The following is a 133,484-nucleotide window of genomic DNA, read 5'->3' as shown; positions in this document are numbered from 1 at the left end:
ATATTCAATGTTAAAAAGTAATAATATTATAACTCTAATTATAAGACCAAAATTGACTTAATGGGTTAACTCGGGGTCTAAATTAGTTCAAGTTTTAGAAACAAAATAGAGGAATGATTGATTCAATTTGACTCGATAAAACCCAAGATAATTTAGGATAAAACATTGATCAAAAACTCGGTTGATTTTTTTTTTTGAGAAAAATAAATTTTCAAAACAAAGTTGCTTATGATTATTAATATATATTTTTTTAAAATGAGTTAGTCAGTTTAACCTTTCCAACCTATGATCTGAAACCTTATCTAAGGTTAGTTAGCGAGTCCAGTTTTAAAACTATGATAATAAAATCACTTTTATTCATATGTTGGCATTCTCGACCTGTGACCCTAGACCTTACCTAGTTGACCTCAAGTCGGGTTTTTAAGATTATGATAATAACAACTTTTATCCTTACATTAATCCTCCTAATTTGTAACTACCTTGAATCGACCTTTGAATCGAGTTTTAAAACTATGATAAAAATCATTTTTATTCTTACATTGACTCGGCTCAATACAGGTCAACCTAAACTGTAAGCTGAGCCTTGACCAATAACTTAGACTTTGCCCTGGATTTGACCCCAAGTTAGGTTTTAAAAACTATAATAATAATAATAATAATAATAATTTTTATCTTTATATATTTTAGTTAGATAATTCGGAACTGAGAGTTTTTTATAAGGATATTTTAAGAATAAAAAATAATAAATATTATCTATAAAGACATGTCCCATTTACACCTCATATTTTGAAAGTATAAAAATTCACTTTAAAATTATTCTAGAAACAAATTTATTTTCATGTCTATATCTCTTTTTCTTCAACCAAATATATTTTTATCTCTACTATCTTTATCTCTTTTATTCCACGATAGTAACTAAGCATTACCTTAGTGTTCTTTCAACTATCATTTGATGGAAAACATATTGGCATAAAGCAGTTGCAATAATGGAGTTTTGTGAGTGATTGAGAGTAGTGTCCCTATTCATGCCTATCCAACAAAAATGTTTTGTTTGTAAAAAAATCAATCAGCATAAGCTATGCAACTATAAATACTATGATAAGCTATGCAGCTACAAATACTATGATTGAATTTCCTCTTTGATTAGTTTCCACTAGATCATTAGTTTGCGTTGTTGCTCAGATAATTTTTTAAATTTTTTTGTATTTTTTGTTTAGTGTTATTAACTGTGTTTTCTATTTTATTTTTAATCAGGAACTCAAAATATAATATATGTTGAATGATATTTTTTTTTTAAATGTTGATACAGTGATGTATTGGATGATGTTTTTTTTTCAAATATAAAGATGATGATATATTAGAATCTACTAAAGTTAATTTGTTAAAATTAACAATTTGAATTATGAGACCATGATAACCCTATATAAGCAAATTAGAAATAAATTATGAAAGTTAACTCCTAATCAACCTAATATTGAAGTATGAAAATTTGCAAAAAAAAAAAAAAAAAAACTACATGTATTAACTTGTCAAACCCATAACCTAGATCATGAGACCATGATAACCCACATAAAAAAAAATTAAAAAATAATTATGAAGCCTAATTTCTAACTTAACCAAAATTAAAGAATGAAATGAAAAAAAAATCAAATAAAAAAACAAAAAAAAAAACAACTGAAATCAACTCAGACTAACTAGTTAACTTGTGACATGAGTCATAAGACTGAGATAACTTTATAAAAAAATAAATAAAAAATTATTAAAAACTCCATGTCCAACATATCTAATTTTGAATATAGAAATTGAGATGAAAAAAAATAAATCTATGAGATCATTAAAACTTCACCAAAAATAAATTGAAAAAAATTATGAAACTAAATTTCCAAACAACATAATATTAAAGAATAAAATTAATAAAATTAAAATTAAAATTGAATTGAATTGTTTGAGAGTGAAATTAGAAAAAAAAAAAAAACCTAAAAGAAAACACTACTCTAGATAATAATATTTTATGGATATGGCTATAGTGCTTTGTTAATTATCCAAATGTATTTTCTTTTATGCACTAAGATTAAAATCTCTTTTGGTATAACTAAATCATATATCAACTAATCCAAATGGTAAATTTGTAAAGGGCAATGTTATACATAAAAATAAATAAATTTGACAATTGACATATAATTGAAATGACATTTTTTTTTTTGGTAACTAATCATTCATAATTTATCATTTATAACTTAAAAGTAATTTTTTTGACTTTGAATTATAAAATTATTTAAATAACCAAACTTATTTAAGAATTTGAATGAGCATCAAGTTGATTCAATTTTTTTTTTTTTCAGTTTAATCCAATCATGATAATTTTCAATCACCTAAAAATAATAAAATCAAGGTTCATTTTGATGATATATGCCCATATCCGCACATGGTAAGCCTCACAAGAGATATTGTCTCAACTGACACAGGTTCACCCACTTAGTAGGTTTTTGTCTTTGAAAAGGTATATTTTTTGAAGAAAGAGCAATACTCATCTCCTAGAAGAGGTTTTTTTCTTAAGGATAAAACCCACTACATGACTGGACCTATGTAAGTTGGGGCAATACCTATTGAAAGACTTATCGTGTATGGATGTGGGCATGCATCATTATTGGTGTTGTCTGTGGAAACGTAAGCCATGTTGCGCTACCCAAGCCCCTCACTCGGGGGTATAATGATGTAAATATCCCACATCAGTTAGGAGACGAGCCGTAGTTGCTTATATAGCATGGACATCTCCTCTCTCTCTAAGATGTGCTTTGGCTGGATAAGGATAAAACCCATAAATGTTGATCTACCAGTTGAGCTAGAACAATGTCATTTTTAGGAGACGAGGTCAACCATTTTTTCTCATAAAGAGGTATTTTCAAGGATAAAAATTACTATGTGGATGAACCCATATTAACTAGGATAATACCTCTTTGAAGCCTACCGTATATAGATCTGGGCTCACATTATCATGGGCGCCATCTATGAGAATTGAACTAGACGTGCCAATTGACATTGGTTTATCCACGTAGTGGTTTTTGTCCTTGAAAAGCCAAGACACCACTCGGGGAGAGATGAGACCCTTGTGCTATATAAACAACTAATGTTCTTATATCCTAGTTATTGTGGAATGGTGGCATTATTATAGCTTTTGTCTCCTAGAAAAAAGGAGTTTTGGCTAGATAAGAACAAAACCCATCACATAGTTGAACCCACATCAACTAAGACAATACCTCTTGAGGGGCCTATCATTTATGGATGTGGGTACACATCATCATTGGTATCGTCTGTAAGAACCTGAATAAAAACTTTGTTTGTTTCCTTTGCATCCTTAGTATAAAGCTTTCATGACAAATAACACTAAATCACCAGGAAAATGGGTTATTGACCTCTTACCATTATCGTCAGTACCAATAAATCTTCAATAGCTAGTATAATAGATGAGAGCTTTAACCAAGACTGTGTTAGCTACACAACAACAACTCAAAGCTCTTTCTGCTTATTTTTAGAGTATATAGGCTATTGTACAATCACTTGCACCTCTTCCAACTTTACTAGTTACACTTCCCATAAAACGACAACTCCAATTCCTATAAAAGACTATCTAAAACAAGGTGGAAGACAATAAACACCATATTGTTACTCATCTAAGAAATAGGTCATGTTATCATGAGAAGCCTTTTGATGTTGGATATTTGAGATATGATCTTCATAGATCAAAAGGAAAGGCTTAAGGCTATATCCTTCTTCATCGACCTCGTTCTTATACAGAGTCTCTTTCTAGTATCCCATAACCTAAAATCTTATGCACTGAAAAAAAAAAAGGAAAAATACTTAAGTGAGATAGGAGATTTACCATTATACAATAGTATGTTAAAAAACTCATTTTTCTATAGATTTTGTAGTGGCTAAGATGAATTTAGACCACTACATTGGCCTATTAGACCTTAAGGAGTATGTTTAGAATGTGAGGAGTAGTTTGGAATTGGTGATCTAAGATACCAACGCCAAATGTAAAATACCCTCTACCACTTTTTAAGGATTTAATGATTCTAGTATCACAATTTGAAGCCTGGTTCCATATCCATCTTTTCAAACTTGTGTAGTAAATTAATCACTTATTTCAGTATGAATATTCTTGCAAAAAAGAGTTCGATCAAACTCTGCCCTATTATAAAGCTTGAGGGAGAAAACATAAAAGGCCAACTTGAAAAGATTTAATGAGGAGATGTTGAAGGTGAAAAACATGTTAGAACTAGTGGTTATAGAAGCTTTAATCATTAATGTACAATATTATTCCTTATAGGATCTTTATACGCTTCCTGACAAAAATCTTCTCAATATGAAGCAGACTATGAAAAATCATATTCACATGGAAAAGGTATATATATCATAACATGAGCATCATTGCTTTCATATATAAAAGAAAATGTCTTCTAAATAGGATATTAGATTTCCTCTTTGAGATACCCAACATTTAAGGGTACTTCTAGAGTACCTATATGAAATAAACTAGTATGTCTAGAGCTAATGATGACTTTATTGAATATTGCTAGAGCTGAAGTGTTTACTATAATGAAGAAAAATGATCATATCTAATATCCACCACTAATAAAAAGAGATATGGGTAAACAAAACTAAAGAAAGTATTGTTTATTTCACAAAGACAAAAGAAATGACACTGAAGAGTGCTTCTCTCTAAAAAATAAATAGAGAGATTCATAGATAAAGGCTATCTTTAATGGTTTATGAAGAAATAAACAAATTAACAAGGAGGAGAACCTAAGGCTCCCTATAAGATTCTCTCTAAAATCAATGTGATTTTTAGAAGGAGATTTATTAGGTGGAGATTCTAGTGGAAGTATGAGAACTTACAGAAAACATGTGTTGTTGTCAAGAGTCAAGAATTCATGTCATAAGCCCATTGTATTCACTCATGAGGATGAAGATGCCCTGGTGTTCTTTATAATTTTGTTCAGCTACAATGTGTACAAGATACTAATTGATGATGGAAACATTGTAAACATCCTTTTAAAAGATGCAGATACAAATAGGTGTGGACTCAACCAAGTTGACTTATGTAAAGACCTCTTTATAGGAATTAAAGTGAAAAAAGTATTAATAAAGTGTGTTTTAGACCTTTAAGTGATCATTAGAACCTACCCAAGGTGTCACACTCTTTAATAGACATTTATGGCGAAATCTCTCTTATAATGCCATCATTGATAGTTGTCTCTTTCATGAGATTAATATAGTGATCAATAACAGGTATCTGGCTATGAAATTTCCTATATACAAGGGAGTGACTATTGTGAAGGAAAGTCAATTGATCTCTAGAAGGTGAACAATAATGTGTTTAAAGGGGAATAACACTTTATGTATGGACCTCACATTACCCATAAAAAAAAAACCAAGACAAGAACAAAAGCTATAAAAGAATTGAAGAAGGTTAGCCTTCATTTAGAAGAAAATACCTCAACCAGGATTTATTCCACCCTATCCTGAGAAAGAGAAAGCTTTGGTAAAGATCCTCAATAACCAAAAACAAAATTTGGATTTTAAGCCATCATATATGTTTGGCATCAGTCTAGAGGTGGTTTTTTATTAACCGAATATTATCCCCTCCTTCATTCATGTTAAACAAAAAATAAATAAATTTTAGAGGAGAAAGATCAAAAGCCATCTTAGAGGAGACATATAAGTTGAGACATATTAGTTTTATTCGAGAAATAATATATTTAGAATGACTCAATAATATGGTTGTAATGAAAAAGCCAAATGGAAAGTGATGTATATGTGTTAACTTCATTGATCTCAACAAAATGTGTCCTAAAGATAACTTTATATTATCAAAGATAAACTAATTGGTAGACTTCATGACTAGTTTTAAGTATCTGAGTTCTCTATATGCTAATTTAAGATATCATTAGATTCTTATACCTTGATGATAAAAAGAATACTGATTAGTACTTAAAAGTGCATGTTTATCAAGGTTTTATATCATCATTTTACACTTGAAGTATCAATAACTCCTTCACTAAAGCATGTTTTATAATAACAAGTTTGATACTATAAGATACCTTAATTTATGGTAAATGCTCATTTTAAATGCAGGCCTATCACATAAATAAAAGGATTGATTGATGAGTTTAAGTATTGAAAGTGGAAGGACAAAGAGATGGCCAAACTTAGAAAAGAGATGCCGGTGCAGTCCAAACCAGAACATTGCTCGGTAATTGGATCATATCTGGAGCTCTAGATCTCGGATTTAGGTCCATTTTATATGAATGGAAAGGTAAGACAAAGGCCTACAACTTTCATGAGGAGCCCAAGATTTAAAAAGGCCGTTTTGAAGTCCAAACTGAAGGAACAACGAAGAAGTCCGAAGCTGTCCTGCAGCCCAGACACTATTTAGTGTTCAGCCCATATCTTGAGTTCTAGAAGTCCAAATGACCTCATCTTTTTTTTGTTGGAAAGCTGAGACAATTTCCTAGAACATTCTTGAGGATTCTGGGCAAATTATGATGTTAGCAATGACGTCTTGTTCAGACAAGAAGATAAGGATTGTCACCAAGTCAAGATGTGGCCACCCACTCATCAATTAATTAACAAATCAATAGTTCCAAATTTTGGCCTATAAAAGGAGGCACTTACCATGTATTGAGGCATCTTGGTTTCCAGATCAAGATCATGCTCTTGCTTTCTCTCTTTGTATTGCTTATGTTTTTCTTTCATTAATATCAAGTTTATGCACTTCATTTCCTTTCTTTTACTTAGTTAACTTCTTTCTCATTTATGTTCTTATCTTGTCTATTTATGTTTCTTTATTTCATTATGTTTAGCTAAGTTAATTATGTCAAGGTGAAAAGGGTACACTAATGGTGTAAGAATAAGTATAATATAAACTTAATATGGACCTTAACGTTGGATACTAACATGTTTTATATTTGTTATCTTGTTCACTTTTAATACTTTGCTTGTTAAATGGTTAATCTAGATTTATGTTGTATAACACTTGGTACAACAAATACTTGGTACTTTCATAGCCCATACTGTATGGTATAACCGACACCTGAGCTATGAAAGGGACTTGATTTGTTGTTAACATAAGTTATAATCATGAATGTCTGCCAACATTTACAAGTATTAGCTTTATTCGAATAAGATAACTAATGTAATCATGTTAACAATTTATAATCTGATTGGAACCTCCTTTATGTGTGGTTTCCAATTGAGTAATAAGAGTTTATATTATACTTGTTTGAAGTACCATTAGTGGATCCTCTAACCTTGACATTCGTTTATATCATTGTTTAATCCTTACATTAATCTTCCAACTCAAAGTTCTCATTAATTTCTTCATCTACTTCTATTACCACTACTACTACTACTATTATTTTTATTATTGTTGTTGTTGTTGTTATTTACATTCTGTAATATATCCCTTTGATCTTTTCATAAACTCAGTATATAGGCTGGAAACCTGTGACCCGATCTTTTGGATCATTCTCAGGTGTAACAACGCCACGTACTGAGTATTATAATTATTATTATTATTGTTATTGTTATTGTTGTTGTTGTTGTTGTATTGTTATTTATAATTTATACAATTAACCTCTCTGTGGTTCGACCCCGGTCTTGCCGGGTTATTTATTACTTCGACACTCCTGCACTTGGGAAAAGACATCAAGCTTTTGGTCGTGTCAAGTTTTTGGCGCCGTTGCCGGGGAGGTAAATTCTTGTATAAATTATAATATTTAATTTATTTTCTCTCTTCACTTTTCATTTTATCTAACTTTTGTTTTGTTTTGTTTTGTTTCTTTTTCTTCTCTTTTCTTTTCTTCCTTTTATTCTCTTTTTACACGTGCATGCGAGTTTGGTCACGTACATTAAGTGGTCGACTTTGTAGGGTATCCTCATCATTTTCAGAAAATATGGCCGAAGAAGATAATCAATCGCTTCATAATGAGAATAATGAGAATAACCGTATGAGAACACTTAGAGACCACATGAATCCCACAAGAACAAGTGCACCCTCATGCATAGTTTTCCCTCCTGATGCATCTCATTTTAATTTTAAGCCAGGCATTATTCGACTTTTACCATCTTTTCATGGCTTAGACTTAGAAAATCCATACTTGCATTTAAGGGAATTTGAGGAGGTCTGTAATACCTATAATGACTCAAATTGTAGCATGAACACCATTCGATTAAAGCTTTTTCCTTTTTCATTAAAAGATAAAGCTAAAACATGGCTATAAAATTTAAGACCAGGATCTATTCGTGCTTGGGATGAAATGCAACAACAATTTTTAAAGAAGTTTTTTCCATCTCACAGAACAAACTCTTTCAAAAGACAAATCATCACTTTCACTCAAAAACCAGGAGAAACATTTTACCAATGTTGGGATAGGTATCGAGATTTACTTAATACTTGCCCACATCATGGTTTTGAAACATGGAGATTGGTTTCACATTTTTATGAAGGTTTAACACCTAGAGATAGGCAAATGGTTGAATTGATGTGCAATGGAACTTTCAAAGATAAAGACTCTAATGAAGCAATGGAGTACCTAGACTTGCGAGCCGAAAATGCTCAAAATTGGGACACCACAGGTACTTATGAGGCACCAAGTAAAACACAACCTCATACATCTAGTGGAGGTATGCACAACCTTAGGGAAGATCATGACCTCCAAGCAAAGTTTGCATCTTTAGCTAGAAAAGTCGAAGCACTTGAATTGAAAGAGAGTGGTCAATTAAAATTTGTTCAAGACATTGTGTGTCAAATCTGTGAAACCAAGGAACACTCAACAAATGATTGTCCAACTTTGCCTTCTTTTAAGGAATGCCTCCATAAACAAGCCCATGCTTTAAACAGTTTCCAAAGACCTAACCATAACCCATACTCCCAAACGTATAACCCTGGTTGGAGAAATGACCCAAATTTCAGTTGGAAGAGTGATAGCAACAATGCACAAACTTCACAGCCACCGTTTCAAGCACACCATAATTTTCAAAATTCTCATGGATATGCACCTCCTTATGCTCCACCTCCTAGAAGAAATTTTGAGGAAACATTGCATTCATTCATTGAAAAGCAGGAGACAATCAACACTCAACTTGCTCAAAGCATGACAGATTTTAAAGATGCTCTTGCAAAATTAACATCTGCTCTCAGTTTCCAAGAGAAAGGTAAGTTTCCATCTCAACCACAACAAAATCCAAAGGGGCAATACAATGCAAATGCAAGTGGTTCTGGAAGCCAACACATGGATCAAGTCAAATCAGTCATCACTCTTCGTAGTGGTAAGGTTATTGAAAAACCCATTCTTGAACCTTGTGAGAAAGATGATGAGTCTATCTCTGAGGGTAAGGAAGGGGTTGAACCTGAACATTGCAAAGAAAAGACTGATTCCCCGCCAGCACTTCCATTTCCTCATGCCATGACAAAACAAAGGAAAGTCAATCACAACCCTGAAATCTTTGAAATTTTCAAACAGGTAAGGATCAATATACCGTTGTTGGATGCTATTAAACAGGTTCCTTCCTATGCTAAATTTTTGAAAGATTTGTGCACTGTGAAGAGAAAACTGAATGTGAAAAAGAAAGCCTTTTTAGCCGAACAAGTAAGTGCCATTCTTCAAAACAATAATGCTTTGAAATATAAAGACCCTGGTTGTCCTACAATTTCTTGCTTTATTGGAGAACATAAAATTGAAAGAGCCTTACTTGATCTTGGAGCTAGTGTGAATTTACTTCCATATTCAGTCTTTCAAAGTCTCAATCTAGGTGAGTTAAAACCAACCTCTATAACTCTTTTACTTGCTGATAGATCTGTAAAAGTGCCTAGAGGAATAGTTGAAGATGTGTTAGTACAAGTTGATAAATTCATTTACCCTGTAGATTTTGTTGTCTTGGATACACAACCTGTTGAAGCATGTAATTCAATTCCTGTCATTTTAGGACGTCCATTTCTTGCCACTTCTAATGCATTGATTAATTGTAGGAATGGACTGATGAAGCTATCATTTGGAAACATGACATTGGAGATGAATATTTTCAAGATTTACAAGCAACCTGAAGATGATAATGATTTACAGGAAGTGGACTTTATTGAAAAATTATTTCATGATCAATTTCAAACCACTTCCAGTGAAACTGAGATTGATGAATCTGATGATTTGCAAATGGTCTACTTTCAGGAATCAAAGGCATGCAATTGGAGACCACAAATTGAAGAATTGCCACCACGATCAATTGAGCCCATACCTTCAAGTGTTCAACCACCAAAACCTGAATTGAAGCCGTTACCATTTAATCTCAAATACTCATTTTTGGGAGAAAATGAAACTTTTCCGGTAATAATCTCTTCTAAACTTAATGCACATCAAGAAGGTAAGTTATTACAGATTTTGAAAATGCACAAAAATGCATTAGGATGGACCATAACTGACATAAAAGGAATTAGCCCTTTGATTTGCACACACAGGATTTATTTGGAGGAAAATGCTAAACCCTCTAGAGAAATGCAACGAAGGCTTAATCCTAATATGAAAGAAGTAGTGAAAAATAAAGTCATTAAGCTTCTAGATAATGGAATCATTTATCCTATTTCTGACAGCAAATGGGTAAGTCCTACCCAAGTTGTACCCAAAAAGTCTGGAGTCACTGTGATAACGAATGAGAAAAATGAGTTAATTCCAACTAGGACTGTTACTGGTTGGCGCATGTGCATTGACTATAGGAAACTTAATTCAATGACTAGAAAAGATCATTTTCCTTTACCTTTCATGGATCAAATCCTAGAAAGAGTTGCAGGTCATGAATTTTATTGTTTCCTAGATGGCTATTCAGGTTGCAATCAAATTGAAATTGCATTGGAAGATCAAGAGAAGACTACTTTCACATGTCTATTTGGTACTTTTGCATATCGAAGGATGCCTTTTGGATTATGTAATGCACCAGCCACGTTTCAAAGATGCATGCTTAGCATATTCAGTGATATGGTTGAACGTTTTCTTGAAATTTTTATGGATGATTTTTCTGTTTTTGGTGATTCATTTGATGATTGTTTGACTAACTTAGAAAAGGTTTTGAGCAGGTGTGAAGAGAAGAATCTTGTATTGAATTGGGAAAAATGTCACTTTATGGTAACAAACGGCATTGTACTTGGTCACATTGTTTCATCGAAAGGAATTGAAGTTGACAAATCTAAAATCGAGTTAATTGCCAACTTACCAACACCAAAATCTGTTAAAGATGTTAGATCATTCTTAGGACATGCTGGTTTTTACAGAAGGTTTATCAAAGATTTTAGTGTAATATCTAAGCCCTTGAGTAACCTTCTAACAAAGGATAATATTTTTGAATGGACTGAACATTGTGAAGAAGCCTTTGTTAAACTTAAAAACTTGCTTACTTCTGCTCCTGTCATTCAACCTCCTGATTGGTCATTACCTTTTGAAATAATGTGTGACGCTAGTGATTATGCCGTGGGTGCTGTCTTGGGACAAAGAAAAGATAAGAAACCTTATGTGATTTACTATGCAAGTAAAACTTTAAATAGTGCTCAAATGAATTACACCACCACTGAAAAAGAATTACTTGCAGTAGTATTTGCTTGTGATAAATTCAGATCTTATCTTGTTGGCTCACCTGTTGTTGTTTTTAGTGATCATGCAGCATTGAAATATCTTCTTTCTAAGAAAGATTCTAAGGCTAGATTGGTGCGGTGGATTTTGTTACTTCAAGAATTTGATATCACAATCAAAGACAAGAAAGGCACCGAAAATGTTGTTGCAGATCATTTGTCAAGATTGACAACAGATTTGAAATCTGACATCACACCAATCGATGACTACTTTCCCAATGAATCTTTATTTTCCGTTTCTACGATGCCTTGGTTTGCTAATATTGTTAATTTTCTTGTTTCAGGACAATTGCCAGCTCATTGGAGTACCCAAGACAAAAGAAAGTTCTTGAACGAAGTGAAGAACTTTTATTGGGATGACCCTTATTTATTCAAATATTGTCCTGATCAAATATTTCGAAGATGCATTCCTGACAATGAGGTAAGTAGTGTCATTAAATTTTGTCATTCTGAGACATGTGGGGGTCATTTCTCATCAAGAAAGACAACTGCAAAAATCTTACAAAGTGGATTTTATTGGCCCACCATGTTCAAAGACTCACATGCATTCTGCAAGACTTGTGAAAATTGTCAAAAGTTGGGATCTATTTCAAAACGTCACATGATGCCTTTAAATCCTATTCTTGTCATTGAGATCTTTGACTGTTGGGGTATAGATTTCATGGGTCCATTTCCTCCATCATTTGGTTTCGTGTACATATTAGTCACAGTAGATTATGTTTCAAAATGGATAGAGGCAATTCTAAGTCGAAACAATGATCACAAAACAGTGATAAAGTTTTTAAAAGACAATATTTTGAGTCGATTTGGAATTCCTCGAGCCATAATAAGTGATGGTGGAACACATTTCTGCAACAAGCTATTTGCTTCTTTAATGAAGAAATATGGAATCACACACAAAGTTGCCACCCCTTATCACCCTCAGACAAGTGGACAAGTAGAGCTTGCTAATAGGGAGATCAAACAGATCTTGGAGAAAACGGTGAACCCTAATCGGAAAGACTGGTCTTTAAGACTTAATGATGCACTTTGGGCTTATCGAACTGCATATAAAACATCATTAGGTATGTCACCTTATAGACTAGTCTATGGAAAACCTTGTCACTTGCCGGTGGAAATTGAACATAAAGCTTATTGGGCTATTAAAGCTTTTAATTCAAACATTGATGATGCTAGTCAGCTGCGAAAATTGCAAATAAATGAGCTTGAGGAAATTAGAAATGATGCATATGACAATTCAAGAATTCATAAAGCAAGACTCAAAGAGTTTCATGATAAGAAAATACTGAGAAAAACATTCAATGTTGGTCAAAAAGTCTTGCTTTATAATTCTCGACTCCATTTATTTCCTGGAAAACTAAGACCAAGATGGAGCGGTCCTTTTATTGTGAAACATGTGTATCCATATGGGGCCTGTGATATTGAGAATCCAAAGAATGGCAATGTTTTCAAGGTAAATGGGCATCGGTTGAAAGTTTATTTTGACAATTTTTCAGTTGAAAATGACTCTACTGAATTGAGTGATCCTGTATATAAAGATTGATTCTTTTTCTCACATTGTTTTGTGTTTGTTTTGGTGTATCTTTTGTTTTGTTAGTTTCTCTCACCCCGGTTAAATGGCGGATAACGGTACTCCGTGACTCTTAAGTCGGTTCTTTCAGTTTCCCATGATAACTGATATCTGTGTATATAATTGTGCAATTCTCTGCTATTTCTTCTTTCTTTGAATCTCCCATCCAATTCTCATTTAAAAATGGACAGCACTCTTGAAAAGTTGAAAAGGTATTTTCCCGCTCTGCCTCAGAATGCGATTACAAAAATTTACCGTGCTAGGTGTGAAAGATTACGGTTGTTAATGAATCATGGAATTCCTGAAGATATTCGCTGGCTAATTGAAGCAAAGGTCCGATTATCAGGTGAGTCCTCCAATTCTTTCATTTCACACATGCCTGGAACAGGTAAAAGCACTTTTGCAAAGAAACGTCGTGCAAAATGACTGAAAGTCTGTCACAGATGTGCCAGATGGACTTGTAATGCGACATGTCGTTCTTTAGGAATGGTATCTGTAAACCATGAAGATAAAATACAATTCATTAAGGATGGCCTGAGTAAGGGGTCTTTAGATAATCTTTTATTGACCCTTGAGACGCATCCTAGTGGAGATGTGCATCGTATAATTCATGATTTATGGCCACAATTCCATAAAGAACATGATCGACTTAGTCTTGGGAATCTGACTAAAAAATACCCTGTTTGCCATTTTTTAAGAAAACTGGATGGGAAGCCTATCCCCGACCCATAGAGGGCGTTTAAGCCGTTCTTGGACGTAAAACCAAGGGAAGATGTGAGCCACAATCACAACTACCTGTACATACATGCTTTGTCAAAATAAATAAATAAAGAGAGAGAGTGTGAGACGACAACTGGCCTATATATAGGTGGTATGATTGCATTTTCACTTTTTCATCTATAAATTCTTCTCTTCCTTCCCTTCATTTCTACTCATCCCATACATTCATCAAATATAGAAGTGTGTAGAAATGGAAGGTTCCTCAAGTCATCACATAAAAAATATTTGTGTTTTCGGTGGATCCAGTCCTGGGAAAGAAAAAGAGTTTTTAGAATCAGCAAATCATCTTGGTCAGGTACTAGCTGAGAGAAAGATTCATTTAGTGTATGGGGGAGGTAGCCTTGGGTTAATGGGAGGTGTGTCAATGGCTGCATTTTTGGGAGGCAGTCAAGTTTTGGGGGTTGTCCCCAAAGCTTTAGCAAATGGGGACATCATTGAAAAAACAATTGGAGAGGAACTACAGGTCCCAACAATGTCTGACCGACTGAATACCATGTTTAACCATGCTGATGCCTTCATTGCCTTACCAGGTGGTCTGGGCACATTGGAAGAGACCTTTCATATTTCATCTTGGGCCCAACTGCACATTCACCATAAACCTATAGGTTTGTTAAATGTTAATGGTTTTTATGATAAGTTGCTATCTTTCCTTGATCAAGCTGTGGAACAGGAATTTCTAACATCTTCGGCACGACAAATCATAATCTCTGCTGCTACTGCTGAACAATTGATTGACCAACTACAATCTTTCATCCCTGTCATTGATCCTTGCATGAGTCGCCTAGATTGGTCAGCTAAGGAAAGCCGTAAAAAGCTTAGATTAGATTTGAGCCTTCATCTGTGAAACCTTGTGTCTTTTGTGTTATTAATAGTATATTATTTTGTTTTGTTACTTCTTATATTTGTTTAAGTGTGTTTCAGGTTTGTCATTGTTCACTGTTTCAGGTGATGTCCTTTATACTCTATCTTTCTACCTTAGGACATTGAGGACAATGTCTCGTTTTGGTTGGGGGGAGAGGATAGTAGTTTAAAAAAAAAAAAAAAAACTAACCAACTAACTGTTGTTGTTTTTAAAAAACCATTTGGCAAAACTGTTATTACTAGGATGGCAGAGTAAAGAGGAATTATTCTTGAGACGCATCGTAGTAAAAAATTTTCTAATGGTTATTTGCAATATTCATAACAAGGCCTATTAGAATACTTCTTGAAATATTCAGGTTTACAAACTCTCGTATTGTTATCACTTGATTCTGCTTATATACTCATTTAACAAGTATTATTAAACCTTCATTTTCACACACACACTTTAACATATGATTGTGGGTTACACATTGGATTATTACATTATTTATGTTCTTTTGTTGAAGGTAACGACTAAGGGTAAGGGTTAGTATATACTTCACAAAAAAAAATGATGATAATATTGATGATAATAAAAACGTAGATAAGTTTGGTTTCGTAGCCTCCCTAACCTAAGCAATTAAGCCCGAAGGGGTGTTTTAACACCTAATACCCTAAAGTCAACTGACTTGGGAGCTATTGGCCCAAAGCTTGTTACATGGGTTAAGGAGAAAAGCTTAAGGGAATCAAACATTGCACTATCTACGTATCAGTATCTGCAACCCGAGTTGTTAAGCTCGTAGGGGTGTCTCAACACCTAATGCCCTAAGACCAACTGGTCTGGGAGTCATTAGCCTAAAACTCGTTACATGGGTTAAAGATACATTATGTTTTAAGTTGTATGTGTATGTGTATATAAATAAAAAAAAAAGAAAAAAAAAAGAAAAAAAAAAGAGTAATAATAATAATAATCCCAACCCAAGGAAGTTCACCTTAAACATTTGAACATAATATTGTTTTCTTCCAACAAAAGCCCCATCATCTATGTTTTCATATATTGAGCACATAAAAAGAAGGTTTATTAATATCTTGTTTAAGAAGTATGAAGCAGTAATATAAATTTAATGAGAGTTTGTTTATCTGGATAGATTAATGGAAGTTGAATGATGAATGCCTTGCTTTGTGAAACTTGCAAATTGTTTCTCTATTTTAACGCTTTAGATTACTAGGGACTAGTAATAAGCTGGTTGGGGGGTGTGATTAGTACTTAAAAGTGTATGTTTATCAAGGTTTTATATCATCATTTTACACTTGAAGTATCAATAACTCCTTCACTAAAGCATGTTTTATAATAACAAGTTTGATACTATAAGATACCTTAATTTATGGTAAATGCTCATTTTAAATGCAGGCCTATCACATAAATAAAAGGATTGATTGATGAGTTTAAGTATTGAAAGTGGAAGGACAAAGAGATGGCCAAACTTAGAAAAGAGATGCCGGTGCAGTCCAAACCAGAACATTGCTCGGTAATTGGATCATATCTGGAGCTCTAGATCTCGGATTTAGGTCCATTTTATATGGATGGAAAGGTAAGACAAAGGCCTACAACTTTCATGAGGAGCCCAAGATTTAAAAAGGCCGTTTTGAAGTCCAAACTGAAGGAACAACGAAGAAGTCCGAAGCTGTCCTGCAGCCCAGACACTATTTAGTGTTCAGCCCATATCTTGAGTTCTAGAAGTCCAAATGACCTCATCTTTTTTTTGTTGGAAAGCTGAGACAATTTCCTAGAACATTCTTGAGGATTCTGGGCAAATTATGATGTTAGCAATGACGTCTTGTTCAGACAAGAAGATAAGGATTGTCACCAAGTCAAGATGTGGCCACCCACTCATCAATTAATTAACAAATCAATAGTTCCAAATTTTGGCCTATAAAAGGAGGCACTTACCATGTATTGAGGCATCTTGGTTTCCAGATCAAGATCATGCTCTTGCTTTCTCTCTTTGTATTGCTTATGTTTTTTCTTTCATTAATATCAAGTTTATGCACTTCATTTCCTTTCTTTTACTTAGTTAACTTCTTTCTCATTTATGTTCTTATCTTGTCTATTTATGTTTCTTTATTTCATTATGTTTAGCTAAGTTAATTATGTCAAGGTGAAAAGGGTACACTAATGGTGTAAGAATAAGTATAATATAAACTTAATATGGACCTTAACGTTGGATACTAACATGTTTTATATTTGTTATCTTGTTCACTTTTAATACTTTGCTTGTTAAATGGTTAATCTAGATTTATGTTGTATAACACTTGGTACAACAAATACTTGGTACTTTCATAGCCCATACTGTATGGTATAACCGACACCTGAGCTATGAAAGGGACTTGATTTGTTGTTAACATAAGTTATAATCATGAATGTCTGCCAACATTTACAAGTATTAGCTTTATTCGAATAAGATAACTAATGTAATCATGTTAACAATTTATAATCTGATTGGAACCTCCTTTATGTGTGGTTTCCAATTGAGTAATAAGAGTTTATATTATACTTGTTTGAAGTACCATTAGTGGATCCTCTAACCTTGACATTCGTTTATATCATTGTTTAATCCTTACATTAATCTTCCAACTCAAAGTTCTCATTAATTTCTTCATCTACTTCTATTACCACTACTACTACTACTATTATTTTTATTATTGTTGTTGTTGTTGTTATTTACATTCTGTAATATATCCCTTTGATCTTTTCATAAACTCAGTATATAGGCTGGAAACCTGTGACCCGATCTTTTGGATCATTCTCAGGTGTAACAACGCCACGTACTGAGTATTATAATTATTATTATTATTGTTATTGTTATTGTTATTGTTGTTGTTGTTGTATTGTTATTTATAATTTATACAATTAACCTCTCTGTGGTTCGACCCCGGTCTTGCCGGGTTATTTATTACTTCGACACTCCTGCACTTGTGAAAAGATATCAAGCTTTTGGTCGTGTCAAATACCACTTTTATCACTGATCAATGAACCTTCTGTTATCGAGTCATGTCTTTTTGTTTGAAAAATACAAGAGCGACATACCAACAAATGGTGAATAAAGTTTTCAAGAATCAAATAAGCTAATATGAAAGCCTATATTGATGATATATTAATCAAAAGTATGACTTTTGAGAAACATCTCCGAGAACTGTAAGAGGTTTTCTCTATTTTACACAAATATCAGATGAAGTTAAACCCTACCAAATGTTCCTATGCAATAAAAGAGGGAAAGTTCTTGGGTTTCTTGGTTAGCAACAAAAGGATTGAGTCCAATCATGAAAAGATACAAGTTATCATAAACATAACCCCTTCTCAGTCTATGAAAGATGTCTAAAGGTTAACATGAAAGATTACAGCCTTCAACATGTTTATTTCCTATAGGTAATGTTATTTTCCATTCTTTAAAACTCTAAAGAATATCTCTAATTTTGAATAAACTTTAGAGTGCCAGTAGCCTTTAAAGAGCTCAAGCTCTATTTATCCTCCCTTAAAGATTCTTTCCCAGCCTAGAGAATGAGATAACCTTGTTTTTTTATTTGGGGGCTACATATTTGGTAGTCAATGCAATATTAGTACAAGATGAAGGAGTCCTAAAACTTGTATATTATGCTAATAAGGTACTTTATGATACAAAAACAAGATATATAAAGATTAAAAATATAGCCATTGCATTGATTAGTGCTGTAAAAAAACTAAAACCATACTTCTAGACATACCAAATTATTGTGTTAATTGACCAGCCTTTAAGGCAAACTCTTTATAAACTTGACTTGTCAAAACACCTAGTTAAATGAGTCATTAAGTTGAGGGAGTTTAGATTCTAGTATCGATCTATACCAACTATCAAATGATAAGCTCTAGTTGATTTTATCACAAAATGCTTATTCATAAAATCATCTCAACAAGAGATCGAATGAATAACAGTAGACTCATAGTCCACCATTGATCCATGGGTGTTACATGTTGATAAAGCATCAAACATTAATAAAAGTTAATAGTGAATGAGTTGAACTATCGAATGAGACTTTATGGGATTACATGACTACACAACAAAATTTCACTAGTGAAACACCATTCCTACTAACCTATAGCATAAAGTATTATACTTCTCCACCAACAATAATGATGAATAGCTAAGGGTGAATTTGGAATTGCTTAAAAAAGTCATACTTAGTGTGATAGTTAAGAACAAAATATTTCAACATTGAGCCACTTAGTACCACAATGCAAGAGTAACTAATAAAAGATTCAAAGTGGGAGACACGATATTGAGAAAACTAGAGGCAACATGTAACTCTGAAGGAAGGGAAAAATTGGTGCCAAAATAGGATTGTTCATTTAAGGTGGTTAGAGTCATTAAATTAAACACATATCATCTATAGGATAAAGAAGGAAAAATACTTCCCTATGCATGGACATTCATACAATTTAAAGATGTGTTTTTGTTGAATCCTGAAGTTTTTTTGTTGAATCCTCATGAAATTGATGCAATCAAGCTAAATATTTGAATCTCTTACATCTCCAGTTAGCTTTGTATAATATGACTCATGTATCTCTAATAATTTTACATCTCCTGTATATATCCAGTATTACTTTTATGTATATTTTCTATTGCCTTTGTCTTTCAAAATAGAATTTTAATAGTGAAATCTTATTTCTCCAAGTTAATCTTCATGTCTCCATATTATTTTCTCCAAAGTTCATTTATTTTGGTCATTTTCTTCAAGTTAATGTTTTGTAATTTTCTTTCTGATAATATCTATATCTCCATGGATTATCTATCTTGGTTATTTTTTCAAAAAATAAATTTTTTTACAAGTTACATTTCTCAGCATGGATCAAACCAAGCTAAATAGTAGCTCGGTCCAATTGACCTATGCTTGTAGCACGATCTAACTGACTTACAATTATAGTTCGGTCCTGATCGAGCTCTAAAGTTATTCTTATCCAATTTAAATTATTTTCTTCAAGTATGATTATTTTTCTTTAGTAAAGTTCCCTTGAAACTGCTAGTATCCAAATAAAACTCAATTAACCAAGCCTAATAAGGCTCGATTTTTGTCGACCCACCAACTTTTCACTCTTCTCCATTCCCCCCTTGTTTTTATCACCCATCTATTTTTGTAGGAACAACAATCTATACATGTTATAACTTCATCTATACTTTAGTTGGAATGGCTACTTGTTATAAGCGACATGAGTAAACTATCCTTGATATAGGTTATAGGCTATGTAATAGAATTGCACCTTACTAGGTAAATAGCTTTAGATTTTTTCTAAAATAAGCTATATAAAAAGTTTAAATGAGAAAAACATTTAACTCTCTTTGTCACTTTTCTTATATACAATTTATATGAAAAACCCCAAACTAACTTCTACACTAAAGGGTTCTTTTATAGATGAAGTTCAAGCTTCATAGCATCTTGTTTAACTTCATTAAACTCATAACAAAGATTGCATTTTTTTCTTTTTGCTAGTTTTTTTTTTATATATAATTTTAGTTATTTTTTTATTAATGATTTAATTGAAGGATGAAACTTAAAAAGTAGAAGAAAGAAGAATCATGCTAGTAGGGAACAATAATAGATGTCATTTTCATTTCATTTAACTTGGATCTTAGTTATTAAACCAGTACTGGCTTGACAGATTGACCGAGAACTCAGTTGATCCGGTGGCTAGACCGATCCGGATAAGGTAAAAAACCAGCAAGAACAAAAAAAATGGTCAAACCTGGTCGACCCGTGACTTAGACAACCCGGCAAAACCATATAGAGACTATATTTTTTTTAAAGTGTTTTTTCTTCTAACCAAATATCATTTTTTCATATTTTTTTAGTTGGTTATTAACCTCTTTTAAAATTCACTATATAAATACTAGAAGAATATTTTATTTTTTCAATGTAGGATTTGAAACCCTTTAGTATATATATTCTATGTTCATATGAAAAAAATTATATTTTCAATGTGAGATTTGAAGTCTTTTAATATATATATTTTATGTTCATAAGAAAAAAGTTATGTTTTTTTAATATGAGATGAAAATAAAAAAATTAGTTTAAATACATCAACTTAAAAATGATAACATAATATCTTTTTAATGTGGAGAAAAAATATTTTAAAATTTATTATTTAAAACATATTAACATGAATTATTTTTAAATTTTTTTTATATAAAATATAAAATATTAATTTTTTAATTTTTTTCAAATTAATCTACATTAATCGAGACTTAAAAACCAGTTTCTTGACCGGTCAATCCCATAAAAGATGTGATAACTATGACTTGACAAGGGAAGCTGGCTGATGATGGCGTCTTCTTTTAATTAAAACATAAATTAGAAATAGCAAGAAAAAGAAATAGAAAGGGGTAAAATATCTTGTTGTTAGGTGTCAACAGAACAGAGTGCCCGAGAATTCCACTTTTTCTTCTGTCTTGGTGTTTCTCCTCTGCCTCTCGCTCTCCCTCTACACAAACCCAACCATTCTTCTCTTCTGATTCAGGTTCGCTTTTCTTTTCTTTCATTATTATTCTGTTTCTTTTCATTTCTAGGGTTTGTGTTCTGGTTTACTCCCATCTTCTTTCTCTGCTTCTGATACTTCTTTTCTTTTGAAGCAAAACAGTGCTTGCTTTTATGTTACCATTATTCTGTTTTTTGTCACTGCCAAATTTTATGGAAAAAAAGAAGAGAGAAATCCTTTTGTGAGGCTTCTTTGTGTTGTTTTTTGGGTATTTTTTCTGATTCAAAAGAATGGGCTTTGATTTTTATATAAAAACTGGAATTTTTAAAGAAGGGTACTGTCCATTTGGGGTTGTTAAATGCCTTCTGTGTGTGAGAATTAATTGAAGTTAGCTAAGAGAAAGTAAAAAAAAAAACTTCGATTTCTAATGCTTTTATATATATAATTTTGTTTTTGTTTTTTTTTTTTTAATTTCAGTTAATTCTTATTATCCTGGCTGTGTTTTTCGTGTGCAATATGGGTTAAGGATGTGTTCTAATTAGATGCATGATTGGTGTGGTGTAGGTTTGAATTTAGAAATGGGGAAAAGAAAGTCAAGAGCAAAGCCACCACCTAAGAAGCGGATGGACAAGCTTGATACTGTTTTTAGTTGCCCCTTCTGCAACCATGGTACAAGTGTTGAATGTCGCGTGTAAGTTCTCAATCACTTTCCTTTTCATCTGATTTTTATCATTTTTGTCTTAGTGGAAAATCATTTTTAAGAACTTTTGGGATGTTGCGCTTCCACTTTCGAGGGACATTTGCTAACATTAATTGAGGAGGATCTATGCCACTTGCTACTGTGTACTGAAGCTATCATTAATTTCCTTTTCTTAATTTTTGTTTCAGTGATATGAAGAACTTGATTGGTGAGGCTGTTTGTGGGATTTGCCAGGAGAGCTTCAGCATGACCATCACAGGTATTTTTCTCTGTAAATTATGAATGCCAAAAGTAGAAGAAATTGATACTCAACTAGAAGTGGGACTTTCTAAATTTGCACGTGAAGGTAGATTTTGCTTGTCAAAAAAAGTTAATGGGAATCAGAACATCAAAGTTCTTTAAATAATAGGTGTATGCTTATATGCTGCTAGTTCAGGGGATGATAATGCAAAAGTTCAGAGCAGGGTCACTTAATCGTTTTATAATTTGGAAGAAGAAAGTTAACTTTAATTTTTGATATTGAGCCAGATGTGTAGGATCTGGTGGTTTTGTGCGCTGCCTCAGCTTGGAGTACTTGGTAGCTCGTTTCGGGTCATGCTTAATTCAATTTGGTGAACTCTAATTTATTTATATCAATCCAGCTGCAGTTTGAGAAGTTAAAAATCAATTTAGGTAGCAATCTGAAATAAATACTGAAACTTAACTTATAAACAACCATATCACTCCATGATGTGTCAAAATAGACCTGAATAATGTCATGATGGTATCATTATGATTTGATTAATCCAGCTTCAATTTCTGTGCCATGAAACACATTTTAATGCTTTGGAAATTGAAGAGAACTTGAAAAAAAAAAACTGAACTAAGATTGGAGAGTGGACAATTATGGAGAAGGAAATGATTAGGAATGAGAAACAAGAAGGGATGGTAAGGTTGGAGTCCAAAGGAGAGAGAATGAGAAATTGGGAAAGAGAAGCAGTGAAGTATATCTTCACTTGTTAGATGCCGACTGCCAAAGAATTTTGAGTTCTTATTTGATGTTCTAAAATAATATCTAAGATTGTAGTCTTTCTCCTCCATCCCTGAGTCGCCATCTTACGAGTTAGAAGTTGCCACACCTTAGTACTGTGAACATGAGTAGCATGTGAGTGACACTTGAGCTTATTTAGGCAGCCTCTGAATCTGAGTTAAAAAACAAAGGATAAAACATACTTACACCTCTGCGTCCCATGCTTTGCTTAATTTGAGATTAGCCCTGCATCTTTACATCCTCAATTTAGATTCGTTGAACCATATTTTTCTTCTTGTTGGAATCACCAACACTTTTTAGTCTAGGCTGTTGAGGATTTGACAGCATAAAGTGCACATGACGTCAAGTCTTAGTGTGAAAACCATCCAATAACCACCATCTCTTCGATTTGCAGCAACAAGCCAAATTTTGCACATGTCCATTCACTTTTTATTCCAAAGATACCATAAGGATAGTAGCAACAAAACTAAGACATCAAAAAACAGAAAGACCTAACGAAATAGGACATGACATCCGACAATCACCCAAAACTCCAACTAAAATCTTGTGGCAAAGCATGCTCAATATGAATCACAGTCTTTGCTGATTGAATTCACAAGTTATCCCGTGGAATCCCAGGGATTAAAAGCTTTCCCTAGAATAAAGAGAACTACTTCTGTGTAGAAAATGCATCAATTCAGGATTGAAAACGCATAAATTCATGCATTTATAAGTACTTTTGCCTGTACATTAATGAGAAAATGCATAAATTCAGGATTGAAAACCCATTATCTAGAGACTTTCCAGAATTTCCTATACCCTTGATAGTTAAGGATGTTGGGATGTGACAGGATTTTCTGTTTTCCTGTGAGTTATAAGTGCTTCAGGAGTGCATTGTTGTTAATCTGTTTGAAAATTTATGATTTCATGTAGCTAGATCAGAAAACAATATGCTGTCACTTGTGCCTGGTGGTTGTGGTACATGTAGATGTGGTCAAGCATTATAGGCAATTTTAGATTTGCAAATAGGAGGAGCCTAACAACATTTTTAGTTCTATGGCAATTTCCCCTAATATCTTTTGACCTTTTATTTTGAGATATTGGATATGCAATTTTTTTTAGCCCATCAGGACTTCCTAGCCTGCAGACAAACCATTTCAATTAAGAATCCATCGGAAATAGCTAGTGCTGTGTTCTTCTGCAGTTAATTACTGATTTCTGTGATGTTGTCAAGAACTTTCAATATGTTGCATTAGTGGTTTGTTTTTTCCACCAAGGGCTGTGATGCTTCATATGATCTGTCTCTGTGAGGTTTGACAAGCATGATTAGGCCTTGTACATTAACTATTATACTAGTTTAAGTCATGATTGTTTAGTCTGCAATTTTTAATGTATGTCTTTGAACTTCTGTTCCCGCCCATTTTTTCGCTCCCTTCTTTGATGTGTGAGAACGGAGATGAACTAACCTTCCTTTTCTGTTGTGTTTTTTCAGCTTTGACTGAGCCCATAGACATGTAAGTTGAAATGCATATTTCATATTTGCTCAGAATAAGACAAGAATCGCAAGATATTTACTTTTCTAACTGTTTTTTACTGTAGATATAGCGAATGGATTGATGAGTGTGAAAGGGTCAACAGCCTGGAAGATGATGGTGCTTAGCCAGCTTGTGTGACAAGTTAGATGGTTATATTCTCTTACACCGTGGGAGATAAATCTCTAATTTAAGAAATTATATTAACATGTCGTTTGGATAAAATCTCAAGGACCGTTGGGGGGTAACTATGAAAAGCTACATATGCATAGGGCATGTCTAGTACCACATCATGCTTGATAAATGGACCTTATATCTTGTATCTTTGGTTTGTTAGGATGATGAACTTCCTTCAATGTGCTTTGTGTGTCTGAAACACTCAATAAACAGTGCTTCTCTTCGGGGAAATTCTGTATCGTGTATAAATTTCACAGTATGAGTATGTTCAAGCTTTCATCTGCTTTTGATTGATGTGGTAGCCAAATATGAAGGTGCATATTTGTTATGATTTCGGGTTACAACTTACAACAGCTGGATTAGGCGTGCAGTTTTTAATTTAGGTTTTGGCTTAGAGCAATCCATGTTTTTGGAAGTGAAAAGGGATTCATAAGAATGAGTGCAAAATTGGAGTAAAAAATAATCTTGTGAAAGTAAACAGGCATGAATCAACTTATTTTGGAACCAAAAGAGTGAGCTGTGGTTGTTAATTCATCAGCTTTTCAGATATCACTAATAAATAGCCTATGTTCTGTAGCATGTACTCGCAGTTACAATTTAATTGTTGTTATATTGTAATAATTGTGGTATTTTCAGACTCTCTTCCTCACCCAAGCCATGGCTAGAAGGAATAGAGTATGATTTATTTTTTTCCCGAGTAAGCCTTGGTTCTTCTGTTGTGTAATATATTTTATAAATAAAAACTAGTTTACATGAGAAGTGTTTTCTATAAAATATCTTACATGTAAGATATATTTCAATGTTTGATTGAAAATGTTTTCTAGTTTACATGTAAAATATTTTTCAATAACAATAGTGGAGACGATGATGGTGAGGTAGTTCTAGTTGTGAAAGAGATGGTGGTGATGGTGAGATGGTGTTGGTGATTGAAATAATTGGTGGATGATATTGTAAATGGATTATTATTCATAAAATATTTTATGAAATTTTATAAATTAAAAATATTTTCTAGCAAATAAATTAAGGTTGAGGGTTTATAAAATATTTTTTAATAAACAATTTTCTTGTAAAATATTTTACGGGAAATGAAGATGAAGGTATAAAAATATTTTTAAAAAAAACATATTTAGAAGTCAAACACAATAAAATCTTGATAGCATCTTTTTTATGCAAAACAAACTTTTAATTGAAAAATAGCATAGTTTGTGAAGTTAAATGTGATATTTTCTCAAGCTTTTTAACTCTATGCTATAAAAAAATCAAGTCAATATTTCAAAATTCTATACAATCATAATTTATATTACCTTTAATTTAATTTGATTTCAACTAAATTCTTAATTAAAAAAAATTAATTCTCCTAACATTCAAGTATATCATTTAACTATATCTAAAAAACATTTTAGCTTGTGGACAAGCTTAACCCACTCATGGATGAGCATGCCTTCCTAACTAAATATCATTTTTCATCAAAAATGTTTTTTGAGATGCTTAGCCTCCCTAACTTTCTAAAATTCATCACAACACAGAAAGAGCGTAGTATTGATCATGACATGTCTAATTTCTGTATTAAATAACACACACACACACACACACACACAAATATTTATCATTATCATCATCTATAATATATAAACAAGATATTTAATAAATGTTATAAAAGAAACTAACGCATATCGATTGATTTTGTTTCGAAAAACAAGGTTCGTAATGTATTAGATTTTGTGAACACCTTGAAAAACGCATTCATGTTGATGTAATAATTCGTTATGTTATACTTATGTATCATCTCATGCAACTCTCTAAATCAATTATCGAGTTGAGTGTCGCTCAACAAATATCTTATTTCTCTTAGCATGCTAAAGATTTAGATAAGTTAAAGAAAATACGAAACAATTATCTTCTCTTCTGCCTTAGCAACTACCATTATGCAATTCATTACTTGTATCAACATAATCTGTGATGTGTTGAGATAAACCAAAATTTCATATTATTTGATCAAGACAATGTATCTTAACAATATCAAAGTAGTGTATTGGGATCACTACTAGCCATAAATCACCCCCCCTCTTAGCACATTAGAGAAGCTGCTAATATCAAATCATATATGACTTATTAAGACATAGAATACATATATAAGAAAACAATTTGACATCAAAAAAATAAAGTCACAAATAAGAAATAAAAATAATTATGTGATGCATACCTGTTGAGACTATTGTGCATGCAACTTGTCTTGGTAGAGCTCATAAAAGTGGGTAAGATTTATAATAAAATATCTAGAGTCACACCATTTGATACGACAAGCCAAAACATTAGTGCATTTTTAGCTATTAAAAATTATTATTATCGAGCTTCCATTTAAAGTTGCCTCCTCATTTTCAGCTTTGAACATTATGTCCTTTTAACTTTTAGATGATCGATGTGAATATGCACTCTTATGACCGAAGCTAGATATATTTAGATTAAAACTATTACTTAATGTTTAAAAAATAATTAAATTTTAAAAAGAAATTATTAACTGAGAATATTAAAAATAATTGCATTGAAAGGAATAGTAAATAATCATCTATTTGTTTATTTTATTCCATGCATGTTTTACATGTGCAAATATGAAAGCATGTTCTTTCCCTAGCTATGGATGCCTTGAAAGTCCTTAAAGAGTGTTAGAAAGTAAACTAAAATTGCATTGCTAGTAAAACTTGTGAATATTATACTACTAAACATGTGCATTATATATGCTCAAGCATACATAATAAAATACAGCTCTATCATATCATCTAGGGGTTCTTAAAATTACCAAACAACTACATTTACTTGATACTATTACCTTTAAAACCAATTGATGAAGGCATTCATCTCGCTAGATGTATAATAGCTTTAATATTTCTAAATTACAACTTATATTGGTTTTTATAATTTTCAATATCACATCAATAATTAGATATAGTCAATCTGTTGGTGGCTTTACATAACCAATAAGTTTTGACATGAGTGTGACCCTTTTAATTTTGAGATTTAAAATGAATTAGACCTTTGGTGGCACCTTCATGGAAATACCATTTACAAAATGATTCATGAATACATTGTAATTGCATGTAAGTTTTGGTTGAACATTGTACCTTGTATTTTAATGAATTCTTTATATAACACCCTTTAATTCATTACTCGATAAGATTAAGTTTTTATGATTTAAAGCCTAATTCATTGCATGTCATTTAGGCATACCCTCTCACATCCTCAAATTTAAGAATGATAGGTCCCATTAATTAGCTTAGTGGCCCAACTAACTTATTTTCCTCAACTATATCAACATAAAGGTTATTTTTGTCATCATTTGGTTCAGATTAACCATAATAATATGAAGCGCTTGATTCGATGGGAGTTACCACCTATTATTTAATTGAGGGCTACTAGAAAACTCGAATGTGCTGATCTTGTCAGAGATTCACGGGTAAGGGACTGGTTATGGTTAGAGAAGGTATTAGCACCCCTAATGCACCTTACCTAAGTTAAGCTGCTTCGTGACTTTGATGTGTTAAAGAAGGTTTTGAAAATTATCTTGACAATGATTTCTTAAAAAAAAAATAAGAAGAAAAGTTCTCATCGGTAAGGAGATCCTTATCTTATCAAGTAAAGAAAACCTAATTGCTCTATCATCAATAAAACAAAACAAACTTTTCTATTTAATACCATGAATACATCTTACGTATAAGATTATAATCCTGGATATCAAAAGAAAATATATTTTTTTGATATTTTTTTAAATATAAACCAAATTCAATGCAAACAAAAAAAAATTATTTTTTATTATTTTTTAGTTTTTTTTTATCGTTCAAAACATGCATAAAAAAATAATAACAAAACACCCACTCAAACACTCTTCTTGCACTATGTTTAAACACACCCATTACATGTTTACAAATCAATCAAAATTTAAAATAATACAAAGAACACATTTAACAATTTCAAGTTTACAAAATGGAGCCCAAAAAATTCAGAAACAGTTTCGGGATGCATTCTGGGTTCGCTAAAACAGTAGCAATGCGTAGCTCCACGTGTCGTGACACGACTAAAAGATTGATGTCTTCTCCCAAATACAGGAGTGTCGAAGTAATAAATAACCCGGCAAGACCGAGGTCGAACCACAGGAAGGTGAACTATATAAATTACAAATAATATATATATATATATATATATATATATATATAATATATATATAGAGTATGAGAATTTTATGGGATACTGATGTAAGGATTAAACAATGATAAAACAATTGCCAAGGTTAGAGGAATAGTATTAGAAATAAGTATATTATAAACTCTTTTTATTAATCAACTGGAAACCACACACAAAAGAGGTACCAATCGAATGATTTATCCTTAATAGTTAATTATAAATTGTTAACATGATCATATTAATTATCTTATTTTAGTAACACCATAGTTTTAAATATTGTTAGAAATTAATGATGACATCTTATGTTAATAACAAATCAAGTTTCTTTCATAGCATAGCTGTAGGTTATACCATACGATTGGCTATGAAAGTGCTAAGCATTTGTTGTATCAAGTGTTATACAACACAAATCTAGATTAACCATTTAACAAGCAAGATATTAAGAATTAGTAAGATAAAAAGATAAGACATGTTAATAATAAACTTTCTTGGATATATACATTGAAGTCTATATTGAGTTTATATTATACATATTCTAACACCATTAGTGAAACCTTTTCACCTTGACATAATAAACTTAGCTAAACATAATGAAGAAGAGAAACATAAATAAACAACATAAGAATATAAGTATAGTAAAGGAAATGAAAAGCATAAACAAGAGATTAAGAAAAATATAACATGAAATAAAACTTAAACATTACAAAAATATAAAGAAAGAAATAAAGAGCATGATCTTGATCTTAACAACCAAGATGCCTAAATGCATGACAAATATCTCCTTTTAGAGGTTAAAATTTGGAACTATTGATTTGATGACTAATTGTTGAGTGGGTGACCACATCTTGATTTAGTGACAATCCTTATCTTCTTGTCTAAACAAAACGTCATTGATAACGTCCGAATTTGAACCAACTTCACCATGAAAGTTCTAGGAAATTGTCTCAACTTTTCAGGAAAAAAAATTTAGGTCATTTGAACTTCTAGAACTCAAGATATGGGTTGAACACTGAATAATGTTTGAGCTGTAGGATAGATTCGGACTTCATCATTGTTGCTACAATTTGAACTTGAAAATGGCCTTTTTAAATCTTGCACTGCTAATGAAAGTTTTAAGCCTATGTCTTACCTTTTCATTCATATGAAGCAGACCTAAATCCAAGTTCTACAGCTCCAGTTATGATCCAATAACTGAATGGTATTTCAATTTGGACTGAACCACCATCTCTTTTCTAAGCTTAGCCCTCTCTTTGCCTTTTTAATTTTAGTAGTTAAACTCATCAATCAATCCCTTGATTTATGTGATAGACCTGCATTTAAGATGAACATTTACCATAAATTAAAGGTATCTTATATTATTAGATATGTTATTATAAAACATGCTTTCATTAAGGAGTTATTAATACTTCAAGTGCAAAATGATGATATAAAACCTTGATAAAAATGCACTTTTAAGTACTAATCAATTATACTATGATCTTGATACTTAGTCACCATAATATTTTGGTAACTAAAGATATAACACAAGCAGGATACTAAATACCAGAAAAACGATAATTAAAGATATGATAGAAAGGGATGTTTATTTGCCATATAATTGATGACTAAGGAATAGATGTAACTCGAAACTAAATTATCTAGGTGTCGACAATTAAGCAAATTCATTATATTGATTGATGAATGAATGGGTAATGATCTACAATATGACATAATAATGTAAATGTGTAAAGAGTCAATTAAATTAATGATAATCCATATTCCTTGTGTAATTAAGTATTAACTTATATAATTATTAATCGTTGTGAGTCCTACTCGCAAAACCAATCATCCTTAACCTTATCTATTTTGTTTGTATCGTTTTGTAATAGGAATTAGCATTTTGGATATTTTAAAAACTTATCAATGATGTATTAATGGTTCACCTTATATTTCAAACTAGGTATAAAATTTTAGGTGATCATTTTTACATTATCCATGTACATATGTCATTTCTGATGTGTGCATGTTTTGAATTTTATTATCTTAATTTGAACAATTATGTTTACATGATGTGTAATATACTATAATCATGAAATTAGGATTTTTGATATGATGATAATATCAATAATATGTGTCAAGATACAAATATATTTTACAGGAAAATATGAAATAATAGGAAAGACTAATATTGTAAAGAATTGTTCTCGAGTTTTCTTAAAACTTGTATTGCATGATAAAAAAAAAAATGTAACCAAAGAACTTAAGATGATAGAGTGAAACATTCTTTTACAAAAAAAAAAAAAATTGATGCTAAAATCATGACTATATCATGTGAAATGACTATAAAATCCTAGGTCATTACATTCAAGATGTGTTATTGTAAATTTCTAGAGGAACATTGGAAGTAAGACTCACAACAAGAGGAGCATACTTCATACAAGCTCTAGATAGGTGTTCTTAACTTTTTTTTAGTAAAGGAAGTGTTTCATTTAATTGCTTGTAAATGAAATGTACTATGGGAACATGAATATGATGCAAGAGTATACAAATAAAGTTTGTTACAAGAACACGAATACGATGTCAAAATGTGTAAATGAAGTACATTAAAGGAATTTGCATATGATGAGAAAATTAAAGTCAATTGTACGAACAAGGACTGGTTATTTAAGTTAAAGTTAGTCTTATGAATGAAGACTAATTGTGTAAATTAAAGTTGGTCATACTAGCAAAAGCTAATTATGTAAATTAATATTGGTTACACTGAGAAAGTCTAATTCTGAACATTTGAGCTAGACACATGAAAAGGGGTATTTTGGAAATCTAAGTTGGCTAAAATGGTGGAGATTATTAAGGAGATTAAGCCAAACATAATAATAGGACTAAGGAATATCTTGAAGCACAAGATCACAACTGTTGTTACTTATATTTTGGCCCCATGTGTTGTGGATGGTGTGTACCTCTCTTATACCAAATACAGGAGTTTAGTTCATGATTGTTGAGGAATTGACAAAAGTAGAAAAGAAAAAAGTGTTTTTCAAACCCTGTTTCAGTTGTTTTCTGCTCTCTTTATCATCCCCTCCTTTGTTGCCAAAATCATCAGGTTTCTTAGACTGATTAGGAGTCTTCAAGATACTAAATTCATTCCTTCTTCATCTGGTCTTTAAAGTTGGATAAATCCCTTAGAATTTGCACTAAAAAAATTGATTATGCTATTGTCGTAATTTTTTGTTCCAACTTAGACTTTGATTTTGACTTAGTTTCGTACAATATCTGACCATCCCAGCTATATTCTGTCATTCATGATATGTTAAAGAATTGACCTACACTTTTATTGGGTCTTAGGGCTCATTATTCTTAGTCAGATTGGGAGGCTTGGCATTGTCAGTTGCCAAATCAGATCAAGAGATCATTTTGACCAACCAAATTACAGTTAGATTCTGTTCTTCAAAATGAATTTATCTCACTTTGAATCCTTTATTAAAGTTGTAGTCTTGTACATGCAGATGAATTTTAATTTGTGAATTGCCTGATTTTGATATCAGAAGCTCAAGATATTCCCATTTAAATATCTAGTGTGAAAGCAAGGAATCCTGTCGTGAGAAGGGTTCTAACTCAAAGGTTTGATTTGAGGGATTACGAGCTAATTTGGAGGACTTTTTTTTTTTTTTTTTTTATCAAGGATTGGATTGAAAATTTTTAAAATTAGGGATTTAATTGAAGTCTTAAAGGAATCCAAAATTAATTACATTGCATGCAGAACAAACTAATGTTCTACACGTAACAAACCCTGTAACAAGCCCTACCAGCTTCTTTTCATTGTTGGTCGAAAGACAACGGCTATGAATACCTGTGCTAGATGTGGAAAGCTGCACCATCATTTAATGGTTGGGATTCTACATGTGGAGAATAATTACCTAGATCACAGAATCAATCTGAATATTTTACTTCCTAATTTGCTTTATTTGATTGCAAGCCACCCGCAATTGTGTCCCTAGATTTTGTTTTCTAAATAGAGTTGTGTTTTAGGCTATATAAACCTTCTTTACTGGTAGAAGAAGGACAAAAAAAAAAGTTGGAGAGGAAGAGAAGAAACGTTGAAGATCTGCAGCATATAAAGAGGAAGCTTTGCTGCTAAACATTGATAAAAACTTTCATATGTCAAAACTAGTGAGACCTTTAGGAGGTGAAGGAAGATACGAAAAAAGCAAAAAAACAAAAGAAAGAAGAGAAATGAAGAGGAGAGGAAAAAATACAGAGAACAGAGGGAGTTTCTTTCCATTATCTTTGCGTTACTGTGAGACGGGAAAAGCAGAACAGAGAGGGAGAGAAGAGAAACCAAAGCTAAAACCAGTAAAGAGAGAGGGACGAAGACACAAAGCTAAATGCATGAGATGGATGCAAGTAGAGAACAGAGGGAAAAGGGCTGAAACAGAAGCACATGGATAGATTAGCCTACACACCTTCAACATCGTTGCAACTCCTTCATTTCCGCCTCCAGGTCTGTTATTCCCAACTTTGGCATGCATTATTCGTTGCATTGTTATTGTTCAGTGAATTTTAATTCACTTGAACAATAACTAGCCAAGGCACGCGTGAGTTGCCTTTGTGCCCAACCAGGTCACTAGTTTGGGCCAGTGACCCGGCTAGGCCTGCTGAGTTTAGCCCAGCCATATAGGCCAAGCTAGACCTTGCCCCTAAAAAAATGAGTGAGATCGTTGGTTTTTTTTTTCGTGTATTTATTTTATGGTTTTTTTTTTTTGCATGTGCGTGTGTGTAAATATTTTCTTGTGTGTTGCATACGACCAATACTCTAACATATTTTGAACATTCTTTTTTCTGAAAAATAAATATTTAAGATTTAAAAAAAAATGTATTTTAGCATGGATTTCTTAAACAAAAAAAAAAAATTCCTGCATTTTGGATTTTACAACATGTTTGTAAATTCCAAAGGGTGTTGGCCAATATTTCAAAAATATAAAATTTTTATTTTGTTAGGAATTCATCTTTATTCACCATTAATATTTGGATAAAGAAATTCCAAATGGGTTAATATCCAAAATATTATCGGGAGTAATTTGTTTATTCACTATTAATATTTGGATAAAGAAACCCTAAGTGGTTAATATCCAAAATATTTTTTTAGGAATAATAAGTCATGATTATTTATTTAATCATATATCCTTGAAACAAGCCTTAATTATAATTGGGGACATTTTAATTTTTGACTTCATGGTTTACGAGCTATGAAAGTATGAAATATTAAGGAAAAAATAGGTTTCTAAAGCACCTTAAATTTCCTTAGATTTCTAATTTAGTTTTTTTGTTTCTCTTCTCTATAATTTACGAGTGAACACTTGAAATACTAAAGGGAAAATAAGCTTTTAAGCACATTGAATCTTCTTAGATTTCTATCTTAGTTGTCTTTTAATTCATAAGCTGTAAATTTATTTCAAATCAAACACGGATTTCAAGAGATCTGCATCGGTTCTCCATGGCACTCTATAGACATATCTAAAGGTATGATCCATATTGGCCAAGGGTTCCTTCTTTTAGACTTTGAACCTAAGTCCAATCATTATAGCAAGCTCATCCTAGGAAAACTGATTAGAGAACGCCAACACCATAGCAATTATATGGCAAATCAAACACCAAGCAGCTTACCTTAGGTAAGGCGTACTAGGGATGCTAAAACTTTTCCTTTACGCAACCAGTTCTTTGTCTTTGAATCTCTAAAAGACCAGTTAGGGTTTCTAGTGACCATAATACTAGGTGGTGATTCCTTTATTCACAAAACAAAGACCGCAACATGAATCCCCACCTCGGGGAGGGTTGTCGCAATGCCGAGCTCTCACAAGGGTGCGACAACAACTATTAAAACGAGTAAATAAATATGGTTAATGTAAAACATGGACTATGCATTATCGAAATTAATCAATAAGTGTAAGGTTGATGTAAGCATAGGCCATAGGCATTGCAATAGATTGATAAATGCATAATAGATATAAAGTATGAGTTATGAGTACTAAAATGAAAAAATGAATACAATTAAGAGGAAACACAAGCCCTAATTATGGTTGGAATGGATTAGTAAAATCTGACATCTTAAAGCATGGATCATAATTTAAAAAAAAAAATAGGTCAATGAATCCTATAATTAAGATAAGGGTATTACTTTGAGTGAATGAATATGATCATCCTTAGACATAAACCATAATTATTGAATAGGGTTAATGAAGCCATAACCAAAGTAAAGCATGAGTTAAATGTATTGAATAAGGTTAATAAAACTATAATCGAAATAAAATATGAGATAAATGTGTTGAATAGGGTTAATAAACCCATATTTATAGATAAGTAAGAGTTAAATGTATTGAACAAGATTAATGAATCCATATTTGGGTCAAAACATGAACTATAAATATTGGATAAAATTGAACTAAACCATGTACTAAATGTGTTGGGATGATTCGATGAATGTGGTTAAAATAAAGCATGAGTTATGATCATTAGAATGAGTAAATGAATGCATAATTAATATAAACCACAAGTTAGGGGTATTGAAACGATTTGATGAATGCAATTAACTTAAAGTATGAGCTATAATTAATTGAAATGGAATAATGAACATATAGTTGACAAGGTCTTGATGTATTCATGAAGGTGATAGCCTAATATGTGTGATATAGGAAATGATCATTTATAGGTTAATAACAAGGATGTAATGAATTGAAGATTTGTGAGAGATTAAATATGCTTATAAAAGTTCTAATGATATTATGTTTACTTAAATATTTTTGTGACCATTAGTAAGAAAATGATTATATATTATGCTTAATATTTATCTCACAACTCTATATATTTTGCATGTACTTGTTTATTTGTGACCATTAGTAAGAAAATGATTGTATATTATGCTTAATATTTATTTCACAACTCTATATGTTTTGCATGTACTTGTTTATTTGACACTACCATCTTAATACATTGTGCTCGCTTGACTTAGTCTTTTTATAAGGTGTTATCTTGCAATAACTAGCTTATGCTATGTAAATGTAATTAATATTTGTATTTAAGTAAAGGTAATATGTGCATTATAAGAAAAAAGAAAAGAAGAGATGACTCTATTGTTTGAGAATGATTGTATATAAATATTTCAAAGAATGTTGTGATCTTATACTATGTTTATATAATGCGTTTAACTATGTAATTGATGAAATTGTTTGGGTGGTATGTCATAGGCTACCTAAGTATTGTTGTGTGAGCCAAATTTGGTTTGAGATGTTGTTGTTGTGTTTACGAGTGTTAATGCAGGACAAAAATTTAGGTAGGGCCCTTATACAGGGGAGACTTTGCTAAAAACTTGTTAGATTGAATAAATTCTTTATTTTAAATGGAAAATCTCTTGTATATTAGATATGTATGCCTAGTGTACCACGAATGTTAAAAGTCATGTCTAAATTGTTCTGAATAAAATATAATGAAGTAAAACAAGAACAAGTTAGCTTTAAAAAGTACAACTTTTTTTTTTAACCTTAAATGATTATATGCGTGTTTGAAAATGTCAAAATAAAGTGATGGGCATTACATGTCAACCCAACCTCTAGGCTGGACTAGATTTAAAAGTAAATTAGGTGGTGGTTGATCTAGTATAGCCTAACCAACTCGACGAGTATACTTGCAACTTGGTTGACTTGATCAAAACCTAGATTTTTTAAAATATATATATATATATATTTAAAAATGACTTCAATTTATTTTTATAACAAAAATATCTAAAAAACAATGTTTTGGATTTACCTAAGTTAAATCAGATTAAACCATCTAACCCATGATCTAAGTCATTGCCCTGGTTAGGTTTAATAACCTTGAATTTTAGAATAAATTTTTTATTTAACTAAACAATTATGAATAGGCATTTGCATTAAAGACAATGAATAAAATTATTGAGAAAGATGCATTTCTTTAATGCAAACTCCATTTTCGCATCAATGCATCTCTTTTTTTGTTTTAACAAAAGCATGTTTTTTTAACTTTTAACTATAAACCCTATATTTTAAATAAAAACCTATCATGATCTCAAAAGTAAGTTTTAAAAGAAATTATAAAAACCAATCATGATCTCAAAATAATATTTTTATATGTAATTGAAGACATTTTTTTAAGTCAAATGTAATAAAGTCACGTCAAAACTCAATTAAAAATTTAAATAACAAAAAAAATATTTTTATTGAATATTAATGAGTAATTTGTTTTGGCATATTGCATGATAATTGAAAGGAAATTGTTAACTTTCCAATAGAAACTCATAATATTATTTAAGAACCATGAAAAATACTAAATAATAATTTAAATGTTAGGTAAAACATTTTTTATATTGCATTTCAATCAAAAGAAAAAAAAAAAACAAATCTAGAAATAAAAACCATAAAAAAGGTTAGGAACTAAGGCCAAAAAGATGAGGCCCAAGCCTTGGCTTAAGAGAAAAAAGGCTTGCACCACTAGCTTTTTATTCTTTTTCGTTGAAGTTGTCTGTGTTTTAACTTTTTAATTTTTTGAAATAAAATAGATTGTATTCCTAGAAAAATTAAGCTAGGTGTTTTTGGACTTAAAAATCCAATTCAAACCTTTTTTTCATCTAATAAACACTCTTAAAATATCTATAAAATAATTTCTCAAATCAAAACATCTCTAAACCAGTTTAAAAATATAAAAATAAATAGGACAAAACTCTTTGAACCATTATTTTTTTTTTCCAGCAATATGAAAACTCAAAAACATCTCAATAACACTTATCTCGTCAAGAAGAACACATTGACATCAAATTTGACCTTTTTTGTTTATGAAATCTGATGAACCAACAACTTTCTTTCTCCTCCACAGTTTTTCTACGACTCTCTCTTCTTTATCAAAGTCAAGGATCGAAAAGTAAACAAAATAAAGTTTGGATTGAAACTTAAAAGTCTCAAGCTAAAAGGATGAAAAAGGGGAAAAAAATGAAGGCCAAAATCATTGGAAAGCGCTCTATGATTTTTTTTTTTAAAGCTTGTATATTTGCCTCATTATCAATTTTGATCCCTGTATTTTTAATGTTTCATAAGCAATGCAACTATATTTTTTATATATAAAATTGAGTATTAATCTTTAATACTGTGATAACTTCTTAGAAAATAAATACAAAAAAAATAAATTATAAAGCTTAATTTTTAGTCAATACAATGTAATTTTATTTTTTTTTTAAGTTGAATGATCTGAGTATGAAAAAATTAAGGGATAAAAAGGAAACATTACTATAGTCCAGAGTATTTTTTTTTCTCCTCACATATAGTATAGTGAATTATTGAGGGCAATAGTTTTTTTTTTTCAATATAATACAATACAGTAGAATTTTAGTTTTAATTTAATGTTGATATTCTTCATCAACTTCTTATAAGATGTGATTAGATTCCATCAAATGTTTTGATGGGAATTACTTTTCCCAAAATGTGCCTTTTTCAATATTAAGCCCTCCCCGGAACCCTAAAAACTAAAAGCCATTTTATCCCAAAATGTGATGGGCATCTATCGTCGGTGAGGTGGGAGGAGGATATGGAGAGAGAGATAAATGGTTTTTTTTTTTTTTTCTTTTGAAAAAATATCTTATTAGAAAAGTTAAGGAGACCCCGCTACTTGGATTTAGAATAAAAAAATAAAAAGGCAAAACTCATTTTCCTTAGAGGATACAAGATTTTGTTGGTGTTTGAGAACTTGATGTACATTAAAATTCAATTTTATTTTTTATTAAAAATTAATTTTTATATATGTTATGAATCATTTTAATACGTTATTTTAAAAATAATTTTTAAAAAATAAAAAATATATTACTTTTAATATATTCAATCTGAAAAATACTTTAAAAAATAATTGTAATTATATTTTCAAACAAGCTCATCAAAAATTTGTAATACCCTCATATTTTTGTTTTAATGTAGTTATTATTGAACATTGCTAAGTAAAAAGAATAAAAATCATTATAAATATTTGGGTTATTTTTTTTTAATTTCTTTGTAAATTAGTTAATTTTAGCTTTCAATCAATACTTTATATTACTCGATTTATCTAACTTCTTCCAATTGATTTTTCCATTAAGTCAGCCGACGTATCTCTTGCTCAAATCAACATCCGAATTAAAAAATAATCTGACCAAATCTGATAACATTTGCTAGCAGGTAAAGAGTGTGTTTAATAAAATAGTTTAATATATTAGAAATTGATTATTAGTTAGGTGGAAGAATTCAAGAGTGTGTTTGATAATGCATTTAAATTTATTTTAAAGTTTTTGTTTGTTTGCAAAGTATTAATTTAATATTTTAGGTATTTTTTTATATCATTTTAAAGTATTAATATGAAAAAAAATATATAATTTTAATATATTTTCAATTAAAACACATTTTAAAAATAAACATCTATTTTCAAAATAGTAAAGGCCATTGCTCACGAGACAAGATTGATTTTTTTTTATCTAGTATTGTGGTCCCATTATATTTTTAATCTTTTTAATTTTATATTATTATTTTTTAATGTTTTTAAATTATTTTAATACTTTTAAAAATAAAAAATAATTTAAAAGTAAGCTACGTTAAAGCCAAATCCAAACATGCCACCTCTCTCTCGCACACATGAATTGGCCTCTGCTTTTCTTTCTTTCTTTGTCGTTTGTTTTTTTTTAAGGGATTCTGTCCTTTGAGTTTCCCTTGTTTTATATTTTTCCCTTAAAAGAAAAAAAAAACAAACATTAACCGTAACAAACAGAGTTTGATTGTTAAAAGAGCGCGTGTCTGATTCGAAAATGAATTGTTAGTTGCAAAAGAAGAGAGTAGTCGAGTGAAGCGATGGGTCGTCCTCCCAGTAATGGCGGTCCTTCTTTTCGCTTCATGCAATATGAGGTATGCTATCTTTTCTGTCATTGTCAATATTTTTTCTTTTGTTTTTTGTTTCTTGATGCGGGTTGTATTTAAAGTTGGAAATACAAAGTGGGCTGGTTTTATCTCTGGATTTCTGTGCTTGATTTTTCTGGGTTTCAATTAGTGCCTTGATTTTTTTATTTTTTATTTTTTACAATATATGATGTTGTGTTGTTCTGTATTGTTATCTAATGCCATTAATGTTTAATTTTAACTAGTTATATGTAATCTAATTTTTCACGTGTCTGGACTTCTTTTTTTTCAAGTAAAATTTGTGCGGATTTGGGGAGGTTGAGGTTCTCTTTCGTTATATATAAACAATCAAAGCATGTCGCATAAATTGATAAGAGCTTACATTATGATATCATTCAAATTTTTTTTGTCTACTGAAATAAAATCTTGGGATACTATTTTACTTGATCCAAGTGTGTGTTGCAATGGGATTGATCATGTTTTGGAACTCTAGGCTTCAGATGGATATTATAGGCTGCAAAGAAGGCAGACTAATCCCCCTTCCCCGGGCTTCTTCTTTTTATTTTTTTTTTTCCCCTTTTAGCAGATGAATTGAACGTGTAAAACCTTTTTCTTTTATGGTATTTTGAGTAATGTTTTGTTCTGTACCCACTTTTCAAGGTCACGGAGATGGACGCTATTTTGCAAGAACACCATAACATGATGCCAGCTCGTGAGGTTCTTGTATCTCTTGCAGAGAAGTTCAGGTGAGTGTGTTTTCTTTCAAGAACTTATGATATTTAAACTTTTCTCGTTATAGCGTGGGGATTAAAATTGTGAGGTGTTCATCTCTCTTTGTAGTGAGTCTCCAGAGCGAAAAGGGAAGATTCAAGTGCAAATGAAACAAGTAAGACACCTTGAGTGCATTTCTTTCATGCATGATTAGGATTATTTCAACACTTATATCTTAATTGGAATACTATTTATAGGTTTGGAATTGGTTCCAAAATAGACGGTATGCAATAAGGGCAAAATCAAATAAGGCCCCGATGAAGTTAAATATAACACCTATGCCTCGCGATGATTCAGCTGCTGCGAGGAGCGTGCCTCAACAAGTAGCTGCTCCTACACCTGATGCTGTGCCAGCCACTACATCTGCTTCTTCAGGTAGAATGAATTCCGAAGTGTTGAGGACTTTATCCTTTTTTAGCATTTTTGCTTACCTATTAGGTCATTTCTTTGGCACTTCTCAACTTTGAATTCAAGATGTCACCTGGTTTTATTAAGTGGTCTCTTAAATTACTAAAATTTTAGCGTTGCTGTGTTTGGTTTCAATGTTGATGGGTATTGCATACGAATAAGCATCACATCCAAGCGCATGCTCTGGCACGCACACACCCCATGTGCCTGTGTAAGTGTATTTTAGTCTATTTACAGACACTTTGATTGTATCTGCGGGAAATGGTTTTACTCATCGCTGTTTTTAGGTTCTTTCCCATGCTCCATGTTGCTCATGCTGAAAGCAGGGTCTTCCTATGGCTTATTCATCAATGGAAATGATTGCTTATTCATCCATCCTGCTGTCCCCCAACATGTCTTTGTTTACTCTTTGTTTGGTATAATGCCTTGATGTTTGTTTAATGCTCTCTTGTATGAAAGGAACCACAACCATCTTCTGCAAGGTCTCAAGTAGAAGATTCCAAAATCATAAAAATCATTTAGCAGCAGACTTACCATCTGACTCACATGACCACAGTTCACTTGCAATCTTTTCTTAGTTGTAAGCTAAGGACCTCTCTAATCTCAAGCATTATTGACAGATGATATTTTCCAATTCATGGGCACACATGACCCCAAATAGTGCATAAATCTCCACACAACATGAAGACAATCAACAAACTAGCAACAGAAGTCCAAGTCCAACAGCCCTGTATCATCTATTCTGACATATTCACAATCTGATGTGGAAGTACCGCATTTCTCTAAAATATAGGGGAGAGGGAGGGGGAGAGGGGGTACCTTTAATCAAAGCTCAAGACACAAGTCATCGGAACTCTTCAATGAAACCCCTTTATTTTTTATTATCCAAATATTTCTGCCTAAACCAAAACTTGGAAAAATAAAATTCAAACCAATCAAAAGCCATTTAATATTTTCCAGATGAACTTGAAATGGTACTGTGCTGTATGTGTAGAGTCATGCTTAGATTGCTTATAATCTGATCTGTGGAGCGTAAGCCACATTCAGGCTTCAAAGTTTACATCCCTTTGAAATTCTCCCAATTTCAAAATCATTGTTGAATTAAAGTGATGGAGCTTCAGAAGTAATTAGCTGTGTGAATACATGGCCCTTTTCCTGAAAATTGGGTAAATTTGGGTCATCTCCAGTCATCAAAATGTTTTATAGCATTCTCTTGGGGATAATTTCTCATGCTCAAGTTTGGAACTTGTAATTCTCTAATGTCTTCCTTGTCTGTGCTGTTCTGAGATGTCCCTTTTCACACATCTGATTTTTGTTCTCTTCTTTCATGTCTCTCAATTTCTTCTCGTATCTTCTGTCTTCTTCATTTCCCAATTCCTCTTTCAGCTGCTAGAAGTGTCTACAGGTATGAAAATGAAGAGAAGAAAGGACTACTCTTTGAAAATGTTCCCAATCTAGATTCAAAAAGAAAAATTAGTTATGTAATTTCCATTTTGTTTTTAATAATGGGCATTTTTCTATAGAATTCTATGATGCAGTGTGAAATCATCATATACTTCTAGTTTAAGATGGCCTTTAGTCATGAGGGGGGATTTAGGTGGTTAAGGATATGTTTAGGGGAGGAGGTTGTATCATATGGTAACACTTTTGGTTAGTTTTTGGCATTTTGCATTACCTTATGAAGTGTTTGCTTAAGGTACCAAAAAGAAACAGAAAATGGAGTTTATGCAGTACAGTTTAGTGAGGAAAATAATTGCATAGTAGCTACTGAAAAATTAAGTAGGATGAACTCCTTTCTCTTTTTCACTGGACATAATTGCATCTTACCTGTTAAAAGCTTCATCCTTCTTTTCCTGACCTGTTCTAGAAAAACAAAGATGTTAAAAATTAAGTACTGTGTCATAATCATTTCTCATATAATCAATTTTGTTTCCTTGCATCTCCTGATACCTGCATGGTTGGCAAAGTTTCCCAAACTGGTGATTTAAATGTTCCTGACTGTCCTGATTAGTCATTAAGAAGCATCATTAAACATCATCTCCATATTAAAGCTGAAGAAACTATGCAACTTGTTGTTAACACCTCTATATATTGCAGAAATCGTTTTTTTTAAATGCCTACATCCAGTTTGTAGATTTATTTGGCCCTCATTTTTTAACAGCTGCTGGTGCCAGAAGGGCAACTTCAGAAAACTCTTATATGGAATTTGAAGCCAAATCTGGTAGAGATGGTGCATGGTGAGAATTTAATGCTTTTCCAGTTGAGGATTCAAGTGGTTGAGATTTTAATGCTTCTTCTTGTTCTATTTGATACTTAATTTTTTCCTTGCTTGGTTTAGGGATTACTTGATTCACTTTAATTTTGTTACCTTCTTTGCCAGGTATGATGTAGGAACCTTCCAATCCCATAGATACTTGGACAAGGGGGATCCGGTAATATATCAACTCATTCTTCCTGCATGTAGTAATGCAATGATTAACATAAACTACTTGGGATATATGTTAGTTGCATGCTGAGTTTAATGCATCTGTAATTTTCATTCACCTTTCTCATCCATGCATCAATTGCATCCTTTTATCATCAACTAGATAACTTATCTTCCATTTTCTTTCTCTGAATAAAATTCTGTGAGATTGTTCAGAGCTAAGTATATGTGAACCAATATCTGTATTCCATTACTAAATTGTTTATTGTGTTAAAAGATTTGATTTCATGGCATAGGGACTGAGTTTTCCATCTTGTCACTAGGACCTAGAAGGAATAATCACATTCAAATGTTTGCCGAAGCTAATATTTGAGTTGTTTGCCCATGAACTATATGTTGGGATTGGTGACTCTGGTTCTTATGACCCTACTCCTTAAGAGAATTCAATAATTACCAATAACTTTGTTCAATATTTTGTCAACATTGAGTTTTCTTAGCTGTTTGCCACATGGGAACAATTGTGCCTTTTATTTTTGTGTTACTTTGCCAACCTTCTTTTGCTAACATCATGTTCTACTATTTCTGGCCATTTCAGGAAGTATTGGTTCGGTTTGCTGGTTTTGGACCTGATGAAGATGAGTGGCTTAATGTTTGCAAGCATGTCAGGCAGCGTTCTCTCCCTTGCGAAGCATCGGAATGTGTTGCAGTTCTTCCTGGAGACCTCATACTCTGTTTTCAGGTGGGAGCATCTACTTGTGAATGAAAACAAATGATCAATTAAATCATTCTTTGGTGAAACTATTAGGAGCATCTTTCTAAAATGCTCTCAAATTCTCAGGAAGGCAAAGATCAGGCACTGTATTTTGATGCTCATGTTCTTGATGCACAAAGACGAAGACATGATGTAAGAGGTTGCCGTTGTAGGTTTTTGGTGCGTTATGATCATGACCAGTCTGAGGTATATTTATGTTTCTTTCTTTTCAATTTTGAAATGCATCTTTCCTGTTTCTGATGTACAAAGCCCAATGGAAAACCCATTTCAATACATAACCCGTGTTGTACAAAATTGTTTTGTTCATCTTTTGGATAATAAATAGGACGATTTTCATCCAAATATAGAACTCCTTTTCTTCTGTTTCTCAGTATTCAAGTGGAAGATGTTAAATTACCTTTCTTTATTTTTTATTCCCTCTACTCGATAGACTTCCTCAAGATAAGAAAAGCGTAACAGCAGGTTTTAACTGTTAAAACTAGATCTATGCATGTGCTTGATCTCACATAAGCTAAAGTCAGAGGAACAGATTTTGCCTATTCTCGTGCTGGGAAAAACAGTGTTGGCTAAAGTTCCTCTTTAATTATCTCGTTGAAATCAATTTCATTACAGAAACTCAAGTTTTGAGTTTATGTTTGCTACTCATGGAATCATGTAAATTGTAAGTCTCGTTTTGCATACTCTTCTGGCATTTGTGCAAGAAATGCAGTTTTTTCTTTTGAGTGTGCAAATTGAAATTTCCTCTTGATTACACGGCTCGTTAAAGGTGAGTAATATCATGATTAACAGATTATTATTTTTTTGCCATTGTTAATTTCAATTAAGGAATTAATGTTTTCAACATCTTTGATATAAATGTAGTTTGATTTAGAGCGTGATTTGTCTTTCTCATGAGCATATTTATCACATGCATGTATCCGCATCTCTCTCTTGGAGCAATGCTGAAGATACAACTGAGTTACTTCATTTTGCGCAAATGAGTTCATTACCCAGCTGCTCTTTGGATTCCATGATGTTAATCTAGTTTTCAATCTTGTGTTCCTCAGGAAATTGTGCCACTAAGGAAGATTTGTCGGAGGCCTGAAACTGATTATAGGCTGCTACAACTTCATGCTGCAAATGACTCAGCAGCTTCTGACCAGCAGAAAACTAGTGTAGATCCCTCCATAGCAAGTACCCTGAGGGTTGCTGCTTCTGCCACAGAAACAATGCTGCAGCAGCAACATAACACAGGTGTAGCAGCTACGGTTTCCCAAGCCAATGTTTCTCAACCTGCCAAAACAATAATTGCGGAGCCAAAAGAGGCTGCAACCCTCAGTGCTGTCGATTCTGGAAATCCTAGTTTCATCTCCACTGCTGTGTTGGCGAGTGGAATGGCTACAAGTAGCGGCCCTGGTGGCTCTGGAGAGAACATGCAGGGAATTAAATTGTAGTTTGATGTACCTTGATTGCTGCTCTGTTTCATGATGAGCAGCTACCTTCCCCCACAATTAGAGAGGGGACATGATCCACTAGTAATGATACAGTAAAGTTTATTCCGGTACATGTACAAGAATCGCAACCAAATATTAGGAATCTGAGTCTAATTTTATGAACTTCCTGGGCCTTTATTAACAAGTATACATCTTTTCTTTCACCAAGCACTTTCGAGTTCCATTTGCTCTTTGCCTCGAGTAATTAACCCTACTCTCTTTCGGTGAAAAAAGCGTCTTCCCGAGCAATTAAAATTTCTAATGAAAATGACAAATTGGGTTGCCATGCGAGCAGCAGCATGCATAAAGGTCCAACCCAACAAAAGGAGGAAGGCAGGTTTAGGTTAGGGCCCAAAAATCGAGAACAAAAGCAAGCGAGAGGTGTCGAGAGAGCTAATCAAAATGCAGTCTGCGGATGCAAACAGAGCCACGTCCCTGACCCTGGCTCTCGCTCAGGCTCAGTCTCTCTCCTCTCCTATATATTCCATTCCATTCCGCTAGCTCACGCCTCCTTGAATCTGAACTGATGCGCTAGAACCAAGAAAATGCAAAGAGTCTTGTCAAGAAGAAGCCACACCTTCAAGACTTGTGACTATGAATTCTTCAAGTCTGGTTTTGTTAGATTCATTGCCACCAGTTGCAGGGCTGTTGTTCTCCCCCGGTTCGGTGGACCCGAGATGCTACAGCTCCGGTCTGATGTTGAGGTCCCCCAGCTCAAACCCAACGAGGTCCTAGTTCGAGCACGAGCTGTTTCAATCAATCCACTTGATACTAGAGTGAGTTATTGTTTTAGCTGTTTCTTTCTTTAATTTAAAGCCCATTGGAAAGATGGAGAGATTTGGGTATTGGGGACTTCTTTGTGTGGAGAAATTCAAATAATCATACAAGAAATCTTGGGGTTCCCTGTAATTTCACTGAATATGATCATAGATGGTGAGATTGATGTTTTGCAAACTCCTTGTTATGTAATGTGGGATTCTTTTTTGGTTTCTGATGGATAAAAACTCGATGATGTTCTTAACTTAATTAGGTCAAATAATAACTAATTATAGCATTTGTTGCAAGCTCTTTGGTGTTAAGTTTCCAAGTTATCAAAGATAATACATCTCCTGTCGATATGTCAATAGATCATAGATGTTTTCTAGAGAATAATCAAGATCCTCTTCTTATGTGTATTGAATCCTGAAGGAAATACTCTATTAAATAGGATTAAAGAAACAAATGGTCCAAGCATTTAGTCCCATGGGTCTTTCAATCCACGTCATAAGGAAAATGTGAGCCCTCGAGTCATTTTCATCAGCTGCTCTGTAATAAACGAAGCAGTTGCATAGTGAAAGGCTGCTGTGATCGGAAACACAAGCTACGGGATTGATTTCATTTAGGAGAACTTTATTCGGACTTGTATAGTGGACCTTAAGATGATGGAAATTTATTAAGTGGATTCTATGGAGCATTAGAAAAATACCATCCAAGAGTGAAACATACCAAGTATTCATTTTGAAACTAATTTACTAAATATTTGCACTCCCATACAGGGATAAACCCTATGCTTGTACATGCTCAACATATATCTTATATCCGTGAAATGTGTAAATATGTTTGGACACGCAGAAGAATGATGGGTATTGAATGTTTAAAAATGTTAATGCTTTCAGATGCGATCAGGTTATGGTCGTTCCATATTTGAACCACTTCTACCTCTCATTTTGGGTCGTGATATTAGCGGTGAAGTTGCAGCTGTTGGATCTTCTGTGCGGTCATTCAGTGTTGGAGAAGAAGTTTTTGGTGCGTTGCATCCAACTGCTGTGAGGGGTACTTATACTGACTATGCAGTTCTGTCGGAAGATGAACTTGCTCCAAAACCACCATCACTTACGCATGTGGTAGGTGCTTCATAATTGGGTATTTTTAGGCATAGAATTATGTCTTTTCTTTTTGCATTTCTGGTTGGCACAAAATGTCTGGCAACTGCTGAGTGAGTAAACAGTTTGTAGCAGAAATATTATTTCATTGCCCCTCCCAATGCATAATTGAGCATGATTTGTGATCCACATGTTGTTGTTTTAGCCAAACATAATATTTGTACAAACATGCATTCACACACGGTGTGTATTTTTATTTTTTGGGAGGTCCATCAAATTTTGGGCTACATTAAGGGTAGCTTTTCTCCTCATTTAATCTTTTTAGTCCTATATGTGACTATGATTTAATTCTAGATCACTTTGAGCATTGCCAAGAGTCTTAAACAACCAAGCTTGCGAGCATTCATACACACATGAGCTTGCACCATGCACATGCTGATGTAGAACAGAAGACAGAAGAGAGGGAAAGCAGAATAATAGAAAGGAATTAGGGAGGAGAGTAAAACAGGGAAAGAGATGAGGGAGAGAAAGAAACATAGTTTCTAACTTTTCTATGATATAATTATAATGCAAACCTTGCATTTATTCTCCATCACATGCTCTAAAACGTATAGAGATATATGTTTAAGTAGAGATTTACGAGTATAGATGTATAATATATATAGAAGTCATTAGTTGGGGTATTGGGATCAAAAATTTGATCACTGCCTATTCTTAAACATATCTGTATTTATGCCTGTCTGTGTGTGCTTCCACACATATTTTACTGATAGATACAACCAAAAAATGTCATCTGTTATTTATTTATTTTTTTAAATGTAGATTTTGCTTAAATTTTTGTGTTCTCCTGCAGGAAGCAAGTGCCATTCCTTTTGCTGCACTTACTGCATGGCGTGCTCTAAAAAGCACTGCTAGGATAACTGAGGGGTAAGGATCTACTGTTTAATGAACTTCATAAGGATCAGTTTATTGTTTTTTATTTTGTTTTTTATTTTGTTTTTTTATATCATCTTTTCATGAGAGTTTGACATGTATTTATTTTCTTGCTTTTGAAATAGTCTTTGGGTTAATTTTAGTGTCGGTCCTTGATTTCTGTCTAAATTTAAGTTGTTTTATTGAGTATCAAACCTTATAATGTGGTACCCCAACTTTTCTCACAATTTTAACACGGCCTTTGTCTTGAGTTCAGACTTTTCTTGACATCATCAGCAAAGTAGTGACACTTGTCATCTGTTGTTTCATGCCCCATGAGCAAAAGTTGACAAATTTAATGGTGAGCACACATTAAGATTTAAAAGGCCATCTTAAATGGTTTTGTAGTTAAGTCATTTCAAAATCAGCCACTTGTTGAGAGACTGTCCATGCAATCAGCCTGTAGATGGCTGTATATATGATGTTTGAATATTTGATTTTCAAATAATCAATTCTTAAAGCTTTTTTTGTTGAAAAAAAAATATGAAATCCAATGTGAAAGCTACCGTATTTTTAGTAAATTGCTAATATGTATGACTTCTTTGGCAACTTCAATGTAATTATTTCACAGGCAAAGGATTTTAGTAGTGGGTGGTGGTGGAGCAGTAGGTTTGGCTGCAATTCAGCTAGCAGCAGCTGCAAGTTGTCATGTTACAACTACTTGTGGTGGTCAAAGCATAGATCGAGTGCGGGAAGCAGGTGCTGAGCAGGTTGTTGATTATACTGCTGAGGTAATGATATATTATTTTCGCCCCATACCACCAGCTAATTAAAATGAAATACATATGTCAAGCCTGTTTTTAATTTAGTTAATTACATGGTTAATTAATTATGTTTCCAGCTGAATCATGCTGATTTTCTTTCTTGTACATATTATAGAGTTGAGAGACCCGTAGTAATGTTTTCATCAGTGAGCTAGCATGTTTGATGTGCAGGACATTGAACTAGCAATTAAGGGGAAGTTTGATGCTGTCTTGGACACCATTGGTGTGCCAGAAACAGAAAGAATTGGCATCAAGTTTTTGAAGAGAGGGGGACACTATATGACGCTTCAGGTAACACGGAAGCTTGTTATTGGATATCTTCAAAGGAGAAATAAGAAGCTACTTTCCTAAATTCTTTGACAATAACATTCAAGGATCTTATCTCCTGTGTTTCAGGGCGAGGCAGCATCCTTGACTGATAGGTATGGACTAGTTGCTGGGCTTCCTATCGCAACAGCTATTTTACTGAAAAAACAGATTCAATACCGATACTCACATGGAATAGGTAAAAAAATGTCATCTTCTCAGGAGCTTAGTTGGTAGACAACAAATATTATCTTCCACAATGTTATACCTCTCTGTTAAACGTGTAAATTTACTGAACCAATATCCACATTTTCAGAATACTGGTGGACTTACATGAGAGCTGATTCAGATGGTTTGGATGAGATCCACCGGCTATCTGAAGCTGGAAAAATGAAAATACCGGTGGAGAAAACATTTCCCATCACACAAGTAAGAGAGGCTCATGAGGCTAAAGACAAGAAGAAAATCCCTGGTAAAGTGGTGCTGGAACTTGATTGAATTAGATTCAACAAAATCATACAAACAATATCAATGACAGGATTTATAGCCTCTCTTTTCTGTTAGTTGTTTTTTTATTTTTTTCCCTCGTATTTAGGTAGTTGATCTTGCTATGTGCAATAAGCAATCAGGCAGTATTGTATAGATGGAAGTATCCAGTTGGCAATCTGTAAAAGTTTTTGAGTACGTTCTTTTTTTGTCTTTCATTTTGCAACAATACGAGTTTGAAATAAATATAGAAGAGGGGTAGTGCACTGGACTTCTATCTTACAGGGTTCATCGACTACTTGTGGCAAAAAAATGGAAACTCAATTTGAGGTGATAGATAAAAAATATATTACCAGGTTAGCAGTGGTTGAGGTTCATGTCTCAATCGAATCAGCTTGAGATACTTGGGAATGCCATGATTTTGCAAAGATCAAAGCTGCTTCTCCTACTGGAAAGTTGCTAGATCGCTTGTAGTTTAAGCTTCGGAAGCTCTACTTTGTTTTTTTTTTAGTAAAACAGCTTCCATCTGCTTCAGGGCCTGCTAAAAATGGTACGTTGTGACTGATTCAGTAAGACAAGAGGCATAAACTGTCATAATATTTGGAAATTTAAACGACTTCCAGAAAATAGTAATAGAGATTTGATGATCATTGTTTAGTTTAGTTTAGTTTAGCCCTTGGAGGCATCAAGTGCAGTAGATTTCTTGCTTCCCCTTCTTCATTAACTTCATTTCCAGAACAGCTCGACTCTTCCACCTTCACCTTCACCTTCACCTGTTAATAGCATTATCGAGGCTGTTGTAACATTGTTCCCTTCTCTACTTGCTCTTAACTAACCTTTTCTCATAAGACTTTAGAGAAGCCATCGACATATTTTCTGACATCCAAACTAGACAAATCTTTTATTTCTTCTACAACAGCCACAAAAGGATCCAACACATCTTTGGAAGGCTAATCAACATTTTCTCTACATGTCTTTTATCAGTAATTCCTCACAGCAACTTTTTATTTGATTCAAAACCTTCACGTCACCTTCATATTCTTTTTGCAAAGTCTTCCATGATTGCATTGCACTTGTAGCTCTCATGATCCTTGGAAATATAGGACTAACAACTTCTCTTTGGATCAAGCTAAGGGCTTCAGCATCTCTACTCTTCTTTGCTTTCAAATCTTTGAGTTTTGCTATGGATTGATTGTCCGAAGTTCTTCAAATGTTATCTCCACCATAATTTCATAAGTCAAGAGAGGTAAGTAAACTCTTCATCTTTATGCTCAAAAACTCATAATTTTTCCCTTGAACTCCAATTTGCACTACTTTTTTTTTTTTTGACATCTTGCCTCTTTGAACTTGGAGAAAACTTTGCCTTTTTTAACCTCAGCTCCACGACCACTTTGTTAGGTTCTAATAGCCTAGAATCCAAGTTAGTAAGGTCCTAAATTTTTTGGTTCCTCTTCCTTGTTCTTGGTCCTTTTCTGTACAAGTCTCACATGTAAGCCATTTCCTTAATATTGTCACTAAAGTGCCTCTGATTTATCAATAATTTGGGTTCAGGGATGTTTATTCTTCTTAATAATTAAAAAAATATAAAATATGACCAGAATTAACTATAAAGTACGTCATTGTTTATAGTAACACAATTAAGAAATGCCTTATCTAGCAGTGAGACTTCTTTATGTTCGAACATTAACGAAATCAACCAGAACTTCTATGAGCAGCAGCGAAAATAGGAAATTGATGATAGAGCGTTTCTTCTTCTTTTTTTCTAAATATTTTTTTTTATTTACTTTTGAAATTTTATTTTCCTTGCTTTTTTTTTTTTGTCTTATTAGTTTAGGAATTTTATTTTTTAGGCCTAAATCTAGTATAAATAGGATATGTACAAGTTGTGTGAATAAACTTAAATTCCATTAGGCCTAAGATCATTTTTCGATAATGAAACCAGTTATCATTGATGTTAACGAGTTTCATTTGATGAAAAGAGTTTCGTGTAGATTTTTTTTCTTTTATCTTGTCAAAAAATATAGATCAAGGTACGGGATTTTATTAGATTCTAGTTGGATTTTGGCTTATTTAATTGACTAAATGCTAATTTAAGACAAAACAAAAATGACTTTATTGAGGTCATGAGGGTGTTTTTTAGTGTTCATGATTGAAAAAGAGATGAAAATGAGTTTTCTAGATCTATAAGTCAAAAGCTCGACTTTTCAACTTCCTATGCTAGCTAGAATCTAGAAAAGTAACTGACGTGTTGTTTATTATACATTTTTTCATAAAACTAAAAGGTAGACGACACATCATCCAATCCTTAAAAAAATAATAATAATAAAAGAACGCCCAAACACTCGAGTACATCCCACTAAGCTACCTAAGCTCGCGCGAGTGGGCTTGTTTTTTTATTGATATGTTTTTTCAAATTTATCATTCAACATTAGGTTTTTATTAATTTTTTAAAAATTTATCCTTCAAATTTTGGTTGATTTTGAATTAGATTTCATAATTTCTTTTGAATTTTTTTTTTTGTAGGTTTATTAAGATTTCAAATAAATATCCCGATATTTGATTGGAGCTCAAATTTGAAAGTGTTTATTTTTTTCGTATAATTAATAAAAATTAGTTTTGGAAAATACAAAGTTATTAAACCTAGTAAAATCCATACTTAGAATACAGGTTTGAAAGGTTAGCTTGGATTAATTGAGAATTTAACTTCATAATATATTTTGATTTATTTTTTATGAGGTTATAACATCTCAAACAAATATCTTGTTATTGAGTTGGTGCTTGATTTTATAAACATTTATTTTTGTTATCATATAATTAAATAAATAATTATTTAAAACTAAATATATTAAACTTAATGAAGCTCATGACCTGAGTTTTGGGTTCGATGGATTGAGTTACAAACCTTGGATCAACTATTATATTGTTATTTCAATATTACAAAAAGAATACGATCTTGAAATCTTTTGTAAAGCCAAGCTTTTTTGTTGATTGTCTAGTTTGTTTCTGAATCCATAAAGTTAATCAGGTTACGTCAGAATAACTTCTAAACTATATAATTTGAACTTTGAATTAGGTCAGAAGTTAAATTTAAAGGCTTTATGGTTGACTTACTAAAATCAAGTTTAATGACATTGCTAAAGAATTTTTCAAGGCTTGAATATTCTTTTTTGCATTAAAAATAGTTTTGGTCTAACTCATAACTTAACTCATGCAAGTTGTCTAATTATACATGTACCTAATATGAAACAAAAAAAAAAAATTAAACCATAGTGTAGCATATGCCAGTTTTCTACGAGCATTCAATAAGAATAAAATATCTTAAATCAAAACTATATTTCCTTATTTATGCATTTATTTTTGTTTTGATGGAAACTTTTTTTTATTTGAAACATTGTTTATCAAATACAAACTTATCTTCATCCGAAAAAAATTTCAATAAACAAAAGATAATTTTTATGCAATTATAGAAAATAAAAAAAGAATAATTGATATAAGAAAATCATTAAAATTATTATGAAAATATATTTTAATTATCTTTATTTTTTATTCAAAAAGCACACTACAAATAAAAAGGACATTTTTTTTTCAAAAAAAAATATATTAACAAAAAAAAAAACTACATAACAAAATACATTTTTCCTCCCTAATCATTGTGTTTTTTCTTATAAAAAAATTATTTTAATTATCACAAAATTAAATAAAATTATATTTTAAAAACTTCCTCATGACATGGCATAGACATCATCTTTTCAATTGTCAGTCAAATAAAGCATGCTCTACTATAAAAACACATCCATAATATCAACCTTTTTTTTTATGTTAAAATTTAACCTAGAATTCTATCTACAATGTATTTTTTTTTTTTATTGTATTTTTGAAAAAGCACAGCCCCTAGCCTTGTCATCTCGGAAAAGATGAGCCCTAGAAAATTTCTATAAGAATAAATTGCCAAACTTTCTTTCGTTCTCTAAATAATTTTTTTAGTTATTTTATCTTTAAATCAACAAACACTCAAGAATTAACCAAGTAATGGAATGATTCTACTGGATCAAAGGAGTTTCAAGGATAGCAAGCTAGGAAAGTCCGTGAAGATTATATATATATATATATATATATATATATATATATATATCAATCCAAAAAACTCACTTTTTCTTTATTGATCAGTACTAAACTAAACATTACAGCTGGCTTTACCTCAGAACTGGGACACAAACACAGTTAGAAAGCACATTCTACACAATTAATAAAAGCATAAACAAAAGCTGCTTTTAATACTCTCTCTGTCTCTTTGTGGTGTAAATGTTTGGTCAAACCACTGCTTTTCAAGTCATCCTTGACCCACTTTCCCCCCTATTCTTTTTGGTCATTTCTCATTTCCCACTTGCAACTTAGGGTTTCAAAGCTTGCTGCGTGCTCTGCCACTCTGGCTCTCTTCATTAAATTAGCCATGGCCCACACTGGTTGAAATCTTGTGGCCCCACCTGCACCTGCCACGTGGAAGAGTCAAGTGATTATTGGTGGTATGATCATTCTTGCTACCGTGGATTATGAGTTTCCTGCTTAGTTATGTTTTATTTTTATTTTATTTCTTGAAATTAACACAGTTTTATAAAAAAAAAAAAGTTGTAAACTAACCCAAATGAAAAACTTTTTTATATATAAATAACACAGTAAAAAGTTTCAATTCTCACCTACCACCGCTGAAATAAGAGCTGTTTTTTTTTTTAAAAAAAAAAAAAAAACATAGTTAATCTTCTTTCTCTCTTAAATATCACAGTGGGTAACTATGATTTATAAAAAAAAAAATATTATTTTAATATATTTTTTAAAGAAAATAATTAAAAATATAGCCTTTGCTTCATGCTGCTTCTGCGTGAGTTTGGACTTTGGAGTGAGTACAGAAGAGGTCTCTCTCTGCCAACGAGGCCTGTGGTTCTTTGATTGAATTGATCATTGCTACTTGCTTTTCTCTGCGCGTGCAGAAGCTGTGATCATTAATTCATCATGCAATGAATAACAGAATATTTTGAATAATTCAAAATGCCTGCATTTTTCTTTTTATAATTACATTTGCCTATGCATTTACATTTGTTGAATAATAAAAAAAAAAAAGTAAAATCTATCTAGTTTTAATATTAATAATTAAAAATTAAATTTCATGATTTATTTTTTATTAACTTAATAATTTTGATGTATTTTAATAATTTTTTAAAAAATAAATATTAATCTGTTAATCTATTTAAAAACAGAGCACCAGAATGTTATTATACTAATATTTATATAAATAAAAATCCAAATATATCTGGTATGAGTATCATTTTAATCGAACAAAAGAAGTTTGGAGTTTCAACCAATTTTTTTAATTAAAAAAAAAAAGAAAAAGAAAACTTAGTTAAGTGATAATTTTCTAAACTTGCTAAGGTGGTGGACGTGGCAGGAGATTGTTTGAGCAAGTCATCGTAATGCGCGTGGGTTGAACAATCATCGGTGGTGACGTACAACCTGGGATTCTTCTCTGTTCTTTTCACCATCGATCCCCCCATGTGATCCCAGTTCGAATTAGCCTATCCTTTTCTAAATTAATATCAAAAATGCCATTTTAGTGTCTTTTCGGTGAAGAAAACGGCCACGTATTTTGTGTGAAGGGTAGAAAAGGAAGAGAAGGGGCACGACACCCACGGAGCTGGTTTCTCGCGCTCGTACATTTGTCAACTGGCCATGTTCATGGAACATGCCCTCTTTGATATTAACAAAACATGGATTATGAAATTATTTTTACTACTACTACTACTACTCTCGAGAGGCAAAGTGTGGTGATGAATGTGTTGAATCGTAAAGCAAATATGATGAATTTCATTATATATAAATTCTGCTAAAATTTCATTAAAAAAAAAGATAATTTTCTACTTTGATGAAAGAAAGTCTCTTGTATGGTATGGTGGATATTAATGCAATATAAAATTTATATTATGTTATATAAATGATAGTGATTCCGTGTAAGGTAAGTGTAAGTGTAAGGAAGTCAAAGAATATCATATTATTATAAAAATAAAAATTGCATTAAAAAATTTAGGATGCTACACCCTATTTATAATATTATAAAGATAAAATTTGATATAGATATAAAGTTTTATTCATGTACAAATAGTCTAAGACATGTAAAGATATATAATATCAATCCTAATATAATTTATACTTTTTTTTCTTCATATGTATTCTTCTAGCATGTATATAAATATATATATTTTTGTGTCAATCTTTAATATCTACTACTTAATCTGTTAAAGACTCATATTTTGTATAGAACTTGATCATTGACCACTAGTGTGAATTCTGATATCTTAGTCAATGGTTTGTTCAAGTTTTTTTTGTTGATTGTTTGCAAATTAACAATAAAAAAACTATTGTTTTTATTCACATGACATATAAACATATTATTTTTTTTATAACAATCCCTTCTGTATTCCTTTATTAAGATAAATGAAATGATGTAAAAAAATGAGCATTATTCTTTTAAAATGTCAACTATATTTAACTATATAACATACCAATCGAGTAATAACTTTCAAAAATGAAACATTTTCTTGCTTTAAACTCAATGTTTAAGATTAAAAGAACTATAACATTAAGATGTAATTAATTAATCAATTCTTCAAGTAATACTCATTTTTTCATCTTCTTCAATAAATCCCAAATCTTCTTTGTAAAAAAACTAAAGATTTCAAGAAAATGAAAACCAAGGCTCACTTATCCTTTTTAAACTCAGAAATGGTATCTTCAAGATATGCATAACTCTTATATTCACTTCTAATACTATGTAGATTATGTCTCCATTATACATTGGTCAATAATTAGCAATGCTTTAAAAGGCATAGCGGGAGAAAGTCTTAGTCCATACCAAGAAGAAATTCTATATATAAAAATAAAAATAGAAAGAAAGAATTTATTCACCGTTAAATGTTGAGAATGAGACACTTCCACTTCAAAACGATAATGTGAACCTCAACATATGAAAAAAGTCCATCCTAATATGGCTTAGTGTTGCCACTACAAATTACATTATTATCAGGCTTAAAAAAAAAAAAAAAAACACTTCAGCAACAAATAAAAATGCTAGAGATCTTTGATGCAATCTAACCATCTAAAATCACCACTATAACCAAATAAGAAACCACTAACAACCTTGTCTCTTTTTGGACAGAATTAAACAATATCTTTATATTTAGATATGGGATGCATAATCATCAACCAATATGATTTGGACTCAATAGAAGGCTTATACCTAAAAGCAATGAGCTTTGGGGCTCTAAATAAATTTGAATAGATCAATTTGAAGATCTATTAGTAGGTACTCTTTAATATAATATCTTGTTAAAGAGAGAGAAAAAGAGAAAAAAAAATTTCCTTTCAAGAGAAAACATATGGTTTTTATTGTTTACTAGATATGTAGATATTTAATATGTTTTATGTCTACGAAACTATCGAAGGCCTATCTAAAAATAGCAACGGTCTTAGGTTAATGGTAGGACTATGCCCTATGGGTTTTTTTTTTTTTTTTTTTTACATCATATTTACAAGGTATTAAAGGAATACCAAGTGAGAAGTGAGTAGCATATTTTTATGATAAAAAGGAAACTTTTTATGGAGTTTTATAATAACCGTGGCAACTATCTATTTTCATGAATTCAATATTCTCAATCTTAGACTTTTATTTACTTGTTATCTTATATAAGGAAGAGTTTAATGAAGACTCTTTTCTATAACTTTCCTTTTAAGAGATATCTAGAAACTTTTCAGTCCATAACTAGGAGAAATGATTAGTAAGGAATAAAAATGATGCAAATAAAATAGAAATTAGGGCAAAAAATTGAAAGAAATAAGAATATATATGTAGGATATATTTATAATTAGTTAAAAAGTCTAATGACATTTTTTGCCTGAAAAATTCATTAAACTCAAAAAAAGGAAGAACTTGTTTTCTAATGGGTGAAAAATTTGGAAAACATCTTTTAAATGTATTTTTTTTAACATAAAGCTTTATCATGGAGAAATAAAAGAAACACTTTAACTTTCTTGAATTTATAAAAATGTTGTATTTGAAAAAGTCTTTGGGCATTTTTGCCCTAAGAAATTCATTAAACTGAAAAAAAAAGGACAAACATGTTTTTTAGATGGATGAAAAGTTTAGAAAACATATTTTAATTGTTTTTTCAAACTAAAGCTATACCATGGAACAAAATAAAAACACTTTTATATTTTTCAATTTGTAATAATATTATATTTAATTAAAAAAAAAAAAAGAGTATGAACTCCATTTCTAGGTAGTTTTTTTTATATAACTAAAAACATCAACGTAACAACGTGACCAATAAAGATAAAATTGCCACACTAAGTTATCAAAAAGGAACCCTCAATGTCCCAAGCCCTATGTACATCTTACACACAATAGTACTAGTTAATTGCATTAATTTTAAAATAAAAAACGAGTGGGGTGAATATTGTGCAGTCAATACTATTCACCCCTCACAAAAATATCATAGATGAAACTGTTCATTTATTGACAATTTATCTTAGTCCTTAAAGTTTTATTTTAGAAAATTTGATCATAATTTAAGGCAAATTACATATGATTTCTTAGTTAATAGCGGAATGGGAAAAATAAGGATCGAAATGAAAAATTTGCCAAACATGGGTAGCGTGCTAGGAGTTTTGAAAAATATACATTTTGATCCTTTAACTTTAAAAATAACACAAATTATATGTTTTCGATGCCTATTTTTTTTTCAAATTCAATTTTAGTACAAAAATTTATTTTTATTATTTTTTTGTTGAGAGAAGAGCGAGAGAGGTTGCCAGATTTTGACAGAAGAGAGAGAAGAATGTCTTGACACTGATTTAGGCTACCAAAATAGTCGATGTTTGTGTCAAATGTTCTATTTGATGAGGGAGTTTATATTAGGTTTTTTTTTTTTTTTTTTTTTTTTAACTTTTAAAGTTTGTGAAAAAAACAGATTTGAGCTCAGTTTGATATTTAGTTTCAATTTTGAGATGGTTTTTGGTTCTTTTAAGGCTATGAATAGGTTTATCACGGTTACTAAGTTGTTTTGTAGGTGTTTTAGGTTAAAAATAGGTTGAAAAATAGATTTTTGGGTTTTAAAAAAGTAAGCCTCTATCTTCTGGTTACCATAATGGTTGAAATCTGAGAAAATCAGATGATGTATTGTCTAATTTATTATTTTCAAAAACATTTTGGGATGGAATGTATAAGGGCCTCGTTGTGCAGCCCTAACAAAATGAGCTAGGCTGGCTTGTCAGGTCTAGCAATGCTTGACCTTTACCTTTTTTTTTTTTTCCTAACTCTTATTTTAAATTAATTCTTTTTTTATATGGTTTTTTTCTAATTTGTTTTATATTTAGATTAATATTCCTTCTCTATTTCATTTTGTTTAAATAAGCCTATTTTAAATGCTGATTATTTATATTTGTTATATATTTAAATTTTGAAGGGTTTTTATGATTTATCTATATATTTTTTTTATCTTTTGTATAGATGAACTTTATTTCTGAAAATAAAAAATTATTTTGAGATAGTATTTTTAATATATGCAACCTTGTATAATGTTTTTTTCCTCTTTTATTTTATTCAATTAATTTAATTCATGTCTTCATTTCTATTATCATTTACTTGAAAAAAAAATCATTTCAATAAATAAATTTAACAAATACAACTGAGTAAATATCACAGCTTACAAGATTAAATATCTTGATCTATATTTATCTTTTATTTTTTTAATTTATCATTTATATTTTTTTATTTATTAACACACTTTTTTTAAATTTATTTAATTATATGTATACATAAAATTTTTTATTTTTAATTATAATTTTTTAACTATAAAAATATGTAAAAAACATTTTTATATACAATTTGTCTACTTTTTTTAAAAAAAATCTAAAGGCAAGTTTAAAGTATCTAGCATTTACTATTGCTAGAGACAAGGAGCACTTTATTGTTTAAAATTTTCCATTGAATTGATAAATCCTCTATTGCCCCTCCCTCTCTGTTTCCCTGTCACTCTCGCTTCATCAATCCACCTGCATCTATCTGTACGAGCTCTGTGCAAACCACACATCATACAACCAAACAAAGAACACCATTATTTCCCATCAGAGTTTCCCTTTATTTCCATTCACAAAACCAATCAATAAAAACATCTCCCTCGCTCCATAAAATCTTACATTATTACCCTCCTCTCCTCTATGATCGATTACTAAACCAACAAGAAAGAAACAAGAATACATGGATACATTTGTAGACAGACTCCATCGAAGCAACAGCAACAATAACAGTAGCACTGGTAACAACACGATTAGAAGGCTTAGAAGCAATGGCAGCATGAAAGGTGGCCATGCTTCACCAATGTTCCCGGCTAATGGCAAGAAACGTGGCTGTGCTTTTGAAAATCCTGAACCCTCTTCTCCAAAGGTTACTTGCATTGGTCAAGTGAGAGTAAAGACCAAGAAACAAGGCAATAAACTGAGAGCAAGATCAGAGAAGAGAGGGGAGATAAGTTTCAGAAGAGTAGACCAAAACAGCAATGCTTTTGAAGGGAGCAATAATCATCAAGATTTGATTAACAATCAGTTCTTGAATCAGCAGCAGCAACAAGAGGATTTGTCACCCAGGAATCCAAGATGGGTGCATTTGCCTGTGACTATATGTGAAGCTTTAAGGACTTTTGGAGCTGAGTTTAATTGCTTTTTACCTTGCCGGTCTTCATGCACGGCGAGTGAAAAAGAGAAAGAAGAGAAGGCAGCGGCAGCAGGATCTAATAACAATGGCAGTAGCTCTTGTGGGGCGGTGTTTGCAAGGTGGTTGGTGGCAGTGCAAGAGGAAGAAGGGAAAGGGAGGGAGATAGAGTTGGTGGTTGGAGAAGAAGAAGTCGAAGAGGAAAGAGATGGGAGGAGGAGGAGCTATAGGAGACATGTCTATGAAGAGATTGAATTTAAAGATGAGAAATTTGGAGGAAATGAGGGCTTGCAAGAAGAGGAAGAAGCAAGGGTGAATATTTGTATACCACCAAAGAATGCTTTGTTGTTGATGAGGTGTAGATCTGATCCTGTTAAAATGGCTGCTCTAGCTAATAAGTTTTGGGAAGCACCTGCTCCACAAGTTGAAGAAGATGAGCAAGAAGATAAGGATAGAGATTTGGGAGTAGAAGAAGAAAAGCGTATCAATGTAGAAGATAAAAGAGAAGTTGGGCCAGGTCATGAAGAGGAAGAGCAAATAAAAGTTGCGCAAGAAGGTATTAGGGAGCACAAGGAGGATTTGTTTGTGGCTGAAAATCTGGTCTCTTTCGAAACTGTTGAAGAGCAGCATATTCAAGAAACTGGACGAGGTTTGGCTCTTTTGGAAGGCGAAGGAGGAGCAGATAGCCAACAAGTCAGAAGCACAGACGAGAACATTGATGGGGTTCTTCAAGAAGGGAATCTGGTGAAGCAAGAAGAGGAACCAGAAATTCATGAGGTCGTGAACTTGCAGCCAACAGCCACAACACAAGAAACTGTTAGTCTATGCAGTGACCAGTCTTCACACGATCAAGAAATTGTAGATCCAGAGGCCTTGATGAATCACGACAATGAAAACAAGATGGTTCAAGAAAATGAGGATAATCAAGAAGACAGAACACTCAAAGCAGAACAAGAACATGTAGTAGACTTCAGTGATGACATTGAGGAGAACTCAGTGTCTGCACAGTTTGAACAAGAAAGCTTAGAGGTTGCTGTCAAAGACTTGCAGGACCAAGAACCAGAGCCACGTTCTGCTGCTGAATTTCAAGTACAAGAGTCAAAGGAAGAGAAAGAGACCGAGCAAGAGGAGGAAGAACAGACAGTGACCCATGAAAGATCCGAACCCGAAGACCCAAAAACCCAGGAAGCTGGTCAAACGGGTACGGGTGTGAAGTCAAAGGAAAGAGATTGTAGTCAACCACTGTTACCAGATTGCCTGCTGTTAATGATGTGTGAGCCCAAGCTGTCAATGGAGGTATCCAAAGAAACTTGGGTTTGCACTACGGATTTCATCAGATGTTTACCAGAGCATTCAAGGCCAGTCGATAAAGCGGACGGTAAAGATGAGCCCAAGAAAAGAGCCAGCATCGACAGTAATCCTGCGCAGGTGCATAATAGCAACAGCATCAACAACAACAACAACTTGCAGCAGCCAGCCAGGTCTTCTTGTTCATATCCGGGTAAGCCGCCGGCTCATGGAGCCGGGACAGAGTCCATGTCCACAATGATAGAGCAGAAGCTGGTGGGAGCCAAGGCATACGATCCATTTGTTCTGACGCGCTGTAAGTCTGAACCAATGAGGTCAGCTTCTAAGCTTGCCCCAGAGGCTTGTTTCTGGATGAATAGGAAGCTCGAGCCTCATGGAGCAGCGGCTACGCTTGGGGTCGGCGCGGCTGGTGTTGGGTTTTAAAGGCCTTGTCGACGGTAATAAAATTAAAGGGCTCTGCTTAAAAGTTAAAAAAGAGTGCGGTAAGTTCGTAAGGGTAGTTTTTGTAGTACTAGTAGCGGTGCTTTTACTCTTTTTTACTGCCACGCGTTCTTGTAAATCTTTTACTTTCCCATTATTTGAAGCGAACCTCTTCCTGTTTCTTTTTTGTCCTATAAGATAAGGCAGCATCATGTGGGTGGAAATAATAGTTGGGTGGAGTAGAGTGCATGTTACTACCATATGGTCCACTACGGGTCTATTTTGACCCGTTTGATTGGTGAGATTCTGGGACTGATGAAACAGACAGTCAAGCAATGATTTGATATTGAATTATTAATGCATGTTGTTATCATGATGTTTGGTGGTGTTTGTAAATGATTTTTGAATTAAATTGTTTTTTTAATTTAAAAATATATTAAAATAATAATTATTTATTTTTAAAAATTATTTATAATATTGACATATTAATACAATCTTAAAAACACTTAAAAAATTAATTTCAACAAGATTTTTTTAGAATTTTATAAAATTAGATTTCTACTGCAAAAACAAACACTTCTTGTAAGTGATGTTTGGTTAGTCATGTTAAAGAATAATTCAAGCTCGGATCTTGAAGATAGCGTGGTTTGATGATCATAGGTAGTGTTCATGATTTGAGTCGATGTTAGTTTTTTGAAGTTTTTTTTTTTAAATGTATTAAAATAATATTTTTTTTAAAAATAAATTATTTTTATTATTAACATATTAAAATATGATCTAAAATTATAAATAATAATAATAATAAAAAAATAATTTTCAAAAACAATATTTAAAAAAAAAATACAATGTATATGAGTTAGAGCCCATTTGATTATGCGTTTGTGTATGTGTTTTTCACTTAATCATGATTGTATCTTGTTTGGTTACAAAATGAATCACAAATTTTATTTCTAGGCCCCACTAATAAATGAGTTTTTAACTTAGTTTTTTTAAAAAACTACTTCTATGTGTTTTTGCTATGCTTCTCTTTTGCTTTTCATTGAGTTGTATTTTGTTATTGTTCAATTGGCTACCAAGACCAAAATAATTTCATCCTCCTTTGAACTAATCAAAAAATCAATACTGGACGGTTTTTGCATAAATTAAAAATTCACGAGACTCAAGTTTTTATATTTGTAAATTATAAAAATATACATAAGTTTTAATTCTCACCAATTATTTATATAATTTGATCTTCATCTTGATTTTGTTTATAAATTTTTTTTTTAATTGATGTGGTTTTATGTTCACATTCCCATGAAAATTAGAAACCTTTCTATATGGATTATGTTTGTAATGGCATTGCAGTAAGTTTAATGAGATAATAAAATTGGTGTTTTAATTTGCGTGGTTGTTTTTACAATGTATTAATAATAAAATGAACATTAATCTAATTGCAAATTAAAAAACTAATACACATACTTTTAGATCATTTTATTACCAAGATCAATTTCAATTATTATTTTAACCAAAAATATTGGACATATTTTTTATTAAATAATAATTTCAATCATAATTTTAACCAAACACGTATTTTAATCAAACAATCATAATTAAAAATAATTTTTCTATATTTTTTTCATATTACAATCACAAAAGTATCACATACCAAATATATATATATATATATATATATATATATATATTTTTAGTTTAACGTGGGTGTCCAGGCCAGCTTGCAAGTACCTCGACTAATCCCACAGGTCTTGAAATTAACGACCATGTAAGCCTCCAGTGGCCATCATATGAGCAACTCCAGGGCTCGAACCTGAGACCACAAAGAAAACAAATCTCTTAGTTCCAAGTTTTTACTACTGGGCCACCACCTGTATGGTTATACCAAACATATTCTTAATTTGAAATTTGTTGGCTTTTATTGTTAACAGTTTTCTTCGGAGATAGCGGCATGCATGCATGCAACTAAAAGCATCAAAGTAGGAAATATTAGACAATGGAGCACCATCTCGACAATGTAATAATTGAGAAACCGATCAATTTGCATTTAGCGTTTTCTTGTCTTAATCCCATCGACGTGAAATAATTGGGACGTGTTGTCTCTTATTACACATTTTCGTGACCTGTAATGACACCTAATAAAAAGAAAAAAATAATAATGTCTGCCACACTGCTTAACTACACATCTTAATGATTGGTTATTATTTTCTATTGTCTTTTTTTGCTAATAATTGTTTCTTCTTCTTTCTTTTTCGTTACAACATCGACCAAAAATACTGTACTGCTTTCCAACATAAATCACCAATTGTGGGCAACAATGTCAAATGCTTTATTGCTTTGACGCTGAATTCAAAAGCGAAGAGAGAAAAAAAATGGTTGATGTCGCTAAATCATATGTTTATTTAGTACACGTGTCATCTCTTCATAAAAATATAAAAAAAATCTTTGAAATATTATTATGAAGTTAATATTTGGTGATGAGACGATCTTCTACGCTCCGCTTGGAAAGTGCGAAAACGGTGTAGCACAAGTCAAAATGTTTTTTAAATAATATTTAATATATTATCAATTACAATAATGTCCTTGAGTAATATTCAAATTAACAATAAAATTATTATAAAAGAACAAAAAAAAAAATCCTTGTAAGAGAGTTACATTGATTTTATCCTTAAAAGTAACAAAGTAATTTGACTATTTAAAAAAAATTTCAAATACCATAACACCCCTTATTGAATAGGCATTATATATATATATATATAGGGGCAAATCAATAATCTCATTGTGAAAAAAAATCACTAACCTAATTCTGTTTAAAGATAATTATTTCATGGTAAAAATATTACCTTATCTCTAATACCTAGTTAATTTTTTTTTTAGACATGAGCAACATGTCACTTTTCAATGAATAATGATTTGTTCCTAGAGCTACAATAACTTTCCTTCCCCTTTATTGTTTTTTTTTTTAAATTTAATTTAATGGCCCAACATCTGTTTGAGAATTCACCTAGTTGAATGTTTGGAATATGGAAATGCTACATTATTTAACACAATTTTGTAAATCTTTCCTTCATTGCTAGTGATGCTTGGTACAAGAAGTGGAAGACCTTGACCATTTTGTTCATGACAAGAACTAATTCAAGCGAGGATATTGGAGCATAAGTATTTGCAATCTTAAATGTTATGCTCTGCATCTCCAGTTCTTTAAAATCATAAATATTGTTCCTACAGCTCTCCTTTAGATTGTATTGGGCTGATAATTTGACAAGTATAGTTGGTTCTTTTTATTGACTCCGCTCGTTGGATCAAATTAAGGATGAAAATATGATTGATCTCTTTGAAAATTATACGAGTACAAGTCCTTATTTTTAATAAAATATTTTATTAGGTAGTGCACGATGGACTTGTTGTGCAATGAAACTCTTTTTTTTTTTTTTTAATTTCACTATTTTAAACCAAAATTTAAGGCAGTTTAAGTTTAATTGTTAAGGAATGACAAAATAGAAAGACCGGAGGATCAAAGTGAAAAAAACTGGTAAAATGCGTGGTTGTTTCAAAGTTTGTGCAAAATAATTTATTTTCACCCTTCTACTTTTCCAATGATACCTTTTCAGTTCGTTAATATTTTTGAAATTCAATTTTAATACAAAACTCCATTGCTTTTATTTTTTAGTGTCGTTAGAGAGAGAATAATTGGATTCCAATAATAAAAAGATAAAATTCTTGTTAACACCAATTCCAACCAAGAAAAGATTATTCTTTGTGGTACAGAGTAGAGAGAGAAATAATGGCCAAATTATGACAATAAAGAAAGAAGCTTATGTTGACACTGATTCCAACCATAAAAAAATGGATCTTAGATTTAGAAAAAGGATGATTGAATTCCAATAATTAGAGTCCGTTTGGCAACGCGTTCACGTTCGCGTTTCTTCAAAAACGCATAAAATGACCGTTTGGTTACAAATGGTGAAACAATAAAAACACATGGGTCCCACCATTTATATGCGACAGGACCATGACTTTTGAGAAGCAGTAAATTACTATTTTTTACGAGAGTTTCAGGCACACTGCAGTGAATTTCACTGTTCACGTGAATAGTGCAATTCACTTGCACTTTTTTTTTTTTCAATGTATTAATTTTTTTAACAGTTTTTTTTTTTATAAAAAAAACTAGTTTTGAACAATATTTTTTCTCTCGAAAAACTAGTATAAAGTAAATTAAATTCACTCGCACTGTAATATCAATTTTATACTCGATAATATTTTATCTGAAATTATAAATAGTTTAATGGAATAATAAAAAATATTTTATATCAAGTATTATTTATTTCATGATGTAATAGGAATAGTTAATTCTATAATATTTAAATTTAAAACCATCAATATTAGTATATATATTTTAAAATTATTTTATAACCTCAATTTCAAAAGCATTCTTAACCAAATACATTAAACTACCTTTTTCTTCAACTTCAACTTCAACTTCAACCACAGTTTTAACCAAATACTATTTTTTCAAACCAACCTCAACTAAAAGTACTTTTTATAAAACAACTTTTTTCAAACCACAACCACAACAGCTACCGCAATACCAAATACAGACTAAAAAGAAAGTATTTTTTAGCATTTTATGATATTATCATAATCTCATAAATCTAGTCCCATGTTGGTCTAAATTGATTTATTATATCACTATTTTTTTTTTAATATTTATATTATAATCTCAATATTGGATCCCTTGCTTTAGGGCCTGCATTTCCCTTGCTTCCCCTTGAAGACTCTCTTGGATCCCTTTGTCCCAAAGATTACTAAAGTCTTATCCAAGGGGGAAAATGCACGCTGTACCACTAATCCATATCGATCTTCCATGTCAAATTCATCAAGCATTTGTTTGGATACATAATTAAATCCAAACCCTCTACTTTAGGTTCATGTCTGCATCCAAAATTATCATTTTGCATATGCAAAATGTCTCCTTCTCAAAGCAAGGGTTGCTAACTCAATCTTCGTCTTGCTGGATTCCAAAAACACCAGTCTCTGCAAGCCAGAGGTGTGTATGCACGGGTCAAGTTCCAAGGCAATCGATTTTTTTAGCGGACTGCGTTTTCTTTACCAGAGATTCCAGCCTTTCCAGCCATAGATTTTCTCTCATCTCTTTGGCTTACTTTGTTGTTTTCTGTGTAGAGGGGCACGGATTGACAGTGCAAAGCAAGAAAGTCGTACAGGCTGAGCTGCTTGTGTCTGTCTTTGCCTCAGAGGGGATCTACAATGGGATGATGCTTTTTAGGAGTGCTCAAACAGCTTCTCATTGTCCTTTTCTTCTTCTTTTTTCTTGCAAATATTGAAAAGAATCTTTGTCCAGCCTTTCTTACATTCCCCCTTTTTTTTATTGCCAAACACATGAATGCTCAGTGGTTCTATTTCTTGAATCTGGAATTATTATGTCCAGAACAATATCTACCTTACGTACCTTTCTCTAGACCAATTATCTTAATGAGCAACATACATGTCTAGCTAGGTCATTGGGAGCTCCTAGTTTCTGATGCCCAAATTGGCCAAATATCGCTCACTACCTTTAACAAGACGATGCAGTATATGTTTGATCCGTTGGCTAAAACCAAGCAAGCTCGGACTGCTCCGCCTTCTCTAGTCGTTCGACCATAACCATCTATACCACATGAACTATAGGTCTATAAACAACTGGTCTGCGTGTTATAACTCTTGTGAACTCAGATTGCATAGCTGCTCTTGAGATAACTTCACCATGTCCTAAACCGCCGTCTCGACCTCGTGTATATGGTCAACATGGTGGGCATCCCCTTCCCTGAAATGCTAACCTAATCCATGTTTAACCTAACCAGCAGGCTGCACCCGTGAAATTATGAAATAGTACCTGCAACTTCTTCCACCTTAACGACTATATAATTAGTGTTTCTAGCCCCAACAACAATATCCACATGCTTCTAATAGAATTCCCAACCTACCCGCTAAAGCCTTGATTGCTAGGGTTGACCTAACTAGTCCAACTTCTTCAGGCAATGGGAATCATTTAATAACAATGATGCTCCTAGTCTGATACAAAAAGCTCTGCTTATTTTTATAAAATATAATTTAACTTGTTAAATTTTAAATTTACTTTTTAGAAATTACCGGTTTGAGTTTTATAAATCTTAGAGCTACTAGAGACTTATATGATCATTAACTTTAAAACCTATAAAATCAATCGAGATACTCACAAAGTAGTCCAAACATTCACAATAATCTTAAAAAAAAAAGAAGCTCAACCGTAATTGGATAGACTCCATCGTCTGATTCCCAGAGGGGTCAAGAGATTAATGACTTTTAAGTAGTTTTCAAGAGAAGACAGTGAGAGTACTAGAGAGCACATTGCTAAGTTTCGAGACCAGTATGGGGATGCTGCCCAAGGACCAAAACTACGAGGCTACGACTTTTTGTGGGTCTTCATCGACTAAAATAATCACAGACTAGAAGGCCGATGTTTTCTGAAAAGAAGATGCAAGTGGGTGGAGATCTCTTCCTAGGAGCAACTATTGCCATAGTTTTAATTAATTCAAAAAATTTGCTTAGGTTTGCAACCGTTCAGAAAAAACATGCTTGACAAAATCATGATTGAAGTTTAAAATTAAGAGGTTTTTTCTATTAAAAATTAACCATAATCTAAAAATTTAAACCATTAAATAAAAACGATGATGTTTAAACTCAAACACTATAAATAAATAATAAAATATTTATTTCTTACACCGTTAAAAAAAAGGTTTTTTAAAGAGGTTTTTGAATGCCAGTCAAAAAACATTTTTTTAATATATAATCAAATCTCAATTAATTTTATAAATAAATTATAAAATTCAATATCTATACAAAATTATAAATATATATATTTTTTCTAAATTAGGATACCTAAATTATTCAAAGCCTTCATTCATGGGTTAGACAAATATAAAATGGGTGGGTAAAAAGTAATTTTTATAGGTAAAAGAATTATTTGAAAGCAAGCCCAAATTCAAAATAGATCAGAAAAAAAAAATTATTTAATTATTAGCCAAAAATAGATATTTTTCAACAAACTCAAATCCCTAGTTCTTATAGAGTAGTGATGATTGGGTCGTCCTTAGATGGATAAGTAACACATCTTCCTAGACCTCCTCGATCAAAAATTAAAGAATAAATAGAGAAAATATATATGAAATATTAGTGAAATATAAGATTTGTTATCTCATTAGCATTATTTATAATAATAAAAAAACAATGCTATCTCAAACACATACAGTGAAAGAGATACTAAGTGAAATTCAATACACAAAATAATTTAATATATAGATAATATCATTATTGTAAAGATTCTAATACTAGAAAAATCATGCAAGACAAACTCAATACATTCTAGTTAGTTTTTTTTTTTATTTAAGAAATGTAAATTTAATTTATTAAATTCCCATTTAGTAAAAAGAAAGAGCAAAAACTACACTACAATTGGTAGAATAAGTTTTGAAGTAGAATACATATTGTATTTGTTTTAATATATTTTAGCTATTTATACTTAGTTTTATTTATATCATTTATGTGTATGTAGTTTTAAATAAATTCAAGCATTTTAGAGATAGATAGAGAGGTAATAATTTTACAAATCAACCAATTAAATTGAATAGAGGCTTCTAATTTTATGAATTGTGCCAATTTCAATTTACCAGCCCTTAGTTAAAGCTACTAATCCTATTCTGGAGACCAAAATACCTACACTAAAAAGAATATAAAAAAATACTATAATAATATCTTGGAATTTGTAGTGAACTTGGTATATCTCCTCCTAATTCTCTACACGCACGCACATGGGCATTGTTGAATCTCAACTTTATATTAACTCCCATTATCTATTGAATCTCAACTTTAATTATGTAACATGAAATTTAAATTACAAAGCTCACCATTTCTTTCAAGTATATTATCACAAATTTTAATTGTTAATACATGTGACAAGAAATTTAGTATAAAAAATCTTTAATTTTGTGAAATTATACATATTTCTTTCTTTTTTTCTTATGAAAGATTAGAAATTTTGTTGATAAATAATAAATACAAAATGAGTTTTATAATCTCAAATGTCATCCAAAACAAATAAAAGAAGGATTACATTCATAGAAAAAGAAAAAGAAAAGTTAAAGCAAAACAATTTTTGATATAAGAAAAAAAAAACACTTTAAATCTAGTAACAATCAGTTTTAGTTATATGTGAGTAACCTAACAATTTTTTCTTTAATTTATTGTTGTTTTAGAAAAACAATCTTTTTTTCTTATGAAAGATTAGAAATTTTGTGGATAAATAATAAATTCTAGTATTGTTGTTATTGCTTGTTTTAGTTATATGTGAGTAAATTAATTGAATTATGTAAAATAATTGTAAATATTGATCCGATAATAACCAATTTAAATGGTTTTTGAATTTTATTGGATAATTTCAATTAGAAAATTTTAAGCAAATTTAGTTTGGTTTGGTTTTAGATTTAGATTTTAAAAATCAAAATAACCTACTGAAAAACAAGTTAAACTAAAATAAAAAAATCAACTGAGTCAAACAAAAAAACTCATCATAAATAAAAGGTTTGTTAAATCAAAACCTATCAAATATAGCTAACAAAAGGCCTATTAACTCAACTATGTGTAGCCAGTTACCTTGAATAAGATGAGTTACCAAAAGTTATTTTGAATAAATTGAGTGAGTAGTTAATGAAAGTTATCTTAAACTTTTTCAATTTTTTAAAAAAAGCAAGACAATAAAAAGAGGATACAACTTAACAAAGCAACAATTGTATTGCAATTCAATCAAGTTTACATGATCTTCAAAACTTATTTATCAAGTAGATATTTGATTGTATGTTGATAACGAGTAAATGATAGCTTGTTGGTAGTAATTTTAGGAGATAGAACAATATGCGATAATTAACTTTGTAGGTGATATTCAAGTAGGCTTGTAATTTTTTTTGTAATTAGTAAGATTGTAATTTCAATTCCATAAACCAGAAATACCGAGAAGTTGTTTCATGATTCAGGAGTTTTAATTTGTGAATGTAATTAGAGTATGAATCTCATAAGTATTCATTTTTTTATATTCAAGTTATTTTAATTATTTGGTTATTTCTTCAGTCGAACTATGATTTATCTGAAAGTAAATTTAATCATTTAGGACTAAATCTAGAGTTTAAATTAGTTAATTTAAAATTCCAATCTTAATTTACAAAGCCCTTTTAATTTATATAAAACAAAAAAAACCTACATTAAACAGGATCTCTATAAAACAAACCTTAAAGATAATTAAAAAAAAATAACCTTTGCATTGAAAACCCATGAGAGTAAGAAAAAATGGATATTACAAAACAAAAACATCTTTTGCAAAATAAGAACTTCAAGTTTAAAGGCACAAAATCTAAATCTAAGATTATTAAAAGAAACATGGAAAAAAAGAAAGAAAAGTGCTATGATGGTAGTTGGAGAAACCTAAGAATCTCTCCTCAAAATGGTTTTTTTTCCCAGTAAGTCAGAGCCATAACTTTGTTGATTTCATAAGTTTTATTCAACAAACCACTAATTTAATTAAATTGCCATAATATTTGTGATCAGTGGAGTCATTTTATAACTTAAATGTGTGAATTCTGTGTAAATTGCTCTCCCCGATCTATACAATTATTAATGATTGTGTCCCATTATTTGCAAGTTGTAATAAACAGCCGTCATCATCAACAACCAATCTCTTGACCTTTAGTTAAACAGCTCCACCATAGAGTTCATTGCTTGGCTACTTTCTAACAAAAAAAGACCTTGAACCTGCAGAAAGATTCAAGTGTCCTAGGTGTTCGAGAATGGCTTGGAGAAAGGAGTGCTTGAACCTCGTACTGGTGCCACTAGGCAACAGTAATTGAACGCCGTGAAAAGAAACATGGAGTTGGTAAATCAACAGGTCAGGAGCCATAATATCATCCACAAGCATCTCAAGGATCACAGAAATAAGAGTAGATGAGCTCATGCTGTGAAGTGCAGTGTCCAGTTTTGTATCATATGCAGCAGCTTCTTCAGTTCAAAACCAGGACAACTTCAAATGAAGCTACTGGCTTTCTGTTCAAACCATGGTCAGCTCATCTACTGCTAAACTCAATGTCTGTGAACTGTTCCTGGCTAAATGATCTTTGCTTGTTTTGAATCACTCTACTGACCCTCTTGAAATCAACCTCTCTCTCCCCCTTCCCCAGAATATAGTTGCTAGACTAAGATTGATTATGCTGATTTTTTTGTTCTAATTACAAAAAAGTTATGAGAACAGAAACCTATCCCTGTAAATTCTCTTTCATTTCTGTGTATTGTCTGGATTTTGATCTCCCTGGCTACCTGTCAACTCTGCTCCATCTGTAGCACTCTCAGATGTTGAATTTGGTGAACCTGACGGACCACTACTTTACTTTCATTTTCTTTGTCAGAATCGCCTTCCATTAAAGAGTTGAAAGCAAGCCTGGCAGAATAAAGGAACAAACCAACAGAATTGATTCCAAGAAAAAATGTTGCAAGGTAGCACAAACCATTCAGAATAGCCCTGCAAATAGCAGAAAGATGTCACCATCTTGCATAACTTAAATCACAACGCAAAAAGATAGCAGCAGCAGGACCTACCAATGACTAAATTTGAAAAAAGCATAGGATCGAAACCTTCAAAATTACAATATAATCACAATATCAAATGAGTGAAATGAAAGGAAATAAAATCCAACAACTTGTTTAGAGTTCAAATTGAATAATAATAACATGTGAGTGAATCCAAGAGTTCATGGGAAACAACAAACTCTAGCTTTCAACTGAACTTCCATAATCTCAAAACACCACGGATTGAAGAGAATTGAAATAATCCAGACGCTAGTGTGTTTCAGAAGTTGACAATGGAAGTTATAATCCATCAAATTCCAAATCTAGCACTAAAACAGCGCATATTTGCAAATTCCCTTAAGAAAGTAACATCAATAAACCACTGATCTTTTAATCAATAAATGGGCATCGCAAAATTCCTCAAAGAGTACAACAATGCAACAAAATCCTACCAAAGCCTACCTCCTAAAACCCCAAAGTGAAACATATTTTTAACACGTGACAAAAATTGTGTTATGGGAAAAAGCCACTTCATTGTGCCAAAAAACACAGTCCCACCTACCCAAAGTCACTTTCTTTAATTCCAATTTCCATATGAGCAATCAATAACAGCAAAAAAAAAGAAAAAAAAAAGAAGTAAAGGAGAATAGCATTTCTTTAGAACGTTTAGCACCGCGTCGAAGAGAGCGGGAGAGAAAACAAAGGCGCCAGTCAGAAGAGCACTAGTAACAGCCTGAAATGGAGAACACCACACACACACACACACACTATAGATCCCATGCCCGTGCAATGCCATGTCTATGCGATACCGCGAGTTTATAGCATGTTTATATGTTGTCGTGGATTTATAGAAAAAATAAAAAATATATATAGAAAAAAAACTATTGCAATCCACAATATTTTCATACTATAAAGTTAAATTCTTAACCAACTTAATATTAAAAAAAATTAACAAAGAAAAAACAATTTTGAAAAAAAATGAAAAAAAAAAAGAAGACAATTTTGGAAAAAAAAAGCAAAAAAAAAAAAAAAATATGGGGAAAGTTAAAGCTAAATTCTTAACTAGCTCAATATTAAAACAAAAAATTTGACAAAGATAATTTAAAAAAAACATGTGGGGAAACACTATAGCAAAACCAAAACCAAGTGATGAAATATTGTAACAATCCACAGTGTTTTAAATAAAAAACTACGAAGCAAAATTCTCAACTAGTTCAATATAAAATAAAATAAAATCGACAAAGATCATTTAAAAAAAAGAATAATAAAAAAAACCATGTAGGGAAATATATTGTAGTAATTCATAATGTTTTAAAGAAAAAAAAACTGCAGAATTAAATTCTCAACTAATTCAATATTAGAAAAAATCAACAAAGATAATTTTGAAAAAAAAATACAAAAACAAAAAAGAATAATAATAAAAAAAGAAAATAGTCTTAGGGGGAAAAAAAACATGCAAAACAAAAAAAAAATAGAGAAAAAACAAAAAAAATATGGGGAAAAACAAAAAAAAGACAAAACAAAAACAAATAAGAAAAAAACATGTGAGAAAAGCTACTTTCCCACACATTATATATATATACCAGTTATATGACCCGCACGATTCCGCGGGTTAATTTATTTTTGCTTAAAAAATATAAAAAAAACTAAGATCTAAAAGTGTTATGTCTTTCTGTAAAGTTATACCCAAGAGTCTTGGGTTTGGCTGCAACACCTGATCTATGAGTAATATTTATAATATTAATAATAATATTAAACTTGCATGACCCAAGTTTAAGTGGCTCTGATTGCAACACCGGACCCAATAGCCTTGGATATGGGTCTGACTGCAAGGTCGTGTCATAAAAGTATGATAATCAAATAGATTAATTAAAAAGAAAAAAAATAAAGAAAAAAAAAACCAACATGAAGAAAAAAACTAACGAAGAAAAAGTTTTTTTTTGAATTAACTAGGTTAACCCTTCAAACCAGGTTAATCCATCAAATCTTGAATTCGTGTCGTAAAAGTTTGATAATTAAATAGGAAAAAAAAATTGATGGGTTACCCAGAATTAATTGGGCTAACCTGTGAAACCAGGTTAATTCATCAAGCCCGGGATTTGTATCATGAAAGTTTGATAACTAAATATAAAAAAATTTAACCTTAACAAACTAAATTAAACAAAAAAAATTAACTAAAAAAAAAAAAAAAAGCATCAACCTTTCAATTGTGGATTGCACTGTGCAGTCAACAGTCAAAGGCATAAAAACAAAAAAAAAAAAAAAAAAACTAAAGGCATCAAACGATAACTAAATAGAAAAAAATTAATATTAATGAACTAAATTAAATAAAAAAATATTAATTAAAAAGAAAAAAAAACATATAAAAAGAAAAAAATTAATGAAGAAAAAGAAAAAAAATCTTAATTAACTATGAATCAACTGGGTTAACCCATCAAATCTGAATCCATGTCATAAAAGTCTGATAATTAAATAGAAAAAAACATTAATATTAAAAAAGTAAATAAAAAATAATAATAAAAAAAAAAAACTAAAGGCATCAGCTTTTTCACTGTAGATTGCACTGTGCAGTCCATGGTAAAAAGGCTTAAAAAGGAAAAGAAAAGGAAAAAAAACAAAGGCACACGCCACGAGTAAATTTTTTTTTTCTTGCATAAAAAATATCAAAAAAAGGCTAAGATCTAAAAGCGTTAGGTTTTTTCTGCAAAGATATACCCAAAAGCCTTGGGTTTAACTGCAACACTTGACTTAAGAGTAATATTTAAAATATTAATAATAATATTAAACTTACATAACTCAAGTTTAAGTGAGTATGACTGCAACACCAGACCAATAGCCTTGGATGTGGATCTGGCTACAATGTTGTGTCATAAAAGTGTCATAATTAAATATATTAACTAAAAAGAAAAAGCCAACAGGAAGAAAAAAACTAATGAAAAAAAAAGAAAAAAAATCTGAATTAATTGGGTTAACCCTCAAACCAAGCTACCCGTCAAACCTGTGATTTGTGTCATGAAAATTTTGTTAATTGTATAGAAAAAAAAAATTGACGGGTTAACCCATAATTAATTTGGTTAACCCATAAATAATTTAACAAAATAAATTAAATGAAAAAATTAATTAAAAAGAAAAACCAGAAAAAAAAAATCTGGGTTAACCCGTTAAACTCGGAATGCGTGTTATAAAAGGTTTGAGATAGAAAAAAAATTTAACATTAACAAATTTTTTTTTAAAAAATATCCATTAAAAAAAACAAAGAAAAAAACAACCTAAAAAAAAGAAAAAAGCAAAAAAATAAATAAAAAAATAAAATAATAAAATAACAGCTCAGCTTTTACTGTGGACTGCACAAAGACTTGAGCCCTTATATATATATATATATATATATATATATATATATATATATATTGAAAATACCCATTAATCTAAATAAGATAAATAACTCATATATCTTTATATTATTACATTTCTTATACGTAGAATTGCATATGTTATGTTCTGAGTGTGTTTGACAGTGTAGTAGCGGTTGCTTTTCAAATAGCTTTTCGTGCCGAAATACATTCTAATGATGTTTTTTTATTTTTTAAAAATCATTTTTGACATCAGCATATCAAAACGATCCAAAAGCTACAAACCACACTTAATTTTAGCAAAAAAAAAAAAATTTTAAATTTGATGAAATGCAGGTTGGAACGCAGAGCCAAACATGCAATTTTTAATTACTATATTAGAGGTGGGAGGGGTAGATTATAAAATATTGAATTTACAAGTCATGTGTTCACTTTTTTTTCTTCATGTCATAGTGCAAAACTAGTAAATTAGTGAATGCTTCGCCGCATGTTAATATTAATTTTTTTAAAATGTAAAAACAAATATTAAGAGTAGGATTTTTTTTAATAATATTATTAAACTTAACCAAATGAGTTAATTTTAAAATCTCCCAACTCAATTGTTTGTAATTAAACTGTGTAAGAGTTAACTCGACTTAAATCAATTGATTTTATAGGTCTAAATACAACCTTAATGATCAATAAAAACATGATTTAGTTTTTTAAAAAACATCAAGTTGATAATTTTTTTAAAAAAATATTGAGACGATGATAGATTGGATCAACCCCCTCGACATTTGTTTTTTAAACTCTATTGAGTTTAATAACTGTTTTATGTTTTTTTATTTAATTATATGATAAAAACAAATGCTCATAGAATTGATCACCAATCTAAAAATAAACACTTATATGAGACAATTATTGGGTTTATCTACTAAAAAATTAGGGAAAACATTGTTCATTTACTATTGATGAACATTGTTTTTCCATCTTGGTCCTTGAATTTTTTTATCAATTCTTATTTTGATCACTAAATTTTATTATTTTTTATTATATTTTTATGGTAGTGTTGGGTTATTATTGGAACAGAAAAGATGAAGATAATGGGGAAAAAAGAAGACATATTTCTATGTATTTTCTATTGGTAGTGCTTTGTTACTATCTTGGAACAAAAAAGACTAGAACAATAAGATCAGATGGAGTATGTCTCCATGTACTTCATATTTAATAGTACAAAAACTCACTCCAAAATTATCTTAAAGACATTTATTTTAAATTTTTGTATCTGTTTTTTTAACCAAATATGTTTATGTCTTTTTGGTGTATATATTATCCTAGGAACACTAGTTAAATGCAACCTTGACATGATTTTATTTGTTGTTATTTGGTGTGATTTGCATATCCTTGTATGTCTGAGTTGTTAAAAGTTCTGACATTGAATTAGAGTCCAATTTTATAAAAATATAATTTTATTTTGTTCTTAAATCTAAAATTAAAAGATTAAAAACTAAATTTGATATTTTTAAAAATTAATGTTTTCATGTGTTTGCTGTTGAAATGGCATATAAATATTCAATTTAGTCTCTCAAATTTTATATATTTTTTTATATTTGGTCTATATTCTTTTGGTTTATTTTTTTTTTTTTTTTTTTACATTTTGATCTAAATGTTCATTTTTTTTTTAATATTTTAGTTCCTGGATGTCTAGAGAGTGAAAAAGTCATCGGAAAAAAAAAATAGAGTTAAAGTTTTTGGATGATCAAATTATGATCATTAATAACTATGATTTTGGTATCTTTTAATTTATTTTTAAAAGAGAAACTTAATGGAAATGGTTTAAACTTTCAATGATATTTAATAAGGTAGATCGAAGGTTGAAAATAAATTTTAATTTGGTTTGATTTTAAACTCTTAGACTCCAGCGCACTTGATCTCTATAGTTTTGGGAAGTTGCAAAGTGCAATCTCTCTGGCCCAATCATTCTTTACTTTTTTTTTTTAATGAACCTAATTTGTTTTGTATATTTTATAATAAGAAGTACGTACTTTAAATAAATTTACTCAAATGATATTTAAATAATTATCTGATTATGGTATATTTTTCAAATGATAATTAAGTAATTGTTTTTCTTAAATATTACCACACAATTAAATAATTGTTTTTTGAAAAGTTGCAAATATTTATATTTAATTTTCTTTTGCTTCTTAAAATGAGGATCGACTTTCTGCTTTAGTCATTAATTAGCTTTAACAATTCTTTCTATGATTCATCAATTTATATTTTTTAATTTGTTTTATAAAACACAAATATTTTATTTTCTATTCTCAATTAAAAAGTTAAATGGTACTGGAAAACAAATCCACAACTTGGGAATTTTTTCTCCTGCATTTTAATTAGCTTGGCCTTATCCAAATAGAATGGATATGGGGCATTTTTGTACATTTTAGTCTTTTATGATATATTTTATTGGTTGAAGGACTGATTTTTTTATTATTTATATTTAATTGTGTGCCAAAATTATCATAATTAAAAATTATATAGACTTAATATTTATTGTTTTATTGTGTATTAATTTCAAAAATATTAACTTGAAATTAAAAAATACATATCTTATTGATACAAAATTCTCAAACTATTTAGTATTGTGATATATAATTGTTTTTTTTAAGGTGTTTTTCATTTAAAAAATAAATTAAAATAATATTTTTTTATTTTTTAAAATTTATTTTTAATATTAGTATGTCTGAATAATTTAAAAATATAAAAAATAAATTTAAATTTAAAAATATTTTTCAAATATAAAAACAAACAGTTATAAATACAAACATGGGTGGGAGTTTAACCCGTCCTGAACCTCCATTTTCCTTCCCTACGATATCATTGAAGCTGGATTCTATCGTCGCACATCAGGGGAAGAAAAATAAAAGTCTTATGATACTCCTCCCATCAAGAAAATGTTATTATTACAAATGACTGTATCTCTGTAAAGAATGATCACAAAAGAATTAGCAGTAGCTCATTTCTTCTTCCCTTTAAGCATTTCCTCTAATTCTTCGGCCTGTGAGTGGTATGGCATGTTCTTCGGCTCCTAGTTCAGGAGCTGCAGAAGGCCTAACAATGGACATTTTGATTATGTCAAGCTACTAATCATCGCTCTAGCGCACGTTAGATGCCACAGATCGAGCCCAAAACTTGAGTTGCGCCTTCATATCCTGTGATGAGTCTTTGGAAGCCCAAACTGGGATCGGAGGAGCACAGGCGCAACTGTTAACCTGCCATGAACTTGAGGGATAAGGTTCCCTCACCTTGTCTTGATTTCGCTTTATATACATTCTCTTCTCTTGCAAACCAGCAAATACCTCAACCATACTTGGTGGATTCAAGCCCTTTTTGTCCTTAAACCCTTGCACTTCATGGGATTCAAGATTGCTCAGGCTCTTCTCTAATCGCCCTTGACTTTTAGGGAACCTACTTGTTTCAGAGGCAATATCCTGCAATGCATCACCGCTTTTCATTAGGATATATATATATTTTGTGAAATTAAGCAACACATTAAAACAATTAATATCCAAAACTGTCACTAGACGAATGCGGCAAAAAAATCCAAATAATATGGGATTGAAGCATGACGGTGGTTGAGACATCTTTGGTACCTTAGAGCTACGTTGCCGAGGCAGGATATCCTTAGAGAGAGGCATTGCTTGCCGGATCAATTCGCTCATCGTAATTTCATCGCTTTCACTCTCTTCATTCATTTCTTCCCTCCCTATATAAGGTGGCAAAGATGGTGTTCTTATCAAGCTGTGCTGTGATGATTGCCTCTCCGCCACCGTTTTGCTCCTCCTATTTCTATTAGCATGACTTGCTTCTTTCACTTGGCTTATTCCTTCTTTCTTTTTCACACAACTTGGTTTTCGAATCAAGACTTGATCTGATAATTGCCTCGTCAATTTTCTGCTCATTCCAGTACTAGCACTTGTACTGCTCTCTGTTTCTTGTATTTTCTCTTCTGATCTCCCTATATTAGGTGGTAAGGACGGTGCACGAGTCAAATTACCGGGAGGGAGTAATTCTCTTGTGGATGAAGATTTTCCACTCGGAGGAGGACAAGTAGTTGCTAAAACCTGTTGATCGAAGCTCGGAGAAGGATCGGAATAGCACCTGAGCATTCTTGGTTTGCTGTTGACGTCCAGCAACTTGCCAAAGAACCAACCCTCTTCCAAAAGTTGATGAACTGCAGCTTTCACTTCATTATCACCACCTGATCTTGTGCTAGACGTTGATGATAAGGGCTCAAGAGAGTCATCATCAAAACAATTATCCATTGCTACAAACAAGTTCTGAGATCGAGAGACCCACAATATTTTGAGCAATTCATTTTCGTATCTTCTTTTATAATCTGTTTTTATCTATTGCAGCTGGCATAGATGCATGATGAGCTTGACCATGGAGGTCATGTGGGGCAAGGTAGCATGTGCTTTTGGCTCATGCCAGTGCTGATCAATATATATATATATATATATATACGCCAGCAAACTCCCCCATGTGAGGGCAGATTGTTTATGGAGGAACAGAAGGGATCAGTCTCGTCATGTATAGTTTTTTCAGTAGCGTTTGGAACGCGTTTCCTTAATAAATGTTGATTTTTTTTATTTAGAATTATTTATTTATATTTTTAAATTGTTTTGAAAAAATAAATAGCTATCGAACTCTCAGTAAAGACGATGCCTACCCTGGTGACAGCTAAGGTTGTGTTGACATCCTGGAGAATATCAAGCCGAAGGGAATATTTTAATTTTATTCATGTTGGTTTTGTCTCCTTTTGGTGAATAAGTAGCTTGATTGATGTAGACGGTGGCCACTAATCTCGCCATGTTTGTGCCTCGTTAACTACCTCCTGAATATATTTAGAGAATGTTTATTATCATTTCTGTTTTTCTATTTTCTTTTTTTAAATATAATATTTCATAAGTAAATTATTTAATAACTGTAATTTCAATGATATCTCAGGAGATTTATATTTATATATATATATATATATATATATATATATGTAATTTACCCTTTTTTATATATAAAAAAAAACTTAAAAACAGTAATTTTTTTCTCAATTTTCAAAACAGAAAATAAAAATCTCAATGATAAGAAAACATAGTTTGAACTTCATTGGTCTATATACATAATTTTGAAAATGCATGTGAATATACTAAGAATCAATTGATTACTTTAAAACTAAGCCACGGATAGGGATATAAGTGACTATATAGGGGTACGGGGTACGGTATATTGTTATTTTTTAAAGTGTTTTTTGTTTGAAAATACATAAAAATAATATTTTCATTTTTTAAAAATTTATTTTTAATAACAGTACATCAAAATAATAAAAAACACAAAAAAATAAATCAATTTAAAACTAACAAACTTGAAAAAATTTTTAAAAACAATATTAAACCGTAAACAGGACCTAAAAGGTACTTGTTATCTATTTTTTTTATTATTATTAAAATAAATGTCTAGGTTAGCTTGTGCGTACTTCAACTAATTTTAAAGATCTTGAAGTTAACTATTAAGTAAATTTTTAGTGTTCTGATATTTATAAGACTAAAATTAATGATTTTTAAATAATAAATTTATAATTTGACCAGTTAAAGAATATCTAGACTTTTAGATGGTGCAAAATCAGATGTATTAGAGAGTCGAATGCATGGAAGTTAAATTCTGGAATTTATCAAATAATGTGTGTTGGTAGAATCGAAAGACAAGGGATGTTAAAAGATAAACAAAAGTGGAGTAGAGTTGATCATAGCAAAGCAAGTAACAGGTTCAGAACAAAAGATTATTTAGCAGATCAGCTAAACATAGACCCATTGCTGTTTTTTGGTCCCCTTTCTCTGCATCATCGTGTAGCCCTAAAGGTGCTTTCCATGATTAAAGTCACAGGGAACGCACGAGCAAGCCGAAGGACAAACCCAAAGGATTTTCTGATACGAACATTGCATTAGCTATTGTTTTAACCTAAAGGCACTGCTCCTTCTGTTCCCCTCGTTCACGATCCAAAGCTCTGTTCAAAGCACAACATCTGCTTTTATTCATTTTTATATAATTCGGGATTGTGTAATAGTATGATAATAATTATTTTTAAAGTACTTTTTACATCAAGATGATTCAATAATATAAAAAATAATTTGAAAAAAAAAACAAATTTAAATCTTCATGAAATACTATTTGAAACGTATTTTCAAATGAAAGCTTTCTATTGTTTCTTTAATGGGGTGTTACGAATATATAAAAGAATTTTATTATAATTATGGAAACTATATGAAAACATGGTTCATACCATTTAATTAGCCATAACATATAAAGTTCACAAATGTTGTAAAGAAATTCTACATTAAGTAGAAATATACTCACGAGTGTGTTACCTTAGTATCATAAAATGTGAAATGTTGCAAGCATTTTTGAATAAAGTGATAACCATTTTGGTTCTTGGATATAAGGTGATTGATCTACATATCAAAACTGATCTAAACAAAGATCTTTGCTTGGGTGCCTTTGCATGCTCTACTATCTTCTTTTGAATCGCACGTGCCTCTATGAAAATAATAATTAAATAAAATTATTAATCACTTACAAGCCATTCAATTTTTTATTTTAAAATTTAAATCAAAATTAACCTAATCAAGAAATAAACTAAGAACAGACTATATACATACCCCTCCATATGAAAGCATTACCCAAATAACTTCTTTGATTATACACTACTTATTTGACCCGCGCTTTATCGGGGACTAAATATTTTTTTCTTTTACAAAAGAAATTGTACATGCTGATTTTTCCTGATGGGTTTTTATACATTAAAAGATTCTAAATATAAATCGGAAAGCTCAATAATACATGTAATCAAATAAATCAATAATTATGTGTATTTAATGAAAGGGAAAAAAAGTCATTAATAATGACTAAAAAATAAATCTAAAAAAATTAAGAGATATGTATAAATTAAGATATTTAATCTTATAAGACGAGATGTTTACCTAGTTGTATTTACTGAATTTGCTTATTAAAATTAAATTTTTATTCAATCAAACAATAATAAAAATAGATAGACACATTAAATTAAAGTGAATATAATTAAAAGAGAAAAATATTATGTAAGGTTGCATATATTAGAAATAAATATTATCTAAAAATAAATATTTTTTATTTTAAAAATAAAGTTTATCTATACAAAAGATAAAAATAAATAAATTATAGATGAATAAGAAAAATCTCTTAAAAAATTAAATACATATAAAATAATTTTAAAAAAATCTATCAAAATAGGTTAAATAAGCAAAAAAAAAAAAACAAAAAACAAAATCAACACATGAATGCTATGATTGAAACATAAATTTAAAAATTATTTTTAAATATATATATATATATATATATATATTAAAAAATCAATATTAGAAAAAAAATAATAGCTCAAGTATTGTGACTTAAACTTATCAAACTTATGATCTAAGTCATGGACTCAACTAAGTTCAATAAAATTTTAATCTTTTAAATTTATATTTAACATAAATGAAAAAAATGCCAAAAAGAACCCAAACTCGTGGGCATATGGCCCAGCATGCTTGGGCCATTGTAATGAAGAGCCCCAACATTGGTGAGCCTTCAAGCTTAGACACCAGGGCTGGGTTTAGTTTTTATTTTTTTTAGAAGGTGGGGGACATGTCTTCCTCCCCTATTATTTTGAAAAAAATAAAATTAAGCCATTCAAATTACCCATAGAATGGTAAAAAAACATGAAACAAAACTAGGTTAGTTTTGGTGTCCTCTATTTTATATATGTTTTTTTAGGCAATATTAAGACTTTCAACAACTACTATCAAGTCCCTCTGATCTCATAGAATCGATCAACACCAAGAAAAACTATTTTGATTGTTAGAAATGGCATGAACGATAACTTTCTCTTTTATTGTTGGAATTTGGTGACCTCTCTTTCTCTACTCTCTCTAACCAGAGTCTAAAAAATAACATAAATAAAATTTTTGTATCAAAAATGATTTTTTTAAAAAATTTAAAGGGACCTAAATTATGTTATTTTTAAAAGATTGAGGACTTAAATCTATTTTACATGAAACCACTAGCACACCATCCATGTGTTGGAGTCTTTTGTTTTCGTTCATTTTTTTTCAATTCCACTATTTTATAAAAAAAAAATTAGAAAGCAATTGACTTTTAATTATGAATTACATCTAATATTATTAAAATAATTAGTTGATTCATAAAAATTATATAATTTTATGAGATAATACATGTTTTATAGTGTCAACCCCGGTACAAGAACTAGAAAAACATTAAAATCATATTGAAATTGTTTTGACTCGATAAAATCGGTCAAGATGGAAACAAAAATCATGATTTTTTCTTCCGTGTTTGCGTTTAGGAAAATGAAACTTGTCAATTTGTCAGTTGTCACCAATCAACTTTAACCACAAATACAGAGCACAAACCCTATCCTTTTTTTCTCTGCATTCTCCGCCGTTCCATAACGAACAAGGCAACAACCAGCCATGTAAAACAACCCAAAATCAGAGCATACATCTCCTTCTCTTTCAGAGAGCCACCTGCAGCAGACTGATCCTTTTATTATTCCCCTTCATACTTCTATTTCTTCTTTCCCCGTGCAAGCCAACTTTGGTTCCTTCACTTCTTTACTGTTGCTTTTCTTTCTAATGTTCTTTCTTTCCTGGGTCTTGCATCTATATCTTAGACTGGGGAGGAATAATAACTTCACATCTTGCTCAATTGTTGCCTTAATTTTATTTGCTCCTGCATACTTCAATTCAATCGTAAGCCCTTTGGTTAATAGTTAACACAAACATATCCATGTTCTTTAGCCATATGATATCATTCATAGTTTCATACATTAGAACGCTATATATGTTTTCCATATTTGACAAAATCTCACATGAAATCACCATCTTTTGGAAGTTATTGTTTCTGTTTCCATCTGTTACATATTTTGTTTTCTTTATTTTTCCAAGTACATGAAGTTTGAGTTTTCTTTTCACAAGTGATAGATATATTGAAACGCTCAAATAGAGATGAGGTGAACCATGTAGGTATTAAACAAGACATATATTAATGAGAAAGACAGAAAATGAAAGAATGAAAGTTATGGATGGAAGAGAATAAAAGAGTCAGATCGATCAAATCCCACTTTGAATTTTTTCATAGTTTGGGTTTTTCTCATTAGGCATGTTTCAATGCAATTATTTGTTATTCTTACGAATTACAGAGGAGGTTGCAACGTTGCTAAAAACATGTCAATGCTTTTGTATATAAAAGTTTATGTTTGTTTTAAATTTGTTAATTGTTGGTTAATAAAATTTTATGAAAATTAATAGTTTTATTTATTGTATTTTTAAGTTATTTTGAAGTATATATAAATTTTTATTTGAATCATGTGTTTTTAAGGTAATTCAACTATATATAATTTTTTTTTTGTGATTTTATGATTTGAATTTATTTTGTATTTTTCATGTTGTGTCAAAAATATATTTGTACCAACTTTGATTATATCTATCAAAATAAAACTTTAATGATTAAAATAAATTATTAAAAAATAAACAATAAGTTCATAGAAGTGTTCTGTGAGCGTGTAAACAATGCCCATCTACAATGATAACCATTTAATTAGAAAATTCATATTGATATCCAGTGCATCAAAAGGCTGAAATGTGCGTGGCATCTTCTTCCTCTTATCTATTTTATTAGAGGGCCTCAGTTGCACTAGGAAGATGCTCAATATTGCATTTAATTTTACATGAAATAAGCGTATACCTGACATAAATTTCCTGGATAACCAAGAACAGATGGCGTGCAAGAGCATACATACAATTATCACAACAATGGACCAACACATAGCAGCCTCTACGAGGAAAGATGCACTCAAGAAATTCAGAAACCTGAAGCATGAAGCATTAGCAAGTATTCATTATTGTGAAGAAGAAGGTTTTGTTCAAGTTCTCTTAGGCAGAACGAACGAACAATCAAACATCAGAAGTGGAACAAAAGAAATGAAAACGAAGACGAAGATATCCTACTCAGCTACATCACTCGATCTCTTCGTCTTCCTCTGAATTCCACACTTTGTTCCACAGTTCCTCTATCTTCATCTCCAGGCAGCCATGATGTACAGTCACTTCTTCTGGCTTTTGTGAATATAACCCCTTCAATTCATGTATCCCTTTAATCCCTGATTCTACCTTTTCCGAATATTCCTTCTCATATTCAGTCGCTGAACACAACAAATTCTTCACTGACTCGTCTAAATCTGGATGAGGTTCTGCTTCGAGCATTAGAACACGTTCCAAACACTCTATCCCTTCGAGAAAAAGAAGAATCAGCTGATAAAACTCAGTGAATCTTGTTAGATCAATGGGAGCACGATCAGGAACAACTGACTTCCCCTTGTCTGATTTTCTTTTCACTTCTTCAACTATCATTTTCATCAGAGAAATAATCGTGCGAGTCACCACAGAATCCCTAGCTTCGGTTACCCATTTGACTGAAAGTTCCAAAAATGGTAGCTTCGCTTTCATTTCTTCACTCCCCAACAATAAGAACATGAGAGTGGCAAGCAGAGAAGACACCTTTGTTGCCAGTCCAACCAATTGATCCTTGACGGCTTGGATTAATTCCAAATGTTCATCGGATTTGACACTGCCTCTTAGCCACTTCATTAGACTCATCTTCTTGGAACCATGTTGAGCTTTCTTGAAAACAGCTTTCCTTCCATGAATCAAATCATATACCTTTCCACCGAAACTTATGATATTTGAAACATATGTGGGATTGGACTCTTCAGACTGATCAAAAGTCACCTTCTCCGTCAAAGCGATCAACTGCATAAAATGTTCTTTACTCTTGACTTCTCCATTTTCTTCATAACCTTCTTCACTTTCTTTATAATCTTCTTCCCATCCAGAAACCAGTTTCTGCCATTCTTGATCCCACCATTCTTCCATATATGATGAAAAATGTCCATCAACAGACCTTTCACTAGATTGATCGAGTTCAGAAGGCCGTGACTCAGCAAACCCTTTATTCCCATTGTCTTCTTCTTTCTTGAATTCACCAGGATCACCGGATTCCTTCGCTTGATCAATCTTTATGCTTTCTTCAAGGTGGGTTCTTTCTGCCCTCAACCGATGTCTTCGAAGAAAAACTTGAAAGAAAAAGGAATATCTTGTTAAAAGAGCTTGAATATAGCGTTTCACTAAGCCATCCATTATCTCAGTTTCTTCTTTCTCACGTCTCCTCCATTGTTCAATTACTTCCCTGGTTTTCTTGTCTTCAGCATCACTTCTCTTCTCTAATTCCTTGATATTAATGTCAACAATTGCAAAATAACGAGGCACGTTTTCAAGGCGAGTGGTCAGCTCAACAAGCACAAGCTCATTATCCCAAAATCTGAAATATTGTTCAGCGGATAATTCATCTAGATTTTCAACGCCAAGAATCCCATGTTCCTGAGAATCATCTTCCTTTAAGTCTTCTGTATCTTCTTCTTTGTTGAATTCATCATTCTGATCACTGGATTCGTTGGATTGACCGATATTCATTGTGCTTCCAGCTTCAAGATCCAGTTTCTTTGATGCTAAGAGGGGGATTGTGAAAGAGAAGCGGCAAAATGTGGTTTCTTTTGAAAGAAACGGTTATTCCTGTTAGGTTTAGTATACATACATACATACATACATACATACATACATATATATATATATATATATAAACACACGTAGCGTAAAATTGCAGGAGCTAACTTAAAGAGATGGAAAAAAACTAATGTTTTTCTTCTTCTTCTTCTTTTCCCCTTTTAGTTCCTGCACACAACTCTTAATACCCCCTCCTAAATAATTTGATAACGAAGACAATTTGACTGGATATGAATCCATCATCTACATGAAAGCTTTCAGTTCAAGATTTTTTTAATTTTTATACCAGCTGGTTAAATTTTGCAGTGCCTAAATCGTTGAGTTTAATGACCAACAAACTTCATCTGATCATATTGTTAATCCCTTCAATCTGCAGAAGAAAAGAGCAGAGCCATTCCGAAACCTCTGAAAATCCATGAATCTGATCATATATACATGTGTTATTGTCATGTTGGAAATGCCTAAGTTTATGTTTAAAATCTGTGTGCATAACGAGTAAGTGGCAGGGCTATTATTGTAGCTGAGACAAAATCACCTTAGCTAATACCCGATTTTGCTGGCTTCATCAATCCCTTGTCAGGTATTCATCCTACGATAATCTGATGACCGATTGCACTAAGATATATAATCCCTTCTTCGATGGCTTATCTGCAACGTTACATCTTCAAATCCAGTCTCCGTCATGCATTGGAATATTTTTTCAAATGCATAATTTATCAGATCTATTTAACAATAGTTATCATTAAAAAGCTCAAATATGATCAAGTATTTTAGGCAACTAGGTAACTTCTCTAAGAACTCTTTGTCCGATACGATCACAAGTAGTCAGGTTATAATGGAGGTCAGACGGAGCCTGTTTTCTACTTCACGTAATACTGTTACTAATGAAGGAAAAGGAAAATCAAAAGAGCATGATTTCGGAGCTAATTAAAAACATGAAACAAAAAGAGAGGAAGAGGAAGAATAAGAATGGGAAGAACAACATGGAGAGTGATGATGAAGCAAATGAATTGCCAGGGAAGCATAATCGGAAAGCACCGCCACCGCCTGTTATTTTAGATTTATAGTATATGGGCTAGCTGCTTCCTCTGTCTAAAAGCAAATTTTCAGACGAATGAAGGCATTTTTCTATTGTCAAACACTGCATGGTTGACCTTGTAACAACTGCACCATCCTCAAGGAACTGATTTTTCTTAATTAGAAACCTCCTCTTGGGAAAAAAAATTGCAGTTCTTTCACCTGGAGTTGAAGCCTTTTAACTCGCTACATGAACAAGCAAGAAGTACGTAAAATCTCTGTAATTGCATGGGAAGATGCATTTTCCACCTTAAACATCCCTTCCAGATTCTAACTCAAACCACATTTTAACAAAGGATTCTTTCCACTGTCTCCCCTAGCTGCTGAACCTAGAAAGAAAATGCATCTTAAGCAGACTAGCTACAGTAATCATATGGTCTGATCCTAGCTCTATAGGGCAAGGTCAAAAATCAAAAAGTGTATGTATGCTTGAAATGGTGTAAATTGAATGAATGATATTGTATTAAAAATAGTAACTGGTCAAATTTAACAGCATATATTATTGCAATCAGGGTACACTACTAAAAATGTAGTACTTACCAACTAACTAATCCATTACAAATAAAACTAAAATCCATTACTAAAAAAATTTAGCAATGAAATCAACAATAACAAATATCAGATACAGATATGTCGTTGTTGATTTTTTAGCAACAAATTTGTTCGTTGCTGATTTCTCAGCAATGAAAATTCTGATGCTTACAATAAGCAATGGATAATCTGATGCTCACAAACCAGCAACGGATTTTTCGTTGCTAATTAATGAATTATTTACAATCAGCAACGAAAAAATGGGTTGCTAAACTATAATTATTTTTATTAATTTAATTTTTTTTGTTATGAAAATGACTTTTAATTTTTTTAATTAATTATTTGTGGATATTTTAAAAGTTGTATTTCAATTGTTGTCAGTGAATAAATATTGATATTTGCAAAATTAAAGGTTTGTTTTTTTCTTAAAAAAGAATAGAAAAAAACTATTTTTTTATTTTTAAAAATGATCTATCATGATAAATTTAAACTATCAATGATGATCCATATCCATGTATTATTTACAGCATGCTACTTGGTAATGGGGTGTGAAATGAGTTTTGATGAATTAATATGTATTTTATTATGAATTTTATATGAAAGATTTACAATTATTATGTAACTAAATTGAATTTTTTTTATTATGAAAACTTAAAGAGAATAATTATAATGTAAGTTTTCTCATTTTAAAAGTATTTTTTAAATTAATTTTGCTTTATATGAGTTAGTATATTTGTTTTCAATTGATTTTTAATGCATATCTATATAATATAGTATTTGTTAATTAATTTTCCCCCTCATTTTAAATACTCTGGCTCGGCCACTGCCTATAGGTATCATTATATGAGGAGCCATAGGTGGCGGCATTGATGGGGCCATAGGTGGCGGCATCTGGGGACCCATAGTTGGCATTTGTTGGAAAGTCATTGATGGTTTACATCAAAGCTGCCCTTAATTGAAAATTTTCCTTTCTATATACATCATATGTTTCAACACCAACAGACCACAAGTTATTTAACTAATCAATCAAAAGTCTTAGGAAAATATCAAGCTTTTTCTCCGAATTCTTTGGCCTAGGAATCATCATTGCCAAAAACATGAATGATCTAGTCATACACTTCCACAGAGGCAAATTATAAACAGTCACAATTACTAGCCAACAATAGAATGTATTTGAAAACATGTCAAATGGACAAAACCCATCAGTGTATAACCCTAATTGAATATTTCTCGGATCTGATGCAAAACTTAAATGGACATGATTAAACTCCTTCCATGCCTCCCCATCATATAGGTGCACCATAACTCCATTATTTAACTTATGAAAATGATGACATGTCATATCATTGGCATGATATAGAGATATGAATAGTCTCTAAAGCCTTGGTGTCAAGGGAAAGTATCGGAGTTGCTTCTCTGCCTTATTGGAACCTCTACTAGTCGGATTTCTGGGTTTGTATCGTGAACTTCCACAAAAATCACAATTTATTTTCATTGCTTTTGCCCCATAGTACAACATATAGTAATTAGGACACACATCATATTTCTCATAACCAAATCCAAATGGCTGTATAAATTTCTTGGCATCATAAAAATTTGATACCAAATTTTCATCATTAAGCATGCAACTTTTTGTAAAATTAATAAATTTATTAAAGGTAGTCTGAGTCAAATTTAAAGTTGACTTCATATTAAGCAATTGTACACAAGCAGATAATTTGGATTGCTTGGTACACCCATCCCACAAAGGCTCCTCCGTAGCTTTCAAAAGTTTACAAAAATTAGTTGCCTTCAGATTTGGAAGTTCCTCTGCTACCACAAGACTAGACACATTATCATTAAAGTATGCATCACCAACCCCCATTACATCCATAATTGGATTCTTATATGAATTTTCTAGACAAACATCATTCACAATATGACTAATTCCAACCGATGAAGGTCCAACCAATATTGGTTTTGCGATGTAAGGCTCCCCATGTACAATCCAATTTTCATAACAAGGTAAAAACCTTTTGTCAATAGATGCTTGGAAATATCATATTTCTTTAAAAACTTTTGATTTTTTCACCTCACACAAGGACATCTAATTTTTTTTCCTAGTTATATTTTTATCAATTGAAAAGGCAAAATTGATAAATCTTCTAACACCTGTAATGTATTTAGGACGAAGACGACCATCCATAAGACGACGATACATCCACGATCGATCATCCATATTAATATAATTAACATGATAACACCAATAAGCATTTTAGAAATAAGCACACTTCTTTAGCTACTAGTACTTAAACAATTCTTTAAAATAAAATATGTACCGCATAAACAAACTTTAATTATTTGTCCAGCTCACACACACACACACACATATATATAGCCAAGAAATTAGTACTTTTAGAGTTTATGGGTCATGTTCTTAAGATTTACTAGGCTGCTATTTAAGGCCACTACTATTCCAACTAGCAAATTTAGTTAATAACCTTAAAACTCTACAACAATTCTAACATGAGACATTAGATCTTGATATATTTTGTTGGCAGTCTACAGAAACAATAGAGTTATGCTTCATGTACTGGAGGAAAACTTTTTGTGCTATCTGTAATTGGTATTTTATAAACGTTTTCTTTTAGGGTAAGCTAGAAGATGGAAAGAAATTGTTGTGAAGAGGTTATTAAGGAGTTCTAGACAAGGATTAAATAAGCTAAAAAATGAAGTGATACTTATTAACAAGCTTTAGCATATAAATCTTGTAAAGCTTTCTAATTGAATTCATTTTCACATATATTTTAAGCATTAAAATTGAATTTAATTACATGATTTAATAATTTATTTGAAATATAAGAATTGTAATAGGTTATTAATTGAATCCAAATTTAAAAGTATTGTTATTTATCCATTCCTTTTTAATTATTAGAGCAAACTATTATTTTATCCTTATCTTCTTAGTGAAATAATGATTGGTTTGTTTGGTCTGAAAAAAAACTCAATATTAAGTTATATTTTTTTTGGCATTTGTCTTCTCATAACAATTTTTTTTTTCTAAGATCTTACCTGAAAAATTTCAATCTTGAACAAGATTACAAATGCATTTTGAAATTTCAAAGTAACATTTAATTTATAACAAAGAACTAACTCAATATTAAGTTATATTTTTTTGGCATTTGTCTTCTCATAACAATTTTTTTTCTAAGATCTTACCTGAAAAATTTCAATCTTGAACAAGATTACAAATGCATTTTGAAATTTCAAAGTAACATTTAATTTATAACAAGGAACTAACTTATGGTTTTCAAAAACATAATGACTAGCTTATAAAATCATAAAAAATACAATTTAGTCTAATTATTATCTCTTAAAACCTCTAACTTAATAGGAATCTGTATGGTTAGGACATAATCTTGTTGGGTCAATTAAAAAGGGTGTGAATTATTAGAGTATCATAAATTTATTGATAGATAATGATATGTTGTTACATGGATTTCATTTTATAGGAGCCTCACAAGTCCTGCTTTCTTTTGAATCCCATGACTCAATGTTTAAGGCTTTAGAATCAGATATTGGTACATTGAAAAGAGAATTGATTGAAGGTAACGTAGTTGTTTTTTTGAAGTCATAAATAGATGTTTTAGATTCCCTTGTAGACAATAATGTTTTATACAAAACCAAGCCTTTGCATAAAAGAAAATTCCAATGAGATGCTTTTTGTTCAAAGAGCAAAACAATAAGGTACAAAAAGCATAGCAAAAATAACTTAACTGTAAATAAACCTAGCTAACCAAAAGTCAGATCAATAAAAAGGCAGTACAGGACCAACAATTCACAGCAAGAAACTACTAACTTCCCCGCAAAAATCAAAATAAATTTGTAGTTAATTGATATATTATTCAGTCACCTCTAAGTTTCATTTTGGTCTCATAATTTCCATCCAAAAAGAAACTTGATATCGGATTTAATGAAAGAAAATCATTCAATTAATTTTTTTTTTATACAAACTCGCATTGAATAAGGAAAGAAAAAGATAATCTTATATCCATAAAAGTTAATTGAACATAACCAGCATCATGTTCACATGAACCTCCAAAACTAGGATCTACAAGGAAAATAAATTTAAATATGGATTATCTTGTCTCAATGAAAGACAAAGTTCCAATTAATTGAACAGATCAGGATAGACATGCCCCAACAGACAAATTCCAAGATCCTAGTTTGTCAATGAATACAAAGTTACACCACCATTTTAATTGACCAAAGTATGATATAATTAAGCAACCATTTAAAAATGGAGCAAAATAGACTTACCTAAGCCCTAAGAATCAATGGCCCAAGATGGAGATTTTCTTATTGCAACCCAATCAAACTTAGCCAACTCTATTGGTTTATATTGTGATCCAATAAGCCATTTATATTGGTAGAAAAATAAAAAAACATAACAAGATGTTAAACCCATCCAACTATAACCATTGCTAATCTTTAAAAAAAATCCAAGTTAAACTATGAAAAACAAAAAGAATATCAGCATTGGTAGCTCCTAAATTATCATCATTATTCTAAATTACTAAAAAACTTTCTTGGAGAACAAGTTTATTCATCAATGTAAATCAATTTACAAGAAACCAACTTCTTAATGCAGTTCTCAAGAAGTAATCAGAGTCTATCCTACTTGCAAAAGCTGCTCAATTTTGAAATTTAGGAATATAGTACAAAATAAATCTACTATAAGAGTAACAAGAAATTTCCATCAATCGCTCTCTTCCAGACACTTGAATTATCAGCATTGGTCTAGTTGCCTAAAATCATTCAATTTATGAACCGTAACCCTACAAATTAAATTGGGAATTTTGATAAATTTTCAATTAAACATACATAGTTAGGTAAAATTGAATGAATAGCCTAAAACCATTATTCAAAGTATCGGTATAAAAAAAATTTGTTACCTGTGTTCTTGAGTTCTAAGTGAGCGAGATGAAATCTACACAACAGAAAAACACTTGAGATTGAGAAAGTTAGGTAAAAACTTTTTAGTGTAAGTTAAATTGCAATAGAGAAAAAAAAATAAATACTAAATTAATTACTTGAATTATTAAAGAAAAGAATGCAAAACCCAACCCGTTTACAAAGAGAGGGGGTAAATTAGGATATTCAATTGTGATAATGATGGGTTTGGTAGGATGTTGCCATGGGACTATGTTTTAGGTGGTTTACAGAGAAAGATTGAATCTGTTAAGATAAAGGAGAAGAAGATGAAGAAAAAAATTAAGGATGTTGAAGATGAATAAGAAGAAGATGAAAAGTTTGGGACAAAGGAAGAGAGAGTGATTTTTCTACAGTTATGGAGGTTATTAGGGACGAAGGAGATCCACTGAAAGTTAATTAATTTTTAGTAATTGTTTCTTTGTTCTGTGTTTATGTTTCTAAGAGAGGGAGTGCACGTGTGGAATTAGCAACAATAGCGATTATAAATGGTTGAGATTTTATCATATCAAAGTTAATCAACAATCTATATAATTTTAGTTTTATATTAAGATTTAAATAATTATTTTTTTCAATTAGCAACAATAATTCATTGCAAAATTTATATTGCTATTAGCAACAGATTTTTTATTGCTAAAACCGTGTGTGTGTGTGTATATATATAATCCGTTGCAAATCAATTACTAGTAGCCCCTATTTTTAGTAATGGTATCAATATCATGCCTGAATGGAAAAGGACTCAAATCAGTCAGAATAAAATCATATATATGGAAAAGGTCTTCCATGATGAACTCCCGTTGTGGCCTACTCAAATTGCGAAATGGAATGAAATCCTTCCAAGCTATTGAGAACATGAAACTTCTTCTTGCTCAAGATCACTATACCCTATCCCCTCTAAGAACGTACTCTTGTTAATGGCAGAACCTTCTTCAAACCACTCTTCGTGCTCTTCTTCTGAGTCTTCTTTTTCACTGGCCGAAGTATCCAACACTGTGCGCAATTCTTGATCAGGTTCTTCTTTCTTTTTACCACGAAGAAACCATTGTTAGGTCTTCATCTTCCTTTAAGTCACACAATTCATTCATCTTTAACTCTATTTTTGGATATATATTCAGATCATCTGGTTCAAGTCCGCATAATGCCTTCAATTGATTCAGCCTTGATTCTATCTTGTTCAGTTCCTTCTCACATTCCTTGAGGTCAGCTTCTAGTAGAGTTGTTAAATCCTTCAATGACTTCTCTGCATCTGATTCTCCTTGACGCTTTAGATTATTTTCCAAACGCAGAATTTCATGGAAGAATTGAAGAGTGAGTTGGTTAACTTGGTTCTCATCAAATAAGCCTTTCTTCAGAGCATTGCTATCGATATCAACTTTCTTGATCATTGAATTTCCCTCATGTAACTCTAACTTCTTTAATATTCCTGTGCTTTGGACTTCTTGATCCACGAAATCCAGGAGAGCTAGAATCCTGCTTGCTACCATAGAATTCTCATCTCCAATTAGCCATTTGAGAGAAGAGTTCATCACTTGAAACTTTGGTGCCATTTCTTTCATATCTGACAGCAACAACATGAGATTAATGAGCATATGAGAGAGCTTGGTGGCCAGCGTAACTGTTGTAGCCTTCAATGTTTTGACAGACTCCCAATCTTCACCTGATTTAGCAAAGCCATTCAGCCACTTCACATGACTGATCTCCTCCACATCTTGCAGGTCTTTCTTAAATTTATGCAACAATGCAGCTATCTTTCTTCTGAATTCTTTGATTTTGGTATGAACTGTTGGCTTATTATAAGAACTTTCAGGTGGAACAAAACTGACCTTTTTTGTTTTCAATTTCTTACCTTCTAATTCACCCCCATTCATCAATTTCACAAAACCTTCTTTCTTTGGCTCACTTCCTTCTCCACTTTCAGGAACCAGTTTAATTTTCTATATTATCTTCTGCATTTCCTATGAAACTGGTCGAAGATGACATACCTGGCTGCTCCAATTTATCATTATCACCACTTCTCTCTTCATTATCTACACCTCCCAGTACAATTCTTGGCTTTTCTTGTTCCCTTCTTTCACAGACAGACCATTCTTGCACAGAATCGTCTTTCTTCAAGTCTATTGTTTCTCTGCTGTAGCTACTCAAAGAAAACATTTCTTGTTCCCCTTTATCACCATAACCACTCTCACCAGATGGATTGAATCCTATATTTCCACCCTTTTCTTCTTTCTTGGCTTCAAGATTGGCCCAGCTTTCATCGGGTTGAGTAAACGGTGCCATTAACCCAGTCCCTCCTTTGTTTTCATTTTGTTGAAATATCTTCAGTGCTGCAATTTCTGCCTGGATCGCCTCAGCTTCATGTTTATTTCTTAGCAGAAGCTCATCAAACTTTCGTTCTATGTTTTTTTTTGCAATCAGCAACATGCAAAACTAGAGCCTGAATTTCAAGATCAATTTCAGTTTGATCTTTCTCAGCCATTGATAGTTTCTTTGCTCCTGCGAAAGAAAGTTTGAGGGAGAAAGAGAGAGAAAGACAAGCGCCAAAATGTGATCTTTTGAAGAAACCGTTTTTTCTGTTAAGGAGAAATGATTATTTCACGCGAGGGTGATTCTGCAGGAGCGGACAGAATATGTAGTGTGTTAATAACGAATTTGTACATTGCTGCAAAAGTTACGGAGGCTATATATAAGGATTTAAAAAAAATATTAATACAGTAATCTAAAATTCTTGGCGGAATTATACCATTTAAAAAAGTTTTGGTAAATAATATAGTTTTACATTATAATGTTTTAAAAGTGTAATATTTACTAAATATTACTATTCTCAAGCACGATAAAATAATTGTCGCACTTTAAAAGCACATCAACATAACATGTCGTGATTCAGAAGCGTGATATATTATAAAATTTAAACTCCTTCCCAAATTAAAGAGCACAAATAGACATAACAACACTATCGCTCTAAAAAACGATGTCAACAACAATCATCTATCTAAAAAATCAACCAATCATTTGTTTTTTTGCCCTTAAAACACCAAAACTCGAACCATCTTAGTCTCCAAGCATCCTAGGACGCATTCCTCTTCAAAAACCATTGTTGCCGCCGCCGCCGCCGCCCCAGCACTTTCTAGACATACAAGTAAGGTAAACATACTAAATTGCTATTATGTGTGTGTGTTTGTGTTTTATATTTATTTTATGTTTAGTTTAGTTGAAATAAAATTATTGTTTAAGGTTTATGTTGAATTAATGATAACTTAGCTATGAATGCCATTAATTAGGATTGATTTGATATAGTTGAATATGAAAATAACATCAATTAATTAGAAATTAAGAATTTCAATGAATTAGCGTTGAATTTTAGATAAGTTGTCAAATTAGGGAATTTTTTTTATAAATTGATTGAAATGAGCTAATATTGTTATCAATGATGCTTGATGATTTCATACAATAGATCATAAATAAGGTATAATTTTGATGAATTAAGCATTGCATTGAATTGTGGATAAGCAGTTGGATGTGGTATTTTCTTTGAATTTTTTAAATTTACTATGAATTTGGGTTTGATTTCATGTAGTTGAGCATGAAAATATCAATTAGATTTGATATCGTAAATTATTTTTAATTTTGGTGAAATATACGTTGTGTTAAATTTTAGGAATTGGTTTGAATTTTCTATGAATTTTAGCAATTACAATTAGGTTAATCAAATTTGGTTAAAATTATGTCCAATTGAGGGAAATCAAATTTGTTTTTTTTTTTTTAACAAAATGCATTATAATATCTTTATGTTATGTCATTACAATAACACTATTGTTCTTGATGTGAACAATAATATCACATACAATGATGAGACCAGTTTACTATTAATGGTAATTTAGGCTTGTCATATATATATATATATATATTTATTTCATTGACTTAGGTGGAATTATAATGAAGTTGAAGTTGATATAACTTGGTGGTGTTAAGTTGGTGAACACCAATATAATGGCAGTTTTAAGATAATAAATAATTCTTTCATCCAAAATGGATTGAACATAATGATATTGTATGCAAGTCGTCAATCAAATTCCTTAGGTGTCCCAACTTCTAGTTGAGCAAGTATAAATGCATCACAATTTATCACTCCTTCAAGGTCATTTAGTAAAGGAAAAATAGTTTATTGTCAGATGATTTTTTATAAATGATTGATAATACTATGTTTGACAATCCACTTACTGATCAACATAGATTTCACTATTCCGATCTAGTGACAATGAAAATGATGAGATGTTAGAACCGAATGTGAAACTAAATATTGATGATAATGTTGATAATGATGTTGAAGTTGATGTTGATGATGAAATAATATCTCATGTTCCTAAAATTGGAGATGTTTTTGGGTCTTCGTTTGATGTTTCTCATGATTAGGCACTTAGTCATAGATGTTTTCCACAAGGCTCTAATTTGGAAGTTAGACAAACATTCAATAGTAAAAATAATTCAGTTAATGCAATGATGACACATTGTATATTCGGTTGAATATTGAGTTCAACGGTGAACCTTGACCTATTCAATTACAATATGTGCAAGCATCTAAATGTAAATAGTATTTACATGGGGATATCATAAAAGATCGGATACATTTAAGATGGTAAAGTCAAAAGGATCGCACATATGTACCTTGACCTTTATCCAAAAAAACCACCATCAACTTGATGCAAATTTTGTTGCTAATGCTATATCAAACCTGATGATGGGATAATCTTTCAATGATGGTTGCAAACATATAAAATGTGCTTGATCGTCTATTTGGTTCACATGAGGAGTCATTTGAAAAATTTCCAAAGTTGTTATTGGTAATAAAAGAATCAAATCCTGGAATAGTTGTTGATAAAAAATGGTACTCACACTTTCATAATTTTGATATAGTTTTTAAATCTAGATTTCATATCTTTGTTTCAGAATTAAGTTTCTTATCATTTTTTTCCTCTCTTATTGTTATAAAAAGCATGTATGGTGTTTAGGATTTGTTGTTAGGTATCATTAGAGATGATAGTGTTTTGGTATTTTTGCTGGTATTTTTTGGAAGAAACAAGATTTAAATAATATATTGGGTTTATTTTTGGTGTTTTATGATTTTATTGGGTTCTTAAGTGTGATTTATAGTTGAAGTTTGACTGATTTATAGAATTGTTCAACTGGACGGTGGTTTTTTAAGTTAGCTGAGTAAGGTTAGATAGTGTTATTCTTCATGGTTTAGGGGAAAAAAGAATAGTAATGAGAGTATTGTTGGTGATGCTACTATCAAGAGAAAAAAGGTGGTTATCAATGATGGTTTGCTTAGTTATGGAGGCTAGAAGCAAGGATGATGGTCGTGATTATCGTGTGAGGTTAGAAAATTGTTACTACTAGTGAAAGGGGGTGTTTGCTAAAGGTTGATGGTTTAACAATGTCAGAGGGGCTAATTAGATCTATTCAGAGTGTGAGAAAGGAGATGTGTGTCGCTAGATTCCAACAAAAAAAAAGTTGATGGCAATTAGTTTTGTTTTGACATAGAGGTTTATTTTAACTCTATAACAATTTTATAATTTTAACAGTGCGATGGCTATTTAATTATGATTTAAAATATAATGATAATCTTGTAAATATTAAGAATTTTTTCTTAACTTGTTTTTTAAGTTTGTTATTAAAGATGTAAAATGTTATATAACTTATAAACTATGATATGTCAATAGTAATTTTCAAAATAATAGAGGCAAAATAAGAAATAACTAAACTATTAAAGGGTCAGGGTAATTTTTCCAGTTAAAATTCTCTTTTAATTATCTTAGAAACATACTCTCACAGTTTCATATATTAAAAAAAAAATCTACTTAAATCTTGACTCAAAATTCAAAAACAAAATTAATGCATGAAGTACACCTCTTTAAACATCATATTAACTCCGTAGAGTAAATTAATATTTACTAAAATAAAATAAGAAATAGTAAATAATGTATATTTTGGACCCATTAATTAAATGTAAGTATACTAAGGAGAACTAAAGATATTAGGCTAGCTTGAATATTAGATCAGGTTTAGGATGTTTGTTCAAGTTGCTTGGCTTTTTTCTTCTTTTTTAATGCTAATGTTTTTTTTTCCCCTTTTCTAGAGTTCTTTCTTTATTATTTTTTTAAAGTTTGTCTTTTATGGGATTAGTCTTAGGTTCATGGCTAGAGTCATCGGTTTCAAAGGTTAGCGTCGGTTGACTTTTATTTTATTTTTGGGTTCTTTTTTAAAATTGATTTATTTAAATCATATCCTTAAACATTTGATTTATTGAAAATTTATGTTCCTGCCTGTTTTTTCATTTTCTTTCTATGAGGTTATCCCCGATCTTATACTCATGGTTGATTTATATTTTATTTTCTTTTGTGCTATGCGATTAGTCTTGGCTTCATGATCATTGTCACCAATTTCAAAGGTTAACATTGGTTGACTTTGTTTTGAATCTTTTTTTTAAAATTAATTTATTTTAATTTTTTCCTTCAACATTTGATTTATTAGAAACTAGCCTTTGTACTTGTTTTTTCCTTTTCTTTCTATTGGATTATCCTGGTCCTTTGTGCACGATCACAGGATTTACGGGTTAACTCGAGTTAACTCGTATTTGTTTCCATTGCTTTTTCAAATTAAATTTCTTTTTTTTTTAATGTTTATCTTTCAACATTAAATTGCTTAATAATTGAGTTTCATGGTTTTATTTAGTTTTCTTTGAATGTGATCACCTTGGTATCACTACCGAGTCAAAGATTTTGCATCTTGACCAAGGTTGGCTCAAGTCAAGTTTTTTCAACCTTTTTGTAATTATATTGTTTTCTTAGTTTTTATTCTTCAACATTTTATTTCATAGATGATGAGCTTCAACTTTGTTTTTTCTTTTTCTTTCTATGAAGTTATCATGTTCTCATTTGATTTATTAAGAATTGGTTTTCAAACTTTTTTTTGTGTGTTTCTTCTTGTCACACCCGACATCGCGACGACCTTAAAAATTATTTAGTCTTTTAAAAAGAATGGATTGCTGGCATCCTATTCTTTGATGGGGAGTGGTCTTGTTTAAGGAGTCGCCACCTAGTATTATGGTCACTAGGAACCCTAACTGGTCAACAGAGATTCTATAGTACGAGACTGGTTACGTAAAAGGAAAGATATTATCACTCCTTAAACGTTCTGCCTAAAGCAGATTGCATTGCTGGTTTTTTCTTTAATTTGGTCCTTGGACTTTAATTTACTAGCAATTTTTCCTTGAATCAGCTCCAAACTTTATTATTTCTTTAATTAAACCCCTGATTCCTTTAATTAATTAAATCAAAGTTTAATTAAGTCTTCAAACTCACCAATTCTTCAATTAAGCTCTTAATTTCATTAATTAGAATAATCTAAATTTTAATTAAATTCATTTATCTAATTAAGCCCTTGATTTAATTAATTAAACTAGTTCATTTATCTAATTAAGCCCTTGATTTAATTAATTAATTAAACTAGTCAAGAGTTTAATTAAATCTTTAAACTCCCAATCATGTTATCCTTAACCCAAATTTTAATTCATTCTTCATTTATTTTATTTTTACTTGTTTTTCATCAATGTTTTTTAAAAATAAAATAATAAAAAAAATCAAAATTTAGGTCATAAACACTTCTATATGATTATCTCAATCTCATGTACAGGGTCATGAAGTTTATGAGTTAATCCATTTTAACCAGAGTTTTTTGTTTTTTTTTTTTTTAATTTTATTTTTTTAACATTGAATTGTTTAATAACCTGAATGAGCTCAAATCAGGTTTTTTTTATTTTTTTTTTCATTGTTATTTTTTTTTGTTTATTTATTGTTGTTTTGTTTTTTAGTCATACTATCTACATTACTAATTGAACCAAAAACTTAGGCCTCCGATTTTGTTTTCTTTAGAATTCTTGTTTTACGTCTAAACAAAAAATGATTGCCAGTAATGAAGCGCAAACCACGAATCTAATGAAACTCTAGAGTTGTTATTAATGTTGCTCCTTATTAATTTCATTTAACAATTTATACCATTTTCATCCAAATTAGTAGACATATTCCATTGCAACTCTAGGTTTTAAGATATATTAGATTTAGAGTGGGCTTGACCCTGGAAAATCCAATTTTTAACTTTGAGTTTAAATGGATTTTAATTTTAATTTTTTTTTTTTTTTAATTTTTAACTACTAACTTTAACATTTTTTAATATGTTTATTTTTAATATTGAGTCTAAATGGAATTCCAAAGTTTCAAGATTTTTAGTTTTAATTTACACCTTTTATTTTATCATTATTTTTTTAAAAAATTATATTTTAGAGCATACGTGTGGATGTTTCGCAAAGTATCAAGCAAATATCTCAACATTAACTTAATTTTTTATTATGCCAAAAAAAAAGTGCTTTATAATAGCAGATAATTAATATAGAGACTTTAATTGAAACTAATGAAAAATTTAAGGTCATTGTTCTTTTAGCACTACTCATTCTTTTTTACTAGTAATGTTGTTTTTTTTTTAATTTGATTCTTCTACATTTAATTTTATTATAATCTGGCCTTGATAATTTGTTTTGATAAACTTTAATTGATATTCTTAAGGTGTTAGAAAAAAAATTCTAACATTGACATGATGCTCGATTGTGTGAAAAAAAGTTCGAATTTCTTAATTTCACAATTAAAAAAAATAAAGGGATTCAAATTTAAATCAAAGATGGAATTTTGGACCCTTTCTTTTATTTAGTGTGATGTTAGCTTCTTTTCTCAAACTTTTGCCTTTAACTTTTACTTAATTTCCTTTTTAGTCCTTTGTATTTGATAATTATACATTTAAGTCACATTTAAGTCTTTAGTTCAATTGAAGAGAGAGACTCGTCCGAAAAAAAAAATGAGAGAGATAGTTGTTAAATGTACACATTTCAGCAACCAAAACAATTATTTTTTGTGTTGATGAGTTCCATTAATTGAGATGAGTTTTTAGTATTGTTTTTCATTTCATCTTAATAAAATATGTATATCAGGTTAGAGAAGAAAAAAATTGTTTCAATTTTTTTTTGTTTTTTAGAGCAATTCTTGAGTTGATAACTCAATTTCTTAAGGATCTAAAGGTGTTTTTATTTATTTTTAATTTAAAATAGATTGAAAAATATTTTTTTAAATTAAAAAGCTCATTGCTCGATCTCCCGACCACCTTTTTAATAGTTGTAGTATGGAAAATGGATGATGGTGTCTATCCTATCTGTAACAAAGATAATTTAAAGAGCTAGACAAATAGACCTCCCCTGACAGGTTTACGTTTAAAATGACTAAACAAGTTGGGCCACCTAACCTATCTGTTTGGTGTATTTTTCACTTTATTTTTTTTTCTTTGCATTCAATAAATTTACTTTACTTTAAATAGATTAATTAAAATTATTTATGCTTGCTTTTCCAACTGTCTTCAACTTTAATTAAGGCATCGTTTCTACCTGTGTTTCATTAAATTTTGAATTTTTTTTTTGTTAAAATTGAGTGCGGTTTGTTTTTTTTGAATCGTTTGATGTGCTGATGTCAAAAATAATTTTTAAAAAATAAAAAAAATATCATTGGCATGTATTTAGGTACAAAATGCTATTTTAAAAACAACCGTTACCACACTGCAAAGACGCTCTAAAACTCATTGAAATAAACCATTTAGATTTTTTTTTCTTAGTATTACTCAATCAAATATATTTTCATCTTAATTATTAATTTTTTGTTTATATTTTTATTGGATTGCTTTCTTGTACATGTGAGTTATGTTTGAAGGTATCATATCATGAAATTATGTCTATTTTTTTAATAAAATAAATTAATACAACAACAAAGTTAGTAAACACTTTGAACCCGTGGTAGCGCGAACAAACAACATACGAAACTGTCTCTGTTGCTGATTTGCTTTTACATTTAAAATTGTATTTGAATATTTTATTTAAAAAATTATTAAATTGATAAAAAAAAATTTAATATTTTTTATAATTTTGATGTAATGATATTAAAAATTTTAAAAATTTTAAAAAATATATTTTCTGTATTTTTAAATAAAAACTATTTTTTAAAAAACACTAAAACTTTAAAAGTATGTTTGATATTGTGATGCATGGTGCTTTTAAAAAATACTTTTATATAAAAAATATATTAAAATAATTTTTTTTATTTTTGATATCAATATATTAAAATAATAAAAAATATTAATTAAATATTTGTATACTAAATATACTCTTAAAACATATTTAAATATAATTTTAAATACAATAACAAATAATAGACTTTAAAAATGCATAAAATAATTAATAATAAAGGTAAACAGTATCACATTAAAATAAAATAAATAGATTGGATCCTTAATTACCATCCCCACCACCGTGGCATCGAGCGAGTCCTTTAAACAAAAGGATTCGCTAAACTTTTATTTAACAAATCATATTTATAATAAAAGAAAATATTTCAACAAATGAACTGAAAGAACTTTATTGAAATATGAAAGAATATTGTAATTTTATTGTCTCAATCTCTAGTTTTAATTACAGAATAGATTATCAAGTACTTTTTAATAATTATTCTCTAATTTTATATTTATATATATAGGAATCCAGCACCTTGACGAAATTCACAGCAGGATTGAATTTTTGGAGAACGAAATGTTTGGTGGTGGATTGTATGGAGATCTGCCTCCGCCATCCGCCACGGCGGTGGAAGAAAAATCAACCACCAACACCTCCACTGTATGGTCTTCTACTACCTTGATGGCCCCACCTACTCTCCGTAAACCCATCACATCACCACTAACTATTTTAAAAAACCCTAACAAACCTAAACCCCAAATCTCTGCTTCCAAATCTTTAGTTTCTCCGTTCGTGGCGGCGGCGACTGTGCTACCCGATGAGGTGGCTCCGCAACCGGAACTGGTAGGGGTGAATTCGTTGGTTGTTGAGGAGTATGATCCGGCCAGGCCGAATGATTATGAAGATTATAGGAGGGAGAAAAAAAGGAAGGCGATGGAAGCGGAGAGGTTGAGGGAGATTGAGAGGAGGAGGCAAGAGGAGGAGGAGGAGGAGAGGGAGAGGGATAGGGAGAGGGAGAAGGATAGGGAGAGGGATGTGAATATTTCTGGGGAGGAAGCGTGGAGAAGGCGTGCTGCCATGAGTGGAGGTGTTCCGAGGAGTTCTTCGCCACCCAGGAATGGGGATGGGTTTAGTATTGGGACGTCAGGGACGGTGGGGTTGGGAGTTGGTGCTGGTGGACAAATGACTGCGGCGCAGAGGATGATGGCGAAGATGGGGTGGAAGGAAGGGCAAGGATTGGGGAAACAGGAGCAAGGGATTACGACGCCATTGATGGCGAAGAAGACTGATCGGAGAGCTGGGGTTATAGTGAATGCTAGCGAGAAGAAGGTGAAGAGTGTGAATTTCAATGGAACTCCTCCAACTCGGGTTTTGCTCCTTAGGAATATGGTATGTATGTATATTTCTTGATTGGTTTAAATAAATGTTTTTGCACACTATAACTGTAAAGAAACTAACGGATGGGAATCTGCAAAACAGCAACAAGTTTCTGTTTCTATTCTTTGTTTTCCATCTATTCTTTTGTATTTTGTAACATGCTCCACTGATTCTGTTCTTTTATATCTTTCCCTCTGTAAACAACAAACTACTTTGCATGCTATCCACTACTTGGGATTGCCCATTGTTGCTGTATTGATCTTCACTAAGATTTGATATTTATTCTAATTTCATCTGGTGAATATCTAGCCTACCATATCTAGTTTGATGAATGGCGTTATAGTGCCCTAAGGAGAGAGAACTCTGGGCTTTTGATAGAACTAGCCATGAAGCATCTGCTTGAGGAGAATCTGTGCATTGAGATTAGCGTTTGGCATTGAGGATTTTATTCTGTTGGCAACTGTGTTTCTGCGAAATCTACTCTATCCTTGTTCTTTTTGGAATCACTTGATGTTTTAGAATTTGAAGTGTCTGATACCCACCTTTACTCTTACCAGCTTGCTTATTTCTAGTTTTCACGCATCATCGCTCACTGACTTTCTCACTAGGTTTGTAGCTGTAACATACTTTTCTGAAATTTCAAATCCCCCCCACGCTTGAATTTTCTGTGTACTTTATGATTTTTCATTCTCTTTTTGAGGGAAAGAATGTTTATGGTTTGTAGCTTGTGGATGCTTGCTCACCAATGTATTGTCCCAAAGAGGTTTACACTCATCCAGATCACTATATGTGAATCTTAATTTCTTCTGTTTTCTTTTGTTCTATTGTACTCTTATTGTTTACAGGTCCTCCGAAGCTTTAGTAAGATTTCATTTGTAAATTTGGAGTGGTGTTAATAGAAACCAGTTGACTGAAAGGCCGTCTGCTTGCGTTTTCCCTTAGATGGCTGGATTTGATAACCACTCTTTTTTGTTGGCAGAATTGCAAGATACAAAAGGGTTTCAGCTCAATCTTTCTATAGACACTCATTTGAGCGTCCAAGTTTTGTAATTAAAGTCACCAGGTCATAGGTACAAAATGGTTCCAGTCCAGTCTCTTCTGTAGCCACTGATTTGAGCAATTCTGACTCCCATTTTGCTATCAGTTTGATATTACTATCCTTTGGTTGGAAAGCTATTATTGTTTGACGGACAACTGGGTGCTTCTAAGAGTATGTAATTTTCTCCTCACAATCAAAACGAGATTAAGTTCTGAACCTGAGTTGTTGGTTAAATAATTTCTGTGTTGATTTTTGTTGTGCCGTCTATCATGACCTTTGATATTTCAATTTTTTGGTTTGTGTGATGGAACTGGAATCTATTTTCTAATGTGATTGCTATTTGGTTTCTTTCACTTTTTTTTGAAAAAAACAAAACAAAACATGTTTGTACATGAGGCTGCTTCAGATGCTGTATGTTTTTAATATAAAGTGTTTATCCCATGCTTCATGTTTGTGATTATTGATGAAGATTGGAATTAGCTGAAAATATTTCTCTTTTCCTGAAAGGTGGGCCCTGGTGAGGTAGATGATGAACTAGAAGACGAGGTTGAATCCGAGTGTGCGAAGTATGGGACAGTCACTAGGGTTCTTATATTCGAGATCACCGAACCAAACTTTCCTCGTGAAGAGGCAGTTAGAATCTTTGTACAGTTCGAGAGATCAGAAGAAACTACAAAAGCATTGATTGATCTCGATGGGCGATTCTTTGGGGGTAATGTGGTTCGTGCAAGGTTCTTCGATGAGGAGAAGTTCAGCAACAACGAGCTGGCTCCTATGCCTGGTGAAATCCCTGGGTTTTGATGGATGATTGAATGACCTGTCGAGCTCCCTTCAGGATCATCAGGGAAGTCATGGCGGACTCTTATTTTGATTCCCATTTTACTGTGAGGATTAAGCTGTGTTGTAAGTAGGTTCCAGCTTTGGGCTAGAAGGAGCGTAAACTGTGCTTCTACTGACAATAACTTGTCGTTTGCATGAATGACTACGGCTTATATGAACGCTTGAGAAATAATTTTTTTCTGCTTAAACACTCTCTCTTTGATAAGGGACTAACTTATACGTTCCTTGTGCCAAGATTGTTGCATTCAACATCCCGCTCGTAAATCGTGATGGCAACTCAAGGAGAGTGATCTGACTCACTGACATTTCCTGGTTTGTGCTTCGTTCTCTCTGTTGTTAATGACCTTTTGAACTAATAAATATTGGTGGTCAGAGATTAAACATGAAATCAGACACCTTTAGACGAAGTTGAAGGAAAAATTAGTTTTTTAACTAATTAAATTTAAAAGTAATCCTGGTCCTGGTAATAGAGCTTGCAAGGAAAAGGAAAGCAACCCGGTAGAAGCCTTCGTGCACCAAATGTTAGGCTAAGATAGGACTAGAAGACACCTTTGCCAACCCTGCTCCACCAAATGTTAAGCTACGAGCTCTCTCTCTCTCTCTCTCTCTCTCTCTCTCTCTCTCTCTATATATATATATATATATATATATATATATATATATGCATTGCATTGGTTTTTTTTTTTTTTCATGTTTCTACTTCCTACTTTCTTTCTAGCAGTGGTAAATTTCAGGATATACATGAGGACAATCTTGGAATTCAAGACTCCCAGTTACTGGTCTTCTGATCCCAGAGGCGTGTTCTGGTTAGATGCCCTTGCCTCTTGGATGTACGTCCCTTGAAGCTGCTGCTGACTTGGTACCTGCACCTTCATTCCACCTCCGATGATGGCGGCCGCGGCTGTGACTGTGGATGGGTGGTGGAGCCCACTAGCTAGTCCATTGTACATGTAGAATGCAAGAGGATTATTACTGTCAACATCACCGGTACAACTACCTGCATAGCCATGTTCATGACCATACAAGGATGTGGACCCAGCATGGCTGTTGTTGTTGTAGGGGTTGATCATTGTGGGATCGATATTGCAGCGCGGCGACGTGGTTGGACAGCAGTCTCCTCCTCCTCCTCCTCCACCACCACCACCACCACCACAAGCAATAACGGTGCTGCTGGTGGTAGGTGTCGTGTTGGTGCTTGTATTTGGGATCACCCCACAAGTTGGGCACCGGCTCACAACCTTGCAATGAGCAATTAAAGAGCATCTAGTTAAAGAGGTTGTGTTCATATTAAAGCATAGAAACCAGCAAACATATTTTAGTTCCCTTAGGGTGCACAGCTGAGGAAATCAAGGAAAGAATGCAAATTAATTACATAGAGATGGAGGCCAGTAAGAAATTTCAACTTTAAATACCTTATAGCGGTAGGTGGTGCCATCAGGCTCAACAACCCAACCAGCCTCCTTGGCGAGTTCACGGAGGACTTGATTGATATCAGAGCGTGGTGAAAGCTGGTAACCACCATATTTCCTGATTCCATGGAAGATCCTGGTGGTAATAGCTCTTCTCTGTCTCTCTCTCAGTTTTGTTCTCTCCTTATCACTCTCACTCCTGCCTGATGATGATGTTGATGAACCATCCCTCTTCATGGTTTATCCTGCTTCTCTCTCTCTCTCTCTCTCTCTCTGAAGTTTTTTTATATATATATATATATATGGTGGTGGGGTTGGTTTATATATGTTTTTTGCATGACAAAGAGAGAAGATCATGGGAAGACGAACGGAGCGCACAGCGCGTGAAGGAAGAAAATAGAAAAAGTTGTTAGGCAGAGGCTGATCGATGGCAATGTACGTTATTGGGTGGCTGAGGCTCACAAATTGACTGGCAGCACAGTACCCGGCCAGATACAATTCATGGGGGACAAGAGATCAGTAATCTCAAAATAAATAGTTTGCATAAACAACAAATATTATGCCAAACTTTATAAAAGAACAAACACATTTTACTTCATTTTTCAAGAATATAAAATCAATTCATTTATGAAGATTAAAGACTCTGATGAGATGATATTATAACTCTGATTTTTTAATATATATTTCGAGGTTTTTCCTTGATAGATGTTTCGAAGTACTAAGTTGAAGTCAGCTTTGTCACCATATGAAATTATGAAATGGAAATAACAAGATAAGATCATCACAATTCAAGGTTCCATGAACTTAGTTCTTATAATAAATATATTTGGTTCAGTTTTTCTCTTTCAACAGAAAGAGACTGGAGGAGGATTCCCTTGAAGAAGCAGGAGTAAGGATCTGAGGATCTGCTGACTGTTAGTACTGAGTCCTTACAACCGACAGTGAAAACTAACAAGTTGTCAGGGAAAATGGTGTTTAAGGGCAGAAGAAGCTCTTGTACTTTGGTGCAGTAATAGAGCTGGGAGGGGTGGGGTTGCAACTAGTGGTGTTTTGGTTTGGTTTGATGGGAAAAATCTAACTCAACTTGGAATTTTAAATTTTTTAAAAATTAATCTGGAATGAACTCAAAATCAATTCAAGCCAAGTTAAACTGGTTTGGTTTGGATTAATTTTTTTTTTTTTTTTTTGCTTTGAAAACTAGAAAATCCAATACCATCATAATCTTCAAGTTTCTATCAGTCAAGTTTCTAAGATTCAACAAACACTAAAAATCCACGATTACAACAAAAAATGTTAATCAAATTAAAGACCATGTCGAGACTAGTTATCTAGCCATCATGCATGGATGGATACGGAGAGAAGGGTCAAACTAAAAAACAAGATATGCAATAAAGAAAATACACTTTAGTACTAGAGACGGAATATATTATAGATTGATAAAACAAATATATATATATATATATATATATATATATAATATATATATATATATATATTTTTGGTCCTTTGGTGTAAAACAGGGAAGCCTTGGTGTTGGGGTGGTTTAGTATATTTTTAAAGGTTTATTAGTCAATAAAAAAATGGTTAGAAAGTATTTTTATCTTTAAGAAAAATCAATTAGTAAAACTACTTATTTACCTCCAAGATTAAAAAAAAAATAGAAATGTTGATAAGGGTGTGATGGTCTTTTTACTTGTTATAATACAGTAAAATAAAATATTTACCCTTAAAGAGAAAGAAAAAAAAAACAAGGCATGCATCTTAAGGGTATTTTCATCTTTTTTTAGAGTTTTGGTATATTTATGTTGGATAATTGATTTTTTATCAATAAAAAGTGTTGATATGTGCTTATTTAAACGATGGGTGAGACACCATCTAGTGGCCAAACCTGTCCTACCGCAATGTCAAAAAAAATTACCACCCGCTATAGAACTCGAGTCAAATAGCTAGTGTGTATATATGTTCACACATAAAAAACTATATAATTAGATTTAATAGTTTTATTGAGAAATGATAATTAGAGCCTCCTATAAGAAATTGCAATGATCTTCATAATGATTGATCTCATATTAAAGATATTTCTTTGCTTCTTTTATTTTACTTTCTAATATTAGATGTAAATAAAAAAAAAAACTCAATATATATCTTAAATCAATAGCTTATAGGATGAAATTTCAATTCATTTAAGTAAATAAATAACAAACAACAAATATTTCATAAAAAAACCAATTTAAAATATTTTCATTAGTTTTATATCACTAATTTTTATTTATTTATTTATTTACACAGACATATGGCATATATGTCATCAATGGTATAGAATTTATCAATCTGTTTGTTATGTTTTACTATAATGTTAAATGAGATTGGGATGAGATGACATGCAATATTTTCATACAATAGAAAATTAATAAACTAATGCCTTTGATTTTAATACATTAACAGCTAGCTAGAGAAGGAGGAAGGTGGACGGAGGGATGGAATGTGCCGTTAAATTCAAATGTGGAGGACTTAATTGCACATTTTCAAACTTTAGACACCATAGGTTCAATTAATCACCAAATCAAGGGATCTAGATTGATAAAAGCAGTGGTTGATCACTAGAATTCGTTCTATTCCAAATAAAATAAAATAAAAACATGCAAACATCTAAGAGGGGAGAAATAATGGAAAAACAACATCTTATCCTTTTCAGAAGCATAATATCTTTCTTTTTTAATTCAATATTATATAAGAATTTGATTCATCAAATCTGCAACATTCTGCTTCTTACCTAATCATTCTATTTTTTTTTTATTTCTTATTTAGCAACTTAACATGATAACGATCCTTCTTTTTAATCATGACACCTTAATAATTAATTAATTATTATTATCTTTTGATTTTTGTTTTATCCAAGTGCCTCATGTCCCATGAAAGAAATTTGTGACATTAATCCATAATAGGAAGAGTCATCATTTTATTAGCCTAAAGCAATCCCCTATTTAATATTCAGTATCATTAGTTTGGGGTTGTTATCTTGGATATTAGGGAGGTTATTTAGTATCATCATTTGATTTCGCCGATTGTACAAGTCATTGTATGGTTTAAAACAAGCATTGAGAATATGGTATACTCATCTGAGTAATTTTTTGCTCTTCACTGATTTTCTTGCCTCCAAGATTGACACCTCCCTATTTATCTTATCTAGTGACACTAATATCTTTTATCTTCTAGTGTAAGTTGATGATATCTTGCTTACGGGTAGCAACTCTGCTATGCTCCATCGCCTAATACAGTTACTAAGCTTTGAATTCAAGCTTCGTGACTTAGGCATAGTTCACTACTTTCTAGGTATTGAAGTTCAATCTACAAGTATGGATTTGATGCTTCGTCAGCACAAATATATTTTTGACATTCTTACTCGAGCAGGTATAACTTCTTGCACACCGGTTGACACTCTAGTCTCTCATTCAAAAGTTACTATATTGCTAGATACTTCATTCTCTTATCCTATATATTTTTGTCAAATCATGGGTGCTGCTTTCCAGTATCTTACCTTCACTCGCCCAGATATCTGTTTTTTTGTTAACAGAGTCTGTCAATTTATGCATACTCCTACAGACTCTCATTGGATCGTTGTTACGCTACCTTAAAGGTACGACATCTTATGGCTTTCATATCACTCGCGATTCTTCTTTTGCTAGCTCTCCATGGTCTTACATATACAAATTGGGCTGGTAGTATTGATGATCGCAAGTCTACGGGTGGCTACATTATCTTCTTTGGTTAAACACCGATTTTATGGAAATCCAGCAAGCAATGCATAGTTGCTCGCTCCTCTACTGAGGCTGAGTATAAAACATTAGCAGACGGTACTACTAAGATCATTTGACTTCAATATATATTCCTACCTTTTGGTGAGATAACCTTGGCGCGACTTATATCTCTCCGAATCCTATTTTTCATGCCTGTACTAAGCATGTTGAGGTAGATTATCACTTTGTCCTCGACTGGGTTGCGAAGAAAGAGATTCAGATTTGTTTTATCCCATCTCAGGATCAACTTGCCGATGTCTTCACTAAACCTCTTTTTGCTGCGTCCTTTACTGTTTTTTTAATTAAGTTTCGAGTTGATCCTCCACCCTTAGCTTAAGGGGCTATATTATAGAATGTATAACATATATATATCTGAATAGAAAATTAATGTAAAATTATTTCAATGTTATAATCCTTACAGTTACTGTCGTGTTCTGCCCCCCCAACCCCCACACACACACATAGAGGAAAGGTAGGCTAAGACACAACTTAACCCATTCTTTTATTCTCAGCTTAGTTGAGATATAAGTAAGTTAACCTGAACACCTATATTAATAAAAAAAATTCAAAATTTTTTTCTTGACAAATAAGTAAAAAAATAATAATAATAATCAAGAAGAAGCAAGAAGATGGAATATTGTTTTCATGATAAATACCTTCATCCACGTTTGTTTTAATAAATGAATGGACTTAGGGATGAAAAGACAACTGAAAATGAAGGTTTTATGACATGAAAAGGAAGTAAATTGTCCGGGTGTGATATAAATATAACACCTTTTCGGATAACATTTATGAACAATCAAGAAATTAAAGAAAAAAAATTGTTTTCTTGACAAACAAGTAAAAGAAAAAACAACGAGAAGCGAGAAGATGGAATATTGTTTTCATGATAAAAACGTAAGAAAAATCAACAAGAAGAAGCGAGAAGAGGGGCTAGTACTGTTTTCTTGTCAAAGAGGTAGCTAGCCAGCAGCCGCCATTATTCACCATAATTAACCTTTCATTATCACTGAAAAAATCATTCAATAAAATAGTTAAAACATTTTGATATTTTAAACCGTGCTTAGCTCACCCTAAACTAAAAATTTATTCAAAGACTGTAATTTATCAGTTTTTAAGTTTATTTTTTAAAAAATTAATAATTTAAGTTTTATAAATTTCAAGGTTATTGGATATGTATATAATCTTAACTTCAGAACTTATAAAATTAATTAAGATATATATGAGTTGGTTCAAACACTTATATTAATAATAATAAAAAAAAATCTGTTCTCTCGCCTAGAAAACTTATATAAATAGAACCAATTGCCAATAACATAAACATCAAAGCAGTGAAGCGAATTAAGTCTGATATATATCGATATGTCAAGGTTACAAGCAGAAGAAGAAACTCAAAAGGCTTTTGGATGGGCAGCTAGAGACTCTTCAGGAATTTTATCCCCTTTCCACTTTACTAGAAGGTATGCGCATATGAGAAATATGTTTTTTTTTTTTTTTTTTCATATCAATTGCATGATATATACTATGTCACTTAATAAAGAATTTTGGTAAAAAAAGAAAATCTCTAGCATCATCCTGCATTATTTACATATGTTATATATGTATAGAATTACAATTGTATGACATTTTTAGTCATCAATGGATTTTATATATGATTATTTCTCTCTCTTTCTTGTGTTTTTTTTTTCCCTGCTATGCTATCAGGGTTACTGGAGATAACGATATTACAATCAAGATTTTATATTGTGGGATTTGCCATTCTGACCTGCACATAGCTAGGAATGATTTTGGATTTGCTATCTATCCTGTTGTTCCCGGGTACGCTTTCATCAGATCATAATACCATGCACCTTCTGTCTTATCCTTAATATTAACATATCATCATCGAAATAATAATAATAATAGAAGAAGAAGAAGAAGAAGAAGAAGAAGAAGAAACATTACCAGCCGATCATACCTAATTCATTATCTTGCTCAACCACAGGCATGAGATCGTTGGTGTGGTGACCCAGGTTGGGAAAAAGGTAGCCAGGTTCAAGGTCGGAGACAAAGCAGGTGTGGGATGCTTAATAGGCTCGTGTGGAAAATGTGAGAATTGCCAAGACGACATGGAGAGTTACTGCTCCAAAACTGTTTACACCTACACTATTTTTGATGACGGCGGAGCCAACAATTACGGTGGATATTCCGATGTATATGTTGTTAACGAGCACTTTGCCATTCGTATTCCGGATAATCTCTCATTAGGAGGTGGAGCTCCGCTGCTTTGTGCTGGGATTACAGTTTTTAGTCCCATGAAGTATTTTGGGCTCGACAAGGCTGGGATGCATCTGGGCGTGGTTGGTCTTGGTGGATTGGGTCATCTGGCGGTGAAGTTTGCAAAGGCATTTGGAATGAAAGTGACCGTGATCAGCACATCTCCGAGCAAACACCATGAAGCGATTGAGCAACTCAAAGCTGACTCGTTTATAGTGAGTCATGACATGAAGCAAATGGAGGTACATGAGGAGCAATACACTCGCAGTTTTTTGTCAAAAGTCCACTCTATTCCTCTTCTTGTTTTTTTATTTGATCTTGCAGGCTGCGACTGGCACCATGAACGGTATCATAGACACTGTCGCTGCAGTTCATCCTCTAAAGCCACTGCTTGATCTCTTAAAGACTAATGGAAAACTAATACTGGTGGGTGCCCAAAGTCTTGAAAAGCCCTTGGAGGTGCCTGCTATGCCCCTCTACGGTAAGAAAAACCATCTGCTGTTCCTCACTCTTCTTTCATTTACTTTCTTTAAAACTAGCACCTGGAAGTCCATGTATCTGGCAAGAAATTTTCTCGTAAAATCTGTGATATTTATGCAGGAAGAAAGCTAGTGTCAGGAAGCATGGCAGGGGGGATAAAGGAGACGCAAGAAATGATTGATTTTGCTGCCAAACACAACATAGAGGCTAACGTTGAAGTTATTCCCATGGATTATGTGAACAAGGCCATGGATCGTCTTGCAAAAGGAGCTGTCCGTTATCGATTTGTTATTGACATAGCAAACACCCTTTAATTTGAAGTATTTGTTTCCTTCATTTGTTTATTTTCTTTCCATAGAAATATTGTTCTGTTGCCTTTAAGATACCATTTTGGTGTATTGTTAGTGCGTGGAATGTTGTTAAAAACAAAGGTTAAATTAATTGAGGAGAATAAGATGAAAATTGAGGTGAAGAACCTATAAAATTCTATGTAAAACAATCTTTGTTTCCTTTATAGTGGATTTTGGAATAAAAATTTATTGAGAATTACCAACATTAATTCTTCTCGTTATACTCTAAATACACATTATAAAAAAAAAAAAAAAATAGCCTAGCAGGTTTTTTAGATTTAAATCCTAACATTTTATGTATAAAAAAATATTCAAGAAGATTCTTCACATATTTTTTTTTATTCATGGACTATATGTATATAATGAGTTGGTACCTATAATTATTTATGGGTCAAATAATTATTTTATAATAAATTCAAATCCTAGAAATGTTAGCATAAAAAAAAAAAAAAAAAAAAACCCTCAAACTCAAGCCTAGATGGCAAGCCCTAGCCCTAGGATCCAAGCTCGAGCCTTCGAGTCTTATGCCTAAGAATTGAATTGAGGCTCATCCGAGGCCCATGCCCAGACCAAGTTAAGCCGAACATGCATGTAAATTAAACTCAAACTATTTTGCTCAATCTCATTTATAACTCTTCAACTTATCTCTTTATAAATTACAAAATATTCTTGTATTTTTTCCAATATAGAAATACATGTTTTGGATTTCACAAAAAAAACAAGCCAACCAATATTTTACAGATTAATTTATCATTCAACCATAATTTTTTTTAATCATGTTAATGTTGAATGTTAAAATTCTTTTATTGATTAAAATAAGATTACTTTGATTATTTAAAAAAAAAATCGGGTCAACTAGGTTGACTATTCCCACCTGTGATTTGAACCTTGCATCATATCACTAGTCGGGTTTTAAAACTATTATAATAATTATTTTTATTTAAATGTTGACTTAGGTCAACTCGTATTGACTTTCCTAATCCGTGATTTGGGTTTTGCCCTAATCAACGTCTAAATATAGTTTTAAAACTATGATAATAAAATGTTGACCCAGGTCAACTCAGGTTTACTCCGAAGTCTGGTTTTAAAACTATAATAATAATTATTTTTATACTTATATTGACCAAAGTTAACAATCAACTCTACTCGTGGTGCGAGCCTTGTCTTGGATCGAACACTCAAATCGGGTTTTAAAATTATAATAATAATAATTTTTATTCTTACATTGACTCGGGTCAACTTGACTCATGATTCAAACTTCAACTAATGACCTAGGCTTTGCCTTAGATTAAACATTGAGTTGAGTTTTAAAACTATAATAATAATTAATTTTATTCTTATATGTCTTAAACAATTTTAATATTGAGAGTTTTTTACGATGATATTTTAGAAATAAAAATGATAAATATTATCTCTCGATAATATTGATAAGTGTTCTCCTTGTACCTTCTGCTATAAAAATACATAATTTCACTCTAAAATTATCCCGAAAAACAGATTTATTTTTATATATTTATCCAACTAAATATATTTCTATGTTTATCATTTTTATCACAGTACAGTAACAAAACTACCTTATTTATTCATCCACCATTACCTGTTCCTTCCTTGCTAACTAACAATTTAAAAATGTCCTTCGGTTTTCTTGCTTGCTTGCCCGATTATTTTTTATAAATAATATATAAAACATAATCCGAAACATTATGTGCATTGTTTTAAAGGAAAACCCCAAACCTATTATTGGCTTTGTCTGTTTTTGCTAATTCATCAAAGGATTTCATGTGTATTTTCAATTTCATCAATATTCTTCTTAAGTACTATTTGAGTCATTATTTTTTTCATTCATGTTAGCATCATCATCCCCTCTCGACCTCCCCCACCATCTCCACTCTCCTCAATCCTCACTGAATACTCTCTCTTTTAACTTTAGAGAATGAGTGAAAACATAGAATGTAAACGCCTTAAATATTAATGAGCAAAATAATCTCTCAAGGTTTGAGTTAGTTTTTTTTGGTTAGTACATCTTTTCTAACTCTATTTATTTCAAAAGGTGGATTCTAGTTTTGTTAAAAAAGAATAATCCTTTTGATCTTTTATTTGAAAAATTCGAAGTTGATGATATGATGAGATATTCGACTCGCATTTTACTTAAACTAAAAGTTAAATTACAATGACTTTTTTCATTATTCTTGAATTACAAACATTATTTAAAAATTTGAAGATTTTACAGATGTATATATATGGCTTCCTCACTCACACAAGAAGTGGAAATTGTAGATAATTATTATGTAAACCCATATTTTTGTATCGTAAGGAGGAGCAATACCAAGACAATCTAATAATTTTTTTCTCCGATCATTCAAACTTTAATAAAAAAAAATACTATAAAAATAGTATTGTCCATACTCCATTTATATACAATAAATAAATAAATAAATAAACACTCTCCCTAGCTCAAAACTATTTTCATTTATAGAAAAGCTATTTTTATGTTTTGATATTATTATTATTCTATAATCAAAAGCTATTAGTATTATTAATGATGGAAGAAAATGAACTAAGGCCCCGTTTGTTTGCTGGAAAGTAATTTTCTTTTGGAAAGTGAATTCCAAGAAAATATTTTCCGATGTTTGGTAGTGTAATGAAAAATAAGTTGGAAAACACTTTTCTAGTGTTTGGTTATGTCATGGAAAATGAGCTGGAAAATAACTTATTAATATTTTATTTTTCTCAAGTTTATTAAAATAATGAGCAAACAAATCTTACAAATTTAAAAATTTGAATGAGAATGAAATTAAGAAAATATATAATTTCATAAATTATCTCAAATAAAATAAATAATAATCAAAATAATAGAGATCAAATCTAAAAAAATTAAAAAAAAATGAAAGATGAAGAAATTAAAATAATAATAATCAACATTTCATAAACTATTTCAAATAAAATAAGTAACAATAAAAAAAATGAGGATCAAATTTGATAGATAAAAAATTTCAATAAAAAAATGATAAGGAAAAAGCAAATAGCAATTATAAAAATAAGGAATCAAAGTTAATATAAAAATAAAATTTTAAGAGATGAAATTGAAAAACAAATATATATATATATATATATATATATATATATATATATATATATATAGCAATCAAAAGTTTAAGGATCAAATTTGATATAATCAACAAATAATGACATTTCTAAATTTTTCACAACTTCCAAAGTGTTTTCCGCCCAAATTTTTCAGGAAAACACTTTCCTGAAAACCAAACCAAAATTTTCTTTTACTGAAAAGTGTTTTCCGTTGACTAACTTTCCTAATGGCAAACAAACACAAGAAAGTTTGAAAAGTGATTTCTCAGAAACACTTTCCGAAAAATAAACACAGCAAGGGAAAACACTTTCCTGAAAACCAAGCCAAATTTTTCTTTGACTAAAAAGTATTTTTCGTTGACCAGAAAGTGTTGAAAAGGTTTGGAAAATGATTTCCCGAAAACTACTTTCCAGAAAACAAACATGGCCTAAAGAAAAACACCCATTGGCATTTAATCATCGAAGTTTACTACACGACCATGATCTAGTTCACCAAACTATTAGAATCCATATTTCCTATTTTAGATTGGTTAGAGTTTGTAAAACCTTTTATTTTATGGTGACTTCGTGAAAAAACCTTATATTGGGTGGGTGATTAGTCTTGAATGCATGTTTTTATATCTAGCCTAGATTATTTCTGAAAAACCAAGTCTTTTGTGGGTTTAGAAGACATTTCAATATTTAAGTTGAATAAATGTAAAAGGAAGAAAATAATGAAAGGAAAATAAAATAAAATGGAGTGATAGGGAGTGGTGATAAAATAAAATGAAGATATTGTCTATTTTTATCTCTTAGAGTCTATGTATGGAGTCTAGGACTTGTTCATTCTTACTTGTGTTATACACCTAGTACATGAACTTATTTCATAGAGAGAAAAAATATTTTTTCAGAAAATTGGGTCATTAAATGTAGGGTTGTGCTTGCCATTGGTGGAGGTGTTGGTGGCAATATTTTTCTAAAAAAATGAGAATTTTCTTTTTGTCATGCATGCATTATTGATGAAGATGTTGGTTGGTTATAGTACAAGGAAATAACCATTGAATAGATAAATGGTGCTTACACTACATAAAAAAAGTGTTTTGTGCGTATAAAAAAATTATATGCTTGAAAAGTTTGTACATCCGACTCTTAGTGATATTGGAGATTTTTAAGGAAAATCATTTTTCCTTGATTTTTTTTCTATTTAGTTTAGGAAATTAAATATTATGCTTAATAATTTTATTTTTCCTAATTTTTTTAGGACTTTTTTATTTTTCCTTTATTTTTCAGATTTCTTGATTTGTTTAAGTTGGTTTTGGGTTTATTTAAGGAGTTGTAAACCTCTTAAATAGACAAGTTATTCGAGAAAAATATATAGTAATAAAATTACAAATTAGAGTTTTTGTGTGATATTTTTTTGTAGATTTTTGTGTTCTTATACTTATTGTCTTTCTCATGTTGTTTCCATCTACATCACCTGGAAACTTGAAGAAAAGCATAGAGATATGTGTCAAGAAAAGATTGAACAAAATAAAGTGAGTCGGGATCAAATCAAGGCTCGAAATACCAGGTTTCTAGCCTACTAGGCATGGCTCAAACAACTAGAAAGCTAGTTGTTTGGCCCAAACACTTGGAATGCCAGTCGTTTGGCCTAGCCAGTACGTGAGCCACTTGTTGCCTTTGGACATAATATGTGGCCTATTTTGGCCTCCAATGTATTCATAAATTTATCTCATTAAGATCTTTTCGATAGTCCTGAGAGTGTTGTCATTGTCCGACCCCTACATCTAATTCTTTCTTTTTTCTCTCCTATTTTGATTTTTATCCAACTTATTTCTTTGTTCTTTTTTACCATTATATCTTGCTTGTTTTTTCTGGCCATTGGATCTAAACACCAATCTTATCCATTAGATTTTTTTAGTCCTTTTTAGGTCATTAGATTAGTCTAGAAAACTTAGATTGACCAAACAAAGTGTATATTGTTTGGAAGAGGTGTGCATGGTTAAAGGGAGAGAAATATATGATGTGAAAAAGACTACCAACCTAACCTTTTGGGCTTGATTTTTTTAAAAAAAAATTGTATCAACAATATCATAATGTTAGGTGTATTAAATTTGTGTTTTGGAGTTTTTAGTATATAGATTAGCTTAATTTAGTTTTAGTGCTCTACATTATAGTATGTGAATAATCGATGGAGTAAGGTAGTTTTTTATGATGTTAATCTCTAATAAATAGTTAGATTTTTATCTCTTGTATTAAAAAGGAAGTCATTTCATCATTAAAAAAAAAAATAATAGAATGTATTTTATAAGATAAGGAAGTAAAATTCTTGACAAAGCAACCTTGGTTTTTCTTTTACTAGAAAAAGCTTTAAAGAAACGAATGTTATTTAAAGGAAAAAAATTAATTTCATTGAAACAGTCTTATTAAAAAAGATTCCATATAAAAATTGTTGAGGGAAAAAAAAATCAAATGTAAGAATATATATAAAATCAAAAGATTTTACCAATTCTATATAATGTAGAAAAAAGAAAAAAAAATTATATCAATTTTCTAGTTATTTTGATAAAAATAATAAATTCAATTTGAAGTTCTTAGAACTTTTTTTTGTTAATAACAAATTAAAAAAATATTCGATAAAAAATAAAACAAACAAATAAAAAGATATATGGGGCTTTTACAGAGACAAAATAGCCAAAAATCTTATGGATTTCTCTTTTGGCACACCACTTCTATTAGATTTTGTATTCTCAAATGAAAAAATTATCCTTTGCCATAAAAAAACCATATCTTGATTCTTTATTATAGATGCAAACTAATTTTGTTGCTTATGCTATGTTGGAAGTATAGACTTTGAGGTGTAAGTAATATTTTTATGAACTTATTTTTGTAAACATTAGGTGTAGTCCCATGGTGGACAAAGCTAACCTAGTTGAAGTCCAAAATGAGTTAAAACAAATCTAGAAAACAAAAATCTTACTTGACATTGTTTTCTTCAACACGAAAAAAATAGTTATGTCGTGGAAAACTCATTGATAATATCATTAAGATCGACCTAGCATATCAACATTTAAATCTCTTAACCTGATTGTTTGCATAGGTTGAGCATCAAATTAACTATGAGGAAGCCCTCACAACGTGACCAAGTTAATTTGACAGGCTAAAGAAAACTCGGATGACAAATAAAAACATGAGATGAATTTAAATAAATAATCAATATGAAAAATTTAACTATTTTAATTTTGATGCAAAGATATAACGAATCACTCCTTGATCTACCAGGTATTAAAGCAAAAATCGTAACCCCAAGTTATGGACATAATCAAAATACGCTAACTTGATTGGTCAACAATTGTTTTTACTTCCCTACCCTTATTCTGTCCTCAACTAGGCCTTCATTGAGCTTGGGTCAGATAGGATTCAGGGCCTAAATTGAAGAGTTTGTCTTTGTTTTTGTTTTTTTGTAACTAAGGACTAAATTAAAAAGAAAATAGTTTGGATGCTTATAAAATCATCCCTTTAAAACCTGCAACTTTTCTTTTTATTTTGAGGGATTGAAGTTTTTCTAATGATCAATTACAGTTCTTTGGTTTTTGATCTCATAAAAAAAAAAAAGATAAACCTAAACAATCTTTTCCAAAATTAAGCTCAAGAAGAATGGCAAAATGTTTTTCTTTCCCATGAAACCAACATTGAATTCTTACAAACAAATTATCAATCCCAACCATTAATAGAATAAATGCGGAAGAATCAAATAAAAAAAAGTTGAAGGGTAAAAAAACAAAAGAAAATTAACACTATGTAAATCTAAAATGACAATAAATATAGATCTACAGCAATTAAAATAGTCAATTGCTAACTCTTTTAGTTTTTTACTTAATAATATATGCGCGCGCGTAAAGGGGTTTAAAACTATTATTTGTTATTTTGATGAATAAATCCACTTGGTGCTACCAATCAAAGTTGTCAATTCTATTCTGGTTAAGATTTTGTTTTTCTTTAATTAGAATTATACATTTTTAATTTTAGAGCATTTTGGCTTATCGTTTCAGAAGTTATATATATATATATATATATATATAATTCAATATACATAATTTCAATTCCAATTCAATTGAAATTATGCTATCCAAATTTTAAATATAATATCAAGTATTTAAACAACATTTTAAAATTTAAACATCTCTATTTAGTGATTACTAGATCATTGGCATGTGATATGTTGCGAGTCAAATCAATTTTTTAATATAAAAAGAAACTTTAACAGGTGTAGCATTTTTCTAATAAAAAAAAATCATATGAGAGTTAACTTGATGTGACTTGATTGACTTAACGGGTCTAAAGATAATTTGAATAATTATAAAAAAAATATAGTTTGACTAAAAAATATTAAGATGACATACTTTTAAGAAAATATTGAGACAACAATATTAGAATCCACCAGGGTCAACTCTAGTTAACCTTTCAAATTTACAACTTAGATCATGAGACCATGATAACCTCATATAAAACAAATCAAAACAAATTATAAAAATTAATTTTCAGTAAACCCATTTTTTAATGATGAGATTGAGAAAAATTCAATCTAAAAAAAGGACACACTAAAATGACTTAAGTGTACCTAGGTTAACTTGCAAAACCTTTGAAACGGGGTTAACTTGCAAAACCTTTGATCCGAGTCATGAACTGAAATAACTCTAAAGAAAAAAGGCCGAAACAAATAACAAATCCAAATTCATAATTAACCAAATATTGAAGATATTGACTAATGAATTTTTTTAAAAAAATATCAATTAAAAAAATAGATAAAAAAAAATTAAGGCAACTAGATAATTAACCAAACTTGTGACATGAGTTATTAGACTGAGATAAGTATAAAGAAAGTAAACCACAACAAATTATGAAGTTTAATCTCCAATAAACCAAGTGTTGAAGGATGAAATTATATTAAAAAAAATAGATTTAAAAGAAAATGAAAAAAACTATTCATGTAACAGAATGGGCGAAATGAAATTGGAACATCTTGCCAAGAATTTGGCTGAGAAATCTAGAATGAACCGAGATTCAACTCGAGATGAAATTTATTTGGTTGTTTAATTTTTTTTAAAATGATACGACATATAACAGTATTCTAGACAGAACAAATCATAATTGATATCCTTTCTACCGCTAGGCCTTAAGATAAATTCCTTGCATGCAAAACTATAATAGAGTTAGCAAGATTAAATGTAATTTTATGGAGTTAGAGTTTTAATGTAAAATATCAATCCACCTTTAATTAAGAAAAAAAAATTAAAAAAATATTGAATTTCTAAAAAATGGTTATTTAATTTAAATAACTAAAATATTTTGTTAATTTGTATTTATAAAAATGTTTAAGTGTAAATAAGGGATTAATTTGTTTGAAAATTTAGAAAACTCATGACCCTTATTAGAGGGATGATTCAACCAAATAGTCATTGTTAAAGAATGATAAAATTAGTTTTAATTTTGTATAATATTATGTTAAATTGGAGTAGATAAGCTTGTCTATGATAAATTTAATTATGCCATGGACAACAACATTAGCTGATTCAACCAAAGTTATTGTAGGGAGGGGGAGATAGAGGAAATTTAGGTGTAGTTTGCGGATGGAATTTTTGTTTTCTATGTTTAAAAGATAATTAAAAAAAAATTGGTAAAAGAAATAAGAAATGGAGGACTTGTGTAACTAGGGAGATAATGGAAAAATTGTTTTAGAAAAGTGAAATCAAGTGTGAGTAAATAAATATAGGATTTTCTACTAAATGAAAAATCATAGATAATCAAAGGAAAATACTTGTGTAACTAGAATGAGTGTGTTGCTTTAAATTAAGTATTGATAATGTGGAAACTTGGCAAGGTTTCCAAGTTATTATGAATATTAGTAATTTATTGGTCTTGTATTGACATGGAATATCATTGTTATTGTACCCTAGCATGGAACAAGAATAGGCATATCACAATCAGTAGGTGTTCACACTTTATTGACTTTATTTAAAAGTAACTTGTATTGTTTTAAATTGATAACTCATTAAATGTATAATTTTGTGAAAATGTGATTAGAGTGGGGAAAAATGTTAAAAATGACTTGATTAGCTGCTCTAGGAAACTGAGGGCTAATTATGTTGACATCAACATTCACTTGAATTTGATTGATTATTCTAAAGTTGGAAAAAACAGGTTATATTGATATAACAATACCTTGAAAAGAGAAATGTTGAAGATAACTTAATTAACTGCTCCAGTATTGGAGGCTAATAATACCATGAGTTTGCATTGTGTCAGCATAAACTATTACTAGATTAACTGTACTAGGTAATGGAGGCCTAATAATGTCAATGCTAATGATACATAGAGAAAATATATCGACATACTTTTGATTAGTCATTTATATGGTATCAGCAATGATTAGTCGACCTGAGTTATGGGTGGCCAATGATACCAGGGAATCTGATATCAACAATTATGGTTTAAGAGATAGAAGAATAATAATGATGTGGCTTTAAAAGGTTAATGATGTTAAGAAAGAAAGGCATATATATATATATATATATATATATATATATATGTAGTGTGTGTTAGTTTGATGCAATGAATTTAGATTTGTAAAATATAAGTAGTTTATATATTATTTCTTATATTTTTTAAGGGCTTTCATCTTCCCAACTGGAGTAGACTATCTTATTTATCTATGTCCTTATACAATTAAAGATATTTTGGTTTTTTTGTTTGAATTAAATTTTAAATAAAATATGTAAACTCTAATACTTGATTTTTTTTATATGTAAAATATGGATGATTATTCACTTGTTACTTATTTATTTTGGATTGATATATGCTTAACTCTTTTAATTTTATAATTTCTATAATTATAACATTGTATGATTGTTTTGTTATATTGGTGAGAAATTATGATTAATGGAATGATGTTGTTGATAGTTGAATGATCTAGGTTGGAAAAAAATATAGAAAAAATATAAGTTATTGTTGATAACTTGAGATGTTACATATATATAGAGGAAATACTACTACATTTTTTGTAGAAATTTTGGTGGGGATTTCAAATAAAAAATTCTTATATTTTCTATGTCAAAAATTATGTTATGTCCTTGAAAAATTAGGAATGTTACAAATAATATTTTAGTTTCTTTCTAGAAAAAAAAAAAAAAAAATTTTTAAAAATAATATATATTTTGAAAAAAAAAATCAAAAGTTATAAGATATAAAAATTCCTTCTCTCATTAATTTTTTTTTTAAATTATCATTTTTTTTTCAAAATAACTTAAACTTTTGGAAAATTTTAGGAAATAAAAAAAAATCCTAGTTTCTATGAAATAAGAAAAAAATTCAAATTGCTCAGCCATTAAAAATTTTGAATTTTTCAAGAAATTAATAAAATTATAAATTTTTGAAATGTTTAAGAATTTTTCTATCTATTAAAGATTTTAATCATAAAAATATAAATTTTTATAAGTTTTTGTAGTTGATTTCTTGACTGTTTTTCTAAAATAATTTCAAAAATTCAATTTTTTTTTGTAAAAAATAAATTTAAAAACTTTTTACACACTTTGAAAGCTATAATGTCTTAGAATTCTTAAAAATATTTTATCTCAAAATTATTTTTATTCATTTAAAATCTGTATAAATGTTAAGTGTTTTTTTTTAAAAAAAAGCTAATCATTTTTTTTAATTTTTTTTTTTATAGTTTTAGTGATTAAAAGCTTGATTTATTTGTCCGGCACGCTATAAAAAAATAAATTTAATATTTATTTTTTACGAATGAACAGTTTTTAAGTTTTGTAAAATACAAATTCGTGGATAGAATGATTTTATTTCAAAAACAAAACTGGAGCTACTATTGATTACTTCAAGGCATTATAATTATGGCTACTTCAATTTACAAAATAATGAAATAATGTTTCAAATGCAACAAGTGTAAATATTTGTTAGTTTGTAATCAATCAAAAATAGCTTCTTTACAACTTAAGTAGTTTTCCTTTTCTTCTCGAAGGCAAGAAAGAACTTACTTTTTTTTTTTTTAAACTATACTTAGTATTTCGTAATTGTTTTTAAAAGTAACAATATACTTTTTAAGTTCTAATTCTATAATAATATTAGTAACTAGCATAATAATGAGATAATTAGCTAAGTTACTAAACAGTAAGATAAATGATTATGATAAAAATAAATAAAAATATTTAATATTTTTTAACTTAAATAAACTATAATTATAATACCTTCAACCAATAAAAAATAAAAATAAAAACTCATAATTATTATCGTGAAAGGTAGCTTTTCATTTGTGAAAAACAAAATGGACCTGAACAATCCCCGTAGTGGACCTGAACAAATAATGCTTCATTGAAAATCTCGGCCTAGAGCCCAAGCGCTATATTTGGACAGCAAACAAAAGAAGATTTAACAGCCTCTGGTGAGAACCAAGGCCCTTTGTTGCATGTCTATTTCTAAGTATGAACTTCTTTTTTTTTTTTTTTACTATGAATAATCACTGTGAGAAAAATATTAAAAAAATAAACTAAAAGTATCATAATTCCTATAATATTTTAAAAAGAAAATTACAAGGGCTTTATTAAAAAAAAAATTATATATTACATATATCATTTACAGTTTAAAGAATACAAGAAGGCTATTAAATTAAAGAGGACATACTAGTTTGATTTCAATTTATACAATGTCATAGATTCACATCTGGTTCAATATCCCAAACCACAAAAAATAAGGAAGGATATGTTTGGCTGATAGTTGACCTAACCTGACTGAATTGCGTTAGACTTGTTCTAGCACCAAAAAAAAAAAAAAGAAAAAAAGATTGGTTTGTTGAGTGAATAGTCAACCAACCATAACTAAGTCGAGCTGGACCGTTTCAGTCCATCCCAATATATTAAATAAATAATATAATAATATTAAAATAAAAAAATAAAATTTTTTAAAAGGCATTTTAAAAACATGTGGGTCCCTGCATGTTTTTCTAATAATTTTGCATAATTTCAAGTTGTAGACTTACAGATACAGACTTGATATTAAAAGTACTCGGTTTTCTCTAAAACTTTTATAAAAATTCCAAAAATAAAAAAAAAAAAAAAATTCAAAAAAAAAAAAAAAATATTTTGTTTTCATGTATACAGGTCAAATCTTAAAAGTTTATCATGCAAAAAAAAAAAACAAAAATAGATATCATAACCTATTTATGATTTATCCATTAAGGTTTGTTCAAAATACAAAAAAAAAACTTCATATCCAAGAAATAAATAAGTCTGACCCTTAAAATGATTAGGATTTAACCTGATAAGGTAAAGACTTCCTTGCAAAGACATATCTGCCTTAAACCTTAAACAAGATCAATGGATATAAACGCAACTTAGAATAACAATCAAAGAATAATGCAACTTATCTTAGGTATGTTGCATTAGGGGCGATACATCTTCTTCTTGTACAACCAGTCTCTTACCCAAACTCTTGCATACCATAGGTTTTCTACTAACCATAATACTAGGTAACGACCTCTGAACTTTATAATCTCAATTTTATGATTAAATTCAAAACCCTATTTTAAACACACTCTTAGGAGATAGACTCGCCATTTTCAACATCGCGCAGGACATGACAAGATGGCGACTCCGCTCAGGATGCCTTGTTTGGTTGGACTACGCTTTGCTTGCTTGTTTGTTTGTTTGTTTTGGTCTATTTAATTTTAGCATATTTAACATGCTTTTTTTTTTTTTACATAATGTTCATGTATAAGTACATCGAGCATGGATTAATAACTTCATACATTTTAATTTTTGCAAATAAACCTAATTCTAGGCTAGGTGGGGAGTAACAGTCTACCTCATGACTTTCAACTGGGATTGAGACTCATGAAACATCCAATTATGAACTTAGCATTTATTTGGTAATGACGGTCACGCTATATCCTTATATTTCCTTCATGAAAGGTGGTTACTAGGTAGATCATAGACCCTTTTGAGACCAGATAGAAAGGTTACCCCCATATAATGGCCTAAAACCTCCTTTTAAGGTATAGACTCTCTAATAACTCATTTTGCATCAAGGTAGACCTGATCAATAATCCTAAACTCCATGAGATTTCTGAGCTAAGACCATTATTATTATTATTATTTTATTATAGATAAGAATCTAAAATGATGTAATTAGTTGGGAGTAATTCTTAAGGACCAAGGTCCAGATTACCACGTCTAAATATTATTTTGAATAAAAGAGGCTCAGACCCTTATTTTGTTTTGAATTCTCCATTATATATGGGTTTAACTGAGATAAGGGCTTGGAAAAGATCCTTTCAAATTAATGAGACTACATATTTTTACCCATATTCAATAAATAAATCATGGATTAGCTCTTCAAACAAGTTAATCCATACTCAATGTGCATGTATAAACATTTTGCATCAATACAAACATATATATTCATACATGTATCAGGTTAAAATATAGGTCCCCAAGAAGCTCTACTCCGTAAAGTCTACAACAATCGACTTAGACTAAGAAAAATGGAATATAAAAAGTGTGCCTACTGTAATGCTCATTTCCAAGAAGGATTGGAGTTTTTAAATGTTAGTGTGGTCTACACGCTAGCTTACTCGAGCAAGCACTCAGTGTCTATCCACACCATAAATGAGATTCCTATAAGAGCTTCTATAAGGAAGCTGACCAAAAGAAATATATACTAGAATTGGAAGATGGAGCTTGCTCCTATTGTGTTCAAAAAGTAAATGTCTTTATTTGATCATGTCTACAAAAGTGTTTTAACTTTGTCGTGTTTCAACTTGTTTTATTCTTGTCAAAAATTTAGCTCATAATACCACATGACTTTCTCTATTAAATAGGCCTTTTGTTTTTAATGATATCATGCATTCTTACACTTTCAGGAATTCTAAAAGTTCCATCAACTCACAAACTCAGTAAACTAAGAATTCTTTGATGTGTTCCCATTTCCTTAAAAAATTATGCATGATCTCATGTTTTCTTAAAGGTTTCTATAAAAATCAAAGTTTTAGTGTAAGAACAAAAATCAAATTGGTGTTTGTTATAATAGATAAGTTATAGAAATTCAAATGATCTCCTAGAAAGGTGACAATAAACATAGAAAAAAAAATGAAGAACAACCCAAACACCATGAGATGACTTCAAAGCTGAGTTTTAGCTTAACAAATAATGAAAAACCATTTCACATGAAAGAGAGAAAAGCTTACCGATCCTAAATGCATATGTTTGAAATAAAGAAAGATCATCTTTGATGATCGTTTCACAAGAGTAAAATATACCTTTTATAGTCCTTATTGAATCTAATAAACTTTAATCGTTTCATAAGACATATACCATTTAAAGTTCTCATTGAGCCTAATAAAGTTTTCTTGAAAAAATAACTTTTGCTAAGATCATACCTTATACTAAAAGCAAGTGCGAGAAATATGAAAAAAATTCTCAATGATTAAATATGCTCAAACAAAGTTTTGGCATGAAAAAATCTAAAGAGCCTAGAAAGTTTGAGCATACCATAAAAATAGCTAATATAATGACAATGCTCAAAACCAAATGAAGAAAAAACAAAAAGAAAGAACCTAAGCTCGACACTAAGGGGCACAATGGACCATTTTGCAAATCAATTCAAAGGTTTAGAAATCCATTAATAAAAAAGGTCTGTAAACAAGTACTAGTGATCCTTAGTCTTAAAATCCCTTAAACACCTTTTGAGGCTATAAATATCTTTTTTTCTTTGTAACCAATAGTTAAAGTCTACCTACTTAATCAAGCCTTTTATGATCAAATGCAGACAATCTAGATATATAGGCAATGCTTTCTCATTAAAAACAAGCTTCATTATTTATACAAATAAAATGAATGCTTTGAAGACTAATTTTTTAAAACCCTCAAATTAAAGCACGAACCAATTTGACCAACAAAACGTCACTTTATATTTTCATCAAAAGCAAAAAAAAAAATTTCAATGGTTATGAAGACTTGTTTATGGGAATCGCTTGAATTATTTTTAGAACAAGTTTGCTTTAAACCAATATCAAAATGATTTGTGTTTGGAATAACTTTGAAATTTCAAAAATTCTCCATAAAAACATCTTTTTATAAATAACCAAATCTTTTTTTTTCCGCAGAGCCTCATCTCTAAAGAAAACCCGAATTAAACATTTGGGGGTATGACAGGCTATGGGGTAATCAAAAAACACAATGACTCAATGATTCCTTTTCTAAGAAAATAGAAAATATAAGGCAAAGTTGACGACCTTTGAGATAAAGGTTTATAAGCAAAGAAGTATGTTAATATCATGGCTTTCCCAAAGGTCAAGATCACAAGTTGTGACTCGAGTAAGCAAAAGCAAAAAAACTATGGAAACTTGCCTATAGAGGTTCAAACTTTTAAAAAGCAGAAAAGTCTATAAAGAAAGTGAACCTAAATTTCTCAGGTAAGTATACATGCATATTGATCATAATGCATTATACTTTGATCTTTGACATACTATTGTCTTACTAACAAATCTCTTTTAAATGCATCTTTGAGCCCTCATCTCTCAAATCATGCACCTTCTAGCCTTATCTATTTTCCCTTTGAGCTCTCATATCCTACATAGTGTGCCTTTGAGCCCTATCCTATCATCCCTTTAAGACATCTATGGACAAATCCTTTCGCTGGTTAAGTTATATTTTTCATCTCGGCAGGTCACCCATTACAATAAAACCATGTTGGAAAATTTTAGCATTTTTCACTTGGAAAGGTCGCCAATTACAATGAGATCACTGTGAAAAATCCTTGCATTTTTTATTTGGACAGGTCGCCCATTACAATGAGACCACTTTTAAAAATTATTGTATTTTTTAAATCTTTGTATTTTTCATCAAGGCTGGTCGTCCATTACAATGAGACTACTATGAAAAATCTTTGCATTTCTCACTTGGCTAGATCAACCATTACAATGAGACTACTTTGAAAAATCTTTGCATTTCTCACCTAGGCAGTCACCCATTACAATGAAATCATTTTGAAAAATCTTTACATTCTTTACCTAGGCAGGTCACTCATTACAATGAGACCATTTAAAAAAATCTTTATATTCTTCACTTGGGCAAGTTATCCATGATAATTTAACCATTTAAAAAATCTTTGAATTTTACCAACAGACAGGTATCTTGGCTTACCAAACACCACCAACTATCAACCATCTAGGCATTTCATATCAAGCCCTTAGATATTTTGGCTATAGGGGAAAGGATTAGATTGTTTTAACTAAAAGATTAATTGATTATACAACACATCAACTTTATTTATAAGTATCTTGGATTTTAGGACTCATCAGTTTCACAAGTTATATAAAATATATTCTTAAAAAATAACTTTTTTTAAATAATTTATATTGACCACACTGCTAAGTAATAAGAACTAAACAAAAAGATTCAAGCAACAAAAATAATAGAAAGATAAAGATAAGAGATATTTTTTGGATTGGCTTGTTTACTTAGTCGTGTAGTTTTTCATTGTATTTATAGTTTTACAAAAGTATAATAAGAAAACAAACATTAAGAGACTAAGGGGAACGAATCTTTATTGATGCCTATAATTGGAAAATTCCTAAAGGGTGGAGGGGACGGACCCATGTTGATGCCCATACTTGGAGAATTTTCTAAGTGATGGAGGGGAACCCTAGAAGGGTGAGTTTATACTTAGAAAATATTCTAAGAGGCTGAAGGGGGCAAATCCTTATCGAGGCCTGTACTTAGAAAACTTCTTAAAGGTGAAGGGAACATGAGAAGGGTGAGTCTATATTTAGGGAAGCGAATCCCTATCGACGCCTGTACTTGGAAAATTCTCAAGGGGCAAAGTGGACAAACCCATGTTGACACCTATACTTAGAAAAATTTATAAGGGGAAAAGGGAAA

The 133,484-nt window shown here is 31.1% G+C and overlaps 8 protein-coding genes and 1 long non-coding RNA gene across 9 annotated transcripts; 7 read left to right on the top strand and 2 right to left on the bottom strand.

The window, feature by feature from the left end:
* The first annotated feature begins 21,256 nt into the window (after positions 1-21,256).
* LOC118056920 (transcription elongation factor 1 homolog) lies at positions 21,257-25,082 on the top strand. Its single transcript, XM_035069358.1, has 5 exons — positions 21,257-21,414; positions 21,937-22,063; positions 22,261-22,331; positions 24,574-24,595; positions 24,681-25,082. The coding sequence occupies exons 2-5, from the start codon at positions 21,951-21,953 to the stop codon at positions 24,739-24,741; spliced, it is 267 nt and encodes an 88-aa protein (XP_034925249.1). The 5' UTR covers positions 21,257-21,414; positions 21,937-21,950; the 3' UTR covers positions 24,742-25,082.
* Positions 25,083-39,600: 14,518 nt separating this feature from the next.
* Positions 39,601-45,870, top strand: LOC118056921 (protein SAWADEE HOMEODOMAIN HOMOLOG 2). The gene is made up of 9 exons (XM_035069359.2): positions 39,601-39,867; positions 40,519-40,604; positions 40,699-40,744; positions 40,827-41,004; positions 43,199-43,274; positions 43,418-43,469; positions 44,058-44,201; positions 44,301-44,420; positions 45,281-45,870. The coding sequence occupies exons 1-9, from the start codon at positions 39,814-39,816 to the stop codon at positions 45,665-45,667; spliced, it is 1,143 nt and encodes a 380-aa protein (XP_034925250.1). The 5' UTR covers positions 39,601-39,813; the 3' UTR covers positions 45,668-45,870.
* Positions 45,871-46,051: 181 nt separating this feature from the next.
* LOC118056922 (uncharacterized) lies at positions 46,052-50,367 on the top strand. The gene is made up of 7 exons (XM_035069361.2): positions 46,052-46,482; positions 47,362-47,589; positions 48,422-48,495; positions 49,112-49,271; positions 49,476-49,595; positions 49,701-49,809; positions 49,927-50,367. The coding sequence occupies exons 1-7, from the start codon at positions 46,252-46,254 to the stop codon at positions 50,106-50,108; spliced, it is 1,104 nt and encodes a 367-aa protein (XP_034925252.1). The 5' UTR covers positions 46,052-46,251; the 3' UTR covers positions 50,109-50,367.
* Positions 50,368-60,127: 9,760 nt separating this feature from the next.
* On the top strand, positions 60,128-62,953 carry LOC118056923 (uncharacterized). The gene has a single exon (XM_035069362.2). It carries the CDS (start codon positions 60,400-60,402, stop codon positions 62,578-62,580), a length of 2,181 nt encoding a protein of 726 aa, XP_034925253.1. The 5' UTR covers positions 60,128-60,399; the 3' UTR covers positions 62,581-62,953.
* Positions 62,954-79,462: 16,509 nt separating this feature from the next.
* On the bottom strand, positions 79,463-81,030 carry LOC118056925 (uncharacterized). Its single transcript, XM_035069363.2, has 2 exons — positions 80,195-81,030; positions 79,463-80,032 (listed from the first exon to the last, which is right to left on the bottom strand). The coding sequence occupies exons 1-2, from the start codon at positions 80,864-80,866 to the stop codon at positions 79,697-79,699; spliced, it is 1,008 nt and encodes a 335-aa protein (XP_034925254.1). The 5' UTR covers positions 80,867-81,030; the 3' UTR covers positions 79,463-79,696.
* A 3,972-nt stretch (positions 81,031-85,002) lies between these two features.
* LOC118056926 (uncharacterized) lies at positions 85,003-86,822 on the top strand. Its single transcript, XR_004688869.2, has 2 exons — positions 85,003-85,381; positions 86,408-86,822. It is a non-coding gene; the product is annotated as an uncharacterized lncRNA (long non-coding RNA).
* An 18,399-nt stretch (positions 86,823-105,221) lies between these two features.
* LOC118056927 (DNA-damage-repair/toleration protein 111) lies at positions 105,222-108,368 on the top strand. The gene is made up of 3 exons (XM_035069365.2): positions 105,222-105,352; positions 105,448-106,313; positions 107,848-108,368. Exons 2-3 carry the CDS (start codon positions 105,501-105,503, stop codon positions 108,139-108,141), a joined length of 1,107 nt encoding a protein of 368 aa, XP_034925256.1. The 5' UTR covers positions 105,222-105,352; positions 105,448-105,500; the 3' UTR covers positions 108,142-108,368.
* A 154-nt stretch (positions 108,369-108,522) lies between these two features.
* Positions 108,523-110,098, bottom strand: LOC118056928 (uncharacterized). Its single transcript, XM_035069366.2, has 2 exons — positions 109,593-110,098; positions 108,523-109,418 (listed from the first exon to the last, which is right to left on the bottom strand). Exons 1-2 carry the CDS (start codon positions 109,824-109,826, stop codon positions 108,954-108,956), a joined length of 699 nt encoding a protein of 232 aa, XP_034925257.1. The 5' UTR covers positions 109,827-110,098; the 3' UTR covers positions 108,523-108,953.
* A 4,624-nt stretch (positions 110,099-114,722) lies between these two features.
* Positions 114,723-116,597, top strand: LOC118056929 (probable mannitol dehydrogenase). Its single transcript, XM_035069367.2, has 5 exons — positions 114,723-114,846; positions 115,091-115,204; positions 115,371-115,884; positions 115,967-116,123; positions 116,243-116,597. The coding sequence occupies exons 1-5, from the start codon at positions 114,749-114,751 to the stop codon at positions 116,434-116,436; spliced, it is 1,077 nt and encodes a 358-aa protein (XP_034925258.1). The 5' UTR covers positions 114,723-114,748; the 3' UTR covers positions 116,437-116,597.
* Positions 116,598-133,484: the final 16,887 nt, after the last annotated feature.

This window comes from Populus alba, chromosome 1 (assembly GCF_005239225.2).
Source record: "Populus alba chromosome 1, ASM523922v2, whole genome shotgun sequence".
Lineage (NCBI taxonomy): Eukaryota > Viridiplantae > Streptophyta > Magnoliopsida > Malpighiales > Salicaceae > Populus > Populus alba.
This window is presented reverse-complemented; position numbering and strand designations above follow the sequence as displayed.

Excerpts from the sequence above, each read along its gene's own strand:
- LOC118056921 (XM_035069359.2), top strand. The coding sequence starts at position 39,814 with ATGGGTCGTCCTCCCAGTAATGGCGGTCCTTCTTTTCGCTTCATGCAA. Across the intron at positions 40,605-40,698 it reads TCTCTTGCAGAGAAGTTCAG|TGAGTCTCCAGAGCGAAAAG; the intron begins GTGAGTGTGTTT and ends CTCTCTTTGTAG. Across the intron at positions 44,421-45,280 it reads ATGATCATGACCAGTCTGAG|GAAATTGTGCCACTAAGGAA; the intron begins GTATATTTATGT and ends TGTGTTCCTCAG.
- LOC118056925 (XM_035069363.2), bottom strand. The coding sequence starts at position 80,866 with ATGGATAATTGTTTTGATGATGACTCTCTTGAGCCCTTATCATCAACG. Across the intron at positions 80,033-80,194 it reads CTCGGCAACGTAGCTCTAAG|GATATTGCCTCTGAAACAAG; the intron begins GTACCAAAGATG and ends GATGCATTGCAG.
- LOC118056928 (XM_035069366.2), bottom strand. The coding sequence starts at position 109,826 with ATGAAGAGGGATGGTTCATCAACATCATCATCAGGCAGGAGTGAGAGT. Across the intron at positions 109,419-109,592 it reads GCACCACCTACCGCTATAAG|GTTGTGAGCCGGTGCCCAAC; the intron begins GTATTTAAAGTT and ends GCTCATTGCAAG.
- LOC118056929 (XM_035069367.2), top strand. The coding sequence starts at position 114,749 with ATGTCAAGGTTACAAGCAGAAGAAGAAACTCAAAAGGCTTTTGGATGG. Across the intron at positions 115,885-115,966 it reads ATGACATGAAGCAAATGGAG|GCTGCGACTGGCACCATGAA; the intron begins GTACATGAGGAG and ends TTGATCTTGCAG. Across the intron at positions 116,124-116,242 it reads GCCTGCTATGCCCCTCTACG|GAAGAAAGCTAGTGTCAGGA; the intron begins GTAAGAAAAACC and ends ATATTTATGCAG.
- LOC118056923 (XM_035069362.2), top strand. The coding sequence starts at position 60,400 with ATGGATACATTTGTAGACAGACTCCATCGAAGCAACAGCAACAATAAC.
- LOC118056927 (XM_035069365.2), top strand. The coding sequence starts at position 105,501 with ATGTTTGGTGGTGGATTGTATGGAGATCTGCCTCCGCCATCCGCCACG. Across the intron at positions 106,314-107,847 it reads TTTTGCTCCTTAGGAATATG|GTGGGCCCTGGTGAGGTAGA; the intron begins GTATGTATGTAT and ends TTTTCCTGAAAG.
- LOC118056920 (XM_035069358.1), top strand. The coding sequence starts at position 21,951 with ATGGGGAAAAGAAAGTCAAGAGCAAAGCCACCACCTAAGAAGCGGATG. Across the intron at positions 22,064-22,260 it reads ACAAGTGTTGAATGTCGCGT|TGATATGAAGAACTTGATTG; the intron begins GTAAGTTCTCAA and ends TTTTTGTTTCAG. Across the intron at positions 24,596-24,680 it reads TTGACTGAGCCCATAGACAT|ATATAGCGAATGGATTGATG; the intron begins GTAAGTTGAAAT and ends TTTTTACTGTAG.
- LOC118056922 (XM_035069361.2), top strand. The coding sequence starts at position 46,252 with ATGCAAAGAGTCTTGTCAAGAAGAAGCCACACCTTCAAGACTTGTGAC. Across the intron at positions 46,483-47,361 it reads TCAATCCACTTGATACTAGA|ATGCGATCAGGTTATGGTCG; the intron begins GTGAGTTATTGT and ends TAATGCTTTCAG. Across the intron at positions 49,272-49,475 it reads TTGTTGATTATACTGCTGAG|GACATTGAACTAGCAATTAA; the intron begins GTAATGATATAT and ends TTTGATGTGCAG.